The sequence below is a fragment of the Megalobrama amblycephala genome, linkage group LG19 (genome assembly GCF_018812025.1).
Source record: "Megalobrama amblycephala isolate DHTTF-2021 linkage group LG19, ASM1881202v1, whole genome shotgun sequence".
NCBI classification, from domain to species: Eukaryota; Metazoa; Chordata; class Actinopteri; order Cypriniformes; family Xenocyprididae; genus Megalobrama; species Megalobrama amblycephala.
In genome coordinates this window covers 13,263,558-13,374,447 of record NC_063062.1, presented here as the reverse complement: position 1 = coordinate 13,374,447, position 110,890 = coordinate 13,263,558, and the positions used below count along the sequence as shown (strand labels likewise).

Sequence of the window (110,890 nt, the reverse complement as noted above, 5' to 3'; positions counted from 1 at the left end):
CTTAGTCTTTGCATGTTTGCTTTGTAGACACTGGTTTGGTACTTCCGCCTACATCAAACGTTACCTTTCTAACATGATTATGTAATATGTGGCAGATCATAGAGATAGTGCAAGATGAGCATTTGTGGTTAGAACAACACCCTTATTCCTTGTCTCGGATCATGTAGAGCCCTTTGAAGCTGCACTGAAACTGCAGTTTGGATCTTCAACCCATTGAACCCCACTGAAGTCCACTATATGGAGAAAAATCCTGGAATGTTTTCCCCAAAAACCTTAATTTGTTTTCGACTGAAGAAAGAAAGACATGAACATCTTGGATAACATGGGGGTGAGTAAATTATCAGGAAATTTTAATTCAGAAGTGAACTAATCCTTTACAGGTGCCCTAGAATTAAAAATTTAATTTATCTTGGCATAGTTGAATAACAAGAGTTCAGTACATGGAAATGACATACAGTGAGTCTCAAACTCCATTGTTTCCTCCTCCTTATATAAATCTCATTTGTTTAAAAGACCTCCGAAGAACAGGCGAATCTCAACATAACACCGACTGTTACGTAACAGTCGGGATCATTAATATGTACGCCCCCAATATTTGCATATGCCAGCCCATGTTCAAAGCATTAGACAAGGGCAGCCAGTATTAACATCTGCATGTGCACAGCTGAATCATCAGACTAGGTAAGCAAGCAAGAACAATAGCGAAAAATGGCAGATGGAGCAATAATAACTGACCTGATCCATGATATCATGATATTTTTAGTGATATTTGTGAATTGTCTTTCTAAATGTTTTGTTAGCATGTTGCTAATGTACTGTTAAATGTGGTTAAAGTTACCATCGTTTCTTACTGTATTCACGGAGACAAGAACAGTCGTTATTTTCACTATTAAACACTTGCAGTCAGTATAATTCATAAACACAACTTCATTCTTTATAAATCTCTCCAACAGTGTAGCCATTAGCCACGGAGCACTATCAAACTCATTCAGAATCAAATGTAAACATCCAAATAAATACTATACTCACATGATCCGATGCATGCATGCAGTATGCATGACAAACACTTTGTAAAGATCCATTTTGAGGGTTATATTAGCTGTGTGAACTTTGTTTATGCACTGTTTAAGGCAAGTGCGAGCCCCGTGGGCGGGGAGCGCGCGATTTAAAGGGGCCGCAGCCTGAATCGGCACATTTCTAATTATGCCCCAAAATAGGTAGTTAAAAAAATTAATAAAAAAAATCTATGGGGTGTTTTGAGCTGAAACTTCACAGACACATTCAGGGGACACCTTAGACTTATATTACATCTTGTAAAAAAAATGTTCGATGGCACCTTTAAATAAAACTGCCCAGCAGGTTGGTCAAACATTTAACCCAACATCTGGGTCAAAACCACCCAAATGCTGGGTTTGACCATATTTAACCCAACTTGGGTTGTTTTTAACCTAGCATCTTTTAGAATGAGAGATCAGTCTTTTACCACATCATTCTAAAAACAAGAGTATGAATCATCAGTTTCCTGCAATGCATGTGTACAGAGAGTGAGATCAAAAGTTGTTTGTATACATCACACTCTGGAAAATGCATACAGTATAACTGAATGAATAGGCACCCCTCTTAACCCCCTCATGTCACTACATTATTGATGAATCGTGCCAACCCAACTCTGAAGTAGCGATGAAATAAAACATTAACAACATCAAGCTTGACCCAGTATGTCACCGAGCAAAAACCTTGAAGCAAAACTATTCATAATGTAAAGTGAGATATTCACAAGAGAGTAAGACAGTTGTGTTACAATAATAGTCATAGGATTTGCATGGTGATAGCTCTGTCTCACAACCATAATGTTCTGCTGCTACAGAGCAGTACGTTTTGAAATCATTTGTGACCACTCACTGGAACATGAAACTTCATATTTTAGATCGCAGACGTGATAGCATCAGCTTGTGTGTGAACCTCTGCACACATCAGATTTTTGGAGGGAACACTCTTTTCATCTGTCAGACGATGCCTCTGCCTCTGCCGATGATGACAGAACTTCAGATCAGTATTCAGATGCTATAACAGACTTTCACAAAATATTTATGGAAAGCCAGTTGTGCTGACTCTGCCCAAACATCACAGTCCCTGTGAGCCATTAGTGAAGGGGTAACTCTTATGCAATTAGTGACGGGCCATTTGCTGAAATATTCAGGGCTTGATGCCCATGATGTGCGCAGCAGTGATGGTACTTCCACTCTCTGGTTTTCTAGAGGAACAGAGGAAGTCAGAAAATTTAATGATCTGTTTTGATCTGACGTGTTTTTTTGTTCTGCTCTCTCTGACATATTATCTCATTTGAAATTCCTGTTTTTCTCTGTAGATATTTTCCTCTGAATGCAGCTTTGAGCTCAGCATTCTTCATTTCAGCGTCTTTCAGATAGCACTATTCTGTAAGAAATTGTTATAATTTTTACAAAAAAAAAAAAAAAAAAATCTTAGTAGGTTAAATGTGAGTTACCTTAATATATGGTTTCAAAAGTTTGGGCTCAGTAGGATTTTTTTTTTTAAAGAAATTAATGTTTTTATTTAAGAAGGACACCTAAAAATGGTTAATACTGGTAGTTGCATGGACTGTCAATGGAGGGACAGAAATCTCTCAGATTTCATTTAAGATATCTTCATTTGTGTTTGAAGAGGAATGAATGCCTTGCAGGTTTGGAACAACATTTTTAGGGTAAACTAACCCTTTAATGCTTCTCATACTGTCAGGGATTATCTGTGTTTGTTTCAGTTTTGGATAGTTTTATCACGTCTTTGTTCTGTGACCTAGTTTTAAGTTACTCATTGTTTGATTATCTGTCGCACATGATGTTCATTTCGTTAGCTCTTGTATTTAAGCCCTGTGTTTCCTTCAGTTCATTGTCTGTCCTTTGTCAAGATTAGGTTGTTTGTTCTATTCACAGGCCTTCATGTTCTAGTGTTCCAGTGTTTTGTTTCTTTGAGTTTGTTTCTAATAAAAGTAGGTGCTGCATCTAGATCCTGCCAGCTTTCTTTATTGCTGAAACCAGCTCGTGACAGGTACTAACACAATACTTTTTTTAACAAAGACAGAATTTCCCGAAATTAAACTAAGAAAAGGAAAACATATGCGTTTTGGTTGTTCATTTACATGACAATAGCACAAAAAACTGGTTGTTTTTGAAAGCTATAACATTATTGTCTCTGTGTAAACTACAAAAACGTGGATTTGTGAAAACTGTGATGTCATGCGCATGCGTAGACTATATGTAACGGTGTTTAAAAATAATGTATGTTAAATTCAGCTTAAATTGGGAAACTCGCCATTGGCTGTTACGTCACTCACGTTAGTGCACATGATATTGCGGGGCGGAGCTCTATAATCAGAGTCTCGTAGCTCGTCCTGCTGGTAAGTCGCATAAATGTTTGCTCCGTCTTAATAATTAAGTCTGGATCATTTTCAAGCCCAAGTTTGAACTATAAACCACACAAAAGGTTACTCATTTTGTCTGTTAAGTCCTAGTTGTGTTATTCGGGTATTATTTGTGCCTATACGATGAAGAGTGTGTTAATTGGCCTGAATGTAATCTTCAAACTACTGTTTATTTCATTTAAGACGTTGTATGCGACATCGATGTGCTATATGCTGTTCGCTGATAAGCCATTTGGTCCTGTTTTCCCAGGTATGTGTTTTATTCGAGTTTTGTCATGTTCTATGTTAAAATAGTAGCCTCAGCTGAATGTTAGCTTTTAGCACATGTGCTGTATCGTCTCGCACGTGCTCTCTGCTGTGTAACTGCGCCATCTAAGGGCTGCGTTGTTCTTTCCTTATTTCATTTATATAAAATATGTAAAATGATGGTTACTTGAGTTTATATTTTCACTGTATTAATGTTAATTGTCTGTATTAGTGTTTTATATTTTATTTTCATGGCTGTATGCTTTTAAAAAATTTTCCACTAACGTTATATGTTCACGCTCAATTTGAGAAAATGTATATAATCAGAGTCTCGTAGCTCGTCCTGCTGACGTTGTATGCGACATCGATGTGTTTGCTGATAAGCCTTTTGGTGCTGTTTCCCAGTCTTCTCTTGTCGCAGATACAGTAAAGAAACCTTGAGTGACCATCCACCTGTTCTCCATGTGAATTTATTCCATCTACACACACACACACACACACACACACACACACACACACACACACACACACACACACACACACAGTCACATATAGAATAATACAAGACGTGTCACTCGTATTGTTTTGAATGGGAGAAAGTGTAACGCGCAATATGGCGGAATAAGTCCTGTCTTCTAAATAAGAGCCAATCGCCGACTGGTAAAGTCTTCGCGTCACTTCAGCGGCCGTTAGAATCACCGGTTTCTATAGACCTTATTTTCCAGAGAAACAAGCGCGCCGCCATCTTTAGAATATTGTCTTTGAACTTCCGGTTTTGCGGTAGCCCTGTATATTTCTATGGAAATAAGAATAAGAATAATTAACTGGTGAAGTGGATTTACCTGTTGTAGAGTCAATGAAAGTTATCATGAGCATTGCAATGTTTAAAGCAGATGTCTTAACAAATGTCAGTAGACCGGGAAGATTTTAAAATGAGCAGTTCATTCATAAATACAAGATCGCTGTTGAAATACAAGCCGGAAGTCAAAAGACAACGAGCGCAGCGCTGAAAAGGGGCGGGGCTACATAAGGTCTATAGAAACAGTCAGACTCGCGCCTCCGAAAAGACGAGCATTTAGGTCTGCGCATGCGCATTACCTTGATCCAGCCTGAAAAATACAAATTTTTTTTTTTTGTCATGATTCGAGCGTTTAGAAACTAAATTTATGAGCCGGTTGTTCTTAGATTTCATTGGTGATTTCAAATATGAATCCACAAGTTTCCTACGCCCCATGAGGCCTTGCGTCAAACGTGGGAGCGTCTTCCGGTTCTAAGTAAACAATCTAGAAGTGACACTCATTCATTCAACAGTTGACAGTAATTCAAGACTTAACGATCCAAACTTGCGAACGTTTGTTTTTTACTTAAAGATTTAAGATTCCGGCATCAATATTTGAACGATGTTTTACAATAAAAAAATGTTACAGTAATAATTTATTAATTTATGTCAGGAGTGCACATCAATCATGCTGAATCTAACTGATATTTATATTGACATAAAAAGAAAACACAGACCTATTCAGTTGCGCCTGCTTCCTTTTATTTGCGATCACAAGAACGCAAAAAACAACTCCACTGAGGCTTTTAAATCCAAAGGCTTACACATTTAGAAATATATTGATAACATACCCTATGTTTACGTCACTTTTCTGAGCATTTCTATGTATTTCCCTCTATGCGATGATTGCTATCCGAGGATGTTTGCGCGATCTCTTCGTCTATCTATCCTGATCCTTTCAGCCAGAGCAACAGAGGGAGCTCATGAGAAGACAACAGGAGTTATGAGTTATACGAGTTAACCGAGTGTGTGTGAATCTGTGAAAGATATGCATTTGTCAGGAATCAACAGGCACAGGGAAGAGACAGATAAAACATTAAACCAATTAAATTATAATCACATAAGAATTGTCTTCGTTCCTCAAGCAGTCTCTGATATTTTCCATAAACGTGTATTTATTATCGCAATGGTTAACATAAATAGCCTTTAGCATCACATATATGACAGTGGAAACGCGACTGGCTCTGGCACGCACGACACGTTAGGAGTCAATAATATAACATCATAAGGCTTTGGTGCTAGCATCAGTGACAGGTGAAGTACAGACAGCGGGTTGTTCATGTATTGCAGGGTCAGGATGCTCTTGTAGTCATGCAGCAGCACTTTTGTGGAAGGTCAGTAAAGTAAAGAGCAATTAAGGACACGTTTATTGTATTGTGATATTATTAACTAATAATGTAGTAAACTGAGATGTTGTCCCTGAGCACCGTAACGACATCTCTCATTAAGATTTGCAACTTTACAAAGTAAACAATGATCCAAAAAACACTTAGCCTCTTCGCTAATTAGCACACAAAATACCATTGGTAGGCTGCTTCCGCCGCCTCACCGGAAGTTGTACCCACGTTCTCTTTTACAGTAGCGCCCCACGGAAACAGGTGGATAGGCGCGCCATTTTCTTTATAAAGTGACATCACCGACTACTTGCCTGGCATCCATAACAGTTTTTTTAAATCGTTTTCGTGGATCCGCGTGAACAGGGATCGTTTTGATAATGTTGTTGTCTGTACGCGAAAAACGCAAAGGAAAAACTTTTCTGTTTTTTGTACACATTTTCGTGTAAATGTGCCCTGAGACGCTTCCCTGCCATTGACGGAATTTTCTGTCTTTCTATGTTTTCACTGTTATATGGTACAGCGGATGCTATTACCATCTTCTGAAAGAGTAGAGAATCTCCGGATCTCAACACAGGCAAAAAAGGTGCAAAAACAAGCGATAAAAACCATTGTAGTCTTTGGAAAAAAATGTGATTTTCTCAGCTTTTTGATCAAAATGTTGCTTTTTTTGTGAAATGTACCCACATTTAAGTGTTGATAAAAGAATGCGAGAAGCTAGAATAAAACTTTCTTTTGATATATTGCATGTTCAGATATTCACACAACAAAATATTCTGGGGGCCATGAAAATTTTGTGAAAATGATCAAAAATGATGGTGGTGGCTTTTTTGGCAGGGAAAGAGTTCAAATATGTTCATTTGTGTTTCAAAGATGAACGAAAGACTTACGGGTTTGGACATGAGGGCGAGTAATTGACAGTAAAGACACTTATGTTACAAAAAAGTCTATTTCAAATAAATGCTGTTCTTTAGAACTTTATATTCATCAAAGAATCCAGATTTTTTTTTTTTTTTACAAAAATATTATATTATACAAATATATAGAAAACAGTTATTTTATTTATTTATTTTGATCAAACAAATACAGCCTTGGTGAGCATAAACGTCTTTCAAAAATATTAAAAAATCTTACCGATATAATACATTACCATATAATTTAAAGTAAAAATCTACCATATATCATATTCAACAAGACAATACATGTATTTTTACAGTAAAAAAATGTTAAAAATGAAGATCCTTTTTTATTATCATTAAAAATAAGAATATTAATAAAGTCATGAGAATAAGAATCATTGATATATTGGTTCAATGGTGGACTCCTCCCAATCGATTCACTACATGCATGGATAATCATTGCCAAAACAATGTCTCTCATGCGAACACCCACATACTGTATCCTCACAAACAAATCAGAAGTCTGATATTTCACTCTCTGTCCTCCAAACACATCCCTCCACGATACATTCGCTCCCATGATTTTTCTTTTTCATTTCACTCTAATCAGCCTGCTGCGATGCTGTGCTTGATGGAGAGCTATACTTTATATCTCACCATCTCTCTCAAATCATGTTTGCAGCAAGGGACACAGGAAGAGTGAGAGAACACTCAGGGGACACGTCGCCATTAACCATCAATACACATTCTTGGAACAGTGAATCCACTGAGGAAGAGGGACCATATTGGAAAGAGAGATCTCATTTATCCTTAAACAGGCCACATTTCAGCGAGAGACACAGTAGGGAAGTCATTCTGAACATTGTTCAAAGGTCAATGCCTTTCTCACATCCACATTCATGACATCTCTCTTGGTAAAGTGATAATCCTCTGTCTCATTAAAGGGTTAGTTCACCCAAAAATGAAAATTCTGTCATTATTCACTCACCCCCATGTCGTTTTAAACCCGTAAGACCTTTGTTCATCTTCGGAACACAAATTAAGATGTTTTTGATGAAATCCAATAGTTTCTGAACCAAACATTGGCAGCAACATCATTGCACCTTTTGAGGTCCAGAAAGGTATTAAAGTCATCGTTAAAATAGTCCATGTGACTACAGTGGTTCAACCTTAATGTTATGAATCGATGAGAATGTGTAAATACGAAACAAAAATAACTTCCCTGTCAGTGTCCTAAGCTGTTGACGGAGAAAACACAGTGCAGCGCTTCCGTGTTTACATCTAAACGCCGGCTCAGAATGTGCGGATCAGAAACCCTCAGATTTCATCAAAAATATCTTAATTTGTATTCTTAAGATGAACAAAGGTCTTACGGGTTTGGAACAACATGAGGGTGAGTAATTAATGACAGAAATTACATTTTTGGGTGAACTAACCCTTTAAAGGAGTAGTCCACTTTTAAATACACTTTTCCTGATAAATTTACTCACCCCCATGTCATCCAAGATGTTCATGTCTTTCTTTCGTCAGTCGAAAAGAAATGAAGGTTTTTGATGAAAACATTCCAGGATTATTCTCCTTATAGTGTATTTCAATGGTTACCAACAGGTTGAAGGTCCATATTACAGTTTCATTCTACTTACGGAACGAACGCGGTGCCAGTTTAGTTTTTCTCCGTAAGTTGAATAGGGAAGGCGACTAAAAAACGACTAAAAACGCTGTATTATTCATGCCAGTCCAGTAATTCACGATATCACTTTGTAAACTTAAAGGTGCCCTAGAATTAAAAATCAAATTTACCTCGGCATAGTTGAATAACAGGAGTTCAGTACATGGAAATGACATACAGTGAGTCTCAAACTCCATTGTTTCCTCCATATATAAATTTCATTTGTTTAAAAGACCTCCGAATCTCAACGTAACACCGACTGTTACGTAACAGTCGGGATCATTAATATGTACGCCCCCAATATTTGCATATGCCAGCCCATGTTCAAGGCATTACACAAGGGCAGCCAGTATTAACGTCTGGATCTGTGCACAGCTGAATCATCAGACTAGGTAAGCAAACAAGAACAATAGCGAAAAATGGCAGATGGAGCAATAATAACTGACATGATCCATGATTACATGATATTTTTAGGGATATTTGTAAATTGTCTTTCTAAATGTTTCATTAGCATGTTGCTAATGTACTGTTAAATGTGGTTAAAGTTACCATCGTTTCTTACTGTATTCACGGAGACAAGACTGGCGTTCTGTATAATTCATAAACACAACTTCATTCTTTATAAATCTCTCCAACAGTGTGTAATGTTAGCTTTAGCCACGGAGCACTATCAAACTCATTCAGAATCAAATGTAAACATCCAAATAAATACTATACTTACGCGATTGGAAATGCTGCATGACGAACACTTTGTAAAGATCCATTTTGAGGGTTATATTAGCTGTGTAAACTTTATGTTGTTTAAGGCAAGCGCGAGCTCTTGGGGCATGGAGCACGAGATTTAAAGGGGCCGCACACCCTGAATCGGCGCATTTATAATGATGCCCCAAAATAGGCAGTTAAAAAAAATAATGAAAAAAAAACTATGGGGTATTTTGAGCTGAAACTTCACAGACACATTCAGGGGACACCTTAGATTTATAAAAACATGTTAAAAACATGTTCTTTGGCACCTTTAAGAAACACTATGCGCTTATAGACTGAACATGTAATACACATGAAGTCATCGTTTTCACAAATTCACATTTTTGTAGTTTACACAGAGACAATAACAGTATTGTTTTCAAGAACTTCCACTTTGAATATGGTTTTCAAAAGTTTGTGTTTTCAGGCCTCCAAAACACTGTTATCGTGTAAATGAATGGCCAAAAACGCATAAAAAGTTTTTCGTTTTTAGTTGAAACTGGTGTTGTGTACGCAGACCCTAAAACATCTCTGCTGAATAAAGACTTTCCACACTTCTAAACTCAGCTGTCAGCAGCCAGATCACTGGAGTACAGCCAAGAACTGTGTGACAAGGCAAGCAGATGGTATTGACTGACTATTCCTCAATGATCATATTAGTTCACTGTCACTTTCAGAGCATATTGATTGACATTTTTGCCTTGTAGATCATATTAGATCCGCAGTCCTTCCATAACCTCTATGAAAGGTTGTCGAGGACAACAGCCTCTGACTATGAAGGATTACATCAAAAATATTGTGTACTCAAATAATGTGTTAGTTTGTCATTCACAATTTGTTGCTGTCATGCTAGCCAACGTATTTAAATATGCATTCAGATTTCTGTGTCATTTCTCAGCAGTAAAAAAAATACAACTAAGTATTTTAATCTAAAAAAATAAATAAATTATTCTCTTTTCATGCAGTTGTTAGATGCTTGAAGCTTGTCATAACCCCATACACCCATACAGCAAACAATATAATTTTTCAAATATTTTTTTTTAAATATATCATTCAAAAGTCTGGGGTCAGTAAGATTTTTTATGTTGTTTAATGTTGTCTTATGCTTACAACAGCTGAATTTATTAGATGAAAATACCATAATAGTAATATTGTGAAATATTATTACAATTTAAAATAACTGTTTTCTATTGTAATATATTTTAAAATGTAATTTATTTCTGTGATGGCAGAGCTGAACTTTCAGCAGCTAATGTCTATTCATTCAGTTATATGTGTTTTGCAGAGTGTGATACAAACATTTTCTCTCTCTGTGTACATACACATATATATTTATTAATAATAAATATCATATACATATTTATTATATATAAATGTCTGCATGCTGCTGGATCTCATAGTAAACACAGCCTTTACAAAAAGCTCTGTTACAAACATTCAGCAGAATGTCGATGTTGCTGGATCAGGCTTCTTTAAAAGAAGCTTGTGATTTACGTGCTTCTTTCCATCAATGACAAATGGAAACTGTTTATTCCTCAGGATCACACCGAAACACTCTGCCTCATGGCAGGACCGTCTAGACGGAGCAAAGGTATGTTGATAACATCTTCAATCACTACAAACCCCTCAAACCCCAAGCTGTAAACTGAATGAAAGTTTTCAAGAAGTAATGAAATAGGTCTGTCTGTCTTTTTTGTTCTAATACATGTTTGTTTTCAAGATTTTTATTTTCAAATTCTGTTCATTTCTTTTTCACAGAATTAATTTTGAGGTGAATATTCTATTTAACAGTTTTCTTTCTTGTTTCTAAAATATTGGCACAGTCAGTGAATGACAGATCAAATGAATCTCAACCTTATAACCTAAAGCTACATATAAAGTCAGAACACAACAGAAGTCATATCTGTCTCTTCTCAAATGAAGTACAGTGAATGACAATCCAGGTTGAGACACTGCCCTTACTGGAGGCAGAGTCTCATATTTCACTTCACGTCAACAACTAAGCATTCACGGGAGAAATGAAGCACAGCAACCTTGAGAGTGAGTGAAAGCTCTTCTGCTCTTGATAAGGCTAGAAGCTACTAGCAAAGCACTGTAAGAATGAAATGACTGAATGAGGCGACTTCTAAGAGTTATATTTTGGCAACTTGCCCATATGTCATGTAATAATTTATAAGATCAAAAGCATGTAGTTTTGATCATTTTGGTACAGTAATGGATTTCAATGAATTTATCTTTATATCTAATAAATTTTTGTTTAAAATGCTTTATGTCTTACTCTGGTAATCGAATATTAAAGGTGCCCTAGAACGTTCTTTCACAAGATGTAATATAAGTCTAAGGTTGAGTTTCAGCTCAAAATACCCCATAGATTTTTTTTATTTAATTTTTTTAACTGCCTATTTTGAGCCATAATTATATATGCACCAATTCAGGCTGCGGCCCCTTTAATTGCTTACACTCCCCGCCTCCCGAGCTATCGACTCTATATACAGTGCATAAACAAAGTTCACACAGCTAATATAACCCTCAAAATGGATCTTTACAAAGTGTTCGTCATGCATACTGCATGCATGGATCGGATCACGAGTATTTATTTGGATGTTTACATTTGATTCTGAATGAGTTTGAGGCTATGCTCCGTGGCTAACGGGCTAAAGTTAACATTACACACTGTTGGAGAGATTTATAAAGAATGAAGTTGTGTTTATGCATTATACAGACTGCAAGTGTTTAAAAATGAAAATAACGACGGCTCTTGTCTCCGTGAATACAGTAATAAACAATGGTAACTTTAATCACATTTAACAGTACATTAGCAACATGCTAACGAAACATTTAGAAAGACAATTTACAAATATCACTAAAAATATCATGTTATCATGGATCATGTCAGTTATTATTGCTCCATCTGCCATTTTTCGCTATTGTTCTTGCTTGCTTACCTAGTCTGATGATTCAGCTGTGCACAGATCCAGATGTTAATATTGGCTGCCCTTGTCTAATGCTTTGAACATGGGCTGGTATGCAAATATTGGGGTCATACATATTAATGATCCCGACTGTTACGTAACAGTCGGTGTTATGTTGAGATTCGCCTGTTCTTCGGAGGTCTTTTAAACAAATGAGATTTATATAAGAAGGAGGAAACAATGGAGTTTGAGACTCACTGTGTGTCATTTCCATGTACTGAACTCTTGTTATTCAACTATGCCAAGGTAAATTCAGTTTTCAGTTCTAGGGCACCTCTAAGTGTTTACAGAAATATATTTTTAATTACACATAACAATTGTCGGCATAACAATTTGCATTAAAGATTACATAAAAAAGATTCTGCATAAGATTTTTTTACATCTACCAATCAGTCCATCCATCTGTCCATCTATGCATCTATCTATAAATATATCTATCTGTCTGTCTGTCTATCCATCCACCCATCCATCCATTCACTCATCTGTCCATCCATCCATCCGTCTGTCTATCATCTATCCATCCATCCATCTATCTATCCATGTATTCATCCATCCATCCTTCCGTCATACATCCATTCACCTGTCCATCCATCAATAAGTCCGTCCGTCGTCCATCCATCTATCCATCCATCCATCCATCTGTCCATCTATGCATCTATCTATAAATATATCTATCTATCTATCTGTCTGTCTGTCTATCCATTTATCTGTCTGTCTATCCATCTATCCATCCACCCATCCATCCATTCACTCATCTGTCCATCCATCCATCCGTCTGTCTATCATCTATCCATCCATCCATCTATCTATCTATCCATGTATTCATCCATCCATCCTTCCGTCATACATCCATTCACTTGTCCATCCATCCATCCATCCATCTGTCTATCCATCCATCCATCCATCCATCTGTCTATCCATCCATCAATCCGTCCGTCCGTCTATCCATCATCCATCCGTCCATCTATCTATCTATCTATCTATCTATCTATCTATCTATCTATCTATCTATCTATCTATCCATGTATTCATCCATCCATCCTTCCGTCCATACATCCATTCACCTGTCCATCCATCAATAAGTCCGTCTGTCGTCCATCCATTCATCTATCCATCCATCCATCCTTCCGTCATACATCCATTCACTTGTCCATCCATCAATAAGTCCGTCCATCGTCCATCCATCCATCCATCCATCTGTCCATCCATCCATCCATCCATCCATCTGTCTATCCATCCATCAATCCGTCCGTCCGTCTATCCATCATCCATCCGTCCATCTATCTATCTATCTATCTATCTATCTATCTATCTATCTATCTATCTATCTATCTATCTATCCATGTATTCATCCATCCATCCTTCCGTCCATACATCCATTCACCTGTCCATCCATCAATAAGTCCGTCTGTCGTCCATCCATTCATCTATCCATCCATCCATCCATCCGTCTATCCATCTATCTATCTATCCATGTATTCATCCATCCATCCATCCGTCTATCCATCTATCTATCTATCCATGTATTCATCCATCCATCCTTCCGTCCATACATCCATTTACCTGTCCATCCATCAATAAGTCCGTCCGTCATCCATCCATCTATCCATCCATCCATCCATCCATCCATCTGTCCATCCATCTATCTATCTATCTATCTATCTATCTATCTATCTATCTATCTATCTATCTATCTATCTATCCATGTATTCATCCATCCATCCTTCCGTCCATACATCCATTCACCTGTCCATCCATCAATAAGTCCGTCTGTCATCCATCCATTCATCTATCCATCCATCCATCCGTCTATCCATCTATCTATCCATGTATTCATCCATCCATCCTTCCGTCCATACATCCATTTACCTGTCCATCCATCAATAAGTCCGTCCGTCGTCCATCCATCTATCCATCCATCCATCCATCCGTCTATCCATCTATCCATCCATCCGTCCATCTATCCATCATCCATACACCCATCCGTCCAACTATCTATCTATCTATCTATCTATCTATCTATCTATCTATCTATCTATCTATCTATCTATCTATCTATCATCTATCTATCTATCCATGTATTCATCCATCCATCCTTCCATCCATACATCCATTCACCTGTCCATCCATCAATAAGTCCGTCTGTCGTCCATCCATTCATCTATCCATCCATCCATCCATCCGTCTATCCATCTATCTATCTATCCATGTATTCATCCATCCATCCATCCATCCGTCTATCCATCTATCTATCTATCCATGTATTCATCCATCCATCCTTCCGTCCATACATCCATTTACCTGTCCATCCATCAATAAGTCCGTCCGTCATCCATCCATCTATCCATCCATCCATCCATCCATCCATCTGTCCATCCATCTATCTATCTATCTATCTATCTATCCATGTATTCATCCATCCATCCTTCCGTCCATACATCCATTCACCTGTCCATCCATCAATAAGTCCGTCTGTCATCCATCCATCTATCCATCCATCCATCCGTCTATCCATCTATCTATCTATCCATGTATTCATCCATCCATCCATCCATCCGTCTATCCATCTATCTATCTATCCATGTATTCATCCATCCATCCTTCCGTCCATACATCCATTTACCTGTCCATCCATCAATAAGTCCGTCCGTCATCCATCCATCTATCCATCCATCCATCCATCCATCCATCTGTCCATCCATCTATCTATCTATCCATGTATTCATCCATCCATCCTTCCGTCCATACATCCATTCACCTGTCCATCCATCAATAAGTCCGTCTGTCATCCATCCATCCATCTATCCATCCATCCATCCGTCTATCCATCTATCTATCTATCCATGTATTCATCCATCCATCCTTCCGTCCATACATCCATTTACCTGTCCATCCATCAATAAGTCCGTCCGTCGTCCATCCATCTATCCATCCATCCATCCATCCATCCATCCATCCGTCTATCCATCTATCCATCCATCCGTCCATCTATCCATCATCCATACACCCATCCGTCCAACTATCTATCTATCTATCTATCTATCTATCTATCTATCTATCCATGTATTCATCCATCCATCCTTCCATCCATACATCCATTCACCTGTCCATCCATCAATAAGTCCGTCTGTCGTCCATCCATTCATCTATCCATCCATCCATCCATCCGTCTATCCATCTATCTATCTATCCATGTATTCATCCATCCATCCATCCATCCGTCTATCCATCTATCTATCTATCCATGTATTCATCCATCCATCCTTCCGTCCATACATCCATTTACCTGTCCATCCATCAATAAGTCCGTCCGTCATCCATCCATCTATCCATCCATCCATCCATCCATCCATCCATCCATCTGTCCATCCATCTATCTATCTATCTATCTATCTATCTATCTATCTATCTATCTATCTATCCATGTATTCATCCATCCATCCTTCCGTCCATACATCCATTCACCTGTCCATCCATCAATAAGTCCGTCTGTCATCCATCCATCTATCCATCCATCCATCCGTCTATCCATCTATCTATCTATCCATGTATTCATCCATCCATCCTTCCGTCCATACATCCATTTACCTGTCCATCCATCAATAAGTCCGTCCGTCGTCCATCCATCTATCCATCCATCCATCCATCCATCCATCCATCCATCCGTCTATCCATCTATCCATCCATCCGTCCATCTATCCATCATCCATACACCCATCCGTCCAACTATCTATCTATCTATCTATCTATCTATCTATCTATCTATCTATCTATCTATCTATCTATCTATCTATCTATCTATCCATGTATTCATCCATCCATCCTTCCATCCATACATCCATTCACCTGTCCATCCATCAATAAGTCCGTCTGTCGTCCATCCATCCATCTGTCTATCCATCTATCCATCCATCCATCCGTCCATCTATCCATCATCCATCCATCAACTTTAAAACTAAAACTTTTTAATTTTTTTCTAAAACTTTCAAACAAGGCTTTGATAAGTCAACATGCAACGTTTGTCCTGAGAAACTTTGCTTTTCTAGTTAGAAATTACAGTTTTAATTTAACTTCCTAACATTCAACTTTTAATTGCAATTCTGAATTCTGTTTGCTATTGCAATTCAAATTCACTTAAAGTCCAGGAATATGACTGGACTTTAAGACATTATCCATTCAGTTCTGAATGCTGTAGAAACTTGTTATTTTTGTACTTTTCTTTGACATTTGATCTGACCTGATCATAAAACATATTCAATAGTCAATAAATGCAAGTTGCAAAGACCAGCTGTTTGTTGATCCAGATTTACACTGTAAAAGCTCATATTAAGTCTACTAGTTTTGCTGGAGAAGGTCAGGTAACTCTCAGTCAGACATATCAGTCATCACCTTCGACCTGACTCAATACTGAATTAACTTGAGCTTCTGTTTATGCAAATAATCAAGATTAGTGTTCAGACGCTCTGACCGCGAAGAGGGTCCTCATAAGCCACTGGCTCTCTACGGGATGTGCAAAATGTAATTAAGTGTGTGGATTTTAATTAATCTGGCCCTAGTTGAGCCATTTCTATCAAATGATTGTAACTGGCATTAAAGACTTCGGAGTGTCGCATAGGCTGGGTGCTTACACATATTTGGCAGCGAGGGTGCAGTAATTACTGCTGAGTTCCTGGGATCCCTGTGGTAAGTTAGCATTACTTTTCCCAATGCTCCGTTCCCTGTTCCTATGGTGCAGGCAGCAGTATGCATGCATGACTGCGGTGGGATAATTAGCCTTTGATGCTGCGGGCTCCACAGGGACGGATGTCTTTTATCGCTCTCTGTGATTGCAAGCACCTCTAAGAGGACACGCATTCACAAACACTTCTGACTTAGTGTTTAGTGTGCATTTCCATTAATACATAGCCTACAACTATCCTGTACTAGCTCAATACACACTGTATCATATTATACTGTCAATTTAGTAAAATAGCAATGGGAAGTTTCACAGATTTTAATCACTTCACTGACTAGAGTATGGGAGTTGGCATTTTCTCTGCCTTCAGGTTTGCTCGTAGAAGGGTTTCTCTCATAAGTGAGCACAGCAGGGAGCTGGAAGATTACAGAATGTTTGAGTGGGAAAGGGGAATTCTCTGTCATTCTGCTCCACTCCCATATGCTGCTCCAATCCGGCTTTCAATGTATGTGTTGCTTGGTGACACGCAAAGCTTGATTTCTGCTAGTGGAGAATAACTGGGGGAGAAATAAATTACCTAATATGTAATTATTTATACTAAGAGAGATGCTATAAGGGACACACTACAGATGCTGGCACAATTTAGCCTGCATCAGTATAGAGCACAATGGGAAAATACATCGAAGCTGCAACAAAACTCAATGAATGTTAAAGGGTTAGTTCACCCAAAAATGAAAATTCTGTCTTTAATTACTCACCCACATGTCATTCCAAACCCGTAAGACCTTCGTTCATCTTTGGAACACAAATTAAGATGTTTTTGATAAAATCCGATGGTTTAGTGAGGCCTGCATTGCCAGCAAGATAATTACACTTTCAATGCCCAGAAAGCTACTAAAGACGTATTTAAAACAGTTCATGTGACTACAGTGGTTCAACATTAAAGTTATGAAGTGACGAGAATACTTTTTGTGCACCCAAAAAAAAACAAAATAAGGACTTTATTCAGCAATATCTAGTGATGGGCGATTTCAAAACACTTCTTCATGAAGCTTCAAAGCTTTACAAATCTTTTGTTTTGAATCAGTGGTTTGGAGCGTGTATCAAACTGCCAAAGTCATGGTCAAGTCTTTGTTTTGTTTTTTGAAGCACAAAAAGTATTCTTGTCGCTTCACAGCATTAAGATTGAACCACTGTAGTCACATGAACTGGATTAAATATGTCTTTAGTATTGAAAGTGTTAACTGTCTTGCTGTCAATTCAGGCCTCACTGAGCCGTCGGATTTTACGAAAAATATCTTAATTTGTTTTCTGAAGACGAACAAAGGTCTTACGGGTTTGGAAGGACATGAGGGTGAGTAATTCATGACAGAATTTTCATTTTTGGGTGAACTAACCCTTTAACTCTTTCTCTCTTACTTCCTTATATGACCTCTGAAGGGTCATAGTGCCTATCCCTGTATCCTAGGCCAAGTGATTAACATAAATGTGTGATTAACAAAACAAACTAAGTGAAAAAGGCCTAAACAATAAGTTCATATACATAGTGCAAACTGAAAATGCCCCCTTTTCAGAGTGGCGTATCCCACAAAACTTTGAACTTTGCATGCATGCACTGGAGCTACAGGTAAATAAAAAATAATATAATCCCATTACACACATCCCATTAAATTAAATTATATATATATATATATATATATCATCTGAGGTCATTCCATAATTTACATGAATATCAGCCACAATATACATTACGTTAGCGGAGCAGAACGTTTAATAGCCTACATACAGTGATTCTGGTCCATCTACATGTTTCAGTGGAAGCATCTGTAGAGCTGAGCATCTCCAGCAGCTTTCCCAGCACGTGCGTGAGTGCTGAGCCATGAAACAGTGATCCTGGAACTACTGCGCCACCCGCATGAACGCCAGAGGATTGCAAGCGCTCAGCGCATTTAAAACCCCCTGCGAACCACTGGGGGAGTTACAGTGCGAATTGGACTCTGACTGAGTAAAAGTTCGCCCGGGATTTTCTTGTGGACAGTAGGACAGATACACGAAAACATGGCAAACAAAGGACAGCAGCCTCCCTACCTTCACTTGGCAGAGCTGACCGCATCCCAGTTCCTGGACATCTGGAAACATTTTGATGCAGACGGTAAGTCCAGATGCGCCGTTTATTCCACGGATTATGATTCTGAAATGTCATAAGTGAAATTTTCTCATTTAAAAAAGCAGGAAAAAAGTTTGACGTTAACAATAAACATTTGCTAATACTTGTAGGGTTCGATATCTCAAAGTGTCAGTGTTAAAACTAAATAATTTAACAGCAATTTAGATCACAGAAAAAAAACTTAATAAACAACATTCGAACATGTATAACCTAAAGCTCTTGTGATCAGCTGGCTAATGCATACATTATTGAAATACGTGAGGTGCGAAACTAACTAATAATTGAAAATACAATTTATGATATAGAACAATTTATACAATTTATGATATATATATATATATATATATATATATATATATATATATATATATATATATATATATATATACTATTTTTTATATATACTATTTTATTATATTCATCACAAGTGCACTGCCGCCTCTTGGCACAAATTAGTGAAATTATTTTTTACTCGGGTATATCTCGCATTTATAGTATACTGGTGGCCAAATGATTCACCGAGGCTGTATTTGAAAATCTAGCGACCTGCCCACCTCCCTCGACATCATTTTTGTGCATCATTCGCTGATTGGGTTTGAGAAGTTCACTTTCTTTAACACGGTCTATTCCAAAGTTTTTTGGGTTTTTTACGCATCCTGGGCATCTGTCAGTGCGAATTGTTGGGATGATGGGTGTGTGTTCAAGGTCCTCATCACCCAGGACATCTTGTGAAGATCATTTACAGGAAGGATGTTATTCCTGGAGAGTTAGCAGACAGTTCTTACATCCTGTAATATCTAAAGCTGAAAATATCTCATTGACTAATTATTTATGTATTAGGAACACAATCGTATCCGTAGGGCAGATGTTATCGTTATTGGCAACTTGGGTTTCTTTCCTGTTCGTTTCCCGCCTAATTTGTATAGCCTAGATGAAATACAGAAAGAAAGAAAAAAATGAAATTAGGCTAAATAACCTAATATTATGTGAAGAACATCGCCTATACCAAAGTCATTTTTATTTCTTTGCATATACTTACTAACCTCGAATATCTAATAAAATCTCTTATAAGATCCCTCATAGTAGGACAAAACAAAGTGGATAATAAAGTATCCTTTTTTTTTTTTAATTATAAGATGCCTGTTCTCTGTTTAAAGTTTAATGATTCCATTAAAAAAGAAGGTAGCTACACAATCTGTCAAGTTTCTGAGGGATGGATTATGATGTGTTTAGTTAAAATGTTACCAATTATTAATGTAACTTCCACAAAATTGTAATTAAGGAAGAAATTAATCAGAATATATTTTTAATGAAGATTCTCAGTCATTCACATTATCATAGAATATCTTCCCTGAAGATATTAAGAAGCATCTGGAATTATTTTCCATTAAAGACGCTTTAACATCCATTTAAGTAGCTGGATGAAATATTTCTTCCATTTTAGTATCAGTATAGTAAACATAAGGTTCAGCAAGTGACACATTTTGTTATGTCATAGTCCAAAATGGCTCTTCCAACACATCAGTTCTATATCCAAGATGGCTGGCCATGCCGGAAAAATGCTAGAAAAATGATTATAATAGCGTAGGCAGAGCCATGGTAGAAATCATAAATGAACGGCCAATATGTAGGTTATTTAATGCCCTGGCCATATTGCGCATGAGCACGGATCAACAATCTGTACACATTGACATTTTCAAAGACCATGAGTTCAAAGCGTAAACAAAAATTGAATTCATTGTAAAGAGAATGAATGGTCATATTATCTCTCAAAATGTCAGAGCAATCATCTCGACACCAGATGGCAACATAGCAGACAATTCCAACATACTCAGCAGGATTAATGCATGTATAAACTATTAATTATTATGTATTGCACCCAACAATTTAGTAGATTAATTATTCTGTATAGATCTCTGTCTACAATCAGTGTTCGTTCTCTCAACATTGCTGACACGCTAGTAAGACTGCCTGTCTTCATACATACAGCTCATAGTATTTTCTCTGCCATGCTGTGATGGCACTTCACATTTATTATAAATTACAGAAAGAGATAGTTCTCATTAGTCATGTGTCCAGCTGTCTAGAAATGCCACTATAATTCACAGGCAAATTAATCAAAATAGTAGTTCAGACTAAGACATTTCAAACATGATAATAGGACAATACTTACGAACCCACTGTAATTCTCACTTCACATAAGTTACAATCACATTGGTGATGTATTAGGCCATACACACAAAATCTCATTTCAAACGCGTACACATACGCATATTTCCTTTGCATGAAGGGCCAATTTCCTGGCATGGGAAATTACCCCCAGATGGTAATATTGCATTTATTTGTAGAGGCAATTTAAAATTTCAGCATATTCTCTGAAGCATCAAGAAGAATCTCCTTTTCGTCTTTTCAAATAAATGGCTTTAAAAGGCTCATACTGTAAGGCCCCCAATTAGAGGAAAAATGGAAAAGAGAGAGCCTTCAAAGCTTAACTGGGAGACTAGCCATCAAAAGTTTTAATTAAGAACTGTGTTACTTGGATTGGGTGCCAGCCAACAAACCAATCTAGAGTTAACCAGCTTCAAAGCAGCCATCTAGGCAATCTCATTACTTAGCATTTCCATTGAGAGACAGTAGTTATCTAGTCATATAATGACAAACATCATTATAGATGAAGACATCTCAGTAAGTACTGAACCATACTTCCTTATATTCCAGGAAATGGCTACATTGAGGGTAAGGAGCTTGAAAACTTCTTTAGTCAGCTGGAGATTGCACGGAGAGGGGCTGGTGTGGTGAGTATACGGACAAGTGAAGAAGCATTAACATCTCATTTTAAAAACTGTAAAACCCAAACCAGCCCTGTTGTATTCATTGTGCTCAAATTGAAAGTCTTTTGCATGATTCACATCAACTAAAAAAGTGAATGTTCTTTAATTTACTCACCTTCATTTCATTGACAATTTTCTTTATTCTGTGGAACACAAACAAAGTTCTGTCATGACAACTTTCGGAGTGTTTGGCAAGATAATGGATATGTTGACATGTTTGATCTCGTTGGAATAGATCTGCTACGCTGCTGCTGCTGTTATTGCTGCTGCTGTTGGTTATTGCTGCTGCAAAGCAAGTGCAGGACTTGCTACTGCCAATACATACATAGACACGCTGCTGTGAGCAAGTAAGACATGCTGCTGCTGCTGTACAAGATAGCATACATGAATTACCCATAGCAGATCAATACAGGTGGAGCTGGGGAAGGTGGAGGGTTTCTGAAAGTGCGCTGCAAATGCTACAGCAAACGCTGACCAAGTTTTTGAAGGTTGAGCAGCGAGCTCATTGGCTACTGATACAGCAGGAACCAATCAGCTGTGCCCTAGAGAATGATGTGATTGCAAGCAGATTGAGTTAAAGACCTATCAGCTTGTGCCATCTAGAGTTTCATGACAGAACTTTGTATATTCTGAAAAATGTCTCCATGTTTTTTTGTCCATACAATTAAAGTTAATGGGATCCAATGTTGTTTTAGACCTTATTGAGTTTCATTGTACGGACAAAAACAGTTGAAACATTCTTCAAAATGTGTTTTTATGTCATACATGTTTGAAACAACATGAGGGTGAGTAAATCATTACAGATTTCTCATTTTTGGGGGGAAATATCACTTTAAGATATTGATAAAAATCAAAGCTGCAGTGTATCAGCATCATCCCCATTGGCTCAATCAATGGCATGATTAGGGGGAAATGTTTATTTACATTATCTTTAGATATCATTTGTCTTTACAACACTAAGAAAAAAAACAGAAAAGACATTTCGTTTAACCCTAAAATACAATGCAGTGCATAATTTAAAATATGGGGAAAACACCTTTCAATACTGTCTGTATGGAAAAATCAATACTGAAAATTCCTTCATATTAACACAATACACTGGGCCCTATTTTTACAGATTTTTCTTAGAGTGAACTATCTGCAAATCAAATATATAAAGACCCCAGATGACTAGGCAGATGGCATCCAGGAAAGAGAGGACAGGAGATTTTATCTTTATCTCTGTATGTTCAACAATAAAACGAGGAGAGCCTCATAAAGTTAGCAATCCTATTATCTGCCTTACTGGTGGCAATGAATATGGCTGAGGACAATGTACACCACTTATAAAGTGTTAGCTTTTTCCTAACCTGAGAAGCACAAACTGAATAAAGCTTTTCCAATAAAAAACGAATGAGAAGAAGATTCATCTTGTTGTGCTTTCTTCATACAGGACCCCTCAAATGCAGCCTTTAAAGAGAAGATGACAGAGTTCATGCAGAAATTCGACAAGAACAAAGATGGGAGAATTGAGATGTCAGAGGTAGAGGAACGCATCACTTAACACATCACTGTGACTCTGCTGTTGACAAGCTCGTAAATATCCAGAGACCGCAATTATCCCATCATCCTTTCTGAGAAGTCTAATGCCACTCATCACTTTAATCAAACCTCTAACTTATTGATAGAGCTGTCCAAAAAGAGCCGGTCTCAAATAAGAACAATTGAGGTTTTCAATTCTTTGCGCTCCCCTGTTTTATGGGTGTCTAATCCAATCATCTATACTTTCCATCAGCTGGCTCAGATCTTGCCCACAGAAGAGAACTTCCTTCTCTGCTTTAGACAGTTTGTGGGATCCAGCACTGAATTCATGGCAGTAAGTGATGATGCTACTTTTTCATTTTATAGATCCACGGTCATTTATGATATATATATCTTTATAACACTTGGGCACCATACAAATATTTTCCCTACACTCATTCATTACAATGCATAGCCAAATACTTCATTTTGGATGGTCTGATCATCAAAAAGTGACTGTCTCAATCAATGATGTATTATGTCAAGTTGAAGAGAGATTGGAATCAAGGAGAAAGGGAAGCTTTTTAATCATCCAGTTTGGTAGGCAAGCCTTTTAAAGGGATAGAATGAGTAAGTACAAACTTCTATTTTCAGACGCATGTATTATGGATGTGCTGCTGTAATTCTCTGTAGACCTGTAGAGGGAGGCATCTATCTTTGATAAGAGCCTGTGATGGAAACAAGGCCAGCTGCTAGATTAAAACATTCATTAAATGGCATTTCTTGCTCCTTGTTCTCACAATGCAGCTGCTTCGAATACAGAGGGTGTAATGAAAAAGCCAGTTTAATTAATGTACTGTAATTATTTCTCCCCTTCCGCATTTACATGCACTCCTGTACCTCTGATTTGTCAAACCTAAGATATATTGTGCATAATATAATTATAAGGTTACAGTATCTTTGTATGTTTGTCTGTATCTGTAGGCCTGGCGGAAATATGACACAGACCGCAGCGGTTTCATTGAGGCTAATGAACTTAAGGTAAGATTTCTATTACTTTTCCTGCTGTGGCCATCACAACAATCCTGAAAAGAGTTTCCAAAGCCGCTAATGTGACGAGGCAGATGGAAACTATGCAAATCGCCCTGGATTCGGTGGCTGGCATCCGAAGAGAGTATACAAATCACTACATTTGTAAACAAAGCAAATGAAGCAATGATCACTGAGGAGACGATGACCTCAAAAAATGTATCACAGATGCAATGCTTAAGGGGGTTCACAAACCAGAACAGGAGGGGGTTTGTAAGATAAGACACTCTTAGAAGAAAAGGTTCAATACAGAACCTTTATAGAATATAAAAGTTTCTATATAGAAGGGATCTGTCATGCATTTCTTATATAGAACCTTTTAGGGGTTATGGATTTAGTTTTAATTAATCAATTTTGTTTTAATTCACTGTTAATTAGTTAATTAATTTTATGCTCATAAATATAGATTATCAGTAGAAAAAATTGAAATAACCTGTTAAACATTAAAGTACTGTGCAATCATTCAAGACATTTATCCTTTTTGGTATAAATTGTTCTTAATTTTCTATATTGAACCTCACTGAATCTTTTTGTAGAAGATGGGATACAAAAAAAAAATTAATAATAATTAGTATTATTTTATATATATATATATGTTGGGGAAAGTTACTTTTAAAAGAAATGCATTACATTATTGTGTTACTCCGTAAAAAAAAAAGTAACTAACTGCGTTACTTAGTTACTTTTTATGGAAAGTATTGTGTTATGTTACTTTTGCGTCTTTCTCATCTGGGCTGGGCTGTTTGTTTGCTTTTATAACAACAAAAAAAGTTCTATTTTTGGCAAATGTTAAAGGCAGGGTAGGTAAGAAATTTTGTTCCAAATTTGTTTAAACTTTCTATATATATACATGCATAATTAAAATGTAAGAACTCTGATAAAAAGAGTATAAAAATCGAGTGACTCTAGACCGTTTAATCTGTATTAAACACAGCTCATTATTTCCATCCGGGACGAAACATAGGATTGGCTTAGGCGGCTGTCACTCTCTCGCAACCATGGCAACCACCCTTTTGCCACACATGACCTGCCCACTTGCGCGCGCACGTTTGATTTGGGGAATCCAAGAGGCATGGATCCTAGGAATACCAAAACAATGGCAGAGAAACAGCAAGCTAAATTCACAGTATCGGCCTATGCAGTTAGTGAAGGCAAACCAGGCAAAAAAAGGAAGACAGTAACAGTACAAGAAAAGGCAATGAACAAAAAGTCTTTGGATAAACAAAGAAATAAAACGCGAGTTAATATCGGCGTGGCTTTCCAGCGATGGCGAGAACTGAGGGAACTCAAGGGGCTGAAAAGTGACTCCTTGATGGCTTTATTTCTGCTGGACAGGTAAATCTTTCTTTTTGTATTTTGATCATACATATTTTTTTGTTTATTTTTTCATGAAGCATGTGTCATTAGCACACGTAGCTGCGTAATATAGCTAACATAACATTACTTAGCGAGCCGTAGTAGAGACGATAAATAATGATAGCTATAGTGTTGAATTGTGCATAATTTTACCCTCTGTCTAACTCTTTTACCATGTTCACCTGTAAGTTTACCTGCACGTTTTTTTTTCGCCTTTGTTTTGTTTTTATATTCTCTACCTATGTTTACTGATGTCTTTATCTTGTATCTGTGTGTGTCGTACACACTTTGTTGTATGTGTGTGTTATTATTTTGTGTCTGCAATGCAGTTGTGAGTTGATATTTGAGTGTATGTTACTCTGTTGATCTGTAGAACAACGTATATGTTATGAATCTTACACGAAATTCATCTTCATCACAGTGTAAATGATGGTAATGGAAAAACGTGTATCATGCAACCTGTTTTTAGCTTTGCCTTATAGATAGCTCGTTAGCGAATCAAAAAATATATATTTTAAACTTTACCAATATCAATATGCTAGCTTGATAGTGAGTACTAAAATACATCTTGTTTGTTTATCTTCATAATTATAAAGTTATTTTTATTACATGTGATTCTGACATGATGTCACTACATGCCGTGCTCCTTCCTCTCCGCTCGTCTCAGGTAAATAATGCGTCTTCCAGCTCAGTGGTCGGAGTCACACGTTCATGCGTTTTGGGGGCGTGGCTTTGGAAGGAGCCCAGAAGGGAGGGGGTGGAGTGAATGGAAATAATGAGCTGTCTTTAAAACAGTCGTGAGAGGTCTACAGACACTCGATTTTTATACTTTCTTTTTCAGAGTACTTACATTTTAATTATGTATTGATATATAAATAAAGTTTAAACAAATTTTGAAAAAAAGTTTTTTATACATTTTTTTGCCTACCCTGCCTTTAAGGCCCGTTCACACCAAAAGTGAAATGAATAAGCCTTTTAACATGGGGACAGGAGAGCTGTCAGTCAATAAATGTGAAAAAGTAACTTATTAACTCAGATATTTTGTTGTAAATTTAAAGGTAATGCGTTACTTTACTAGTTACTTGAAAAGAGTAATCTGATTACATAACACGTTACTTGTAATGTGTCACCCCAACACTGTATATATATATATATATATATATATATATATATATATATATATATATATAAAATATATATAATTTATATAATATCATTTAATAAATTAAATCAATTATTTAAATTTAAACCGTTAAAATGTATATAAAATCATCAGAATCTTTTTTTCCAACAGGGCTTCCTCTCTGACCTGCTTAAAAAGGCAAACAGACACTATGACGACCAGAAATTGCAGGAATACACACAAACAATAGTAAGTAGTCGTCTTTGTGGTGCATTAGTCAATATCTCATACACCCTAGTGTCTTATCTTTATTCATGGCATTTACTTTTTTTTAAGACAACAAGCTTTTACCCCACAATCATTTAACATTGAACACAAATCTAAAACTTGAAAGTGTTATTTTACCTTAAAATCCTGGAGCCGTTTGCCACCATGCTTGACTGAGTTGTACATGCACTGACCCCACGGGTTGTGTCTGCACTCCAGCTGTGCTAACATATGTCCACTCCTTAAGGCCAGAGACACAAACTTGAATTATTCCAAGGCAAGCCGGTTGGTTAATTGAGAGCCTTAGTTGTCCTCTACTCATTGTGATGAGAAATGTTGTGCAGCAATAGGAAATATTGATTCAATAAAGAAATTTGAAGCAAGTTCAGGATTTGCTGACTGTGTAAACATTGAAACTGAGCCATTCTCTCCTTTGTAGCTCAAGATGTTTGATCTGAATGGCGATGGGAAACTGGGTCTGTCTGAAATGGCGAGGTAAGGAATTAAAAAACAGTTCACTTTTTTACATTGTAAGATGCATCAACCCAATAATAATTTTTCTATTTATGTTAAGGCTTCTGCCGGTTCAGGAGAATTTCTTGTTGAAGTTTCAGGTGAGAGCACGTTCATTCATAAAGTTCATAGCTTTCCTAAGATCTAGTATTTTTAGTTACCGAACAATGTTTTTATTCCTGAACAGGGCGTCAGGCTGACTGCTGAGCAGTTCAACGCCATCTTTACATACTATGATAAGGTGATGTATAATCCAGCAAGAACAGCTAAACATCTTTTGCAGGGCTTTATATTGTGTAGATTTGTATGCACTGCTGTAGTGGTGTTGGAAATTTGATCTTACCCTCCTTCGTGAGCGCCTTCTGAATGCAAAACAGTGTCCCCATTCACCTGTGCAGGAAAATGAGCAGAAGCACCTGCACCTGTTTTTCTGCCCACATCTTCCAGCTTGGTGGTATCATCATTTGGAAAGTGATTTAAAATGCAAAATCAGAAGCATATTTACAACAGTTTAAGTGCCAACCACAAGTAATTACAGAAATCCCAATGAAAATTTCTGCAACATGAAAATTGCTATTTAATGCTGTACTTCCACAAGTTCATCATTAGTCTTTCTCCAGTTAACGTACACAGACCAGGCTTAGGCCTTAGGAAGGCAAGAGTATCTCAACCTTGTTCTATATAATCAAACAGTCTCAAATTAAACAAAATGTCTGTGAGCAAATAGAGACCATTAGACAACAGCACCCACTCGCATTTGTTAAGGCTAAACTTAGGCTTGCTATGAGGACCATGATTCAATTATACATGAAATGTAATCCACGTGAACACAATGTGTATCAGATGTTACCATGTAAGTGTGTAATTAATGTAGAATTTGTCTCTGTATCTCATTCTCCTCTCGGCAGTCAAAATGTCTTACTGTCGTTATGAAAAATATTGAGAGCAAGACACATGCAAGGCCATCTAAGCACTATTATGGTTTATAGTCATAAAATAAGAAATGAAACAGACAGGCATTTGGAAAAAATAGCATTTTAACAGGGTCCCTGGTTTAAAACTGTAAAAAATCTATTTAAAAATACATTTATTTCAGAATATGTATACTTCAAATTCATTAACGTATTTATTGACATATCACTTAAAGTGCTAAAGAGGATGTTTTGTTTGCTATATTACTTGAAACTGTCTTTACTAACTGATAAAAGACTATTTATTAGGTGCACTGAAAGGAATAATATCAATATACATCATCTGTGCACGAGGTAGGGCCTTAAAAACATCAGCCAATCTCTTTTACGATCATCGCGTAAACGATTGGCCCTCTGGCTTGTCAATCACTGCCATTGTGAGAGACGTGCGCGGATTGGCCCTCTGGCTTGTCAATCACTGCCATGACGTTCCTTGTGAGAGACGTGCGCGGCTGCGCGCTCCAGTAACTTTCCACACTCCACAGGCGCCGCATGCAATGTTTTTGTCAGGAGACAGGAGTAACAACTGCAGATTATGAGTTACCTGTGGTGAGTCCAACATAATGAATCCACTAACACGACACAGCGAATGCCGGTGGTAAACACTCGTGTTCCAATACTCGTGCACGAGTTTTGGGAGGCGTTCCCTCGAAATGAGCTGTGAAGGAGGGGGGTTGTTCTTACGCATGCGCTCATTTCAAAAACCCTCTAACAGTCTTTGTATTTGTTGTATACTTAGCACAAAATAAATGTATTTCAAATACATTTTAGTCACTCAAAACAAAGTCCGTTAACATTTAACAAATGATCATTAAGCCAATATGGTTCTGTTCATACAGCACATATGAACAGGCTCTTAAGCTGTGTTCAGACTGCCAGCAAAAATCAGATTTTTTGCATATCCAGATGGGTTTTTGAAAGTCTAGACAGCAAAAAAAAAAAACACTTGAAATCTAATTTATTTAAATCTGATTCAAACCACATTAAGTGGTTTGGAGAGCGAAGTGATGCACCTCCATTTTCAGTTATGTCTGGACAGTGGACACAAATCTTATTTGATCACTTGCAATTAATAGTGTGGACAGTCTGCCTGAAAAGATCTGATTTGCCTGAAGTCTAAACATAGCCTTACAGGATTAATTCACCAAAAAAATAAAAGTTCTGTCATCATTTACTCACCCTGATGACTCCAAATCCATATGACTTTCTTCTATTGGATAGCAAAGCTGACATTTTACTGGCTGCTCTTTCTCGTGCTAAAACAATAAACATTGACCAAAGATTTTAAGCATCAAAAAGGACACAAAAGCACTTTAAAAATATCATTAACATGGTCTATACAACTTGTGCACTGTATTCCACTGCCATATGATCTAAATCTAATCCTTATTCACTAACGACCTTGAGATTATGAGAGAAGTAGCAATGCTTGATTCGTGAATGAATTGTCATTTTCAGTCAGATCTAAGTTCATACAACCGGTCTAGGGTGCATTTCCCAAAGCCAACCAATAGAGTTCAATGGGACTTGTGACCATAGTTGGCTAATGATGCTTTTTGGAAACAATTCGTTCACAAACTGGAATGATCCGACTCTCAAGTTCTCATTCGCACAGTGATTCATGCGCTGCAGTAAAATTTCAATGTGTTCCGCACACAAGGCTCTCCAAAAAATCTAGAAAAGAAAAATCTGTAAAATCCTCCTTTGTTCCACTGAAGAACATTCAAAAGGTTTTATAAATTGCGACAAACAAAATCTCATGGGTGTTGTTTTCTGCTTTCAAGGATGGAAATGGCTATATTGACGAGCAGGAGCTGGATGCTCTCCTGAAGGACCTCTATGAGAAGAACAATAAGGTGAGATAAGAAGGCTCAGAATTGGTATAGCGTTTCAAAGTGACAAATAATGAACGCATAATCTTACTGTACTGTGCTTGTGTTTCACCTCAGGAGGTGGACACTAAGAGCCTGACTGGTTATAAGCAAAGCATCATGGCACTGTCAGACGGGGGAAAACTGTACCGCTCAGAGCTGGAGATTGTCCTTTGCCGGGAGCCCATGCTGTGAGGCTTCCTGACCTCCATCTCAGCTCTGTTCCAGCTGCCTGAATACTGTAACCGTGTGCATGTGCCGGGCACCCCCGTCCTCCTCCCATCCCCCTCTCTAAATGAGTTCTGAATGAGTGTGCACAGAAAAGCACAAAGTCTGTCCTCTCCCCTTCTTTCCTTTCCCTTCCCACAACCCAATCGCCACTGCTTTCCTTTGCCTACAAACTGAAGCTACTATGATGCCCTCTGCTCAATTTTTAAACTATATATTTAAAGAAGAACCTTTCTGAAGGAGTAGCAGACTACTGGTATATTATGATTAGATATGTGACATATTTATTTGGAGTGCTTGGCTTTAAATTCTTCTGGTTTCTTCCCTTCCGTTTGGTTTCGTCTTCAGTTTGTTTTTGTCCTCATTTCATCTTATTCCTGCCCAATTATGTTTGGGTTTGTGGTGTATGTTTTTTTGTTTTTTTTGGCTGATACTGTTTAAGGATGTAACTGAGAGCATTAATAAAAGTTATGTGATATAAATTGTGTTTTATGTTTTGTTTTTGCTAATCCAGGTGATTGAAATACAATTGCAGGAATAGTCCTTTTACAGAACAGAACATACTGAACTCTTTGAAACTGTCCTTTGTTACACATAACATCTCCATGATGTCAGTTCCTCTTTGACATGCTGGGTGGAGACATCACATTTCTAGTAAAAAATCGTTCCTAATTGTGTCCAAATGCATTTAAACCACATTAAATAATTTATCTGCAAGACTTTCCTCTTACATAGCAGAGTTTGTAGGAATTCCTATCAATTAATCATCAGAACATGAATAATTCATCCAAATGCAGTTTTGGTTTTATAAATGGGGATTCTCTACACTGCTTGCATTGACTGATAACATTGCTCCAATGTGCACTGGTGATTGTGTACAAAACATTTATTTAACTAAATCTAATCTGAAAAATCTCAATTTTAACACTCTATATATTATTTAATCCTAATAATTTAGCAAAAAGCACATTCCTATATCTGAAGACAGCTGTTTAAAGTAAAAACAAATACTGATAATTAATTGAAAATGTTATAATTATATTTCTTAAACATTTCTGCAGACTTTAATTTATAAAAAGAAGCAATGTGACTATTTAACAGCTTCACAATGCTGACTTTTTTTTCTTAGCATGTGCTCAAGGGATACCAGTGAGAATCTGGTTCAAAGCAAATGAACTGTAAAGGAAAATAATATGCTGAGACGGTTCATCAGCTCCAAATATTTTGCTTTTAAAGATATCAAAAGCTGTGCCCTACCATTTTTACCTTTTGAATACAATTACCAGAAAGCATTCATAGTCTGGTATAATGTCTATATTGTAATTACTAGACTAATGAATTAATAAATGAAGAGAATCCTGTTCTTTTATTGATGATGTTTAAATATAGCTACTATGAATTTAATGAGGAATTGAGAGTGGATGGCTAAATTCACCTCTTCTCTAGCCTTTCTACACTGCAAAATGGGAAAGAGGCTATGCTCTTCAAAAAGAAAATATTGTTAGCAATCGATTAAAAGACAATCGATGCCAATTGAAAATCTAAAACAACAATTCAAAACAGTATTGGATTGAATTAAAATTCACCATTGTTCATAAAATTTTGTACTGCTGCAATTTCCCCCTATCATTTCTTTTATAAATCATTGGAACTCATTCTTTTGACGTTTATGTATTGATGTCTACCAATTTTTCATTAAAGTCAACAAATCACATTAACAGCAGTAACCAAGACAAGCATCTGAGAATACATAGGCTTGGAATCCATTTTCTAAGCTATGCCTCAAACATTAATAGCTCACAGCAACTACAAACTACAAACACACAACAGCCTCAGCTTATCTTCCCTGGATCTCCTGCAAGGCAGGCGAGGATGGTACCACTGAAGCACCAATGCTCTCTGCCACTCAGTGTATGCTGATATAATTATAAAGGCCTTTAATGTCCTTTAGGCTCATTGTGAGCCTCATAAGTCACATATAGAAAATTGAAAGCATAAAAGGGAAAAGGGGGATGGTTGCTAAGATTAAGAAAGGATAAGCAAAAACGCGCTTGAATGGATGTTGTATGGTCATGATGGTAGTTAGATACATAAGGATTGAGGCTCACAGATTCATTCTTTACTTGTGCTCAAAAATACTGAAAATGTGACAAGCATGTCTGGCAGTTATTGCAAAGTTAAATTGTGATGTCAGTATTCACAGCATATTAAACTGCAAAACGCAACGTCTCTAGGCAGATGATTTGATATAGAGACATTTCTATCCTTTATAGCCTATAGAGAGGGAGGTGAACCTTATACTATTAGCACTTCTTTAAATAGTGAGATCAACAGTGCTGCAATGTGTGGAGCAACAATGACTCCAAGTGGCCACTTATTATAATTGCACTAGTATGTCAATATACATATTGCTTCACTCCAATTCAAGTGTTGGACATCTCAAATTGCTTGTAATTTGTCTGGAAAATTGAGAACAACACAGCTTGTGAAGACTGAACCATTTTTTGGACATATATTTGACCATGTAATTGTCATATGGTAGTATTCACATTCAGTCTAAAAGCCCCTTGGAGAGTTACAGTGATACAGTACACAGGCATAGTTATACATCAAAATGTCATAATTATGTTACTTAGTTACTTTTATTTTTGGGGAAATTTGTGTTACAATATTGCATTACTCCCTAAAGATGTAAATAATTGCATTACTTAGTTACTTTCAGTGTTGGTGAAAGTTACTTTTAAAATAATGTGTTACAATATTGTGTTACTCCCTGAAGAAAGTAACTAATTGTGTTACTTAGTTACTTTCAGTTTTGGGGAAAGTTATTTTTAAAAGTAATGTGTTACAATATTGTGTTACTCCCTGAAGAAAGTAACTAATTGCGTTACTTAGTTACTTTCAGTTTTGGGGAAAGTTATTTTTAAAAGTAATGTGTTACAATATTGTGTTACTCCCTAAAAAAGTAACTAATTATGTTATTTAGTTACTTTTATTTTTGGGGAAAGTTACTTTTAAAAGTAATGTGTTACAATATTGCATTACTCCCTAAAAGATGTAAATAATTGCATTACTTAGTTACTTTCAGTGTTGGTGAAAGTTACTTTTAAAAGCAATGTGTTACAATATTGTGTTACTCAAGTAACTAATTGCATTACTTAGTTACTTTCAGTTTTGGGGAAAGTTATTTTAAAAGTAATGTGTTACAATATTGTGTTACTCCCTAAAAAAGTAACTAATTACGTTACTTAGTTACTTTTAGTTTTGGGGAAAGTTACTTTTAAAAGTAATGTTTTACAATATTGCATTACTCCCTAAAGATGTAAATAATTGCATTACTTAGTTACTTTCAGTGTTGGTGAAAGTTACTTTTAAAAGCAATGTGTTACAATATTGTGTTACTCCCTAAAAAAGTAACTAATTACATTACTTAGTTACTTTTAGTTTTGGGGAAAGTTACTTTTAAAAGTAATGTTTTACAATATTGCATTACTCCCTAAAGATGTAAATAATTGCATTACTTAGTTACTTTCAGTGTTGGTAAAAGTTACTTTTAAAAGCAATGTGTTACAATATTGTGTTACTCCCTGAAAAAGTAACTAATTGCATTACTTAGTTACTTTCAGTTTTGGGGAAAGTTATTTTAAAAGTAATGTGTTACAATATTGTGTTACTCCCTAAAAAAGTAACTAATTACATTACTTAGTTACTTTTAGTTTTGGGGAAAGTTACTTTTAAAAGTAATGTGTTACAATATTGCATTACTCCCTAAAAAAGTAACTAATTATGTTACTTAGTTACTTTCAGTGTTGGTGAAAGTTACTTTTAAAAGTAATGTGTTACAATATTGCATTACTCCCTGAAAAAGTAACTAATTGCGTTACTTAGTTACTTTTTATGGAAAGTAATGCATTGCGTTACTTCTGCCTTACTTTTTCTCACCTGGGCTGGGCTTGCTTGTTTAACAAAAAATAAATAAAAGTTATATTTTTGGGAAATGTAAAGGTCCTTTCACACCAAAAGTGAAATGAATAAGCCTCAGGCTTAAGGAAGTGCAACCTTACTCCCAATTTACATTTATGGATTTGGCAGACACTTTTATCCAAAGCGACTTACATTGCATTATACTATACATTTGTATCTGAGTCTGTGCAATCCCTGGGATCAAACCCATGATCTTGGCATTGCTAGTGCCAACGCTCTAACCACTGAGCTACAGGAATGCTCTCTCTACGTCGGGACAGGAGAGGTGTCAGTCTATAAATGGGAAAACAAATTAACTTATGTTTCCGTTTTGAAAAAGTAACTTACTAACTTACTTTACTAGTTACTTGAAAAAGTAATCTGATTACGTAACTCGTGTCACTTGTAATGCGTTACCCCCAACACTGGACTTGGTTGTTTGTTTTTTTAATAACCAAAAAACAAAAGTTCTATTTTTGGCAAATGTAACTTTTCACACCAAAAGTGACAATACTCTTACTTTAGCAATAAAAACAAAAAATGAAACACAAATGTGATGTTTAACAAAAGTCATGTTTGCTCGTTAGTATAGTTGAATTCAATCATCAAATGTCAACAGCAAAAACATTTGTTAATAATAAAGTGAAATTAATCAAATTATATATTTAACATTTTAATTATTGCAGGTTTGCTTAATAGCTTGTATTTTTTCTTTCATGTTGAGGTATACTGAATCTGTTTTTGAGCAAGTATGCACGCTCACAATTTCAGTACTTGAAAAAAGTAATCTGATTACATAACTCGCGTTACTTGTAATACGTTACCCCCAACACTGACTATAGCAAGGCATAAGTAAGTAACATTTAGGTAAATACTTCAAAATAATCACTTCTGCACAAGATGTTCAATTTGCGTTTTATAATACCTCAAGAACAAATCCAACCAAACAGGCCTTTAGTTACTGAGAACTAACAACCCAACACTTCAATCTAGTATGAGCCTCATCAGACCAGTTCTTCGTCTCAGTCCCATATACTGTACTACCTCTTGTCTCCAGCAGCTATGCAATGCAATGTCCTTGGAGGCGCTATAATCAACGCATGCTGCACACAAGTTCAAGTACCCAGCCAGTGTGCGTTTGTCTTCCACCAAGTCATCTACTCTTCCAGCAATGGCCCTGCTAAAATCCAGCAAGATTTTGACTAGTGTCGGGGCTCAGGCCCCTGTTTTAGCAGTCTTACAGCTCCGTGCAAGGTAATTTGAGGCTTTATTTTTCTTGTGCAAACACTCTGTTGACAAGTTAGCTTGTGCTAGCGAGTTAGCGGACTGAGCACTAGTGCAGCTCCACTGAAAGTTACAGTATGCCACTTACTGTAACACATGAGACATTAACCTTGTGCTTATAATTCAACATAGTTAATAATATATTAATGCTTTTGATGTTTAACGAGTTTATCTTTCAACATGACATTTTAATAGCATATGACGGCTGTCAATAATGTCAGAAGTTATATATCACTAATAGGGCTTTGATAATCGATCAGAGATAATAAGATCAGCACAGGCGAGAAGTGTTCATAATGACATTAGTGATATATCAGGTTCAACAAGGCCTAGCTTGCTACTTTCTGATCCAAGGTTGTTTATATATTTTTCTCTCTGTTTTATGGTATTATAACATTAATAGTGTGAGATGAACAAAACAGCCTCCTTATTAAAAGTTATTTTCTTTTACTGCTGTTTCTGTTCAAGTTTTAAGTTACATAGCCGCACTACTTTTTTGTATTTATAACTTTTTTTATTCAAAAACGTTTTATTATTATTATTATATATATATATATATTTTTTTTTTACTAAATGTTGTTTATTTTATCTACTTGTTTTATATTTTGCTCTTTAACTTTTTTTTGTTAATTGTCATTTTTTGGGTTTACATAATTATATATTATATAAATTATCTGTAACTTGAGTAGGAACATAAAAAGAACATATTATGCCTACTTCCTCAAATTGGGCCAATCGCCACAGTTCGTACTCAGACAGAGACAGGGAAGCATCTACATAAAACACCTCATATCCCTTAAACATTACAATAATGTCTTTAATTAATGTTTTACATTTAGGGTTTTGCTTGTTATTGAGGATAAAAAGCTAGCAGTATGTCTTAAACTCAAAAGCTTACAGTACAGCAAATGTGCACATAGTACGTTTTTTACTGTAGTTCTAGTTGCTGATTGGTACAAGGTGATTGACATTTAGAGCCAGGTTGAAATGGGCAGTATGTGAGTGTGACACATGATTGGTTCTGATGCAGAGGGTGGGTGTTGTACACCTCTTTTCATTGGATTACCTCACTTTATGTGGGTGGGGTTTAGACTGGAATTATACTTCCATTTTACACTGGTAATTACAGAGATGACCTACTGTGCAAGCTAACAGAATCTTTATTTAGAATGACATGGCCATTCTGAAACTGTTCAAAGTATCCATCAGAGCAAATACAGCCATGCGATGTGCTTAAACTTGGAGTTCTCTACTGTAAGCGTTCATACATGAAGTCTCATTAGTGCAGTTTAGCAGTGTAGTTAAAGCTGTTAATGACTTCATTCCAGCTTAACAAGAACAAAAGCTCTGTTATGATAATCACCATATGATAAACTTATCCAGCTTGGAGAATTTTTAACGAGACGTCCAAAGAATGGTATATTTTTTTCCACTAATGTATATGCAAAGTAGTTTTAGAGCCAGTGAAAATAGAAGGTGGTCTGAATTTAATTATTAGGGATGTTTGAATTTCAATTCTTTGGGGTTCACAGCTATAAGAGTTTACTTCCAAAAGCTTGTGCAAGAATGAAACCAAAAACATTTAGCTATTAATATCAATTTTCCACAATGCACACAGTCATAACAATTTGACTGGAGCAGCATATGTGCACTCAACATTTAACCTAAAATTAATCTCTGTTTTTTTTTCACAGCTCATGGTGGACTGAGGTACAGATGGGACCCCCTGATCCCATCCTGGGTGTCACAGAGGCGTTCAAGCGTGACACCAACCCCAAAAAGATGAACCTCGGAGTAGGAGCTTATAGAGATGATCAGGGCAAGCCATTTGTCCTCAACTGTGTCCGAAAGGTGCCCCCTTCATTTTAACATAACAGTTTGACTTACATTATGATATGCTATGATCTTGTTAGATTTCCCTCAATCAAACGGCAATTGTCCATAATGCTATCCATTTCCAATCAGCCAAATAAAGTTTTAATATTCTAATCCCTGCACAAAACAAATGACAGGTTTTTGGTATTGTCAGGCTGAGGCCCAGATTGCTGCTAAGAAGTTGGATAAAGAGTACCTTCCTATTGTAGGATTGGCAGACTTTTCAAAGGCCTGTGCTCAGCTGGCTCTTGGACCTGATAATGAGGTCTTAAAGAGCGGAAGAGTAAGTACTTCAAAGCAATGCATTTTAAAAGGAAGTCTTTTGCTTATTCAATTATTAGATGTGATTAATTCCCAGTTCTCTTTGCACGCAGAGCATCACTGTCCAGACTATCTCTGGAACTGGATCTCTACGTGTTGGTGCTAACTTTATGGTATGTAGTTAAACTTAGCTGTTTGTAAGGATTTCATAATATATTTGTTTTATATTCGGCTGTAATAGAGCACATGAGTGTTATAGAGTGTTATGGAAGTATAATATTTTTTTTAATTGCCACTCCAATTTTTACTCCCATGAAGCATTCCAAATGATGTAATTCGAGTCACTATCCATACATTGTCAAACAACTTGCATATTTTGCAATAAACCTTTAATATATTGTTTTTATTCTTTAATTTTACACTATCATTCAAATGTATGGGGTTGGTAAGAATTTTCCATGTTTTTGAAAGTCTCTTCTGCTCGCCAAGGCTGTATGTATTTGATCAAAAATACAGTAAAAACAGTAATATTGTGAAATATTATTACAATATATTAAAAAATGTTCCTATTCTATACACTTTAAAATGTTGTTCATGTCTGTGATGGAAAGCTGAATTTTCAGCATCATTACTCCAGTCTTCAGTGTCACATGATCCTTGAGAAATCATTCTAATATGCTGATTTGCTGCTCAGGAAACTATTATTATCATTATTAAACAGTTGAAAACAGTTGTGCTGTTTAATATTTTTGTGAAAAAGGTGATACATTTTGTTCAGGATTTTTTTTTTAAATTTAATTTTAATTAATTTGCTGTCATTTTGATCTATATCATACATGAAATGATGCATTTCTAAAATCTGTTTTTGATTTATCTCATTCCTAATTATTCATGGGATGAGTTGTTCATGTTTTGCTTTAAATTTAAGTTTTAATGTGGTGTTAGGCCTGATTGCTTTGAATACTGAAAGAATACTCAAAAAGCAGTCACTGTTGACTATTTTTTTGTCTGTTTTTTATGTCTGGTTATTGGTTGTAAAGAGAGTTCAAATAATTAAATGTGCTTCACCACAAGTACTCACATAACTTCTTCTTGGCTAGGCACGATTCCATAATGCGTCCCGGGACGTGTACCTGCCTAAACCCTCCTGGGGAAACCACACCCCTATCTTCAGAGATGCGGGCATGCAGCTAAAGGCTTATGCCTACTATGACCCTAAAACCATTGGCTTTGACCTTAAAGGAGCCTTGGATGATATTTCAGTAAGACATTTTTTTATATCTTGTACTTTATCGGGAATAAGCAAGCATTGTACATTTGTTGCATTTTTAGCTGTTTTTTTTCTTCTCATTCCCCTATTCTCTGCAAGGTTGAGTATTAAAGGGATAGTTCACCTTAAAATGAAAATTCTGTCATCATTTACTGTCATCAAGTTGTTCCAAACCTGTATGAATTTCTGTATTCTGCTGAACACAAAACAAGATATTTTGAAGAATATGGGTAATCATACAGTTTATGGATGAATTCATACAGGAAATTCATTTTTGGGTGAACTATCACTTTAAAATGGAATCATTTTATTTTGAAATTCTGGAAAATGTTGTAATATGTGGTGAATTTCTGTAAATGAAGTGTTGGGGAAAAAACGAAAAATGTTTTTCCCACAAATGAAATCAGATTTATGTATTTATTTCTCTTTCAGAAAATCCCTGAGAAGAGTGTGATTGTTCTGCATGCGTGCGCTCATAATCCCACAGGAGTGGACCCAAAGCCCGAGCAGTGGAAAGAGATGGCTGCTCTGATCAAGGTAACTGGTTTTGGCATTAAATTAAAGTCCAAAATCAAGCTGACCTGCAGAAAAGCTACTTACTGAAGTGACCGAGAGATAAAGTTGGAAAGCCTTATACATTATCTTGTCCATGGCTTATCTTTGTGTTTGACCATTTGGACCGATAAAAGAATGACTGTCCTCAGTCTCAAACGAATGACTATTTCAGTGATAATAAGATTCTTCACTCTCATTTCAACAGAAAAGAAACCTCCTAGTGTTCTTTGACATGGCTTACCAGGGATTTGCCAGTGGCGACATCGATCGTGACGCTTGGGCTGTGCGTTATTTCATTGAGCAGGGGCACAACATTCTTCTGTCCCAGTCTTTTGCAAAGAACATGGGCATGTATGGTGAGCATCAAATATATTGTTAAAACAAATGACTTGTATTACACTTATATAAAAGTAAGTAAGTCCCTAAATAGCCCCATTCAAAAGTCTCTTCTGCTCACTAAGGCTGCATTTATTTGATCAAAAATACATTAAAAACGGTAATAATGTGCAATATTATTACAATTTAAGATTTTTTTTTTTTCCTATTCTATACACTTTAAAATGTTGTTCATGTCTGTGATGGAAAGCTGAATTTTCAGCATCATTACTCCAGTCTTCAGTGTCACATGATCCTTCATAAATCATTCTTATATGCTGCTCAAGAAACATTTATTATTATCAATGATAAAAACAGCTGTGCTGCTTAACATTTTTCTGGAAACCATTCAAACGAACAAAAAAGCTGACCTATAAATGCCTTTCCTGTCACTTTTGATCAATTTAAAGGTGCCCTAGAATTAAAAATTGAATTTACCTTGGCATAGTTAAATAACAAGAGTTCAGTACATGGAAATGACATACAGTGAGTCTCAAACTCCATTGTTTCCTCCTTCTTATATAAATCTCATTTGTTTAAAAGACCTCCGAAGAACAGGCGAATCTCAACATAACACCGACTGTTACGTAACAGTCTGGATCATTAATATGTACGCCCCCAATATTTGCATATGCCAGCCTATGTTCAAGCATTAGACAAGGGCAGGACGTCTGGATGTGCACAGCTGAATCATCAGACTAGGTAAGCAAGCAAGGACAATAGCGAAAAATGGCAGATGGAGCAATAATAACTGACATGATCCATGATATCATGATATTTTTAGTGATATTTGTAAATTGTCTTTCTAAATGTTTCGTTAGCATGTTGCTAATGTACTATTAAATGTGGTTAAAGTTACCATCGTTTCTTACTGTATTCACGGAGACAAGACTCGTTATTTTCATTTTTTTAAACACTTGCAGTCTGTATAATTCATAAACACAACTTCATTCTTTATAAATCTCTCCAACAGTGTGTATGTTAGCTTTAGTCACGGAGCACAGCCTCAAACTCATTCAGAATCAAATGTAAACATCCAAATAAATACCATACTTACGCGATTAGACATGCTGCATGACGAACACTTTGTAAAGAACAATTTTGAGGGTTATATTAGCTGTGTGAACTTTGTTTATGCTGTTAAAGGCAAGCGCAAGCTCCGTGGGCGGGGAGCACGAGATTTAAAGGGGCCGCAGCCTAAATCGGCTCATATTTAATGATGCCCCAAAATAGGCAGTTAAAAAAATGAATTAAAAAAAATCTATGGGGTATTTTGAGCTGAAACTTCACAGACACATTCAGGGGACACCTTAGACTTATATAACATATTTTAAAAAGACTATGGCACCTTTAATGCATCCTTGCTGAATAAAAGTATTAAATTCTTTAAAAAAAATCGTACTGACCCCAAACTTTTGAATAGTAGTGTAAGTATAATCTAGTCACTTATTTATCCTTAAACAAGTGAAAAATTCTCCCACTATAGTAAGACAAAATACTCTGTACAGATATATTCTTGAGTAAATTAATCATGTTTCAAGGATTTTTGCTATATTTTAAAGTGGTCCTTGATTATGATTTCACATTTTTAACTTTAGTTAGTGTGTAATGTTGCTGTTAGAGCATAAACAACATCTGCAAAGTTACGATGCTCAAAGTTCAATGCAAAGGGAGATATTTTCTTTTACAGACATCGCTTTTTAAGAACTACAACTAACTGCTGGTAGGGACTATAACAAGCTTCTTCCTGGATTGGTGACATCACAAACCCAAGAATTTACATAAACCCTGCCCTCAGGAACACATTACAAAGGGGGTGAGGCCATGTTGGGCTGCTTTAGTGAAGAGGAAGAGTTGTTGTAGTAGAGTGTTGTTACCATGCCGTCATTTTACGCCGGACTGCTTCACAAACGAGGGTCAATTCAACGCTGGATTTGCACAAAAGATCAACATGACGACACATGCTAATCGATAAGTTGAATCAACTCCACATCAACTACACAAATTTATCCAAAGTTGTAACTTCTTCGTGAGTCTCTCCATCAGCGTCGACTCCGGTTTGAACAATGTAATGCTGAACACCGTTACTGATAATTGGCATTTTGGCTGCGTGAGATTCTCCAGCTTTGTTGTTGTTGAGCAACCGAAGCGCGAGCTGTTAAAGCTCCGCCCTATTTTGGAAAGCAGGCCGGGAGCAGCAGCTCATTTGCATTTAAAGGGATACACACAAAAACAGTGTGTTTTTGCTCACACCCAAATAGGGGCAAATTTGACAAGCTATAATAAATGATCTGTGGTATTTTGAGCTGAAACTTCCCAGACACATTCTGGGAACTTATATTACATCTTGTGAAAGAGGCATAATAGGTCCCCTTTAACTGGAAAATATTTTTCTATTTTTAAGTCAATGCTCTGTACCTCTGCATCTTCAGGTGAGCGTGTAGGGGGCTTCACGGTGGTGTGTAAGGATGCTGAAGAGGCGAAGCGTGTGGAATCCCAGCTGAAAATTCTCATTCGGCCCATCTACTCCAACCCACCCATGAACGGAGCTCGTATCGCCTCCACTATTCTCAACACACCCGAACTCTACAAAGAATGGTGAGTCCTGAGATTAATCCCCGTCATGAACACAGCCAATGAGAACTGAGATCTACAGACTGTGGCTTGACTGTTTTTCCGGTAGGCTCGAGGAGGTGAAAGGCATGGCCTCCCGTATCATTAGGATGAGAGAGATGCTTGTTTCTAACCTTAAGAAGGAGGGCTCCACTCACAACTGGCAGCATGTCACTGACCAGATCGGAATGTTCTGCTTCACGGGACTCAAACCGGAGCAGGCAAGTCAAGTGAAAGTGCATTCTGTGTATCTCTGATAAGCCTTTTCTCATTGGCTTTTATCTGCTTGTCTTCTTTCTGGCTTTTTGTCAGGTGGAGCGTCTGATTAACGAATTCTCTATATACATGACAAAAGATGGCCGGATCTCCGTGGCTGGTGTGACGTCTGCAAACGTGGGATATCTAGCACACGCCATCCACGCTGTCACCAAGTGAAGCTGACAGCAGACAGAGAGCAAGCAAAAAGTAATTTAGATGATATAAAGTCCTCTGCTGTCTGTCTTTTAGAACCAGATATGAAATAGAACTAATGTAGACTTCTAGTTCACTTGATTTGGCATTATAAATGTTAATTCATGACTATGAATGTGAACCCCTCAATAAATTGATAAAAACAAGCTTTAAAGGATATCACTTATCAGTTCTGACACAGGAAATCATGATAAGAATGTTTTTATGGTCCAAAATATGCTGATATATCATTTAACAACATATAATATACACATATTTAAAGTTAGAGAAATCACTGAAAGAAGTAAACAAAATTTCACGTTTGGACATTAATTGCAAAGTCTTAAGGACTGTAACTGTTTATCGGGGTAATTACACTTATCAAACTGATGATTCGGCATCAAAGGTCTTCTTGAGCAGTAACATGTTCTTCTTAGACATGCTTATGAAGATAAGGCACTTTTCTGTACCGAATTATTGTAATCTGCAATGTCAGCACTCTACTAGTGATGAAAGATTGCCCATAGTGTATGCACTACATGTGTTCTTGCGTAATTTATTATAAATTTATCTGTGTAGTTGTCCCAGATGTCTCACATAAATCATTTTATAAATCATTTGGCATTCACACTAATTTTGTGTTTGTTCTAACTCGCCGTTAAACTGAATCTGATTCGTCAAAGGTTAAAAAATTGTCAGTGCATCTGTGGACAAAATTGAATTAATCGATCCATTTTATAATAAAAACTAACTTGAACACATATTGTAACTGATATTTCAGTGGTTAATGATGCTTTAAGAAAAGCTTTGTGTGTTTATTCCTGTGTGTGGGTGTTGATTATGTGAACATGCAGTTTGTGAGGATAATTCTGTTTTGAAAAACTGTTAAAATATATATATATATTTGTATAATTGATTATTGAGTTCCTAAATTAAATTAAGCGATTTATGAAATGTCCAAAGTTCTCTAGAATATACATCAAAATGAAATGTCACGAGTGATACTGTATATGAACAATAACAAATGAATAAAGGTTAGCTCAACGAAAACTCACGTGTTTGATTTTTTTCGTGATGTTTGTGTTCGAAACATTTTGTGGGTCATATGATCGTGTTTTTTAATAAAGTTACTTTAAATAAATCAATATGACGAAGCGGAGATACGGGAACTGTAGGCGGTGGTGACGCGTGGAGACAGCTGATTCCCGGATCACGTGACTATAGACAATTCTGTCATTAAGCTGTCATCTAACTTGTCGGGACAGAAAATTTAACTCGTGTTCTCGAATAAAGTGTCAATATGAGTCATGCATTTAAAAACTGTTCAAACTTAATGGTCACCGGAGCCAGTCGAGGCCTCGGGCTGCAGATAGTTGAGAGTCTAGTAACGGGAGGCTTTTCTCCCGGGAAGATTATCGCTACTGCTCGGAATCCAGATGGAGCCAAGGTAAAGTCGTGAGCAGACAGTGTAGTATTTGCATTAGGCCTACTATACAAACATTAGAAACCAGCCCCAGATCAATTACAGTCATCTTGTTAGCTGCATGGTAATGTGCACAAGCGCAGTTGACAAGTACAATCAATCAACATATTTCAACATTAACATTTTAGGTTAAAAGTCATATGGTTGTATAAAGGAAAGTGTATATTTTTATTAGCTTTTTAGTGTGATAATGTTTTAAAAGTACATACATTTTATGTAGTTTAAAATGAGGTCCTAAAAACAGTAAAATATTTTGAAAAGACCTATTTGCTTTATAGGAACTGCAAAGGTTGGCAGAAGAGCATCAAAACATACACATTATTAAACTAGGTAAGTATATTAAAAGCAGTTTCTAGTCTAGAATGGTGCTTCTCAGTTGATTTTGCTTCATGACCCAGATTTTGCATTGAACATTAGGTGGCGACCTAACACAACACAATATTATTGTGCAAAAAAAATCCCTCAGAGGATGAAAGTGTTAATATTAACATTAACTACCATGAAATTGACACTTTTTAAAATGCATAAACAGCGAAAGTGCTTGACTTGAACCATTTAATGTAGCTGGGAGAAGGTCTTTTTATTTATCTTATCTTTATCTGCATTTTGCTTAGTTTTTCTCCCTGCTGTGGAGGAAAAACTACCAAAAAGAACTTGCAACCCATTTTGAATGGTGACACCAGTTATGAACCACTGATCTAGAAGAAGCTGTATTAATTAAAAATTACACTTTGTTTACCTGACTGTTGTGTTAATCCTGAACATCTCTGTTACTAGATGTCATCAGTCAAGAGAGTATAGAAAGAGCTGCATCTGAGGTGGAACAGCTAGTTCAAGAGGAGGGTCTCAACTGTCTCATCAACAATGCTGGAATTAATGTTGTAGCAAACCTAGAGACAGTCACTGCAGACAAGATGTTGGAAAACTTCCATACCAACTCTGTTGCACCGTTGATGATCACCAAGGTTTCAATTCTCTGATTAAGTCTAGACTCAATATATGCACATTACAAACATCTAACCTACTGATTGCACTTGTCATGCAGGCCATGCTTCCACTGCTGAAGCGAGCAGCTGCAAAGGGAACAGGGATGGGCATCCACAGAGCAGCAGTCATCAATATGACATCACTGCTGGGTTCAATTGAGCTTTACTGGGGTGATCGTTCCGACAGTTTCAAATGGTACCCCTACAGAATATCAAAGGTTTGTGATATTGTTTCTGGAGCTCAACGCCAAGGTAAAAGTTTTAAAGTCGGCATGAAATAAAAGTTAATAATCGATAATCTTTATTTCTCTGTATTGTGACGTATACAGGTGCTGGTCATATAATTAGAATATCATCAAAAAGTTGATTTATTTCACTAATTCCATTCAAAAAGTGAAACTTGTCTATTATATTCATTCATTACACACAGACTGATATATTTCAAATGTTTATTTCTTTTAATTTTGATGATTATAATTGACAATTAAGGAAAATCCCAAATTCAATATCTTAGAAAATTAGAATATTACTTAAGACCAATACAAAGAAAGGATTTTTAGAAATCTTGGCCAACTGAAAAGTATGAACATGAAAAGTATGAGCATGTACAGCACTCAATACTTAGTTGGGGCTCCTTTTGCCTGAATTACTGCAGCAATGCGGCGTGGCATGGAGTCGATCAGTCTGTGGCACTGCTCAGGTGTTATGAGAGCCCAGGTTGCTCTGATAGTGGCCTTCAGCTCTTCTGCATTGTTGGGTCTGGCATATCGCATCTTCCTCTTCACAATACCCCATATATTTTCTATGGGGTTAAGGTCAGGCGAGTTTGCTGGCCAATTAAGAACAGGGATACCATGGTCTTTTTGAATGAAATTAGTGAAATAAATAAACTTTTTGATGATATTCTAATTATATGACCAGCACCTGTATCTGAGTGAAATGGCTTTTCAAACAAGAAAAAATGTGGGGCAGGAGCTAAACACCAAGGTAAAAGTTTTAAAGTCAGCATGAAACAAAAGTTGCGATAGTCTGTACTTCCCTTTATTGTGACCTTTATCTGAGTGAGACGGTGTTGTGCTGAATTTCAACCCCCAAATTATTACCCCCTCGTTGAAGTCACGACCTGATTGCCTAATCCTAACCCCACCAATAATCCTAACCCCTCCCCCACACCTACTCCTAAACCTACCAATACTAGGGGGGTAATAATCTAGCAGGGAGTCGAAATTCGGCACAACAACAACTTCTCAAACAAGAAAAAATGTGGGGCGAGACTTGATTTTTTTCATTGGGAATTGACTGGATTGCTGCAATGTCATGTGAGTGACAGGCAGGGTTGCCAGGTCTTTGCATCAAAAGTAGCCCAAAAATAATCCAATGCGATTTTCTCCATCAGTTGGCCGAATTCTCCACTGAATTTGTACGTCTGGGGGGTGTTTTGGGGGTGTTGAAGCACTGAAATCATGTACAGGGGTGAAAATCAACCCACGGAAAAATTTTTACCCACGGCAACAACTTAAAAGTAGCCCATTTCCGTGGGAAAACTGCAGACTTGGCAACACTGGTGACATGTTGTCCCGTCCTCCCACCGGTAAGAGAAGTCTTTGCAAAAGGGAAGGGAAGATATTTTGATTAAAGGTGCCCTAGATTCAAAAATTGAATTTACCTCGGCATAGTTAAATAATAAGAGTTCAGTACATGAAAATGACATACAGTGAGTCTCAAACTCCATTGGTTCCTCCTTCTTATATAAATCTCATTTGTAAAAGACCTCCGAAGAACAGGCGAATCTCAACATAACACCGACTGTTACGTAACAGTCGGGGTGTACGCCCCCGATATTTGCATATGCCAGCCCATGATCGAGGCATTACACAAAGGCAGCCAGTATTAACGTCTGGATCTGTGCAAAGATGAATCATCAGACTAGGTAAGCAAGCAAGGATAACAGCGAAAAATGGCAGACGGAGCAATAATAACTGACATGATTCATGATAACATGATATTTTTAGTGATATTTGTAAATTGTCTTTCTAAATGTTTCGTTAGCATGTTGCTAATGTACTGTTAAATGTGGTTAAAGCTACCATCGTTTCTTACTGTATTCACGGAGACAAGAACCGTCGCTATTTTCATTTTTAAACACTTGCAGTCTGTATAATTCATAAACACAACTTCATTCTTTATAAATCTCTCCAACAGTGTAGCATTAGCCATTAGCCACGGAGCACAGCCTCAAACTCATTCAGAATCAATGTAAACATCAAAATAAACACTGTACTTACACGATTAGACGTGGTGCATGACAAACTTTGTAAAGATCCATTTTGAGGGTTATATTAGCTGTTTTAACTTTTTTTATGTTGTTTAAGGCAAGCACGAGCTCCGTGGGCGTGGAGCACGAGAATTAAAGGGCCACACACCCTGAATCGGCTAATTTCTAATTATGCCCCAAAATAGGCAGATAAAAAAATGAATAAAAAAAAATCTATGGGGTATTTTGAGCTGAAACTTCATAGACACATTCAGGGGACACCTTAGACTTATATTACATCTTTTTAAAAAAAGTTCTAGGGCACCTTTAAATATTTGATTCCTTTGTTGAAGCACCATTTTATGTTTTTAAGGATATAATAATATGTCTGTGAACATATCGGTTAAGATACTGAGTTGAATTTGCCTTGTATCAGAGTGCACTGAACATGGTCACCAGATGCTTGGCAGTGGACCTAGAGGCAGATGGGATCCTGTGTATGGCTCTGCATCCAGGCTGGGTACGCACTGATATGGGTGGACCTGAAGTGAGTTATCTCTGCTGTCTGTCATTGTGCTAACCAAATTGTTACAAAAATGTAAAACGTGATAAACTCTTGTGGTTTGTTGATTTGTTTTCTATACAGGCACCGTTGAGCGCTGAAGAAAGCATTTCCTCTGTATTGTCTGTGATTGGTGGTTTGACTGAAAAGGATCATGGGTCATTTCTTCACTATACTGGTGAAGAGCTTCCCTGGTGATTCTGCAGATGATTTTTAGATGCGAGCAATAGAAGTTTTGTTTTCGTTTTGCTGCATATATGTATATATTTACATATTTAATAATCTACATTCTGGTTCAGGGTTATTTTTATCTTCCTTGTTTATGTAATGTTACTTTAAAGGTGCCCTAGAATTAAATATTGAATTTATCTTGGCATAGTTAAATAACAAGAGTTCAGTACATGGAAAAGACATACAGTGAGTTTCAAACTCCATTGTTTCCTCCTTCTTATATAAATCTCATTTGTTTAAAAGACATCCGAAGAACAGGCGAATCTCAACATAACACCGACTGTTACGTAACAGTCGGGGTGTACGCCCCAATATTTGCATATGCCAGCCCATGATCGAGGCATTACACAAGGGCAGAACGTCTGGATGTGCACAGCTGAATCATCAGACTAGGTAAGCAAGCAAGAACAATAGCGAAAAATGGCAGATGGAGCAATAATAACTGACATGATCCATGATATTTTTAGTGATATTTGTGAATTGTCTTTTCTAAATGTTTCGTTAGCATGTTGCTAATGTACTGTTAAATGTGGTTAAAGTTACCATCGTTTCTTACTGTATTCACGGAGAAGAGAGCCGTCACTATTTTCATTTTTAAACACTTACAGTCTGTATAATGCTTAAACACAACTTCATTCTTTATAAATCGCTCAAACAGTGTAGCATTAGCCGTTAGCCACGGAGCACAGCCTCAAACTCATTCAGAACCAAATGTAATACATCCAAATAAATACTATACTCACATGATCCAATCCATGCACGCAGCATGCATGACGAACATCTCGTAAAGATCCATTTTGAGGGTTATATTATCTGTGTGAACTTTGTGTTTGCTGTTTAAGGCAAGCGTGAGCTCCGGGGGCAGGGAGCACGAGATTTAAAGGGGCTGCAACCTATATATCGGTGCATAGTTAATGATGCCCCAAAATAGGCAGTTAAAAAAATGAATTTAAAAAAATCTATGGGGTATTTTGAGCTGAAACTTCACAGACACATTCAGGGGACACCTTAGACTTATATTACATCTTTTAAAAAGAAGTTCTAGGGCACCTTTAATATTTTGGATGGTGTGGATGTGACAGTAATTGGAGTGGATCATGATTAAATAATTATTGTCAACTTGGCATTAAAAGCACTGAAATGCTGATGACATCTTGCCTGGTAAATTATGAACAAATTTTTCACCACTTATTCATGTTTACAAGCAGACAATTCTGAGTGTTACTCACAATTTAAACCATATTTGTGAATTACAGCAGGGTATTTGTGTTTAGTCCTCGGACAAAAAGCGACCTTTCTCCCTATTTAATATTTATTTATTTATTGTTTTGTAATGCATAAAATATGTCGTAGAATGCTTTTCATATTAAATATTGTATTGACATTAAATTAAAAAAATTCTTAACATTTATATTATATCATAAAACTGCACATGTATGAATAAAGCTGTATTCAGAAACATATTTTGAATATTTTGATTTACTTTTTGAAACTGACACAAGTTTTCTTATGTACACATGTAGCCTTTCAGGTAAATAAACAGTTCAGCTCAGAGCTTATCTTTATGTTTAGCTATATTTCAATACATAGTACATGATTTATTTTAGCAATTAATGATCTACAATTTTTTTCATGTAGATTATGACATTTCTATGCATATAATTTTTTTCTAAACGTCAAATGGAGGTCCTCCCATCTACAACACTGACTCTTTTTCATGAGCAATTATCTAATCTCAAGCCTTGGCTATTTGGATATAAGGCAGTAATAAGCTGGCCATTGAATTTGCATAGTGGAGTAGTAAAGAAGTAGGAAGAGAGCAGTTCTACATTTGCCAGTGAGGAACATGGTATCCATCTTATATTTCAGCTATAGAGAGCAAAGGAAGCCGGTTTAATAAGAAATGAATGAACAAGTGATCAAACAGGTTTGCCCTTGTGTTTGCTGAGCATCTGTCAGGTGATCGCTGTCAACTGCGTTTGAATATGGATCCACTCCGGTCATAGTTTATTCGTAAAATGGAAATAATGGAGGAAAATTGAAGCTTGAAAAGGTAGGCTTTGGTACTTTATTAGTGCTTTCCTTTTTAAAATGTAATAAACCTACAATGTCCTTTGTCCTTTCCTAGAGAGTATCTCAAAATAGACATATTTAATCTAAATACTTTATGCAGTATATATTAAATCCTTTTATAGTATATAAAATACTGTGTGAACAGTATAGCCCGATTGACTAAGCCAATTTAGGCCTTAGTTCAGTAGCTTTTATAAATGTTCCCTAGAAAAAAACATTACTGGTGTGCATCTTGAGACAAAACAATAGCATATTTTAAGATATGTCAGTGCAAGTTGCTTTCAGTTAAAACAGCTCAAACATGCATTTTAGTCTTGGACTAGCTTAAGCCTTGTCTGTGAAACCAGGGGTTTATGTTATATAACATGATACTGATTCTTGCCAGGTTAAATACATGTATGTATAACAACTGATATCAATAAACGCAGCATTAGTAACTTTATGTACTTAATTTCCAGGGCTGTACATGGCAGAAAGACATGATTTTCTTTACCACTTTGAGTCTGTCCTTTGGAGAAATTCAACTGCTATTCTCAGAGAAAGTGGAGTATAGTATTTTGGCCATATCTGCTCTCCTTTTCCTTATAGCCCTCTGTCTTTTAATATGGCAGATTTACCGCTACTGTACACTTTTTCCTGTTTTACAAAGAGCTGGTAAGTTGTCATGCTAATTAACTGATTGACTTCTATATTTGGCCTAATATTACAACAATATGTAATATTAGTTGTAGCCTAGATGTGCAGTATTGTATAAGATGTATATGATTCATTATATCTACACTACAGTACAAAATTGTGGGGTCAGCCAGAATTATTTTTTTCTTCTTAAAGAAATTAATACTTTTATGCAGGATAGATGCATTAAATTGATCAAAAGTGACAGTAAAGACATTTATAATGTTACAAAATATTTTTGTTTCAAATAAATTATGTTCTTTTGAACTTTATATTCAAAGAATCATGAAAAAATTGATCACGGTTTCCACAAAAATAGTGATATTAAGAAATGAGCACCAAATCAGCATATTAAAATGATTCCTGAAGGATCATGTGACACTGAAGAGCAATTCAGCTTTGCCATCACAGGAATAAATTGCATTTCATTTTTATTATTACAATAGAAAAAAGTTACTGTAATATTACTGTTTTGATCAAATAAATGCTTTTTGAACAGCAGTTTATATCTAATAAGAAGCCTTAGAGCATGCCTCAAAGCTAACAGGGTTTATGCAGAATATCTATCAACATCTATATGATTCCAGGGAATATTGTGCTAGCAGATGCCGTATTGCCTAAAAGCGGAGGTTTTCAGTATGGTACACAAACACGAGACTCTAAGGTAAGATCCATTTACATAAACCATCATTATCTTCATACCCTGTGCTGTGTTTGCTTCCATATATTCTGCTTGCTCTTGAAAACACGTTTGCATATAGTTTGCTTCGGTTGCCAAACAGTTTGTTTGTATTTCTAAATATCCAATAAGAGACTATGCTAGAAAATTAGACCAGATACACACTCTGTCCATCAGATGGAGGTTCATTATGAGGAACTGAGCCACCAACTGTCACCTGGCTCCTCTTGCACCAACCTGGGCAGTAGTTTCGACCTGGATAGCATGGTTGACCTTGAAGAGGAGCACATCCAGGGATCTCTGCGCTTTTCACTGTTCTATGATCAGCTGCAGGCCAGACTGGTGGTGACCGTACTGGACGCCCAGGATCTGGCCGTGCGAGACTTCAGTCACAGTGTGGACCCTTTTGTTTGGGTGCGATTGCTGTGGGCAGAGAGAGAAGATGAGGAGCAGTGTTCACTGCACAGTGTGCTGCACGAGTGGCAGACGCGTCTAGTGAAGAAGAGCTGCAGTCCTGTGTTTGGAGATCAGTTCTCTTGTGCTCTGGCTGAGAAGGAAGTATCAAGAATCACTGTTAAATTTGAGGTATGTTAAACAGGCCTTACAATTTATCTAGCAAGGAGGACATGCCCATGACGCAATAATTTATTTTTATATAATTTCCTTTAGGTTAGGGACTTTGATAAATACTCAAGACATGGAATTCTGGGAGAGGCTCGTGTTCCCCTGAACAGTCTGAAGATATCGTATCCCCTAGAGTTAAGACAGGATCTGCAAGTACCCAAGAAAGTAAGTGTAATCCCAGCACAACAAATTCGGAATTATGAGATGAGCAACAATCGGTGTATTTTCCGTGTAGGACATGGTTGGTGAGGCGCTGCTCTCCCTGAAATACTTGCCTACATCTCAGAGGCTGGAGGTGGGAGTGTTGAAGATCCGCACAGTCTGTCATCCCAATAAAACTGAGAGAGGTGAGGAATAATCAATTGTTGGAATTCAACAATGGAACTGCTGAAAAGCATTTAGAATTAAATGCACTTAACCATGTTGCAAACTTATCGATGTTTATTTTGTAACACTTTATAGTAACAATGCTTTAATTAAAGGTGCTAAAGAGGATGTTTTGTTTTATACATTTTTGCAATATTACTTGAAACTGTCTTTACTAACTGATAAAAGACTATTTATTAGGTGCACTGAAAGGAATAATATTAATATACATCATCTGTGCACGAGGTAGGGCCTTAAAAACATCAGCCAATCGTTTACGCGATCATCGCGTAAACGATTGGCCCTCTGGCTTGTCAATCACTGCCATTACGTTCCTTGTGCGAGACGTGCGCGGCTGCGCGCTCCAGTAACTTTCCACACTCTACAGGCGCCGCATGCAATGTTTTTGTCAGGAGTAAAAACTGCAGATTATGAGTTACCTGCGGTGAGTCCGACATAATGAATCCACTAACACGACACAGCAAATGCCGGTGGTAAACACTCGTGTTCCAATACTCGTGCACGAGTTTTGGGAGGTGTTCCCTCGAAATTAGCTGTGAAGGAGGGGGGCTGTTCTTACGCATTCAAACAGTCTTTGGTTTCTCAGTCGACGAAAAGATCCTCTTTAGCACCTTTAATACATTGTGAACTAAAAATGTACATTTACAATTGAACATTATCCATGGTTAATAAATGCTGTTAAATTACTTTAAATTATTGTAAGGTGTTTGTTCATTGTACTCACAGCTCTCTATGCCAGAATCAGCGTCACCTGCAACCAGTGCAAACTTCGACATCAGAGGACAACACAGAAGAAGCGCTGGGAGGTGACTGTGTTTAATGAGGTCATGACCTTTGTGTTGCCTGATCAACAGATAAGAGAATGCTCCATTCTAGTGTCTGTTTTTGAACTTCAGCCTTCAAAGAAGTCCTCCAAGCGTTTGATTGGTAACATCCACCTCAAAACGGACAAGACCACAGAGAATGAGCACTGGAAGCTGATGATGCAATCACTACGACAGCCAATCGCTAAGTGGCATTTAATCTTCATTTGAATACGTCTCATGTTTATTGACACACACAAGCTCTCATTTCCCGAGGTGGGAGGTCATACTCCCAACTTGTGTGTGTTTTCAGGTGGTAATGTGGAAACAGCATGTGCGCTGTCAGGAATAAAAAGCGCTGAAGGTTTATTATTAGCGTTTCTTCATCTATGGACACTCTTGGCACCATGGACTTTATATATATATTTTTTTTTGGACTTTAACTTTTCACTTTTTAACTAACAGTAATATATAACAGAAGAGATATTGCACCATTTTTATAATAGAATCATTTTATATAATAATAATTATAACATTTCCACTACATCTCAAATTATGAATTTTGTTTGGTAACGTTTTGTGATGGAAATTACATTTTAAACATTTTTGGAATCCAAGGACTGACACCACTGTCTTGCTAAGGCTAATTTCATAGCTGACATTTTATATATTCTAAATTTAGCTAGATATTTTCACACTTTAATGTAGTAATTAATCATCAGTAGTTTGTCAAAAATACAGCTTGTTTGGAAATGATGCACAATAAAAATTAGTTGTTTTTTCATTTTGGTAAATATGACCATTTTATTGGTCATATGTGAAGAATGTTCTTCACTGACACTGTCTCTTGGTATTTAAAAGCTAAAAATTTGTTTTTGTTTTTACTGTATATTGTTCTTTTCGAAGGACAAGTTACCTACTGTATCCACAAGATGGCTCTCTAACACCAATAGACTAATCAGGCTTATCCGTTCTTTTGACCTAACACGTCAGCCCTCTGAATGAGGCATTTGTTCAAGTAGTTGCACTGAACTCATGTTGATGTTAGTTTAGGGTAATTTCCTATATATAATCATAATAATATCTTAATTCTAATGCCCCACCCACAATTCTAATAGATTAACACTTCAGAACGATTATTGTTATTTGACCAACTATAATACAGCACATGAGGATAAATGTGATTCAGCAAGCCTGCAGTGCATATCTAAATATTTAATTGACAGTAAACTGTCACCAAGCATGTGTTAACATTTCTTTCCCATCATCTATCTCCACACTGAATGCGTCTGTAATGAAAGACTTCTCACAGATGGATTTCTGCTGCAAAAGTTGCACACATCACCCATCATTTCCAGCCCAATGAAGCACTGGCTCACTGCTAAAATTGCAAAGCCAGACTCAGCACTTGTGAAGGCTACATCATTAGTGTGATGCTACGATAACAACGTTTGGAAGGAGAACAGACATTAAACAGATGAGCATCCCAATGGCACTTTATTTAGTTTTTGGCCTGCCTCCAGTTTGTTTGAAGTTACTGCATGCTCCTGTCTTGTAGGAGTAGATAATGAATTAAGGAAAATATCTCGACTTTGACTCATAATGAGCAGATGTTACGGCACCTCCGCTGCTCAAGGCCATTCCCAGGCATTACATCTCTCTCTTCAAGGACTGTTTGGTAAATGATTCCTTCCACAATCTGTTAATGAAAGTCACGATGGGATTTGGGAGTGAGAAGGGTGAGAATGAGAAATCTGGGGCCTTGGAAGGGAGAAATGCATTCCTTCTTTTCTTGTTTTTATGTAAAACCGCAATATTACTTCTATAGTCTTAATAGTACCCAGCAGGGCTTAGAAATACCAGGACATTTCACCTCACCTAAACTTTAATGTTACTGGAGTAATGATGCTGAAAATTCAGCTTTGCCATCACAGGAATAAATAACATTTTTAAATATATTAAAATAGAAAACAGTTATTTTAAATAATATTAATAGCATTTCACAATATTAAAATTTTTATTGTATGTTTGATCAAAAAAATGTAGTAATAGTAAAGATAATAAAAAGCAATAATAAAAAAATTAAACCATCTCGAGATTAAAGTTGTTAAATTTCGAGAAAAAACTCGTTAAATTTCGAGAAAAAAGTTGAGATAAAATGTTGAGAATAAACTTGTTAAATTACGAGAAAAAACTCGTTAAATTTAGAGAAAAAAAGTCGAGATAAAATGTTGAGAATAAACTTGTTAAATTACGAGAAAAAACTCGTTAAATTTAGAGAAAAAAAGTCGAGATAAAATGTTGAGAATAAACTCGTTAAATTACGAGAAAAAAGTCGTTAAATTATGAGAACAAATTCGTAATTTAACGACTTTCTCATAATTTAATGACTTTATTCTCAACATTTTATCTCGACTTTTTTCTCGAAATTTAACGACTTTTTTCTCATAATTTATTTAACGAGTTTATTCTCAACATTTTATCTCGACTTTTTTCTCGTAATTTAACGAGTTTATTCTCAACATTTTATCTCAACTTTTTTCTCGAAATTTAACAAGTTTTTTCTCGAAATTTAACAACTTTAATCTCGAGATGGTTTTATTTTCTTTATTATTGCTTGGCCCTAATCCTCTTCCGTAGGGTGCAGCCTTGGTGAACGGTACTGTACATTTAAAAAAGTTTCTTCTTTGTCACTATTTTAAACACTTGAAAAAAAGAAAAGAAAACCACCACAACCCCCTGTTCTTTCACCCTAAATGGGGTAACAGTATTGGGGAAAGTTACCTTTAAAATTAATGCTTTGCAATATGCGTTACTCCCTTAAAAAAAAGACGTAACCCATTGGAAAGTACTGGGTTACGTTACTTTTGTGTTACTTTTTCCTTACCTGGTCTGGGCTTGCTTGTTTGTTTTAATAACAAATGTTGTTGTTTTTTTTGGCTAATGTAATGGCACTTTCATACCAAAAGTGAAATGAATAAGCCTTAGACTGAAGGAAATGAATATTTACCTGTACAGTAGAGGGCGCAGCTCAAACAAAACTTTCAGCTGTGCTGCCATTCTGGATTGCAGAAGAATAGGATACAGGAGAAGAAAATGTAACACTTTTACTTTAGCAATAAAAAAATAAAAAACTGAAACACAAATGTGATGTTTATCTAGTCATTTTTGCATAATAGTAAGGTTGATTTGAATCATTGAAGGTCAGCAGCAAAGAGATCAATAAAGTTAAAGGTGATAAAGAGGATCTTTTCGTCGACTGCGTAAGAACAACCCCCCCTCCTTTCGAGGGAACGCCTCCCAAAACTCGTGCACGAGTATTGGAACACGAGTGTTTACCACCGGCATTCGCCGTGTCGTGTTAGTGGATTCATTATGTCGGACTCACCGCAGGTAACTCATAATCTGCAGTTGTTACTCCTGTCTCCTGACAAAAAACATTGCAAGCGGCGCCTGTGGAGTGTGGAAAGTTACTGGAGCGCGCAGCCGCGCACGTCTCTCACAAGGAACGTCATGGCAGTGATTGACAAGCCAGAGGGCCAATCGTTTACGCGATGATCACGTAAACGATTGGCTGATGTTTTTAAGGCCCTACCTCACGCACAGATGATGTATATTAATATTATTCCTTTCAGTGCACCTAATAAATAGTCTTTTATCAGTTAGTAAAGACAGTTTCAGGTAATATTGCAAAAACAAAACATCCTCTTTAGCACCTTTAATAAAGTGAGATTAAATACATAAAGTAAATTTAAAATTATTGCAGGTTTCCATTTCACTGATTCCTCTCAACATGGGAACAGGAGAGATGTCAGTCAATACATGGGAAAACTTGCTTTGTTGTAAACTTAAAAGTAATGCATTACTCGTTACTTGAAAAAAGTTGTTTGATTACGTAACACATGTTACTTGCAATGCGTTACCCCCAACACTAACAATTAGCTAAAAAACACACTTCCTGTAATTACCAATCTGGACAGCTTTGTTTTCAACATACTCTGATTTATGATGCAATAATTTTAATATTGCATACTATTTGGGAGGAGCAGTATATAAATTTTGTTGCATCAGCTCCGCTAAAAAAATAAACCTCTGAAATAAAGACTATCTCTGTTCCATAGGCTTCCATTAGAAGTGCATGACTGTTAAAGGATAGTTCAGCCAAAATTGAAAATTCTGTCATCATTTACTCACCCTCAAGTTGTTCCAAAACTGTATGAATTTCTTTCTTCTGCTGAACACAAAAGAAGATATTTTGAAGAATGTCAGTAACCAAACAGTTTATGGATTCCTATTGACTCTTTTATTTTCCATGTTATGGAAGTCAATGTTGCCCTGGGCATGTTAGGTTACTCATATTCTTCAAAATATTTTCTTTTGTGTTCAGCAGAAGAAAGAAATTCATACAGGTTTAGAACGACTTGAGGGTGAGTAGATGATGACAGAATTTTCATTTTTGGCTGAACTTACATTTTTTTCCCTTTAAGTAAAGTACCTCCTCCTTGTATCAGTTTCTTCTTGAGCCGAATTAGTTTTGGTTAACGCATAATGTGGGTTAAAAGACATATTCTCTCAACATAATACTGAACCCCTTTAGAAAAAAAATCAGTGGTTTCAGATGAGGATAGAAGGGCAGTCTATGAAAAACAATTCCTGCTGATTTTTAGGACACAGGGAATTAAATTAAACTCAAGATTACTGAGGTCAGCCAACTTAAAAAAATGGTTCTGTGATAGTTGAATGTATTAATTTATTTAATTATTCATTCATTTTATTTATGGTTCCTTATATGCTCAGACCACGGACGTGCCCAGATATGTATTTGTGTGAAAGATATTTTGAGGCTGTGCATATATGAGGGTTTCATGGCATGAGCAATGGTCCCATGGCTGTTCCAGGCCGCTGTTGTCACTGCAGTAACACATGATATGTAGAGTTGGCTCAAACACCAGTTACGCAACATTAATGAATCAGCCCAGGGCATAATGGAGACCACATGCACTGTTGAGAAGATAAATACTGTTGTTGTTGTTGTTTTTGTAGTCACAGAACTTGATTTCTGTTGATGTGTTACTATGGATTGTGTACTGGGTGTGTATTTTATACTGTAAATATATTTTTTATATTACATCATAAATACACCCAAAAACACTGATGTCATTTTGTTTTGTTTTGTATTGGGTGTACCATTCATTCTTGAATTAAGGCTGGGTTATCGAGTTTGTACGATAGCCTATATTCGATATGGAACGAGGTGTGTTCCTCAGTGCATAACTTGCATTTCAGGTACATTCTCCACCTGTAAATGTTAGAAAGTCATTTAAATATTTCCATTTTGCTGTCAGCAGTGGATGAGCCTAGAAGGCGGCGGCTCAGGACCTTGCGCAATGTTCCCTAAAAGTTCTCTAAAGGTGTTGAAAATTCCAAACCTTTACAGAACATTCAGGGCATTCCTAAAATGTTCTCTTTTGGTAATGAAAGTGCTGCAGTTTAAGGTTCCTTATATGACTTTAGGGGGACGTTCCATTTTAGTTATTTTATGGTCAAAAAAGAACGTTACAAAGAGGACATTTGGGACATTAACAGAACGTTCCCACATGGTCCTCTGTTGGACATTTAATAATGTTCCCGATATGAGTTTAGGGAGACGTTCCATTTTGGTTATTTTATGGTAGCGCGAGAACGTTACAAAGACATTTACATTTACATTTATTCATTTGGCAGGCGCTTTTATCCAAAGCGACTTACAAGTGAGGAATACAACAAGCGAGTCGTCATGACGAGGCAAATAGACAAGAAGTGCTCATAATACAAGTTATGGGCAGTGCTCAGATTATCCTAAGCTACAATAGAGAGGGATTAGAGGAAGTGAAAGGAAAAGAATAAGAAGTTTTTTTTTTTTTTTTTTTTTAAGATGAGGTTAAGTGCTCACGAAAGAGATGGGTTTTCAGCTGTCTTTTGAATATTGCCAGGGATTCCGCATTCCGGATGAAGGCAGGAAGATCATTCCACCAGCAAGGGACAGTGAATGAGAATGTTCTGGAAAGTGATTTCGTGCCTTTCTGTGATGGTACCACAAGCCTTCACTCCTTTAATGAGCGCAGGTTTCTGGTAGGAGTGTAGACTCGTAAGAGTGAGTGGAAGTAGGAGGGTGCTGAGCCTGTGGTGGATCTGTAAGCAAGCGTCAACGCCTTGAATTTGATGCGAGCAGCAAGTGGTAGCCAGTGAAGAGAGATGAAGAGAGGCGTGACGTGGGCTCTTTTGGGCTCGTTGAAGACGAGACGTGCCGCTGCGTTCTGAATCATTTGTAGAGGCTTGATTGTGCATGATGGCAGTCCAGCCAGAAGAGCATTGCAGTAATCAAGCCTAGAAATGACCAGAGCCTGGACCAGAAGTTGTGTTGCATGTTCTGTTAGAAAGGGCCTGATTTTCCTGATGTTGTAAAGTGCAAATCTGCATGACCGAGCTGTCTTTGCAATGTGGTCTTTGAAGGTCAGTTGATCATCAAGGATTACTCCAAGATTTCTGGCCGAATTTGATGGGGTAATTGAGGATGTGCCTAGCTGGATGCTGAAATCGTGATTTAGAGTCGGATTGGCAGGGAAGACGAGAAGCTCAGTCTTAGCCAGGTTGAGCTGTAGATGATGTTCTTTCATCCATGCCGAGATGTCCGCCAGACAGCTTGAGATTCGTGCAGCTACTGTGGGATCATCTGGTTGGAATGAAAGGAAGAGTTGTGTGTCATCAGCATAGCAATGGTAGGAGAAACCATGTGCCTGAATGATGGGACCAAGTGATGTAGTGTAAATGGAGAAGAGGAGGGGTCCAAGAACTGAACCCTGAGGAACACCCGTGGTCAGTTGATGAGCTTTGGATACCTCCCCTCTCCAGGCAACCCTGAAAGACCTTCCTGTGAGATAGGATTCAAACCAGAGAAGTGGAGTACCTGTGATGCCCAGTGATGAGAGGGTGGACAGGAGGATCTGATGATTCACCGTGTCAAAGGCAGCAGATAGATCGAGCAGAATGAGAACTGATGATTTGGAATCAGCCTTTGCAATCCGCAGGGATTCAGTGACCGACAGCAGTGCAGTCTCAGTCGAGTGGCCACTCTTGAAACCAGATTGATTGACATCCAATTGGTTGCTCTGTGAGAGGAAAGATGACACCTGGTTGAAAACAACTCGTTCAAGTGTTTTTCCTATGAATGGTAGGAGAGAAACAGGTCTGTAGCTGTCTACAAGAGACGTCTTTAATGTGGGTTTCTTAAGCAGTGGGGTTACCCAAGCCTGCTTGAATGTGTTAGGGAAAGTGCCAGTGTGGAGAGATGTGTTGATGATGTGTGTCAGTGCTGGTAAAAGTGTGGGAATCGATGGCTTGTAGAAGGTGTGTGGGGATGGGATCTAGAGGGCAGGTAGTAGGATGATTGGAGAGGAGAAGTTTGGATACTTCTGTCTCAGTGAGGGGGGAGAATGAAGAGAGGAGGTGTGTGGCTGTGTGTGTGGTTGGTCTGTGTTCCTGTGTGTGTGGAGCGGAGAACTGACTGCTGATGGTAGATGTTTTGTCAGTGAAAAATGTAGCAAAATTATCAGCAGTAAGGGATGAGGTGGGTGGTGGTGGAGGGGGACAGAGGAGAGAGTTGAATGTTTTGAAAAGTGTGCGTGTGTTTGAAGCGCAGTTGATTTTGTTGTGGAAATAGGAGGATTTAGCAGCATGAATTTCAGCAGAAAAGGATGAGAGCAGAGACTGATAGCTACATAGGTCAAATTGGTCTTTTGATTTGTGCCACTTCCTCTCTGCAGCCCTGAGTTTGGTCCGATGTTCACGAAGAACATCAGATAACCAGGGATTAGAGGGAGTGGCACGTGCAGGCCTGGATGACAGAGGACAGATACTATCTAGAGAAGAAGTTAATGTGGAACATAAAGTGTCTGTTGCTGTATTCACATCCAGAGATGAGAATTGTGAGGGTGAGGGAAGGGAGGATGATACAGTAGAGGAAAGATCAGAAGAAGAAAGAGAGCGCAGGTTTCGTCTGAAGAGGACATTTGGGAAGAACTCCACTTTGTGACAGTCTCTGGACGTTCTGGGAACAGACAGGTTATGTTTTATAGAAAATAATAAAGTTTGAAGTCACGGTTATGGAGGTGAGCATTTGCTTTAGATGGGCTCTTGATTCTTGACATTTTAATGTTGGGTTTTCTCTGGCTTCTTTAACTATGTTTCTAAAACATGCTTGGTACAGCAAAAACTGCAAGAGAAATTCTGATCAGATGACTTTGATTATTTAGCCTAATGATGGAGATTCAATCATCATGAAGTGTACTGGTTCACTCCAAAAAATAAACTCTTGAGTATATTAAAGGCGCTCTAAGCGATTTGACGCGTTTTTAGGCCCAATTTTTTTTTTGTCACATACCGCAAACATCTCCTCACTATGCGCTAGCTGCCTGTCCCCTGAACACACTGTAAAAAAACGCGGTCTCTGTAGTCGCCACAAGCTCCGCAAACTGGTGCAGCCTGGACCACTTAACATAATAAACATGCTCCAGCCAATAACCGACAAGCAGCGTCAATACGCAAGCTACTTACATTTTAAATGCGCGTTCATGACTGTTTCAGGAAGCACGGAGGGGAGGGCCAGGAGGAGTAGGAGGGAGGGTCTAGCTAGCCTCTGTTTTGTTTGACAACACTTCGAACGTCAACAGGAAGTTACTCCGCTCAGAATCGCTTAGAGCGCCTTTAAGTGTTAGTTTTGCATTAATTAAAGTTAGTTTTTCTTTTTACAAGTTTTCTTTTTTTTTTAGTTCATTATACAGACAGATATCCGAGAGGTGTCTTTCACATCATGAATCAGCGTATGGTCCTCAACAATGGTGACAATAAACAAAAATCTTTTTTATGACTTTAGTAGCTTGTTTTGTGATGTTCAGAGTTGATCTGTTAATCTGAAAATTTTGTCACCATTGTTGAGGATCATAATGTCCTCAATTATTTCATTCAAATAACATCAATACATTCAGGACGTTCCTAAAACGTTGTCTTTTGTTAATGAAGTGCTGCAGTTTAAGGTTCCTTATATGACTTTAGGGGGACGTTCCATTTAGGTTATTTTATGGTCAAAAAAAATTTGGGACATTAACAGATAGTTCCCACACGGTCCTCTGTTGGACATTTAATAATGTTCCCAATATGAGTTTAGAAGGATGTTCTATTTTGGTTATTTTATGGTCGCGCGGGAACGTTACAAAGAGGACATTTGGGAAGTTACCTGAGGGCTGTTTCATAAAACAAGATTAGAAAACAAGCCAGGCTTATTTTACTTAGTCAGACTTGTTGTCAGCGAATTCTGTTTCATAAAACAAACTTAAATTAATTCAAACTCAGTTACTCTGGCAACTTATGCTGGGAAACTAGCCTGGTCTGGAGCAGGCTAACTGTCAGGCTAAGCTGAGCTTCTCTAACACTGATCAATAGGAACGCAATGATATTACAGCTGACTCTCTCACATGCAATTATTTGACTTTATTAACATATATATATATATAAATACACACATTTACTAAATAGTGCTAAATAAAAAACATATTGGTGTAAGTTTAAGGCATTTTTTTTATTAAAAGGTAAGTATGATGAGAAACAAAACATTTAAAGAGAAGTAATTTCTTAAAATTAAGTGTTATATAGCCCACTGAATCATTCTCAGACTTAATACTGACAACAATGGAAGCACTTGGGAGAGAACTGTCAGAGACTTATTTCTTAGCACAGAAGAGTACAAGAGGATTACCAAATCATTGTTTTAAGTGTGAAAATATAGTAAAAGTAACAGAAATTCAAAATCAATAAACCTGTGACAAGGCCCCTGAAACAATCAATCATTTGTAAGCTTTCATTAAGTGATGAGTGATTTTTTTGCTAGACAAAGAGCAGAAGAAATACCAAGTGAGTGTTTAAGAGCCAGCAAAAGCTATGAAAAGAGTGACTGAGTAAGATGCAGCCTGCAGAAGTGACATGTATGGATGCTGTCCACACTGGAACTACCCACTGTAGTCAAAGCACAATAAAGTCAGCTAGCCTTTTCTAAGGCCCATATTTAATCTATACTCTGGTCTATATATATATATATATATGTGTGTGTGTGTGTGTGTGTGTGTGTGTGTGTGTGTGTGTGTGTGTGTGTGTGTGTGTGTGTGTGTGTGTGTGTGTGTGTAAAACCTACAGGTTTTCCTTTCTTACTGGCTAAATGTTTTGTGCCCAATATTTATTTATATTGTTTTAAAATATATGAATACATTTCTCTCTGGTTTTGTTTGGCAGTAGTACTCTTTATGGTTATTAGAAGAGCAGAAATTAAAATCATAAAATTAAAAATTAAAATAAATATGCACAGACTAAATTTTAATTGGTAAGATGAATCTAAACTCAGTAATTGTCCCAAAGTATATTGATTTACCGCATTACAATAGTCCATTTACAGTTACTATCATAAAAAATACATTTACTTGTAGGTTTAAACTTGTACATAAGGCACATTTAATGTCCAACATCAAATATTTTAGCGAAATGTCTATTTTAGAATTATTGCTTCTATTGCATTCCGTCTGTTTAGCGCGCATGCGCGCAGCACAGCGCTCGTTCACTGTGAAGTTTAGCCGCAAAATGGAAATAATTGCATTACTTTCTAACATTTACAGATGGAGAATAAACTTGTGAAAAGTAAGTTATGCACTGAGGAAAACACCATGTCTCAAACGCATAAAATAGCACAAAATGTATGCCCTTTCCTATGGTGGATCATTTGATCCATGATCGACCTCTAGGGCTGCTTATAAAAAGCGTGCATGCGAAATTATCTTGACTAGGTGAACCCAGTGCCCAAGGAAGTCGACCGGAAGTTGAAGTCGGCCGCGTGCCGCCATCTTGTTTAAAGACTCCATTTGTCCATTATTTATTTCTAAAGATACACGACAATGTATAAAGGGCTCCATTACCTTCTATGTTACATTATGGCCCCGTAGAAACAGTTTTTGTAAAAATAGGCTAACGATTGAGTCATTACCACACGACTCTCTGTCGCACAGTAGATAAATTACCGTACAGACAGGAGGAGAAGCTCGCAGGCAATAGTATGCATTAACTTAATATGGCGTACTGGCGTTACATTTTAAAATACTATACAAAATAATTAATCAGAATACTTACTCCTGCTCACTCACGCCAAAGAACTCCCCGCTCAAGCTCGCCGTCTCTGCAAGATTAACGATGGCAGTTTGCACGCACAGCTACTAGAAGATTTACATCTGTCAGACAGGTTGCTGACGTCATCAAGCTTAGTTTGAGTCTGCGCGTCAGAAACGGAAGTGCTAAAAATCGCTAAAAATGGGCTTCACTTGTCTCAATTGAGTTCCAATGGGGTCGCTGTGTCCATTTCTTTTACTGTCTATGGGTGAACCTGGATCGAACTTCAATTACCTTTTATGAAACCGTTTTAGCCCAAACTCATTTGTTAGGTTAATTCAAGTCAGGTTTTGGAGTTTAATCCTCGCTTTTCTTAGCATCTTTTATGAAACAGCCCTCTGAGCATCCTATAATAATAGTCCCCTAAACATTCCCAGAACGTCCTGATATTCCCTGAAGGTCCACCAAATAACGTCCCCCAACCCTTAAGTTTTCTCCTGACCACGCCTCCTACACACTGGTTTGTGGCAGGTAATGACACCATTTTGTCGTGGTGTGTGTGAATTCAAGGAGCTGTTGATGAGCAGTTGGAACATTTGTTTTGGCTGTTCTACAGACATTTTTTCCAAACATTTACCTTTTTATAGTTTTTCACCAAAGGAGAAAATCACAATTTTTAAGTTACCATCATCGAGGTCAGGGTTTGTTTTATTTGAGCTCTTGACCCTTGACTTTTTAATATTAGATTTTGTTTGGGCAGTTTTAACTGCATTAAAACCAACCAGACAAGCAAAGTTAAAAGATGATCAGCTGGTGTTGATTATGTTTTCACTTAATCATTTTTTGATCTGAATCACTGAACTCATTTAGAGCCCAATCTCTGAGTTAGATTTACATTATTGATTACAGCAGCACTGTGATTCTACAGTGGAAGATCAGCTTTTACAATACAAAGTTGTTGTTTTTTTTGTTTTTTTTAAAAGTTGTCATCACAAAAAAAAAAAAAATTTAGGCACACACAGACATCAAGAATCAGCGTATGAATCTCAACAACGGTGACAAGCAACATATTCTGATAAACAGATCAACTCTGAACATTAGAAAACAAGCTACTAAAAAGTCACAGAAAAACAGCAAAATTTAAATAGTGAGAATAAAGAAAATTACTAAGACAATTCAGCTCATAATTTATTCATGCAGCAATGCATGATGGGAGGCATGGACGAATATTGATTGGTGGCAAGTTAACTTGCTTAGTACATTGAACTTAAATATACTAGGTGTAATAACTACAAAGTAATTAATATTACAAAACATTTTAAGTTAAATGAACTCGAATTATTAAGTTAACATTACTTAATTTTTTTAGGGCAACCAGTTTCCTCAAATTTTTTAAGTAAATTCAACTTATCCGGGCTAACAGTGTACGTACTAAAACACATATGGACACTTCAAAACTGGTGATTAAAATCTCTTGACAAACTAAAATATGTAAATGACATTTGTATATATTCAAAATAAAAGATATAGATTGTACTTAATGTCAGCTTATTTTGCTCAAGAGAAGCTTATGATGTTGTCTACTTGATAAAGATACAGTAATTGAATAGCTGGCTGCTGGAAGAATATTCTCCGCTGGAAGGACCGCTCCTGTTTGCCAGATTTGAGCCACAAGCAGGCCATAGCAATGCCACATGTCAGCCAAGAGCAAAGAAATAAAAAAGAACTAGGCCTTATCTGAGCCACAAAATCTTTATATATTATTTATAGAATCATACCAGCATTAACAAGCCTGTTAACAAGAAGAATCACTGAAGGAAAGAAGAAAACAGAAAAAAGACAAACAGAAACACAAGAGCTGACTTCTGGCCACAGCCTTAAACCCTATTCGGACGGGATTAGTTTTACATGGGGAGGTGGGGGTAAAGTAATTATTACCAGAGCTTCTCGGTGATTTTAGTACCGTCCGATTGTGCCATCTCGGTAATCATTACGGAAAATGTCAGTAAAGATTACGGCGACTTTTACCTTCTATAAAAAGGTCCGGAAAAATTACCTCAGGTAATACTAATCCCGTTCGAACAGAGAATACGAACCGACGTCACGCCTCGTTGCATGCCGGGGCGGCGCCGCCATTTTGACAGGATCGCCCTCTATTACTCGCACTGAAATTAATACGGATTCTTGCTTACCTTTTGTTTTGTTTCTGCCATTAAGTGGAACGTTAACATTTTTAATGGTATCGTTTGCAGGGAATAGAAGCTATTTTATCGCGTCACATGATCATTTTATTTATTTATTTTTTTTCACTGAAGTTTTGTAGAATTTCGTTTACAATGTTGATCTGTTTACCGTGTCGCACGCTGGACGCTCACCACTGCTTCAGCCATCGTATGAATATCCAAATAAATCTATGTGATCAACACACTGAGAAAAGTCGATTCATTTATTTGTTGGAAATGTTTAAATGGTGCTTAAACGAGCATACTGAGTAGGCCTACAACTGTTGTCGTTGTAATCCCCCTTTTCCATGATCTCAGATCAGGAGAATCAAAGATTATGGGTCAAATTCAGCGGACAGACGGACACGAACACAATGTATTTTTATATTTATTTTAACAAATGACAACCACACTAAGCAATTTCATACCTTTATAAAAACCGTTATGAAGAAAATGTATAAAATGCTTGCATTTTAAGTGATACTGAAAGTTTATATTTTGGTCTCATCCGTTTTTCAGCATGTGCTTTATTTGTAAATAGAATTTGGTCTCTTTAATATCAGTCTGTGCATTAAGCCTTTTCTTGAGAGGACACGAGAGGAAACCCTTTTTATAAACGTGTTGCGTTCATATTTTGGGCTCATTTGCGTATCTCCACGCAGTATGCTTTAATAAATATACAGAATTGTTTGTTTGTCACATGAAGCGTTTTTCTTGTTAAGCATTTGAATGTCCCCGTCAAGTTCTGCTAATTCACGAGCGCAGTGAGAGTCAGACTTGCAAAGGTAATGTTAATTATTAAACCAAACGAAATCAAAACGTTCAAAAACACTTAGCAATGTGATTCTTTTATTGAGTGATAAGCAGTGGGTTTAATCAGTGCAATTATGAATAGATTTGCCATCCGGCGTCTTCTCGTCATCTCCTCGACTTGGTGTTCCCTTGGTGTTTTTACACGTACAAAAGGCGAAAAAACGTTTTTCACCGTCTTGTTTTCTCTCAGAACGATGATCTGAGTTACTATCACAATTATCGATGCAGCATTAATGACATACAATGGTGACATTTTTCACAATCATGACAGAAAACAAATCACTGCACTAAACTCAATAACGGAAAGGCTGCGCGATCCTGTCAAGATGGCGAATAAACAAAGAAGTTACCCAGAACTCAATGCGGCGTGACGTCAGATTCGTATTCTCTACAGACCCGCTGTAAATATGTACGGTAAAATTCCGTCATTTCCTGTTTAAATGTAGTTTTCTGCGCATTTTTCAAGCATGGAAGCATTTGAAGAAACATTAATTTGTGTTGTAGGTGGTGGGACAAGTCTGTTGCAAACCTCAAGTATTTTCTATACCATTCAGAGCAAAAAGAAGATCGAAGCAATTAGGCTTGTTTGAGATGCGCCTAGCCTCGCCTGAAGTTCAGCCGAGAGTAGGCGGCTGCAGTTAGGGGAGGAGTGAAAAAAGTGTAGGCAAGACGAACAGTTGTCTGTTCTCGTAGTGGATCAGAACCTACGAGATCAAAGGCGGATATCGCGGGATTCACACTCGTGCGCTGTGTTGCTGATAAACTGGATGTAATTTAAGTTCTGTTGCTTTTATATGAAAATAAACATAATGAACAATACACCCAAAGTACTTGTTATTTATTTCCATTCGAAAGATGTGTGTATCAATCATTTTTACTTTAATTATAGACATGTTTTTATATATTTTTTTTATAAATGACAAGGTTCGCATAACCCATAGAGAGATCACTGTGTCAGAGAGTTTGGGAATATTCACACATTATTTTTACACATAAAAACATGATATTAGAGTTTTAAAATCAAACATTTTAAATCAGATCAATACATCAACGGTTGTTTAAACCAATAAGCTTTAAGCTGTGTCGTCAGCAAGTCGTTTCCCATCGTGCTTTTGGTCAGCGCAGTCGGTGGAGAGCAACTGCGCTCGACTGCAGAATCCGACGTTCGCCTCGCACTCGCGAGAGGTTTTTGACACACGTCGGCATGACATCAGAGCAAGGCGGCCCACCCTCGGACACATTTCTAACCGGCATGCATCTCGCGGTGATCACCGGTGATCGGTTCTGCGCAGAATTTGCTCATCTCAAACAAGCCTATTGTCAGAGGCACAAAACTAATTTTATCTTTAGCTAAGTGCCTATTACCATCATAATCCAATCAGAATTTAATTAATAAGTCATTTGACCGGACCTAACTGTTATATATAGCCTACTTTATATATTTACATATGTGTTTGTGCACATGGTATGAGCAAGCAACATATACCCACATGACGACAGGGAGGTGACGGCGGTGTGTAAATCGAGTTACCCCTCCCACTTCTGCTAGTTTTACTGAGATGTCTTGTCCCGTGCGAATTGGCCAATTAATATTACAGAAGTCATGAGGTAAAATTGCATTACTTCACCTCACTATGGCAAGCCGTTTTAACATTTAACAGCTAGACTGGATATGTGTTGCGGATATCTGTATTTCAGTTTTGCCTCGTCGAAAAGAACATTTCGGATCTCCGCAACTACATTCTTCCTATCCATAACTGTCATTTCAGATATCCACAAAGACATTCTTCCTAGGACAAATGACGTCACTTTTGCCATTCATTTGTATGGGGTTTATCATTACAGATATCTACAATTCAGTTGCAGATATCCACTATGTGAATTCCGGATATCTGTAACTGAATTGTAGATATCTGTAATTCCAGTTTGAGATATCTACAATTTGATTCTGACTAGTCACAACTCCAGTTCAAGATATCTTTAATTCAACTCAATTCAAGATATCTACATGTTCCTTCTCAGATATCTCAAATTAAGTTTTGACTAGGCGAAATGATGTTGTAGATATCTGTAACTGGAATTATGACTAGTCAAAATGGCGTTGTAGATATCTCAAACTGGAGTTAGGGATAGTCATAATTTAATTGTAGATATCTATTATCAAGTTATGGATATCTTGAAATGAATTTTGATTAGAGATATCTGAAATTTGAGATATCTGTAACTTTCATTCCGTCTAGTCAAAATGTGATTGCAGATATCTTGAATTAGAGTTTTGACTAGGCGAAATGACGTTGCAGATATCTTTATGCAAATTAGGCCGGCACTTTTAGGCGGGAGCAGAGCGTGTTATTGTTCTAATCATTCAAATCGCACCTGTTAACTCGTAATTAGCACTGATTGGCACCATGCCATCACTAGTCATAATGATGTTTGAGATATCTTTAACCTTCATTCTGCGTAGGCAAAACTGAATTACGGATATCTGCAATTGTCATTTAAGATGTGTGACGAGTTGAATGTCGTTTTCAATGACGTCATTGCAGATATCTGTAATTCAGTTTTGCCTAGTCAAAACTGCATTACAGATATCTCTATCTGTCGTTTCGACTAGTCACAATTACGTTACAGATATCTCGAATGACAATTCCAACTATCCAAAATGTAATTACGACTAGTCAGAAAGACGTTGGTGATATCTACAACGTTAATTCCGAATAGTCGAACTTAACTTTTAAATGTTAAAACGGCTTGCCATACCTCCCCATGTAAAACTAATCCCGTCCGAATAGGGCTTTAGATGAAATCAACTGAAGATAAAAGAAGACATTAAATCTCTCAAGATATGATTAAACAACTCCACAAACAGCATGACCAGTTTAACTTATTACTAACCACTGACTTTATTTCTGTTAGATATCTACAGCAGTGGTTCTCAAACCTGTCCTGGGGACCCCCCACCACTGCACATTTTGCATGTCACCCTCATCTAACACACCTGATTCAAGTAATCAGCTAATTAGTAGAGACTGCAAGAGTTGATTTGGGTGTGTTAGATGAGGGAAACATGCAAAATGTGCAGTGGTGGGGGGTCCCCAGGACAGGCTTGAGAACCACTGATCTACAGAACCTGTTTGGTTTTTTTTTTCTCATTTGAAAAGTGTTTCCAATTATTAAGTTTGTTTTCTGTTTTAGTGTATTGGACAAACACATTTGCCATAGCAAAGGAAGACAAAGTGAGAAATTTATTCTGAGATGGCACACAGAGACATCAGGAATCAACACATGAATCTCAACAATGGTGACAATCAAAAGTGTCATGCCGCAATGCATGCTGGGAACAATAGTACAAAACTCCCAGTATGCATCAATTATGCAGCTGAATTATTAATTAAAGAAAAATTATTTTCTTTAATTCTAACTATTTGCTTTAATTTTTTGCTGTGGTTTTTCAGTAGCTTTTTGTGATGTCCAGAGTTGATCTGATTGTCTGAATATTTTGTTGTCACCATTGCTGAGATTCATACGCTGATTGCTTATATCTGTGTTTGTCATTTTCTTCTTCACTCTTATAGCTGATATCAGCAATGCAATGAGATCTCATATTGCAAATGGAGTTTGTAACTTAAGCGGCATAGGTCAATTACTACTCTCAAATAACATCAGTGAGATTGGCTGTTTAACAATGATTATAAAACTCTCATTTGATTTCATTTCAGCTTTCTTTGCTACTGTAAATGTGTTTAACAAACACACCGTCACAGAAGCCATGGAATAACAAACCTATTATAAGAGTTAAGAGCCCAACGAATGGAAACTCCAGTCACAATTATGGTGACTTCAAATAAAACAAACATTAAACTTCTTTTAATTCTCAATAAGAACTTTTGAAGATGAATGACAGAATTTAAGTCAATCTGGATAGTAATATGTGAAGCTGTAATGCTGTTTGTGGAGTTGTTTAATCCTCCTCTCCTGAGATCTGGAGAGATTTAATGTCTTTTTTTATCTTTTTATCTTGCTCTTGGCTGACATGTGGCATTGATATTCCCTGCTTGTGGCTCAAATCTGGCAAACAGAGCGGCCCGCCCAAGTGCCATCATTCCACGCCACATGGATCATCCCAGATCATCACACCATTATGGCAGATGTGGGCTGTGTCAGGGTTCTGTCACTTCTGTCTAGTGTAATTTCTTGATTTTTGTGACAGAGCTCTGACACTCCCGTATTGTCTTGTCTTTGTGTTTGTTCCTTGCCTCATGCTTTCACGTCATGCTTGTGTTTATGTTTGGTGTGAGCACCTGGCTTGTCATGTGGTTTCTTGTGCTATGTGCTCTCCCGCCCATCTTGTTACCTGATTATTGTTTAATTTGCCCCACCTGTCCTTCCTCGTTACCTGCCTTGTTTGTTCCCTATTTATTCTCCTTGTGTTTGCTGTCCTGGGTTGGATTGTTGTTGTATATTGTATGTTCCCAGGTGTTTCCTCACTCAAGTCAAATTGTGTCAAGTCAAGTCTTGCTGTTTGTAATGTTTTCCCCCTTGGGGTAATTTTTTTGTGTTTTGTTTTATTTTTATTTTTAATAAAACCCCATTATACTACACCTTTGTGTCCTCACTCCTTCCATCCAACCACAGACCGTGACAGGCCGGAACAAAGTTGCAATATGTGTAGACTACATGGTTACATTCACAATATTTGTTTTCATAGTCTTTAATATGAACATTGTTTGTAAGAAAACATTGGGCAGGATGTGAAATAAGGTTTTTAAAAATAAAAAAATAAATAACTATAGAATTTTTTTTCTAAATCCAAATAGAAAAATTTAGAAAATACAGAGATATATACCGTATATCACCATTCAGCCAAAAAATACAGAGATATGATTTTTTGGCCATATTGCCCAGCCTTACTGTGTACATGACGTAGAAAAATTGTGTGACGTCTACGAACACACTGAATATTGAAAACTGAGACAGACAAGTTTTTATCTAAATTTGTTGTGTGTTCCTATTCTGTCTTTAATGTCACAATGTTGCAAACCAAATTGAGAAGAAGAAGCACTTTGGCACTCTCTGGGATTTTTTTTTTTTTTTTTTTTTTTTTTAAACAAGCCAAGGCCCTTCCAGCATGCACCATTCCAAAATCTATTTCTTCACAGATACAAATACACCTTTGGACCGCAAATGAATCAGTGTGTCATGACCGAAAACTGAAAAAGTGAGTCAAAGTTAAAGTGATAGTTCACCTAAAAATGAAAATTCTGTCATCATTTACTCACCCTCAAGTTGTTCCAAACCTGTATGAATTTCTTTCCTCTGCTGAACACAATTTTTTTTTCATACTGTGGAAATCAACTGTTTGATTACCCATATTCTTCAAAATATCTTCTTTTGTGTTCAGCAGAAGAAAGAAATTCATACAGGTTTGGAACAACTTGAGGGTGAGTAAATGACAGAATTTTCTCTTTTGGGTAAACTATCCCTTTAAATATGTCATTTAGGCTGTGTTCAGACTGCAGGCTGCTGCTGCAGAACAAGTACAGGATTTGCTACTGCCAATACATACACAACACGCTGCTGTGAGCAAGTTAGACATGCTGCTGCTGTGCAATATAACGTACATGAATTACCCGTAGCAGATCTATACTGGTGGAGCTGGGGAAGGTGGAGGGTTTCTGAAAGCGTGCTGCACTCCTAAGGCAAATGCTACTCATGTATTTGAAGACTGAGCATGCAAGCTCATTGGCTACTAATACAGCAGGAACCAATCATCTGCGTCCTATAGATAATGATGTGATTACGAGCAGTTACGTTAAGGACCTATTAGCTTGCGCATTTAGAGTTTCATGACAGAACTTTGTATTTTTCTTTCATTGCATTGCTTTTGTGCCGTTATTTTAGTGGTCGAAAGAATATCAGTGGGTGGATGTCAAATTTTTGACTTCAGTTTGATTTGCATTTTTGACCTGACTGTTGACATCAATTTGATATTTTTTTCAACATCAATTGGACATCAGTGTATGGATGTCAAATGGACGTCAATTTTTTTATGTCAATTTGACTTTTTTTTCAACATTGATTGGATATCACTGTGTGGACATCAAATGGATGTCAAGTTTTTGACGTCAATTTGACTGGGTTTTTTTCTACATCAGTTGGACATCAGTGTGTGGACGTCAAATTGATGTCAATTTTTTGACGTCAATTTGATGTTTTTTCAATGTCAATTGGACATCAGTGAATGGATATCAACAATGTCCAACAGCGTGTTTGAAAATCTACTTACCCCACCTTTAAAGCAACTTTAAAGTTTTGTATTATTAGAATGGCAGTGGCTAAATGCATTGCATATTGTACTAGGCAGACGTGTATATCTGCGTGTTTTTTATTGTGGCGACTTGCTTGTTGACTTTATCCTGCTGGTGTGGCTTACTTGGAAGAAATAGTGAGGATTACTGATCTAGATGGTTATCTAGATGCTTGTTTAGAGAGCTTTAATTATCTTCTGGATTGCTACAGTATGTTAGTATAGTGGCTGAATTTTACTGGGCTGATTAAAAAGATCTCAGTTGATCTGAGGCATGCAGACACCAGGAAACATTCTTTAAAGACCAACAGGCTTCACACTGCAGGAAATCCAAACAAAGCATGACCAGGAATTTTGTTTTTCAGCCTGTCAGATTCCATTCACAGTCCAACATTCTACACAATCTCAAAACCTATGAAGTGGAAACGTAATTGTGTAAACTCAATACAATTAGACATGAAACAAACTCAACTGAATATCTTGCAGTGAACTACTTGCTATTCTTGGCCTCAGACAACATTCACTGATCAGTTCACTGACGTTGTTTTGCACACAAAAGGGAAAGTAGGCTACTTTCATGATCTGGCAAGCTCTAATCTGTTTGGCCAACTTTATGTAACTTCTGGAAAAAATATAGGTGTTTTTGATCAGGCCACCTGGAAATAAAGTGTACAAGCTAACGAGTTTATATAATAAACTCTATTGATGATATTTAACATGCTTTAAAGAAATATTTTTTTGACATGCAACATAAAATACACAGCTATGCAATGTAAAGGAAGCACAAAAAAAGCAAAAATTGTCTTTATTTAAAAATAACTTTATCTATGACATCACGTAGATTAGTTCATAACGTCACAACACAAGTTCCACTATTCACCACAGTGCCAACTACCAAAAGTACATAACTCTACTGTCTAAAACGTAAAACTATCTAAAAAACGTAAAATACCATTTAATCAGGGCCGTAATAGACATTGAGGTGGGACAAGTCCCCAGTAATCAGAAATGGCCAAATTGCCCATTGCGAATTGAGCGTTTCGGGTGTTTGATGCGCGTAACGCGTGATTCGCTCGAGTTGAAAAATCTGAACTTTGGCGAATATTCGCGCCGCGTTAACCAACCAGGAGCTTGCTCTAGAAGTGACGTGATTACGACGTAGCGAGCAGAGGCAGAATTCCGAAACAACAATAGAGTACAAAATCATCGTTGCTGTATATATCTATGTATGTGGATACCCGGAGCTGTACGATACATCTTCGTACTTTTAAAGAAACAGGAATAAAAAAGGATCTTGCTTGGAAGAAAGTGAGTGAGGAGGTCGGACAATCTGGTAAGTTGTAAAAACGCTCTTTACTCAATTTGAGCTATATATAGAGAATACGAATCTGACGTCATGCCGCATTGAGTTCTGGGTAACTTCTTTGTTTATCCGCCATCTTGACAGGACCTTTCCGTTATTGAGTTTAGTGCAGTAATTTGTTTTCTGTCATGATTGTGAAAAATGTCACCATTGTATGTCATTAATGCTGCATCGATAATTGTGATAGTAACTCAGATCATCATTCTGAGAGAAAACGTTTTTTCGCCTTTTCTACGTGTAAAAACACCAAGGGAAGCAGGTCGAGGAGATGACGAGAAGACGCCGGATGGCAAATCTATTCATAATTGCACTAATTAAACCCACTGCTTATCACTCAATAAAAGAATCACATTGCTAAGTGTTTTTGAACGTTTTGATTTTGTTTGGTTTAATAATTAACATTACCTTTGCAAGTCTGACCCTCACTGCGCTCGTGAATAAGCAGAACTTGATGGGGACATTCAAATGCTTAACAAGAAAAACGCTTCATGTGACAAACAAACAATTCTGTACAAATTTATTAAAGCATACTGTGTGGAGATACACAAATGAGCCCAAAATATGAACGCAACACGTTTATCTTAAACGGTTTCCTCTCATGTCCTCTCAAGAAAACGCTTAATGCACTTAGACTGATATTAAAGAAACCAAATTCTATTTACAAATAAAGCACATGCAGAAAAACGGATGAGACCAAAATATAAACTTTCAGTATCACTTAAAATGCAAGCATTTTATACATTTTCTTCATAACGGTTTTATAAGGGGAGGAAATTGCTTAGTGTGGTTGTCATTTGTTAAAATAAATATAAAAATACAGTGTGTTCGTTTCCGTCTGTCCGCTGAATTTGACCCATAATCTCTGATTCTCCTCATCTGTGATCATGGAAAAGGGGAATTACAATGACAAGTTGTAGGCCTACTCAATATGCTCGTTTAAGCACCATTTAAACGTTTCCAATAAATAAATGAATCGACTTTTCTCAGTGTGTTGATCACATAGATTTATTTGGATACGATGGCTGAAGCAGCGGTGAGCGTCCAGCGTGCGACACGGTAAACAGACCGACATTGTAAACTAAATTCTACAAAACTTCAGTAAAAAATAAATAAATAAAATGATAATGCGATGCGATAAAATAGCTTCTCTTCCCTGCAAACGATACCATTAAAAGTGTTAACGTTCCACTTAATGGCAGAAACAAAACAAAAAGGTAAGCAAGAATCCGTATTAATTTCTGTAATAGAGTAATAGAGGGCGATCCTGTCAAAATGGCGGCGCCTCCCCGGCATGCAACGAGGCGTGACGTCGGTTCGTATTCTCTATATACATATTGAGACTACAAGTTAGATAAAGCCGGCAAATTGAGCTTATTCGCCGTATTTTACAACCCTCCCATGACGCGAATTCGCGTCTGTTGTGAAGTGAATTTCACGCACGAATGAAGCGAGTAAACTGAAAATGTTCAACTAGCCTATACGCGTGAATAGCGCGATTTATTCGTGCAAGTCACGTCGGGTGTGAACGCCCAATGAGGGACACACATTTAAAGGAGAGCCCCTCTCATGACGCGAATTCGCGTCTGTTATGAAGTGAATTTCACGCACGAATGAAGCGAGTAAACTCAAAATGTTCAACTATACGCGCGAATAGCGCGATTTATTCGTGCAAGTCACGTCGGGTGTGAACGCCCCATGAGGGACACACATTTAAAGGAGAGCCCCTCCCATGACGCGAATTCGCGTCTGTTGTGAAGTGAATTTCACGCGCGAATGAGGCGAATTTCACGCGCAAATGAAGCAAGTAAACTAAAAATGTTCAAGCGTCTAACTACGCGCGAATAGCGTAATTTATTCGTGCAAGTTGCATCTGGTGTGAACGCCCCATAACAGCACTCATCAATGTTAAAATGATCAAGATGGCCAATCAAATCAAAGAAGGCGGGGCTTACTGGTCACAGAAGATGAGTGTGAATTCCAACGCAATGCTTTTGGCAGTGAAAGAGTGCATGGTAACATGTAAGTAGCTAAACATTTAATATTTGACAACTGTTTTATGATAGAAATGTTCTGCGACTGACAGTAAATATCCATTAGTGATGCAAACTACTCAACTTTTTATGAAATTTCACCATTTTTAACTGAACATATGCTATTATGTACATGATTCATGTAATTTATAATGGAATGTGAAGAGAAATGTTTTGCGATTTTTACATATTAGACATACGAGTAAGACTGAATGTATGCATATTTTAAAATAAAATATTATTTGCAAATAGTTTAAATTGATAATAGCTATGTTCTTTTTTCTTTATTCCCTTAAATCCCTTTTAATCCTTTAATTATTTACTTCCTTTAATGCTAAAAAATCATGCAAATTAACTAAACTTCTGTTTTGCAGAAGTTTAATTGTATCAAACATTGTGCTGGATTAACTCATTTTGAGTAAATGGAACAAGCAGAAAAAAAAAATCTGTGAGTGTGTTTGCCTGTCTATCCTGAGCTCTCTTTTATCTTTACCCTGCTGAACTGCAGCCAGACCTTTCGCTTTGGCACCTGTTAGAGATACAGATAAGGGCCAGAAACCTCCCCCTTCCCACACATCAAATTAGAAAAAAAAAATCTATGCAGTTCAAGGACACCTCACTGGCACGACTCTAACTAATCCACTCTCTTTACTTTATAACTGCAGCCACAGCTTCCGGCCATGAGAAAGATTATGCTGACTGTTGTTTGGAATGTTTGTTTTTAAATCTTATTCACATTTACACACGTCATATATCCAGTATATCCCCATAATTAATATTTGTGCAAACACAATTTGGGAATGACAATATAGTAAGCAGGTATTGTTCATATATTTATTCTATAAAAAACAATGGCATGCGACAAAATACAGTACACTTTAGCATACTTTTAAAAAGAGTACTTAAGGAAATATGTAAAAAATATGTAAAAAGAATATACTTTAGTGCAAAGTCAATGTAATGATTTCAGACACTTAAATGCATGTTATCTAAAATTAAATTTATTATAGGGAAATTAGCTGAACTTTAGAGTGCTTTTTCATAAGTGCATCTTTATATATTATGTCATTTCATGCTTCTATTGTCTTGAAATATGGTTAAAGTGCTAAATACTGACAAGCATTTATGGTAAAGTAAAAAATACTTTAAAGCCCTTTCTAAAACTTGGATGTCATGTATATTTGTAATGCAATGTTAGATGTCGCTGAAGATTTGGCAGCACAGTACTGTAAAAACCTACTATAAATACCACATTTCTAAACATTACAGTAAAAAACATTTATAATATATTAACTTTAAATATAATATCGAATAACATTAAAGTTAAAATTATAATCAAATTCATTTAAAGCACAGCAAAAGACTATTAAAACAAAATTATTTTACTTTAAAGTAAATTTTAATTTGACATTAATAAGTACACTTTTTAAAAGTGTACTTAAGTGTGTTAACAAACAATAATAAAAAGTTTACTCACTAGTATACTTAAATTACCTTTAATTTCAGTATATTAAGTACAGTTTTTAAAAAAAAAATATATATATATACTTTTAAGATTTATGATGTGTACATTAAATACAATTAAGCACACTTCTTTTTCACAAGGGTATCATTGCTTTGGAAACAAAACATTTCCAACCCTTCACACAGTGTTCTTTGCGTGACAACATTGTATAGGCTACCAGTCCATCAGGTTAAAAGTCATGCCTTAAATTCCAGTTCTGTTCATTGAGAACTTTGAAACTTGAAACAAACAATGAACTTTGATGCATGAAAGAGTTGTCATCACAAAACACAGGTACATTACTCATTATTAAGTATTTTGTAGGTTTGGAGGTTTACAGGCACTCCTCTAAAATCTAATTGAATTCTCTTCCTGTGGTTTCTTCTTTTTGTGTGTGTGGTTCTATAGATGTTCAGCAGTATCAAAGGATTAGCAATCTGAATCTCTGCAGAGAATCATCTAGAAAAGCGCTGCCATTATTAGAGTACTGTTACAGTTACTTTTAATACATTACCTACAAAACCCTCTGAAAACACTGGCTGCACCTGTTTTCTGATCAAAAACTGAGATGTATACCAGCCCAGTGTAAATTTATCTGTGTATGTATCTGGAAAACAATATTTGGCTTTCCATATTTTTGTCATCTATAATTAAAGATGTCTATGTGGTGTTTTTAATATACTTTAAGACAAACCATGTGTAAATTCATCAGTCAACACCATTGCTGACTATTTTCTTTTTAAAAACTGCAGTGAACCAAAGACCGACTCATAAACGCAGTTTTCGAAACCATCAAGTTATCGAGTGCTCTCATTCAAGTGTACAGCCCATAGACATGATAAAAGACAGAGACGCCCTATTGGCCGCTGGATCGTATGTCAATGGCGCCGCCATATTGTGCGGGACACATGCCACAACTCTCATAAGTGGACTGAAGAAAAGATGCCTGCTATTTTGAGATTTTACAAACCGTTGCACAATCCAAACCACATATCGGGGAATTACCTTTCACATGTAAGTCTGAACAGTTGGTCATTATAACATTATTTTAACAGCTAGTTGACCACCAAAGTCAGACTATTAAAAGCTAACGACAACACTACAGGTGCTGGTCATATAATTAGAATATCGTGAAAAAGTTAATTTTTTTTATTGTAAATTATTTTAAAAAATGAAACTTTTATTTATACTAGATTCCTACATGTAAAGTAAAACATTTCAATTTTTTTTTTTTTTTTTTTTTTTTTTTAATTTGTTGATTAGAGCGTACAGCTAATGAAAGTCCAAAATCCAGTATCTCAAAATATTAGAATATTTACATTTGAGTTTCATTAAATGACCATCCCTACAGTATAAATTCCGGGTATCTCTTGTTCTTTGAAACCACACTAATGGGGAAGACTGCTGACATGGCAATGGTCCAGGAGACAATCATTGACACCCTCCACAAAGAGAATAAGTCACAGAAGGTCATTACTGAATGGGGTGGCTGTTTACAGAGTGATGTATCAAAGCATATTAAATGCAAAGTTGACTAGAAGGAATAAATTGGGTAGGCAAAGGTGCACAAGCAACAGGGATGACCACAAGCTTGAGAATACTGTCAAGTAAAGCCGATTCAAACACTTGGGAGAGCCGGAGTCAGCACATCAAGAGTCACCACACTCAGACATCTTCAGGAAAAGGACTACCAAGCCACTTCTGAAACAGAAACAACGTCAGAAGCATCTTACCTGGGCTAAGGAGAAAAAGAACTGGACAGTGAACAGTGGTCGAAAGTCCTCTTTTCAGATAAAAGTAAATTTTGCATTTCATGTTGAAATCATGGTCCCAGAGTCTGAAGGAAGACTGGAGAGGCACAGAATCCAAGCAGCTTGAAGTCTAGTGGGAAGTTTCTGAAGTTAGTAATGATTTGGGGGGCCGTGACATCTGCTGGTGTTGGTCCATTGTGTTTTATCAAGTGCAAAGTCAATGCAGCCATCTTCCAGGAGATTTTGGAGCACTTTATGCTTCCATCTGCTGACAAGCTTTATGGAGATGCTGATTTCCTTTTCCAGCAGGACTTTAGCACCTGCCCACAGTGCAAAAACCACTTCCAAGTGGTTTGCTGACCATGATATTACTGTGTTTTATTGGCCAGCCAACATGCCTGACCCCTGAATCTATGGGATATTTTCAAGAGAAAGATGAGAAACAGTCGATCCAACAATATAGAGATGATCTGAAGGCTCAATAGTGCCTCAGCAGTGCCACAGGCTGATCACTTCCATGCCACACTTTACTGATGCTGTAATTTGTGCTAGGAGCAAGTCATTTGCTGTAATGTGTGCTGCCGACCAAGCATTGAGTGCACAAATGAACATACTTTAATGAACTTGAACTTTTCTGTTTTGAAAATCCATTTTTTGATTGATCTTAGGAAATATTCTAATATTTTGAGATACTGGATTTTGGACTTTCATGAGCGGTATGCTCTAATCATCAAAATTTAAAAAAAAAAAACTTTTGAAATGTTTTACTTTACATGTAGGGAATCTAGAATATATGAAAGTTTCATTTTTAAAAATAATTTACAATAAAAAAATGAACTTTTTCACAATATTCTAATTATATGACCAGCACCTGTAGTTATCCATGAAAACTGAGACTTAATAAAATAATAATAAAATAAAGTTTACATGATTTTAAATCTGAGATTATATTATAGTTATATATATAAATATCATTAACTGATCAAAATCGCAAGTGAGTCTTCCGTGCAATGAAGCCAGAGGACTTTGACAGGACAGCTCAGGCTGTCAGAAGTACAGATAGACCTAAACTGACTCATCTCCGAAGAGCAGGTGATTTGATTGGCTGTCATCTAATCGTGGCTCATTTATATTTTTACCCTAGTTTAGACAGTGGAACCAGGACAACACAAACCTCAAGGAAAGCTGAAGAGAAAGCCTGTCAGTGGACTGTTCTCTGCATTTCCAAGAGACCTCGTCTGCCTATTATTATTATGATATTATTATACGACTTATATTATTATATGATTGTACTATTCACTACTCACTAATTTATTTGCCATTTTATTCACTATATTATTTTACAATTTATGATAGGCCTATCTGCTATTTTATTATTATATTACTACTACTAATGAAGTTACCAGACACAGTTAAATATAATACTGTCCATTTAAAATGGAGACAATTTTGTCTTTTTTACTATAATATAAAATGTCTATAAAGACATTTATTGTTTTATGAATAATAAAGCAAACATTTGTGTGTTAAACTGCAAGCATAAGGTTCAGAGGCAACACGTATAGAAATAAATTATAAAAATGAAAAGGGCCATAAGATAAATGCTTCAGATTAATAAGGTTTTGAGATGCAAATTATCGTCATATTCATTTGAAATTGTCCTGTGATTTGATTCAAGAGGAAAAACTAAAGGCACGAGGGAAAAAATTCCATTTGGCATTGTGTAACATTTATTACAGTAGTCCAAGCTGGTGTAATTGAGTGGAGGCGGGGACTAATTTGCATATTGATAATGGATCCGAAATGAGGCATAGGTGTAGAGTTACATTCAAGTGATTTTAAGGCATGAATAAATTATTTTCCCAGGGGAAAAAAAAAACTTGACAGATTTGGAACAAGAAAACCTGCCATCACATAATTTCATTCCAGTTTAATTCATCTTTGTGACATTAGGGGCAGGGATGAGGAAAGAAAAGAACATAAGACAATAAAATACATTTTCAACTCTTTATTCACAGTAATATGCAAAGCATGAATTAGTACATTACATTCTGTTGAATGGTTTCACATCTTTCCGCTTTTGTAAGCAGAAGTTTTTCTTTTTCTATTCCTCATTTTTAATATATATTTAGAGAGAACAAGCATTACAGCCTGATATTGATGTTAACAGATGGATAAGTTAGTAAAGCTGGTCTAAACACCGGATTTTATAATACAAAGGAATCATATTTAATTATTTTTTTATTTTTACATTCAACACTATACTTCCACTTTTTCCTTTATGGTTACTGATGTTTCAAAAATTGGTATTGATTCATAGAGACAAGTTATATATAATGTAAATAAATATTAACATTTGTTTTATTTTATATGGTTCAAGATATGTGGAAACAAATCAACTGATCACCAGCATAGTACAGTAAAAAATGGTCAAGAGGTCCACTGACATTATTTCAGTAAGGACAGAGAACACTTTCTTATTAAGAAAAATACATCTTCCATTGCAGAAAAATAATAGAAAAGTTACATTTGCAAGTACTAAAACTTCTTCACAAAACTGCTTCAGAAAGTGCCTTTGACATGACTGTTAGCAAAACAAAAACAAAACAAAACAGACTGTCTTAATAAAACTGTATTACTATACCTACATTTCAAATATATAAAACCCCGCAATTTTAGGTTTATACAGAGTAAAATGAAAAACATTAAATGCATTAATATTGTTTAGTTGCAAAACTATTTCATAGCATAAAATAATTTTACAAGAATAAACTTTCACTTCTGTTTTAATGCAAAACTATAATTAAACCAACTGTTATTAAATAAAATGTTTTGCGTTTTCTAGGAAAAGATTGGATAGATGTTACGTTTAATATTCATATCCCACAGTTAACCATTAATATCAAATCAGATACAAGCAGGAGTAATCTCATATTGGGCACTTTTTCTTATAAAATACACAAGCACCTCTAATATGAGGTGAATGAGATCATTATGGTCAATAAAGTTTTCCACCATTAAGACAGATATTTCATTTCTACAATCTCCTCCTAAGGAGTACACAGATGGTACGGTCCCACAGGTATTTCACTTCACATCATGCGGATCTACTAGAAATAGAAATGAAATAAGACAATCTACTAGAAGTTCAAGTAGAAAAGAGGTAAATCATCCAGTAAAAAGGACACCAAAAAATGGAAACCGAGAACTTGGAAACACAATACTGAATCATTAGAACAACAGTGTCAACATAATTTGGTCTGTTGTACCATTTTCTGGTAACAGGTCCAGTTTTTGAACCTTACTCTTTCACAGCACATCTTCTATCACCGGTTGTATAGATAACATTACAGCAAATGACTAGGTGATAAGAAATACCACAAGGTTTAAGTTAGTATGAAGAACTTCCACCACACCATTCTTTGACTTATGAATCAAATTGCAGCTGCATAAAGTATTTTCCACTCTGACCTACAATTTTTTTTTTCTTCTTTTTTTTTTCCCCCCAGCACATGACCTTGTTAGTGTCTTCTATCTTTCTTTCCAACTGTCTAGAAGCTCAATCTGGTGTGTTAAATGTGAGAAGCTTACAATTGTAAACATTGAGAAGCAGCATATGGAATACTCAACGCACAGAGCCTTTTTGTTTTTTTGTTTTTTAAATATGTAAGTTGCATTGATTTTGGTCTATGCAGCATGGCTGAATCACTCAGAGCATTCTCTTTCAAACACATCCGAAATGTGCTCCGCTCTTTTCCTAACACCATATGAGCGGTTGTTCCCTCTTCCCTCTGTCTGTTTGGGAATTTATGCATTTTCCCTTTAAACCCTGAGCTTCCTTTTCAGCTCAAAGTATGCATCAAACCTGGCCATGGCATATTCCTGTGTAAGAAAATAAGAAAAAATGTTTAGTCTGGATCAACAAAGCAAACTATTAGCAGTTTTTAACATTTAAATGATATATAGTAATATACGGAAGAGGATTAGGGCCAAGCAATAATAAAAAAATAAAACCATCTCGAGATTAAAGTTGTTAAATTTTGAGAAAAAACTTGTTAAATTTCGAGAAAAAAGTTGAAATAAAATGTTGAGAATAAACTCGTTAAATTACGAGAAAAAGGTTGAGATAAAATGTTGAGAATAAACTCATTAAATTACGAGAAAAAAGTCGTTACATTTCGAAAAAAAAATTGAGATAAAATGTTGAGAATAAAGTCATTAAATTACAAGAAAAAAGTCGTTAGATAATGAGAACAAATTCGTTAAATTATGAGAAAAAAAGTAGTTAAATTTTGAAAAAAAAGTTGAGATAAAATGTTGAGAATAAAGTCATTAAATTACGAGAAAGAAGTCGTTAGATAATGAGAACAAATTTGTTAAATTATGAGAAAAAAAGTCGTTAAATTTCAAAAAAAAAGTTGAGAATAAAGTCATTAAATTACGAGAAAAAAGTCGTTAGATAATGAGAACAAATTCGTTAAATTATGAGAAAAAAAGTCGTTAAATTTCGAAAAAAAAGTTGAGATAAAATGTTGAGAAAAAAGTCATTAAATTACGAGAAAAAAGTCGTTAAATTACGAGAAAAAAGTCGTTAAATTATGAGAACAAATTCGTAATTTAACGAATTTGTTCTCGTAATTTAACGACTTTTTTCTCATAATTTAATGAGTTTATCAACATTTTATCTCGACTTTTTTCTCGAAATTTAACAACATTTTTCTCATAATTTAACAAATTTGTTCTCGTAATTTAACGACTTTTTTCTCGTAATTTAACGACTTTTTTCTCGTAATTTAACGAGTTTATTCTCAACATTTTATCTCGACTTTTTTCTTGAAATTTAACGAGTTTTTTCTCGTAATTTAACGAGTTTATTCTCAACATTTTATCTCGACTTTTTTCTTGAAATTTAACACGTTTTTTCTCGTAATTTAATGAGTTTATTCTCAACATTTTATCTCAACCTTTTTCTCGTAATTTAACGAGTTTATTCTCAACATTTTATTTCGACTTTTTTCTCAAAATTTAACACGTTTTTTCTCGTAATTTAATGAGTTTATTCTCAACATTTTATCTTGACTTTTTTCTTGAAATTTAATGAGTTTTTTCTTGTAATTTAACGAGTTTATTCTCAACATTTTATTTCGACTCTTTTCTCAAAATTTAACGAGTTTTTTCTCGAAATTTAACAACTTTAATCTCGAGATGGTTTTATTTTTTTATTATTGCTTGGCCCCAATCCTCTTCTGTAGTAATAACAGATCAATTCTACAAGGTATGGCTGCATTATTATATCTTAGTGTCCTTTTGTTTTCTGAGAAGTATCTTGAACTTAAACCCATTTGTAATTGATTTTATTATTTTTCCATGATTGCTATTTAAGACTGTAATTGTAAAGTATTCTTTTAAATTTGTTGTTTTAAAAAAATTAAACATATTATACAACATTGTATATAAAAACTACTGTGACACACACCCAACAGGCTTACAGTCATGCTAACCTGACCTCACAAGTATTTGTACACTGTCCTAAGGTTGTCAGTCACCACAAACATTGCAATGACCGTATCTTTATCTGATCTTCAGTGATAAAATTCCTGGCTTACCTAAGAGCTGCACTGTGTATAATGGAATATACTTCTTGGTTCATGATTAGCAATAACTCAACACATGCACACACAAAGACTTGACAGCTTTCCTACAATAACTCACCATGTACCCAAATTCAATAGTTGATATTTTGGCCTGGATAATGGACCACAATCCCCAGAAGAAGTGGGAGGCCAGAGCAAACCTAAATGAGAGAGCATTGAGTTCACAGAGTACAGATGGAAAGAACGTTTGTTGAATCACTGCTGGACTTGGTCCTAACCTCTTTTTACAATATTCATTGTAGTATAGTAAGAGGCCTCTGAGGGATTGCCTCATTACTTTCTTCCCCTTTTGATTATATGGGCCTCATTTCAAGCTCAAGAATGTTGCATAATCATCTATAAAATTACAATTTGATGGCAAAATGTGTGTAAAACTGCACATATGAGGTGGGTATATCACCTGTTAACCTCCACTAGCATATCTTCTGTGAGTTTCAGCTGGTCCTCCTCACTCAAGTTTTCAAATCCACCATTAGATTCCAACAGATAACACCGGAAGAAATGTATCTGAGAAAAACAAAATGAAATGTTAAGCTGTTTTCATGGTTCATAGTTTTATAGATTTAAGAAGAGAAACAAAAACTACCTAACTAAGTAATTTTACAAACCTGCTGTGCTTTGGTGGGGTAATTTTTGGTGTTGGCTGTGAAAAATGGAAACTTGTCATAGGTGTAGTCATAAGTCCACTCACAGAAGAAATTTCCAATGTCAAATCCTCTGTGGGAGAAAGAGAGGAGATCATTACCCCATCGACAACATTTGTTACTGTAATAATAATGCATAATGCACAAGTCTTGATCATTCAGAGATCACCGGTAACGGTGGAGGAGGTTTTGTTTGGTAGTTTCTCACATTCATAAGAATATCATAACTGTTCAGCTTTAATGAATAAATCGGTTTTGAAGGGCATCAAGCAAAGTGTAAGGCTAATCCCACTAGTAGAATATTCAATTTATTACTGACTACAAATGCCAAACACTGGCATGCTGATCCAACAACTTCCCCAAAAATAGTGTTAAATATATTTAATTGACAAGTTAACACTTGAAATTTGACCGCCCAGAAATACAAATCTTCTCTCCGATTTTCCACAGTCCCCTTAGCACATCCTTGTGGCCCCCTGGTGGTCCCCAGACCTTAGTTTTAAAACACTAAGTCTAAAATATTGTGCAACTGAAGTGCAAGGTTAACTGTTATAACGCTAATATTTTCCTATTGCTGTTTGGCAAGATGATAATAAATATCATGTAGACTGATTGGTCCTTCACATGCAATCTGCAAGCAATACAGTCATGTACTACATGGCACAAGCTGATTGGCCTCTACTGATTCTGGAACCAGTGAGATTGCTTACTCAACATTTAAAAGGTCCAGATCAGTGTTCGCTGTAAGCTGGTCCTGTAGTGCAGTTAGAGTTCCTTTAAATCTCCAGCTCCCCCAGGGTTTTTTTGCTACAGGATTTATGTATGTCTATTCATGCAGCAGCAGCAGCAGCATATCTTACACGCTCACAGCAGCGTGTCTGTGTATCTATTAGCAATAGCAAGTCCGTACCTGCTCTGCAGTAGCAGTAGCAGCATGTGTAGCAGATCTAGTTTGCCAAATTACCTAGTTCTGGCATTAAATTCTAGATGGAGCAGGCTGATAGGACTTTAACTCATTCTGTAGCGATCACGTCATTATCTACATAGCACAGCTGATTGGTTGCTGTTGCATCAGTGGAGCTGCAGCTCATCATTCAAACAAATACCGGTAGTGTTGCTGTTAGCAGTCTGCAGCGTGCTTTCAGAAACCCTCCACCTTCCCCAGCTCCACCTGTATAGATCTGCTACGGGGTATAATTCATGTATGTTACTTGTGCAGCAGCATGCCTTACATGCTCACAGCAATGTCTGTGAATGTATTGGCAATAGCAAGTCTCGGTACTTGCTCTGCAGCAGCAGCAGCAGTGTAGCAGATCTATTCCGCCAGGACCAAATACATTAACATTGCCATATCCATTACCAATATCTCAAGAGTTGCCATTACAGAAATATATTAACATCATCAAATCCATTAACATGCTAAAACTATTCTGAGAGTTATCATGATTGAAATCATATTATGATCCAGCTAACTAGGTTTCTACCAGATTTGAGCAAAGCCACAGAAAAAAAACGTGACTCTTAATTTGACATTACACAAACTGAAGGAGAATAATTTGTAAGAAACACTGTGTAGCTCTTTGTGAAGAGGCTCACAGCTGCTGTGGAAACCAAACAAAGCACACATTTCTGTGGCTGTGAAGCCAGGCTTAATTTCCTACTGCTTTGCTGGACAAACACCGTCAATGGACCTAATCATGACTCACGCTGTAGAGGAACACACTGGATGGCAGGATGGGAAAACAAACAAAACATGCCTTGACCCAAGGCATCCACCTGTAGAACAGTGATCTTGCCAAAACGTTTCGAATAAAACTAGGCTCCTAAAAGAACGTGTTACAGTTTAGAGCTCGCTTGCCCGAGGATTGCCTCAGCGAGGCCCGTGTTTGAGCACGTGCAAGAATGCAAGTACCCTAGCAACAGTGTTTTTCCAGAGTCTTCAACGTCTAGAGGTCCTTTCTCAGAAATGGGGCACCCCAAACTTATCAGAAACAACTGAGTGGTCTTGAATAACAAAGAAAAACAGCCAGTTCTTTAATTCATCTCCAAAGATGTGGAAGGTAAAAGATCAAAACTTAATTCCCATCAATCATCTGGTTGTTACATAAACACATTGGAATTTAGCTGCATACGTTACTTCTGATGCAGCATATGAGGAATCATGTGTGGAATTAAAGCAATTATGAACATGACAGACCTGTAGTTGTAGCTGCTGTACTCAAAGTCGATCAGCATGAGCCTCTTTCTGTCTGTGTTCTCACGGCCACTTAGGAGCAAGATGTTTCCTGTTTAAAACAAGCCAGTACTCTTAAAACTTTTGATTAAACATTGAGTGGACCATTTTTAGAAACAATAATGCAATAAACCTGTCTAACCTTCCTGCAAGTCATTGTGGCAGAAAACAACAGGAGAGGGAGTAGATTCTAGTAGACACCTGTGTACACAAACAGCCGTTTAAGTAAGCATACAAAAGACGTCAATAATGAACAGCCAACAAACACCTCTTACTTGTCAATACATTATCTTGCTATCAGTCACTCTCAAATCTGTTAAAGTGTGAACAGTTTCCAGGGGTTCTGATAAAGCAGGTCAATGAAACCAGGCTACAAATGTATGACAAAAAGATAATTCCCGTGAAATAGAAGTGAAATCACAGTTTTACTGAATAGTCTAAATAAAGATCTTACTTGAGACTGTCCATCTCTTGAGGCAAGTTGTAGCTCATAAGGCGAGAGAAACTACGCAGATGGTGTTCCCTGGTGAAGGTGAGCTGGAGCACTTGATCCATGTACCTGTGAAGTTAATGCAAGTACAAAATGATTGCAGTGGTGGCCATCAACAAAAATACTCAATATATTTGAAGACACTTTTTTAATTCATATAGTAATATGAGATGATTGGGGTTTAAAAGACAATTACTATTCAGTAATATTATTGATTTAACAGCACTGACACCATTGGATGAGAAAAAATTTAATTGAAGACTGAATTGAGCTTGATAATGACACTATTTATTGCCTTCTGTAGAGCTGCTGTGCTTATAGCTGAATTGAACTCATAATTGATGAACTTTGCCACTTTGACAGTTATTGAACTGAATTGAAAGAACATTGAACTAAATTGAGCTGAATAATAATTCTATTATATTCTAATTTTTACATTAACACTGTTATTTTCCTGTTTATTAATGCGAAGCTGCTTTGAAACAATCTGTATTGTGTGTATATGTATATATATATATATATATTTATAAATGCAACTGTTTATGACTTGACTAGTTGATAAATGCTGTTTAGGTCCCAGTGGAGATACAAAAGACCATGGGGGTTTCCAGAAAATAAAAGTTCACTTTTTTCTGGTTTCATTATTTTTTTTTTTACAATTTACTTCCAGGGAACTGGGTTTACATAAATCATATTTTTGGCTGTTGAGATTTAGACTAGAACAAAACTCAATCTGGTCAACATCTTGACAGTAAGGATGTAGTTCCCCACCCTCCATGAACATTTGTAAAAATGAACACAAACTGGACGGACTTCATAGTTTTTATTATCACGCACTTTTCCATTGTGCCAAACAGCCACTTTGGCTCCTTGTTGAAGGGCATTCTCATTCCATGAAACCTGGCGATCTTTTCAGCAATCTCAGCACATATACCAGGGACACTCAGCTCCTCTGTGGACAGTTTTCGACTCTGCAGACAAACATATTGTGCTGTCAGTTTGCATTTTGCTGACTGAAACAGAAACAAATACATAACTAAAAAGGTAAAACACAAGAAGTTGCACTTCATCCTTAAAGGTGCTGTATGTAATTTTTTTATGTCCTAAAGCATAAAAATACCATAATATGTTTGCAGATATTTAGGAAACATGCCAAGTTCACATTCTTGTTTCTCCGAAAAAACAATTCTACAGCCAGTTAAAATGTGTGTTCTGTGTCGGAATGTCTGTTTTTGTTTTGGTCTGTGTGATCCCGTCCACTGCCAGTTTACCCAATGGTATTTTGACTCTCTGGGCTTGTCGGTGGAAAACACAGCGTACTGCAGCCATGGAAGCCAACAAACTAACTGAGTCAGAGATCGCAGATTCTACCAGACCTAAAAAGCCACTGGCATCCATCTAAAAAGCTCGTCGCCTTCCATTGTCAACTGCGCTCGTTCCTGTTGCGTGTCCTCAAACTGGCAACCCGCGTGAGCATCAAGTCTAAGGAGGAGGGGAGGGGCAAACAACTCTCTCCAATATTTTGAATTTGGACTGTAGTACCCTGGCTGTCAATATTACATACTGCACCTTTAAGTTTCTGTGTATTTAAAAGCCTGGAACATCTTTCAGAGCAATGGAAAATGTGACACAGGGACATTAGCCTAGAATATCAAGTGGTTTCTCTTACAATGCAATTTGCAAGAAGGGGATTCATAACCATTAGTGTCAAAACATGTTGTGAGCTGTGTTTCACATCCGAATTGTCTGCTCGCTTATCACAAGAGCAAACTTTAAGACTCACTGGGAGAAACTGTTCCAGTCTCCCCTGTGGAAAGATGCCATAAAGCTTCGGCCCAAGCTCCCTCTCAGCCAGGATAGCAAACATCACACTCTCCAGTACCATGGCATCAGCTCCCTGCAAACACAAAAACACAAAGATACAATTTGGACACTCAACTAATTGAATCAACCTCCAAGATTTGTCAAAAAAACAACCTTTGAAAACTTGCTTAGTTTAGCTTGATTGGATCTTCAATCCCTGAAAGAGGAGTTCAGCTTAAGTTAAAATAACTTAATTCAAAACGGTGATGCTATAAAGGGCAAGGAATTCTGCACTGAAATCAGTTCTGTCTACAAGCCAGTCATTTTGTAACAGCGGTGATTGGCAGAAGCAAATTCAATGGCGGTGCTGGAGCAAAGTGAGTTAAATGAGAAAAAACAAGAGAGGCAATTGTGCTGAGCGAGGCAGAACTTGCCAAACATCCCAGTCATTAATTGTGGCTGCTTAACTAGCACTGACATTAAGCTTGTTTTTTTGGACAAGGCTGTGCCAAGTGTTAATACACAGAACCGAAAGAGCTGCCTTCCTATGTGGGGAAAGTACTTGTGTAAGGTATTTCGATTTTTAAACGTTTTATACTTCTGCTTTTATGCTTTCCTTCCTATTAAAGTTCATCTAAAAATAGTTTGTTAAGAGATTATATATTTACTAGTTAACAGTCACTGAGAGCTGTACTTTGAACTAATCCCTTAGGAAGTCATCTAAACATCTGGTGGAGCGAACATTTGAAAGTGCAAATATGAATGATTCAAATGTATGGGGATTCTTTCAGTTTTCACTGTGACCAAAGATGTATTTGTCTCATGACAACATAATGCAGACGTTTTGACCTCAAACAGGAACCAATATGATAAACGTAAAGGCAAACAGAAAGCCAAAACAAATGAAACTCTTTTCAACATAAACAAAGTAAACAAGAACTGGGCTGTCAATCTCCAAAATGACAAAAAAAGCCACACAATAACTGTTGGGAACAGACCAAAATTTAAGCTGTTATTCACTTAAAGACTTCCCTGCAGTTATCCACAGTGAGAACCGGATCAGTGCGATGATACATGAACTGGATCAGTTGATTCATTGAAAAGATCAGACTCAAAAGTTTAATTTTCTTGTCTTTTTTTAAGTCAGACCTTTTCAATGATTCAACTACATTAATCAAATTTTATCTTTTTGTGTTCCCTGTAAGAAAGGAAGTCAGGTTTGGAGCAACACAAGTGTAAACAAATGATGACTTTTAATTTGACTACTTTAAGATCACAGTCCTGCTCTATCAACACTGTGGAAAACTATCATAAATATCATAATTACACATTCTGAGCACGTCAATGTCATTTTTACAAGTGGGAAACTCGGAATTCTAGATGATGCACGAGTTGTGAAGTTGCGAAGGCCATGCCGATTTGAAATATGATGGAAACAATGATCTATAAAATAGACAATATCATATAATAGCTGTATAATCTATATAGAGAGTGGAAAGAAAGACTGTAGCAAACCGTGTTAATCATTCAAATTTCACGGTATGCTTCACATTTAGTTGTGATACCATGTATAAACAAGTAGTAAAAATGTATATTTTTCATCATTTCAAATTCAAATGCAGTTATTTGGGTTTATTGTTTACAGAATACTTCCATGTTATGTTTCCAACTTGAACATCGTTAGCCTCATTTAGCCTCATTTTTTGTCACAAGTCATTTTTTGGCCAAATTGTGATATCTGCCTTTGAAATATGATCTGGGCAATTATGCTATGAGGCTAACGACATGTGATGTAATAACAAATGGCAGACTTGGATGAACGAGTTTCACAGGTGCGCTTGAAGACAGCATTAAGCACAGATGGCAAATGGTAAATACCTAGAAATGCTTAGAAAATACCCCAGACAAAAATATCTTCAAATGGTAAACTCAATTAAGATTTTAACCTGCTATCTAAGTCAAATAATGCATTAGTCTCGAGTCTTTTATCTTAATATAGCACAATTTAATGAGGTCATGTAAAAGCACTGCACTCATTTCATCTCAGTGTTCGACATTACACAAGAATGGCACACAGTTGCGCAACAAACCTGCTGAGGGAATATCAACTGATCTGCAGTTTAAAAAAAACATCCGGTTCTCTCAGAAATTAAACAGGATACTATGGCCTTCCCATTGGAGGACAATTCTAACGGAAAAACCAGGAAGGAAACTAAACTTCCTCATAGGATAGCTTTGGATACATCATCCTTGGCTTGGCTTGGAAGCTGGATTGATTGGGAGGAATCAAAGAGTTTTCTAATTCTAATCATATTTCACATACATTGCAACTATGCAACAATGACTCCAAATTTGTTCTAGTTTGGGTCTGCTGCCCAGTCAGTCAAAGTCAACAGATATCATACTTCTATGAAAATGTCACCTACAGAAACAGGTTTTGCACAGGTTTCCTGGAAGCAATGTGATGTGATTCATGGCTCAAATATGTCCCTGAAGAGCTACTGTCCTGCCTAATTTAGCTCCTACCAACTTTAATCAAACACACCCGATCAAGCTAATGAAAGGCTAAAATCACCCCCTATACCCTTAAATAGGCCACCATTTAAGGGGAAAGCCATTTGTAGTGGTGTTCAGAACCATAGTGGACATTATCAAGAGCATATCCCATATCTCATTCAATCCCATAATGCACCGCAATAATGAGTGTACAACTGATGTACACTCAACAGTTAGAGAATACCCATAATGCACTGTGAGGCTTGTGCCGAATGAATTCCCACGTCAGATGAATTATCCACCCATCCATCCATTTTCCAAACTGCTGATCCAATGTGGGTACAGCGTTATACGGGTATAAATTTAATTTTAATTGATTATTAAATTGTTTAATTAAGGTTTATACATGATAGTTTCCATGAGATAGTTTGAATTAAATCTTTTCATTACTACTGAAGCAGCCAGTTTGCTAAGTTTCAAATGATTGTTAAACAGTTACAGCAAGCACAAACTATGCAAAACAGGCAGCTCTTCCAGCGCACTCAATGTGTGAAATTACTCACTCATTTTCATTCAGTCCTTCAAGTGGATTCAGACATTTTTAGAAAACGCTTGAAAACGCTAGTGTGGACGGAGAGTGTTTTGAACCGAAATCGCTGTTTTATATATATATATATATATATATAAATCGATTAATGCAGACGTATCCAAAATTGGGAGCATCTATGCTGCTGCCTTCAAAAATTGGTTACTTTAGATTCATGCCTTTCCTTCCCACCTTACTGCCTGCAAAGCTAGCGTTTTTCAGGTTTCGCACAGTCTCTCTCTCCCTCCCTACCCTGTTATCTGACTAAGCAATGGCCATGTGACTGCTGAGCAGCAGCTGCTTGGGTTTTTCCAGTGCCTGTTAATTCACAAGGCATAATCACTGGATTACTGAAGCAGATCAGTTCACAGCGACACAAGGACAGTATCTACATGCAGGTGTTATGAATGTCCAGTTAGGGGAAGTCCATCTCAGCATTACTGACACCCACCTGTGTTAGTCTGTGGATGCACCAAGAGAAATGCACACAAAACTACACTTGCAAAGTAGATTGTTGCAAAGTTTGCAGAGGCCAGACAGGACAGCCAGCTGATGCTGAAGTGCGACAGTGAGGTTAATGCTGGGATAAGCTTGTAATAGGATCCATTGCTATGTGACTCTAAGACAAATGATGCAACTCGGAACATTTAAATTGTGTCAGAGGATGCATTTCAGCCTTTCTAGGTTATCAGTTCTGGGACTTCTCTCTTTATAACTATGACCTATGCATGGCAAAAAAATGATTTTCTCTTTTTGGGTAAAAATATTTAAGTATTTTAAGTATTGAGATGCAAATGTGCATAAAATATTAATAGAGAATTAAAATTAAATACTAAAACTTCTGTAATTAAATTATAAAATCTATATAAATTTGCTTTATTTTTACTACCCCACTGAACTGGCAATTTTTTTGTTTGTATGTTTTAACCATAAATAAAAACAAATTAAATTTATGCTTTTGGGTAAGAAAAATAACCTCAATTGAATATATATTCACAGAGAACTAGTCTTAATATCTAACACAGTTTTGCATCTCAAATAAATGTATGTTGTTTTAAGGATTCTTTTATATTTTTACTGTAAAACAAAACAAAAATACTGATTAATAAAATGTTCTTTTTATCATTTACTCTCCTTCAATTTGTTCCAAATCTGTATGAATTTCTTTCTTCTGTTGAACACAAAAGATGATATTTTACCCATGTCTTTGGTTACAGACATTCTTTAAAATATCTTCTTTTGTGTTCAGCAGAAGAAAGAATCTCATAGGCTCATGGAAGAATTTGACCTAAAAGTTTGAAATCATATGAGACAGGTCCAAACAAAACATATCTGATGACCCAAATAACTTGTCCCTTGGCCTTTGAAGACGATGGGAGGTAAACATAACAGCAGTTTCACTATAATGCTTTTTGGCACTTACTGGCCATATAATCTCAATAAAAAACATGTCAGATGAGGTGTAATAAAGACAATGTGTGTCACTAAAAGGCACCTTTTATAGACACCCAAGTCTATAAAGTCACATTCTGCTCACATAAAAACAATAGAAAAAAAAGACCTTTGCTAATGTTACTTACTTGAAAGTGATTTTCTGTGTTTGACTGTCTGGAATCCCCTTTATTACAGGACATCTAGCAATAAGAGAAAAAGCAAAAGACTATCCATAAGCACAAAGTGTTTTTTATGTGACAGATCAATTTGAACATCTTCAGAGAGTATTAACATTAAATGACAGAGCTATTTTCCATAACAGCAACAGTCACTCACTATAAACTATTAAATCCATGTCTTTGGCAGCACAAGTAAGAAAGTGTATTAAACAAATGCATTAACTTTGTGATCAAAAAAAAAAAAGAAAAAAAAAAAGAAAGAGTGTTAGAAAGGATTGATAGCTAGAAATATATGGCCTGTTGGACAAAAAAGCTTGACTTTTTTCATGACCACAGGTGGGAAAAAAGAAAAAAAAAAACACTCAACTGTTATAACTGCAATTGTCAAAACCATGTTCCAACAAATATTTAGTACACAAAGCTATTCTCCATTAGAATAAAAAAGTCTCGATCTAAAGGGTTTGGTGTCCATAGTAATGAACACTAAATCTCACAAGAGCAACATGAATGCTAGTGACAGCAATAAAGTACGTCTAGTTAATTAAAGATCAACACAGGTTGTTATCAGTGCACAGTTTGAAAATTAACTCGTATAAAATGCTTTAATAAACTGAACTCATTACCAATGAGAGATTTATTTATGAATCACTATGTAGCAAAGTCCACACACTCTGGAATTTGTAATATGGCTGCAACTAATGCTTTTGTCAGAGGTTTCCATTTTTAAACACCTGACTTCAAAGAATTGGACTGTGAACCTACTTACACCTCATCAGGTATGACATCATTAGTACCGTGACTGCTGTTTCTCTAAATAATTTACTGAGAGATTAAAAGCAACTCATTGCTACTTACAAAAATCAAAAGCCAAATGATTCCATCACTTCTTAAAAACAAGTCTATTCAAGTGTATTCATGTAGTTTATATTTAAGAAAATATATATCAATCTGTCATATAACATAACTAATATATTTTATTAATTATATATCACTTTGAACACATTACAACTATTTATAAAACACACCCTTTACAAATAATGTTGTTATTATTATAATGATATTGCAATGACATGAACTATTAATGCCACCGTAATCCCTTAAAGGTCCCGTTTTTCGTGTTTTTTTTAAGCTTTGATTGTGTTTATAGTGTGCAATATAACATGTGTTCATGTTTTGCGTGTAAAAAAACACAGTATTTTTCACATAATTTACTTTTCTGTATGCCGCTGTTTCCACTGTCATAAAAACGGTCTGATGACTTCCTTGTTCTATGAAGTCCCTCCTTCAGAAATACGTAACGAGTTCTGATTGTGCCAGCGGTTCCTGTGTTGTGATTCGACAGCAGTTTAGCGCATCTTGCCCGGAAAGGTCACGCCTCTTACCATAACGTGGAGATGCACGCGCTCAATGTTATTGTAAACATGTCTTTAATTTTACAATTTGAGCCGGAATCAGACCCGGTGATTGGACTGCGGGATGAAAATAACAGCGTTTCGACGACATGGCGACAAACACACTCTACAAACGCAACTCTTGTGTATTCCTGTGGGCGGAGGTTAGTCAAAAAACTGTTTTAGTGACGTCATTAAAGAAGGAAGTAGAGGGATGTAGTCCAAACTGGCCGTTCGATGTAGGCGACTTCTGTTAAATAAAATATCTCGCTTGGCATTGAACTTTGAGCTTTAAAATTTTACAGATTTTATTTATACTCTAACAACAACATTACACACTAACTAAAGTTTGAAACATGGGATCACAAAGAACGGGACCTTTAAAATACACTGCTGAAACTCCCTTTCTAATGAAAACAGGACCTAAATAAAGCATTGAAAATAAGCAGATAGAGGCAGAAAAATACTTCAGATAGAGCAATGCACGCCATGAGCGTAGATCTCAAAGATTTAAAGATTGAGATGCGCATAAACTTGAAGACAATGCTGTGGCTTCAGGGATCGCATACTGTACCGTGTGTGGTATGTTGGGATCACCTGGAAACAAGAGTGCTCAAGGCACGCTCCTTTGGCAAGCCTACGGCAAAGAAGACACGCAAGTACAGCCATGGAGGTACATCACCCAATAAAAACTGCCTCTTTAAATTTAGAGGGTACACACACAAATACAAAAATCTGTTTGGGGAGCGATTCTTAATTGAGATTTCTGATCCGAGGTGAGGGGGGAGGGGTTGCCATCTGCCTAATGAATATTAGGCATATAAGTATATACAGGTTTAAATCTCACACTACTTCTATAAAATAACAAGCACAAATGAATGATTTGTTCATTTTAACGCACAAATTAATAAACTGCTTAATTTAACAGTTTAAACTGCCATTCAAGCTATCCCAGATACACAATACTTAGTTTCAGACTAAACACAAAAGTTCAATATTTGGCAAATATGTATATGTATGTATGCATGTATGTATCCTTCCCACTTTACTACAGTAAAACAACACAAAAACTTGACTTATACATTCATAGAAGATTTAACAGCGAATATATAATGTGTAAAATTTGAGTTTTAAATATTTAAGGAACAGGTACGGCTTTTACTAAGCTCTCAAGCGGATCATTTTGTTTTTAAATGCTAAAACATATATAAATTAAGTATTCTACTATATACTACTTGGCATCTTATTAGATGACTATGCAACATGGCACTTAAATCACACTTTAACATTTCACCAAGTAAAAACTAGCAAAACACCTGCAGAATTTGTCCATATAGGCGAAGGAGCACGTTTCGTGGTTCATCTCCCAGGCTTGGTTGCTTCTCTGGCAAAGCGCAGAGGAACAGTTTGTTGCTGAGACCTCCCCTAGAAGCAAAATATACATGTTGGAAAAGAAAATAACTGCATTCTCACAATTAATCAGGATTAAAAAGTATTTACAACTAGACAAAACCACAAGAGAGTGATGCTGCCAAGTTGTGCCAACCTTTTCAAACAGTCTCTGTATTTTCATTTACACTCTTTTAGATTACTTGTGTAATGCTTGAAAATGCGTTCTATGTACGTAGGCAGCTCACTCGGTTTTGAGTCACAGCCATGGTCATGGAAACTAAGGCACATTACTGTAGTATTGAGCAATCATTTATTATCTCATGACCAAAAGGAGCTAAACTTGCAGTACAAAATCATCTTAAGTAACCATCTCAAGTGAACATCTCTCATAGTTCCTAATACTTTAACCCTCTGGTGCTCTTCAGTCATTTTTGACCAAAAAAAGTTTTTTTTGTTTTTTTTTAAATATATATATATATATATATATATATATATATATATATATATATATATATATATATATATATATATATATAATTTTTTACTTCATCGGAATGGTATGAACAAAAACATTTTAAAAGATAATTGTGAATTTTTATTTCACAAATTCTTACTTTTTTTTCTTAGAATTGCGAGATACAATTGTGAGTTATAAAGTCAGAATTGCAAGACTTTTTTCTCACAATTGAAGTAAAAAATTATATATATATATATATATATATATATATATATATATATATATATATATATATATTTTTTACTTCATCGGAATGTTATGAACAAAAACATTTTAAAAGATAATTGTGAATTTTTATCTCACAAATTCTGACTTTTTTTTCTTAGAATTGCGAGATACAATTGTGAGTTATAAAGTCAGAATTGCAAGACTTTTTTCTCACAATTGCGAGTTTATATCTCACAATTCTGACTTTAACTCGCAATTTTGACTTTATATCATGCAATTCTGTCTTTATAACTCACAATCGCGAGTTTATATCACAATTGTGAGAAAAATGTCAGGATTGCAAGTTTATATCACGCAATTCTGAGAAAAAGGTCATAATTGCGAGATGTAAATTCGCAATTGCGAGAAAAAAAGTCAGAGATAAGATTTAAAGTGGTAATTAGTAATTACCTTTTTAATTTTTTATTTCATGGCAGAAACAAGCTTCCATAGAAACGAATTTCATCTAACCTTAGTGGAAATGAAATTTTTGGTACTGTGCCCAAACAAAATGTTACTAAAAGCTAATTTTTTGATATATCAAGCTCAAATTTGGAACACACTTGTTTACATTCATGGCTTTAATTTTCTCGCAGTTTTATAGTAAAATATTAGAAAATATATATTTTTATATAAAAATTGAAAATAGTATTTTTGAGCATTTTTCATAACAATGAACGTAAATAAAAAAGTTCACTTTTTTTTTATTTTATTTTATTTTTTTATTTTACTTTTTTTTTTTCCCTTCAGCAATAATCTGCCAGTGTCCTCTTTAAAAAGAGACTTAAGTCTGTGCTCCAAAGCATTCAAGATTTATGACAGTTTCTACATTTCATTTTCAGGTCTATGCTCAAAACGTGAAAAAATGGATTATAACTACTATAAAATCCCCTAAAAATACAAAATATTAAATCAAAAGACCCATTATCGAACTAAAATATAGTACATTCATTTCAATGGAAAAAAACAGTCATTTTTGACTGTCACGCGAAGAGCACAAGAGGGTTAAGGTGCCATTTGCGACACGAGTCAACAGTCAGACTGCCTCAGTTTCACTTCTAGTCACACAAAGCAGAATACCTGATGATAGAGATTTGGAAATCATCCTCAGCTATGGATTTCCAGGCTCCGTGAAGGAATTCTTTACACCACAGATACGCCTTAAGCTTCGTCTGGTGGTCGGGCTCATCCGGTCGTATAATGTCTTTGCAGTCGTTCCCACTGTCTGCCTGGACTTCGAGGACATTCTCATTTACCAACAAAACCAGAGACATAGAAGGCGAAGAAGACACGCCATTGATGAATTTAGTCTTCATCTTTGATGTTGGTTGCTGGTATAAACTGGTATAAATAATCAAAATCTGCAGGCAATAAATTAAATCTCAGACTGTCTATGCAATTGTCAGATGCTTTAAACGCAGATTTTACGGGACCAACTGACACTATATTGATGTAACGTTACGCACGATGGTGAAGAACACACTGCGTCAGACGCGTTTATTCGTGCGCAGTATGTTGAAGTCGAGGGGGTTTGACCCCACGTCACCCGACCACACCCATTCTCTTCTCTGATTGGACAACAAAGTCACGTCCCCTTCATTCCAAGCTCGAGCCACCACAATAGTAAACAATGCCTGAGAAATGCCTATTAGTTACTGCTTTCATGCGTTAAAAAGGGGGTTATTCTGTAAAACAGGCGCATTTCCAGTTTGATATTGGGATTTTTTGAAGTATTTTATTTGAAAAATAATTTTTAATTGCACCGGAATTACATTTAGCTATATCAAGCTAAATTTATACATTTTAAAACAGATTGGAGTATAATTATGGCTTCAAAAACTTGTTAATTTCACAGATAATTTTGAAGTTAGAGGCTGGAATGCTGATAAACATAATATTAAGTGATTTTCTTGTTTAATTTAAAGATGAGATATTTACTTATCATTGGATATTTTACAGATAAAGGGCTTTTGTTTATGTAATATTTCTTTATAAAGCGAACAGATCGAGCTGGTAACAGAACAACCTTAAGGACTTTTAAATACTTTCTGCCAGGTAAAAAACAAACAAACACTATATACTAGCTATATAATGTACTAGTCTGTATATACTAGCTTTTATTTACGTATATTAAAAATCCTCGTGATAAAAGAAAAAGACAAACCAAGTTATTGAATTTTTGCATTAGCACATTATTCCTCAAATTAAAAAGTCATTACATGAGGGACACAAATTGCTCTGTTTTGTAGGATATCTCTACATCATATAATCTATCTTAAAATAGGTCTGCTCACATTACAACCATTTTATTTTATTTTAATTATTTTTACTATACATGCTTATTACAACTTTTTATAAAAACTAATCATTTTTTCTTTTCTATTATTTAGTTTCATTTACCCAAAGTGGTTAATGTCTAGTTTCACTGCTGTTTTATTAGTACAGTAGCCTAATTCATTCCCTTTTTATTTTAAGGTTTAGGACCAAATGGGGTTGTTGTAATGCGGTTCAGACGTGTCTTTCCGCACGTCTCGTTTCTCGTAAACCATGTGTGATCCTCCGAGTAGTTTGGACAGTAGCCCCCTGTAGTCACATGACCTTGACGGGAACGTAATATCAACCGTGAACACAACCATGTGTGGACAACACCTTCCTTCCGCCTTTTGACTGGAAATAAAACGCAAACTTTAAGCACTCGACTTAATTAAATGTTCATAAGCGTCATGTAGAGCAAACTCCAGAAGTAATGCACATCAATAATCAAAGATACTATGAAACTAGTGGGAAACTGTCTTGCACTTAGGTTGATAGTTTGTGGTGGACAGAAGCAAATAGGTGTTAGTTGTCCGTTTGTATTGTGCAAGAACCTAAAACCTGAATGTGAATCATCAACACGGAAACAAAAAGAAAATAAATTTGCTCAAAAATGTTTTGAGATCTGCGAGGGTGGAAAAAATCTGAAAAATGTCCATCTAATAATGACATAAGACAAGAAAATATCTTGAAAATGAGTTTTATAGTTTTCAAGTACTTAAAACAGTTAAATAAAAACAAGTCCCAGAATATACAGAGTGAACAGTATGCCCCCAGATTATGTATACATCCTACATTGTTACTGTCATGATGCTTTTAAGAGTCAGTTTGTAAGCTTGAGACCATAGGAGTTTTGTGATCATTAGGATAAAAAGCTCCTTTAAGCCCACAGATGGCAGACTTTTGACACTACAGAATGTAAAGTATATAATGAAAGAAAAGATAGAAAAACAAAAAAAAGGTACAAATAAAAATAGCCTAATATGGCAGCTGCCTACTTAGGGTCAACAATGGAAACACAAACAACAGCTTTGAATACCTTAGCATATTTTTTTTTTTGTCCATTTTTATCATTTTTCGGCAGAGCACAAAATGCACACAAAGCCACAAAGTCAATTAGATGTACTGAATACCACAATGAGCATGATTCAGGAAAACAGATTCTTGATTAATGACGTTTCAGTACAACTTATGTCTTGCGGACTTTTATCCGTAGGCACATTTCTCTACGGACTTCCAAGGTCACACAAAAAGGGTCTGACGTTCACAGAATAATTATTCAATAGTCCAATATCTTTATGGACCAGCACCAGGCCACCACAATGAGCACCATGGCCTTCCATGGCCAAAAAATCTGACACGTGATAAAAAGGATTTTGATACAAAAAAAGCGGACAGATCTGTATAAATTTGAGCTCCTCTGCACACTGTTTGCTCAATGATTCCCTTTAGCCAGATCAAGCCGAGGAGAGAGACAGACATGTGATTCTTGTGCATGGGAACACTGCTGTCGAAACATCAAGTGTCAACCTTCTGAGGTGAAACCATGCATACGTTTCCCAAGTGGACTAACGTCTTGCAAACAAAGCCGAGAGTGTTTATGGAATAAAACAGTGAAGCTGGACAGAATGCTAACAAACATCTGCACGTTAGGATAGAATTCATACATAACCTGTACACTTTCTACAATATTTATAATCATTGTGAGGAAACAACAAAGAAGTGCCATCACTAAAATGTAAAGAAAGATATTTTGCCATGATTTAATTGTACATTTGCATTTTCTATTTAAATTACATATGTTCAAAATGAACATGATTGAGACAATGGAATATTTACACAGCTTATGCATTGAGTCTGAGGGACTGATCTTCTCGTCGTCTGGAGGAAATGTCAATGTCTATGGAATCTTTGCCCACGATGAGACGCAGACGTTTTGCTGGTGGGAGCGGGATGAAATCATCCTCGTTATCAAAGTAGTCCTCTTCTTCGTCCTCGGAGGACAGCGACTCCACTTCCATGTTCTGACCTACCTGAGTGGCCGCCTTGTGATCCAGAACATCCCCCCCTTCTCGCTTCACGATGCCCAAGGTGACGTCCTCCGGGTAAGCGCGATGCAACCCGGTGCCGTCTTCCTCCCGCTTCAGTTGGATCTTGAGCTTGGTGGAGCTGCTGTGGGAGCCGTGGCTGAAGCCGTTGTTCAGTTTGGCCACGTACGAGTTGCTCCGGTCCTTCTCGTGCTCTTTGCTGAACTTGATGCTGATTTTGGAGGAGCTCGAAGAGTTGCTCTCTCTGGGCTCGTTCTTACTGCTGCTGCTGTCTCGACGCCGACGTAGTGTTATCTTGGGGATGCCTGAGTTGTTCTGCAGAATCAGCTGAGCGTCGTAACGCGTGATCTGCCGCTTCTTCTTGCCCTTGCCTCGGCGGAGAGCCTTGCTGCTTTTAGCCGAGCCGTTGTAGTGCTGGTGGCGGTCCGGCAGGCCGAGCACTACCTTCCCACAGTCCGCTACATCCGCGGCCCGAACCGCGTGCCGCAGGTCGGGCAAGCCCTCCTGGAGGAAGGACTCGCCGTAGGAGCCGGTGTCTTCCTGTTTTACCGTCCTCCTGCGTCTGGGACACGTCCCTTTCTTAGGACAGCTGGTCTCCAAACTAGGGGTGTTCATCTGGTGCCCAGGTGTCACAGGGATGAGCTCTCCAGGCTCCGACTTGAAGACCACGCCCGGGCTAGACGGCTGACTTGATGCCTGCGTGCCGTCAGACCCCTCAGCACTGAGAGAGGTCCTCGTGGACCTACGAGTTCTGTAAGGGCAAAGTATGCTGTCCTTGCACAGGGAAGCACCCTTCGAAGAGCTCTGATTGTTTTCCGACTGGCGCGCTACACTGCCTTTGCCTCCAGAGCTGCGTCTGTCCGCGTCTCGTCTGGAGGGCTCCTTGAGATTCCCACTAGCGTTCACTCGACTGGAGGCTTTCGTCCATACGCCTCGACACCGGCGTCTTCCTTTAGGCATAGGCTGTGTGGGCTTTGACTTGAGTCTCTTTGGTAAACTATTCGTTTGACTTCGTTTCGAGGATGAGGTAGAAGAAGGAGTGCTTGACAGAGTTTGCCTTGTTACAGCCTTTGCTTCTCCGTGCTTTTTGACACAGGACTGCGAAGTCCTCTTACGTAATGCTGGAGGAACATGAAAGGAGGAGAAGAGAACTGATGAGTTGAGCTGTAACAGCATTATTAGTATCAAACGTGTAGCATTACAGGTCACTCACATGTTTGTACAGTGGTTGGTTCCTGAGAGTCTGCCTCTGCATTGGAGCTGACAGACTGGCTGTCAGAGTTCCTGCAACTTTCCCCCAGCTTCTTTAGTCTGTTCAGACGCTTGTCTGTCTCTCTGAGGCCGTACTTGCTATTGATCACCGGAGTCTCCACAGGCAACCCTGCTTTCGACTTAAAAGCTCCAGTGCCGCGTCTGAAAGAAAAATCTTATTATTAAACGTTATTATTAAACATTTAATAAATAGATATTCTGAGCAAACATACGTGAAAAAAAAAAGTTAAATATCAAATGTTCTTTTATTGTTCATCCTAAATAAGCAACTTTAATATTATTTATATATTTAAAGCAAAAAAATATTAAATGTTGAGATTAGTTTATAATCAAATATAAAATAAGCAAGAGTTTAATGTTTATACATTACATTTAAAGGGTTAGTTCACCCAAAAATTAAAATTATCCCATGATTTACTTATCCTCAAGCCATCCTAGGTGTATATGACTATCTTCTTTCAGGCGAACACAATTGGAGATATATTTAAAATATATCCTGGCTCTTCCAAACTTTATAATGATAGTGAATGGAGGGCCAGATTTTGAAATCCAAAAAAATGCATCCATCCATCATACAGATAATCCATGAATCCCATGAAGTGAAGTGATGGGTTTTTGTAAGAAAAATATCCATATTTTAAACATTATGAACAAAAATAACTAGCTTCTTCTAGCATACTGCGCAAGTCGACTTGCGCTAAATGAGTAAACCCCTGACGTGATGCAAGACATAGGATGTAGGCATAGGCTTAGATGCCTCTCGTGGTATTAAAGGTGCCATCAAAAGTTTTTTTACAAGATGTAATATAAGTCTAAGGTGTCCCCTGAATGTGTCTGTGAAGTTTCAGCTCAAAATACCCAATAGATTTTTTTTAAATAATTTTTTTAACTGCCTATTTTGGGGCATAATTAGAAATGCGGCGATTCAGGCTGCGGCCCCTTTAATTGCTCGCGCTGTCCGCCCCCCCAGAGCTCTCGACTCTATCAGTGCATAAACAAAGTTTACACAGCTAATATAACCCTCAAAATGGATCTTTACAAAGTGTTCGTCATGCAGCATGTCTAATCGCGTAAGTATAGTATTTATTTGGATGTTTACATTTGATTCTGAATGAGTTTGATAGTATGCTCCATGGCTAACGGCTAATGCTACACTGTTGGAGAGATTTATAAAGAATGAAGTTGTGTTTATGAATTAAACAAAGCGACGGCTCGTCTCCGTGAATACAGTAATAAACGATGGTAACTTTAACCACATTTAACAGTACATTAGCAACATGCTAACGAAACATTTAGAAAGACAATTTACAAATATCACTAAAAATATCATGGATCATGTCAGTTATTATCACTCCTTCTGCCATTTTTCGCTATTGTTCTTGCTTGCTTACCTAGTCTAATGATTCGGCTGTGCACATCCAGACGTTAATACTTGCTGCTCTTGTCCAATGCCTTTCATAATGTTGGGAACATGGGCTGGCATATGCAAATATTGGGGGCGTACATATTAATGAGCCCGACTGTTACGTAACAGTCGGTGTAATGTTGAGATTCACCTGTTCTTCGGAGGTCTTTTAAACAAATGAGATTTACATAAGAAGGAGGAAACAATGGAGTTTGAGACTCACTGTATGTCATTTCCATGTACTGAACTCTTGTTATTCAACTATGCAAAGGTAAATTCAATTTTTAATTCGATGGCACCTTTAAACAAATAGGGCCAGTGTTTCCCATACATTGACGAGACTGTGGCGGCCCGCCACATTCTAATTTGTCCCGCCACAGTCTCAAAATGAAACGGAAATTAGTTTTGTCGCGATATTTAAATTACCGTCTGATAATTGCGCTCTATTATATGGCAAAAGTGGGAGTCAGAGCAAAATAAGTAGACAAGCACCCAATTAAGTTTTCGTGCACTATATTCAAAGTCATCTGAAGCCATTCCATAGCTTCATGTGAGGGACAGAAGGATATGTACATCGTTAAGTTCACGGTCAGAAACTCAGAAGCTTTCAATCATTCAGCACTCAAACAGCGCGTCACGTTCGGTAAGGACAGTCAGCACGGTAAGGTAAAACTGTCCAATATGATATATTCCCATTATAATACTTGATATGTAGATAAAGGGCTGTGGATTTGCATAAAATGACTTCATCTTGCTGGAGTTTATTGCTGTTTCTGAACGATTTCATCATACTGGCTACAGGGTGTCTGTTAGATCGCACAACACAAGGACTATGAATTGGCGTCACACGCACAATAACTGGAATTTAAAAAAGTGAGAAGAAACATATGATTAATAAACTGTTAAATGCAGATATACACAGGGATTCTCTTTGTGCCGTGAACTTTTCAATGCGCAGCTCAACTGCGCGCTCTGACTCCATATTGATTCAAGCACATCATTCTGCACCCGGAATGCGCATTAGCGGTTTTTTGCTGAAGTTTTGAAGCGTTTCATATTATCATGGTTACTGAAAGATTATAAATAGCCTATTTTGTTCTGTCGTATCTATCATATTTTGTTGCCCCATTAAAAAGCTGCACAATACATTAAAAATAAGCGTCTTTTAATCTTACATTAATATAAATACATATAATAATTTACATATAACTCTAATATAAATCGTTTTTTCATTTCATAAGAATACAAATAGTAATTTTTAAACTTTTTATTAACATTTGGATTTATAAAATTACTGTGCAAAGTGGTTTTTTTATTTGTTTTTTTCCCCCCCAAGATTTAGGCTAGAATACTTTTTGCTGCTGAATTATATACTCACCTAGTTTACTTATTTACTGGTCAGCTTATGATTATATATTTTTATTCATTTGTTATTTTTCTCTATAATAAAATAGTGTGGTTAGTGCATTCTGGATTGTTTAACAAATCAGTGATCATTAGTTCCACAAATACAGATGTATAGATACAGACTCCCACTAATAAATTAATTCAACAAAGGTAACCTCTTTTGCTGCATATATTTTTAATGGTTTAAATGTGTACTCTACATGTTTGACCACTTATGAATTATCATTTAGCCTACTATATGTTGTGTACGTGACTAATGTGCTCTACCATCACCAATAAATAAATTACTTTTAGAGCACAAAATTCTTTTTACAAGAGAACAAATTTCTTCATTGATCTAGTCACTTAATTTTGCTCTCAGAATGCACCAGATTTATGCATTTAAATTTAAAATGTACAAAATTTTCCTCCGGGGGGGCATGCCCCCGGACCCCCCTAGAGGAACCGATGTCCACCCACCACAGTCTCACAAAATCCTGTGGGAAACACTGAGGGCTATGCAACAAACTCAAGCTCCTCTTCTCTTATATCGAAATCCCTTAAAATTTCTTGTTTTAGACTTCTAATTTGGGACCGGGGTTTGTTTTGCTCTATCCACTGCGCCGATGCGTACGGTTGTCTGTTATTATAGTTAATAAAGGTTTAAATATGGATATTTTTCTTATAAAAACCCATTGCTTCACTTCAGAAGGCCTTTATTAACACCCTGAAGCCGTATGGATTATTTTTATGATGGATGGACACATTTTTTGGGGTTTCAAAATCTGGCCCTCCATTCACTACCATTTTAAAGCTTGGAAGAGCCAGGACATTTTTAAAAATATCTCCGATTGTGTTAGTCTGAAAGAAGATAGTCATATACACCTAGGATGGCTTGAGAGTGAGTAAATCATGGGATCATTTAAATTTTTGGGTGAACTAACCCTTTAATATTAGTATGTGTAAATTTAAATTGATATTAATTTTTAATTCCATTAAACAAAATTAATATTTAAGAATATTTAAGTATTTGGAAAGAATATGTATCAACAAATAGTAAAATATTTTTTTCATTACATATTGAACAGATAATATTTAAACATTAAAGTTGATAATATTTCAACATTTGAAACAAATAGACATATTACATACAAGCTTTTAAAGTTTAAATATTACATTTAATATTAAAAATATAATATTCATATTTAAGCAAAGTCAAATGCCAAAAATCTCATATTGCCTAAAACAATTTAATTTAATTTAATAAGCACTTAATATTTAAATATTTGGAGAAAGTATACAATGTTTAAACTACTGAACTAAGCATTGAACAGAACTGTAAAAACAGTGTAAACTAACAGTTTATAAAATCGTTTAAAATACAACAAAATGCTGTTATAGTCATTCATTCCTATCTACTGCTCTGAAAGAAATGTGAGAAACTAGAGGCATGCAGCACATGATACCTTTCACAAGTATAGCATTCACAGAATTCATTGTTTTCTCCAAAGAATCCATCTCCATAGTAACAGGAGATCTCTTCCCCCGGTTCAATGTCCCGCAGAACCTTTACACAGGCGGTATCTCGGCCTGTTGACACAAACTGCAACAAACACCACACATCAGCTAAATTTAATTTCCCGTTTATCGATTAATCTACAAGTTAGTCTTCATTTTTGAGTCCAGACACAAACTGCAACAAACATCGCACATCAGCTAAATTTAATTTTTCCGTTTATCGGTTAATCTTCAATTTAGTCTTCATTTTTTAGTCCAGCCTCATATGTGCTTACCTTGCAGTTTGGCCGGCAATCTGTAAAAACAATCAAAAAAAAAAAATACCTTAAATTTCCTATAAAATGTCACCAAGATAATTGTATAATTTATTGATCATGTGTGAATGTTCAAAACCTAGAAGAGAAATACCGTGGTTAATAAAAGCCGCAGGTCCCAGCCAGAGTTGCGCGCAGTTTTTGCGTGTAGAGTACATGACACTGAAATCATTCTCTCCATGTCGAAGCAACATCCTCTCTTCACTTGGAGACAACTCAGCAATGCAGCCCACAAGATGTTCGATTTTATCATTCCTTTTCCTGTAACGTGCACAGTACGAATACAGTCAAACCAAAGATTA

The 110,890-nt window shown here is 36.6% G+C and overlaps 6 protein-coding genes across 8 annotated transcripts in view; 4 read left to right on the top strand and 2 right to left on the bottom strand.

Moving 5' to 3' along the window:
- Window positions 1–18,786: 18,786 nt before the first annotated feature.
- Window positions 18,787–31,214, top strand: calb2a (calbindin 2a). Its single transcript, XM_048168022.1, has 11 exons — window positions 18,787–18,968; window positions 21,702–21,778; window positions 23,247–23,336; window positions 23,589–23,669; window positions 24,299–24,355; window positions 27,054–27,131; window positions 27,589–27,644; window positions 27,724–27,763; window positions 27,850–27,903; window positions 30,418–30,489; window positions 30,583–31,214. The coding sequence occupies exons 1-11, from the start codon at window positions 18,875–18,877 to the stop codon at window positions 30,697–30,699; spliced, it is 816 nt and encodes a 271-aa protein (XP_048023979.1). The 5' UTR covers window positions 18,787–18,874; the 3' UTR covers window positions 30,700–31,214.
- Window positions 31,215–35,764: 4,550 nt separating this feature from the next.
- On the top strand, window positions 35,765–44,428 carry got2a (glutamic-oxaloacetic transaminase 2a, mitochondrial). Its single transcript, XM_048168019.1, has 10 exons — window positions 35,765–35,949; window positions 37,674–37,830; window positions 38,009–38,137; window positions 38,229–38,288; window positions 39,216–39,377; window positions 39,818–39,922; window positions 40,146–40,296; window positions 42,748–42,913; window positions 42,999–43,149; window positions 43,241–44,428. Exons 1-10 carry the CDS (start codon window positions 35,867–35,869, stop codon window positions 43,361–43,363), a joined length of 1,287 nt encoding a protein of 428 aa, XP_048023976.1. The 5' UTR covers window positions 35,765–35,866; the 3' UTR covers window positions 43,364–44,428.
- A 132-nt stretch (window positions 44,429–44,560) lies between these two features.
- si:dkey-12e7.4 (uncharacterized protein LOC558132 homolog) lies at window positions 44,561–49,115 on the top strand. Its single transcript, XM_048168023.1, has 6 exons — window positions 44,561–44,825; window positions 45,140–45,191; window positions 45,639–45,826; window positions 45,907–46,065; window positions 48,538–48,648; window positions 48,748–49,115. Exons 1-6 carry the CDS (start codon window positions 44,679–44,681, stop codon window positions 48,859–48,861), a joined length of 771 nt encoding a protein of 256 aa, XP_048023980.1. The 5' UTR covers window positions 44,561–44,678; the 3' UTR covers window positions 48,862–49,115.
- Window positions 49,116–49,832: 717 nt separating this feature from the next.
- syt19 (synaptotagmin XIX) lies at window positions 49,833–56,121 on the top strand. Of its 2 annotated transcripts, XM_048168020.1 has the most exons (7): window positions 49,833–50,947; window positions 51,426–51,621; window positions 52,230–52,306; window positions 52,499–52,906; window positions 52,991–53,110; window positions 53,181–53,292; window positions 54,059–56,121. In XM_048168020.1, the coding sequence occupies exons 2-7, from the start codon at window positions 51,447–51,449 to the stop codon at window positions 54,364–54,366; spliced, it is 1,200 nt and encodes a 399-aa protein (XP_048023977.1). In that variant the 5' UTR covers window positions 49,833–50,947; window positions 51,426–51,446; the 3' UTR covers window positions 54,367–56,121. The 2 variants fall into 2 exon arrangements, with proteins under 2 accessions (XP_048023977.1, XP_048023978.1); XM_048168021.1 differs by having other exon boundaries at window positions 49,833–51,621.
- A 27,178-nt stretch (window positions 56,122–83,299) lies between these two features.
- chka (choline kinase alpha) lies at window positions 83,300–101,840 on the bottom strand. Of its 2 annotated transcripts, XM_048169082.1 has the most exons (12): window positions 101,413–101,840; window positions 99,533–99,641; window positions 96,793–96,846; window positions 92,111–92,224; window positions 91,165–91,298; window positions 90,292–90,396; window positions 89,980–90,038; window positions 89,802–89,889; window positions 87,569–87,677; window positions 87,361–87,467; window positions 87,019–87,100; window positions 83,300–85,188 (listed from the first exon to the last, which is right to left on the bottom strand). In XM_048169082.1, exons 1-12 carry the CDS (start codon window positions 101,646–101,648, stop codon window positions 85,129–85,131), a joined length of 1,257 nt encoding a protein of 418 aa, XP_048025039.1. In that variant the 5' UTR covers window positions 101,649–101,840; the 3' UTR covers window positions 83,300–85,128. The 2 variants fall into 2 exon arrangements, with proteins under 2 accessions (XP_048025039.1, XP_048025040.1); XM_048169083.1 differs by lacking the exon at window positions 96,793–96,846.
- A 1,489-nt stretch (window positions 101,841–103,329) lies between these two features.
- The window catches only part of kmt5b (lysine methyltransferase 5B), a 12,358-nt gene continuing 4,797 nt past the window's right edge, over window positions 103,330–110,890 (bottom strand). The window contains 5 exon segments of the mRNA XM_048169081.1: window positions 103,330–105,814; window positions 105,907–106,106; window positions 110,223–110,359; window positions 110,550–110,569; window positions 110,683–110,849. Of these exon segments, the coding sequence (XP_048025038.1) occupies window positions 104,490–105,814; window positions 105,907–106,106; window positions 110,223–110,359; window positions 110,550–110,569; window positions 110,683–110,849 (1,849 nt within the window). The 3' untranslated portion in view covers window positions 103,330–104,489.

Excerpts from the sequence above, each read along its gene's own strand:
- calb2a (XM_048168022.1), top strand. The coding sequence starts at position 18,875 with ATGGCAAACAAAGGACAGCAGCCTCCCTACCTTCACTTGGCAGAGCTG. Across the intron at positions 24,356-27,053 it reads TTGAGGCTAATGAACTTAAG|GGCTTCCTCTCTGACCTGCT; the intron begins GTAAGATTTCTA and ends TTTTTCCAACAG. Across the intron at positions 27,904-30,417 it reads TCTTTACATACTATGATAAG|GATGGAAATGGCTATATTGA; the intron begins GTGATGTATAAT and ends TCTGCTTTCAAG.
- chka (XM_048169082.1), bottom strand. The coding sequence starts at position 101,648 with ATGAAGACTAAATTCATCAATGGCGTGTCTTCTTCGCCTTCTATGTCT. Across the intron at positions 92,225-96,792 it reads ACACAGAAAATCACTTTCAA|GGAGCTGATGCCATGGTACT; the intron begins GTAAGTAACATT and ends TTGTGTTTGCAG. Across the intron at positions 87,468-87,568 it reads ACCCCACCAAAGCACAGCAG|ATACATTTCTTCCGGTGTTA; the intron begins GTTTGTAAAATT and ends TGTTTTTCTCAG.
- syt19 (XM_048168020.1), top strand. The coding sequence starts at position 51,447 with ATGATTTTCTTTACCACTTTGAGTCTGTCCTTTGGAGAAATTCAACTG. Across the intron at positions 52,907-52,990 it reads GAATCACTGTTAAATTTGAG|GTTAGGGACTTTGATAAATA; the intron begins GTATGTTAAACA and ends AATTTCCTTTAG. Across the intron at positions 53,293-54,058 it reads TCCCAATAAAACTGAGAGAG|CTCTCTATGCCAGAATCAGC; the intron begins GTGAGGAATAAT and ends TTGTACTCACAG.
- si:dkey-12e7.4 (XM_048168023.1), top strand. The coding sequence starts at position 44,679 with ATGAGTCATGCATTTAAAAACTGTTCAAACTTAATGGTCACCGGAGCC. Across the intron at positions 45,192-45,638 it reads CATACACATTATTAAACTAG|ATGTCATCAGTCAAGAGAGT; the intron begins GTAAGTATATTA and ends CTCTGTTACTAG. Across the intron at positions 48,649-48,747 it reads CTGATATGGGTGGACCTGAA|GCACCGTTGAGCGCTGAAGA; the intron begins GTGAGTTATCTC and ends TTTTCTATACAG.
- got2a (XM_048168019.1), top strand. The coding sequence starts at position 35,867 with ATGGCCCTGCTAAAATCCAGCAAGATTTTGACTAGTGTCGGGGCTCAG. Across the intron at positions 39,378-39,817 it reads GAGCCTTGGATGATATTTCA|AAAATCCCTGAGAAGAGTGT; the intron begins GTAAGACATTTT and ends TTTCTCTTTCAG. Across the intron at positions 40,297-42,747 it reads AAAGAACATGGGCATGTATG|GTGAGCGTGTAGGGGGCTTC; the intron begins GTGAGCATCAAA and ends CTGCATCTTCAG.